At 44.3% G+C, this 141,582-nt stretch overlaps 7 protein-coding genes and 1 long non-coding RNA gene across 9 annotated transcripts in view; 4 read left to right on the top strand and 4 right to left on the bottom strand.

Annotated features, from left to right (window-relative positions):
• The first annotated feature begins 25,842 nt into the window (after window positions 1–25,842).
• On the top strand, window positions 25,843–38,967 carry SFTPB (surfactant protein B). Its single transcript, XM_031949786.1, has 11 exons — window positions 25,843–26,095; window positions 27,410–27,543; window positions 28,419–28,490; window positions 28,877–29,002; window positions 30,256–30,399; window positions 34,122–34,211; window positions 35,185–35,368; window positions 35,545–35,705; window positions 36,631–36,711; window positions 37,174–37,278; window positions 38,584–38,967. Exons 1-11 carry the CDS (start codon window positions 26,026–26,028, stop codon window positions 38,617–38,619), a joined length of 1,203 nt encoding a protein of 400 aa, XP_031805646.1. The 5' UTR covers window positions 25,843–26,025; the 3' UTR covers window positions 38,620–38,967.
• Window positions 38,968–50,171: 11,204 nt separating this feature from the next.
• On the top strand, window positions 50,172–53,036 carry LOC116421251. The gene is made up of 2 exons (XR_004231554.1): window positions 50,172–50,469; window positions 50,998–53,036. It is a non-coding gene; the product is annotated as an uncharacterized LOC116421251 (long non-coding RNA).
• USP39 (ubiquitin specific peptidase 39) lies at window positions 52,998–86,124 on the bottom strand. Of its 2 annotated transcripts, none has more exons than XM_031949784.1 (13): window positions 85,745–86,124; window positions 79,713–79,782; window positions 78,202–78,296; window positions 76,713–76,849; window positions 75,880–76,032; window positions 72,859–73,084; window positions 69,153–69,230; window positions 67,549–67,616; window positions 66,859–67,047; window positions 63,185–63,327; window positions 57,705–57,840; window positions 56,804–56,890; window positions 52,998–53,279 (listed from the first exon to the last, which is right to left on the bottom strand). In XM_031949784.1, the coding sequence occupies exons 1-13, from the start codon at window positions 86,028–86,030 to the stop codon at window positions 53,232–53,234; spliced, it is 1,716 nt and encodes a 571-aa protein (XP_031805644.1). In that variant the 5' UTR covers window positions 86,031–86,124; the 3' UTR covers window positions 52,998–53,231. The 2 variants fall into 2 exon arrangements, with proteins under 2 accessions (XP_031805644.1, XP_031805645.1); XM_031949785.1 differs by lacking the exon at window positions 85,745–86,124 and adding an exon at window positions 85,398–85,699.
• Window positions 86,125–88,365: 2,241 nt separating this feature from the next.
• Window positions 88,366–92,685, top strand: C2H2orf68 (chromosome 2 C2orf68 homolog). The gene is made up of 4 exons (XM_031949783.1): window positions 88,366–88,532; window positions 89,478–89,641; window positions 91,116–91,267; window positions 91,516–92,685. The coding sequence occupies exons 1-4, from the start codon at window positions 88,426–88,428 to the stop codon at window positions 91,636–91,638; spliced, it is 546 nt and encodes a 181-aa protein (XP_031805643.1). The 5' UTR covers window positions 88,366–88,425; the 3' UTR covers window positions 91,639–92,685.
• A 12,225-nt stretch (window positions 92,686–104,910) lies between these two features.
• On the top strand, window positions 104,911–109,380 carry TMEM150A (transmembrane protein 150A). The gene is made up of 8 exons (XM_031949782.1): window positions 104,911–104,997; window positions 105,742–105,909; window positions 106,389–106,436; window positions 106,830–106,916; window positions 107,223–107,290; window positions 107,909–108,036; window positions 108,166–108,343; window positions 108,564–109,380. The coding sequence occupies exons 2-8, from the start codon at window positions 105,845–105,847 to the stop codon at window positions 108,803–108,805; spliced, it is 816 nt and encodes a 271-aa protein (XP_031805642.1). The 5' UTR covers window positions 104,911–104,997; window positions 105,742–105,844; the 3' UTR covers window positions 108,806–109,380.
• A 660-nt stretch (window positions 109,381–110,040) lies between these two features.
• Window positions 110,041–112,861, bottom strand: RNF181 (ring finger protein 181). Its single transcript, XM_003758638.3, has 5 exons — window positions 112,691–112,861; window positions 111,356–111,489; window positions 110,983–111,098; window positions 110,450–110,524; window positions 110,041–110,204 (listed from the first exon to the last, which is right to left on the bottom strand). The coding sequence occupies exons 1-5, from the start codon at window positions 112,774–112,776 to the stop codon at window positions 110,145–110,147; spliced, it is 471 nt and encodes a 156-aa protein (XP_003758686.1). The 5' UTR covers window positions 112,777–112,861; the 3' UTR covers window positions 110,041–110,144.
• A 1,880-nt stretch (window positions 112,862–114,741) lies between these two features.
• Window positions 114,742–119,315, bottom strand: LOC100934231 (E3 ubiquitin-protein ligase RNF181). Its single transcript, XM_003758640.4, has 6 exons — window positions 119,132–119,315; window positions 116,932–117,065; window positions 116,550–116,665; window positions 116,283–116,357; window positions 115,881–115,946; window positions 114,742–115,204 (listed from the first exon to the last, which is right to left on the bottom strand). Exons 1-6 carry the CDS (start codon window positions 119,197–119,199, stop codon window positions 114,968–114,970), a joined length of 696 nt encoding a protein of 231 aa, XP_003758688.2. The 5' UTR covers window positions 119,200–119,315; the 3' UTR covers window positions 114,742–114,967.
• Window positions 119,316–139,530: 20,215 nt separating this feature from the next.
• The window catches only part of VAMP5 (vesicle associated membrane protein 5), an 18,466-nt gene continuing 16,414 nt past the window's right edge, over window positions 139,531–141,582 (bottom strand). The window contains exon 3 of the mRNA XM_031949781.1: window positions 139,531–141,582. This exon is cut by the window's right edge and continues 3,585 nt beyond it. The gene's annotated coding sequence lies outside the window, so the exon portion shown is untranslated.

Genomic DNA, 141,582 nt, shown 5'->3' with positions numbered 1-141,582 from the left:
GTGAATGAGTGAGTGTGGTGGGTTTTAGTGTGGTGTTGAGTGTTGTGTGTGAGTGGTGTATTTTATGTGTGGTGTGTATGTGTAATGAGTGTTATGTGGTGTGTAGGTTGTATGGTGTGGGTGTGTATGTATAATTGAGTGTGTATGTGAATGAAGGTGTGTGGTGTTAATGTCGTGATGTTGTGTGTGTGAGTGAGTGTATGTTAGTGGTGGTGGATGTGTGTGTGTATGTGGAGTGAAGTGTGTATAGAGTGTGTTTAGGTGTGTGTGGTGAGTTGTTGTGTATGGAGTGTGTTAGTGTCTGTTATGTATGTATGTGTAGTTATGTGGAGAAATTATAATGGGGATTGTGTGTATTTAGTGGTGTGTGTGAATGATGTGTGAATGAGTGGTGTGTTATGTGTGTTGAATGAGTGTGAGTGTGTGTGTGTGTATGTTGGTGGTGTGTTATGTAGTTGTGTGTGAGTGTGTTAGTTGTGTGAGTGTGTGTTAGTGTGGTAGTGTGTGTGTGTATGTGTGTGTTATTGAGTGTGGTAGTGGTGAGGTGTGTATGTAATGAGTAGTTGTAATGAGGTGTGTTGTGTGTTGGTGTGCGTGAGTGTGAATAATGTATGTAGTGGGTGTAGAGGTGTATAATGTTATGCGTGAGTTATGTGGGTTGAATTGTATGTGTGTGTGTGTGTATGTGTGTGTGTAGTGTGTGTTAGTGTGTGTGTTGTGTGTAGTGGTGTAGTGTAGGTGAGTGTGGTATTGTGTATGTGTTTATGTGTGGTGATGTTATGTGTGTGAATGAGTGAGTGTGGTGTGAATGAGTGTGTGTGTGTTAGTGTGCGTGAGTGAAGTGTGTATGTATGTGAGTGGGTGTGAGTGGGTGTATATTAGTGTGCGTGAGTATGTGGGAGTGAGTGTGTATGTGTGTGTGAGTGTGTATGTGTGTGTGAGTGTGCGTGTGTGTGTGGGTGTGTGCGTGTGTGTGTGTGGAATGAGGAGTTGTGTAGTGTAATGTGAGTGTGATGTGTGTATGTGTGATAGAGTGGTATGTGTGGGAATGGTAATGGGTGTGTGTGTGAATGAGTGTGTGTGTGTTAGGTGTTTATGGTGGTGTGTGTGTGTGAATGAGTGGTGAAAATGAGTGGATTATGTTAGTGAGTTATGTTGTAATAGTGTTATATGTGGATGAGTTGTGTGTGTGTTGTGTGTAGTGTGTTGTGGAGAGTGTGTTGGTGTGGGTGGTGTAGTGGTGTGTAGTGTGGAGGTGGTGTGTTAGTGTATTATGTAGTTGTGAGTGTGTTGTGTATGTGGTGTTAGTTGTGAGTGTGTGTATATAGGTGGTGTGTGGTGGGTATGTTATGTGTGTGTAGTTTGTTGTGGTGTGTGGTGTGTGTTAGTGTGGTTTGTGGTGTATATAGGTGTATTAATTGGAGTGATGTGTTATGTTAGTGTGTGTGTGTGTGAATGGTAGTGTATGAGTGTTATGGTGTGTGTGGTGAATATAAATTGTGATGTTGTGTGAGTGTAGTGTGTATGTTGTAATTGTTAGTGTGGTGAATTGGTGTATGTTATTGATTTGTGTTGGGGTGTTAATAGTAATAGGTGTGTTTTAAATGTGTGTGTGTAAGATGTGTTATTGATTTGGTGTGCGTGAGTGTATGTGTGTGTATGTGAGTGAGTGTGTATGAGTGTGTTATGTTGGTTATGTGAAGTTTGTATGTATGTAGTGATGTTAGTGTCGTGTGTGTATGTGGTGATGTAGTGATGTGTGAGGTTGTGTGTATGTTAGTGTGTGTGTGTGAATGTATGTGTGCATGAGTGTGTGTATGTGTGTGTGAATTAGTGTGAGTGTGTGTGTGAGTGTGTGTGTTAGTGTGTGCGTGTATGTTAGTGTGCGTGAGTGTGTGTATGTTAGTGTGTGTGTATGTGAGTGTATGTTAGTGTGTGTGAGTGTATGTGTGTGTGTGAGTGTATGAGTTAGTGTGCGTGAGTGTGTGTGTGAGTGTGTGTGTGAGTGTGTGAATGAGTGTTAGTGTGCGTGAGTGTGTATGTGTGTGTATGTGTGAGTGTGTAGTTGGTTGGGGTTGTGTGTGTTAGTGTGAGGTGATGTGGTGTGTGGGTGTGGGGTGTGTTGTTAGGGGGTGTTGTATGTGTGAATGGTGTGTGTGAATGAGTGTGTGTGTGTGTATGTTAGTGTGCGTGAGTGTGTATGTGTGTGTGCATGAGTGTGTGTGTGAATGAGTGTGTGAATGAGTTGTGAGTGTGTGTGTATGTGTGTGTGTTAGTGTGCGTGAGTGTGTATGTGTGTGGGTGTATGTGTGTGGGTGTGGGTGGGTGTGAGAATGAGTGAGTGTGTGTGTGAGAGTGAGTGTGCACACAAGTGCTCTGTGTGGGGGATTGTGAAAGAGCAAGGATGACGTGACAAGCTTTCAAAACTTTAGGAAGGAGTGTGGTTATTATTGGCCCGGAGGGTCTGAACATAAGACCCCAGAGACAGCAGCAGCCAGGCCAGCAGTCAGCTGGGGACAGACAGGAGTGAGCTCCAGGATTCCAACAGAGCTCTGCTGCCGCCCTCTTGTGGCTTCTCAGAGCCTCACTTGGAAACGATTGCCCCACTGCAATGGGAATGGGGAGTGGGTTTCCTGAACCCACTCTGGCAACGTCCCCAAACCCAAGGACCCAGCTTCTCACAGGGGTCTCCCATCTGCTCAGGGGTAGGCGGCGGGCTCATCCCCAATGGTTCCTGAAATGATAGCGTGATTCTTAAAGAGGGACTTGACTTTATACACGGCAACAACAAGACTATACAAAGATCATTTCTTTTGGACGTGACTCTCTTCAACAATGAGATGATTCAGGCCAGTTCCAGTTGTTCAGTGATGAAGAGAACCACCTACACCCCAAGAGAGAACCATGGGAACAGAAGGTGGGCCACAGTATCGTATTCTCACTCTTTCGTTGTGGCTTGCTTCCATTTTATTCTGCTTCTTTTTTTATTTTTACTGGTTTGAGCTGATTTTTCTTGTGCAGCAGATATAACTATGCAGACATATATTGCATTTAACATATATTTCTATCGTGTTTAACATGTATTGAACTACTTGCCATCCAGGGGCGGGCGTGGAGAAAAGGAGGGAAAATTGGAAGACAAGTTTTTGCGAGGGCTAACATTAAAGATAATTATCCATGCATATGTTCTGAAAAATAAAAACATTTAATAAAATAAATATATAAATAAATTGTGATTTCACCTCTGAATTGCGTTTTTTCCATGACATTCATCAATCTGCCCTTCTTTTGACCATCCTGCCAAACCTTTGCCCTGCTGGTGTCCCCTGCCTGGAGCGCTGTCTCTCCTAACTTCTGCCTATGAGATTCCTGGTCCCTTCAAAGCCCAGCTCAAATGTTAGCTTCCGTCTAAAGCTTTCTGTGGTTCCCTGCCATGAATGATAGTAGTGATCCCCATCACGTTGTATTTATTTTATATATGCCTATATGTATATTATTCCCTGGGCTGATATATGATTGACTGATAATAATAATACCATGTGTATAGTGCTTCAAGTTTGCAAAGTGCTTTATAAATGTTATTTCATTTGATCCTCATAATAACCCTACAAGGTAGGTGCTATTACCCCCAATTTGCATATGAGGAAACTGAGTCAGACAAGGAATAAGTTAGAACAAAATAAATGCTTAAACATGCTTGGTAATTGTCCCTGCTTCATGATATCTTGCACTGTCTCTCTAATTTGCTCTGGGTATCAGTCATTCAATCAGCAAGCATTTATTTAAGCACCTAGTGCCAGGGTACTGTCCTAGGTACTGAGAATAAAAAGACCGAAATCCGTGCCCTCCAGAAGCTTATAATCTAGAATGGAAGAGAGAATTTCTATATTGATATGGATTTGGAAAATAAATATATTAAGGGGGGTTCGAGAGGCTACATTGAGAAGAGCTGAGTCTTAAAGGAAGTTCTCTGAAGCAGAGAAGAGAAAGGAGTGAATTCCAGGTGGGGATTGGGAAGGAAAAGGGGGAGCCAGTGCAAGGATTGAGAGATAGAGAAGGAACAATATGTATAAGGAATAACAAGAAGGTCAGCCTGATTTTCTCTGCCATTTCCCTGGGTTGCTGTATTTTCTGCTCTCCTTCCCATCTCCCAATCAGACTCTTATGACTGATTCTTGGAAAACCTCTGCAATGAATTCACAGTAGCCCAGGGACAGTCTCTTTAGGGGCCCCTCATGATCTGGGAAACTGCAACATACAAAACAAAGCCAGAGACATTTTCCCTCCATATCAGAGCCTGGCCTAGGGTGAATCCCTGTCTTAGTATGTTGGTGGGAAAGGTGGGAAAAAATTGGGATTGTCACACCCCCTGCCTAATACACTGAAATATATCCAGTTGCCAAACTTAGCCTCCTCAAGTGGGCTGTCGAATTTGAGTCCAGAGCAAGACGTTAATTCCCATCATTCAGCCCCAACCCCAAAAGAAACAGATGCAGATATACATCCATTCCCAGTTCTATTGGTCTTTTCTCTTTTTCTTACTGCTTACAAACAGCCATCACAGCTATAAACTAATTTGGGTTTCCAGAGAAGCTGAAGAACCCCATAATAACTAAGCTCATTACCACACAGATTCACTTCAGCCAGATTGAAGGATTTCCTCAGAACATGAGTTTCTGGGACACTTCGCTGATTGTAACATGATTTAATGGGCATGTTTATATAGAAGTCAAGAGTTAACATTGTAAATGTAATTGCATAGTCATGTGTACTATGTGTGTATGAAGATATGATTCTTTGATAGATAACATAGTGAACTCTGCTGAATTATCCTCTTATTCTCAAAACAAGCAAGACAGAAAGAACGGAGATCTTTGGCCATCAAAAGTGTTGCCAATTCTGCCTCAGATACTTAATGCTTTCTAGCTGTGTGACCCTAGGCAAGTCACTAAACTTCAATTACTTTAGCAAGAAAAAGAAAGAAAGAAAGAAAGAAAGAAAGAAAGAAAGAAAGAAAGAAAGAAAGAAAGAAAGAAAGAAAGAAAGAAAGAAAGAAAGAAAGAGAGGGAGGGAGGGAGGGAGGAAGGAAGGAAGGAAGGAAGGAAGGAAGGAAGGAAGGAAGGAAGGAAGGAAGGAAGGAAGGAAAGAAGGAAGGAAGGAAGGAAGGAAGGAAGGAAGGAAGGAAGGAAGGAAGGAAGGAAGGAAGGAAGGAAAAGAAAGAAGAAAAGAAAAGAAAAGAAAAATGTTTGCCAAAATGGGTACATGATTTGGGCATAAGGGGTGATACCATAAGCAAATTAGGAGAGTAAGGGATAGTTTACCTATCAGATCTTTGGAAAGGGGAGGAATTTATGACCAAAAAAGAATTAAAGAACATTATGAAATGCAAAATGGACAACTTTTATTACATTAAATTAAAACAGTTTTGCATAAACAAAAAACAACACAAACAAAATTAAAAGGGAAGCGCAAAGATGGGAATTTTTTTTTTGCAGTGTAAGGCTTCGTTTTTAAAATATATAAAGAACTGTTTCAAATTTGTAAGAATATAAGCCATCGCCAATTGCCAATGGTTAAAGGATATGAACAGACAATTTTCAGATCAAGAAACTAAAGCCATATATGGTCATATAAAAATGCTCTAAATCACTATTGATTAGAGAAAAACAAATTAAAACAACTCTGAAATATCACCTCATACCTCTCAGGTTGGCTAAGATGGAAGGAAAAGATGATGATGAGTGTTGGAGGGGATGTGGGAAAACAGGAACACTAATGCATTGCTGGTGGAATTGTGAAATGATCCACCCATTCTGGAGAGCAATTTGGAACTATGCCAAAAGGGTTATCACACTGTGCATACTCTTTGACCCACAGTGCTCTTACTAGGTCTGTATCTGAAGGAAATCATAAAGGAGGGGAAAGGACCCACATGGGCAAGAATGTTTGTAGCAGAACTTTTTGTGGTGGCAAAGAATGGAAAAATGAGTAGATGCCCATTAATTGGGGACTGGCAGAAAAAGTCTTGGTACCTGGAAGTAGTGGAATATTATTGTTCTATAAAAATGATGAACCAGCTGATTTTAGAAAGGCCTGGAAAGATTTACATGAACTGATGCTAAGCAAAACAAGCAGAACCAGGAATACATTGTACACAGTAACAGCAAGACTGTGCAATCATCAACTATAAGCAACTTGGTTCTTCTCAGCCATTCAGTGACCCAAGGCAATTCCAATGAAGTTTGGATGGAAAATGCTATCTCCATCTAGAAAGAGAACTATGGATATTGAATGTAAATAAATACACACTATGTTCACTTTTTCCCCTTTTTTCCTTCTGTTTTCTTTTTCTTTTGTGATTTTTCCTTTTTGTTTTGATTTTTCTCTCCCAACATAATTTATAAGGAAATTTGTTTTTGAAAAAATGAATGTACATGTATAACCAGGAAAAAAAATAAATTTAAAAAGTGCCACTGTTATGAAGCCACATATCATGCGCAGGGTCTTCATGGGAGAAGACTTCTAAAATATAGATGACAAGATCCTCCAAATATTTTCAGATGACATTTTCCATTTGTGTGGAACCTTGAAATATGATATCCATTAAGCTCTACCATGACTTGAAACAGATCGATCTAAGAGTCCACATTGGAAAAACACAAATAAATGAAAAGGACTTATCGTGCAGAGTATCAGACAGATAAATAGGTAACCCAAAGAGTCATTTTGTTGTTTAGTCATTTCAGTTGCATCCAACTCTTTATGACCTCATTTAGGCAAATAGAGTGGTTTACCATTTCCTTCTCCATCTCATTTTTACAGATGAGGAAACTGGGGCAAACAAGGTTAAGGGCCTGTCCAGAATCATAACTTGGGGCTCCATTAGTACATATAAATTAGACAGGTACCAAAGACAATAAATTGGGCCCATACTTGAAAAAGAAGAAAAGAATGGAGTAGACTATCTCTCTCAGTAACCTACCTCATCATCTGCCACAGATTCAAGGATCACCTTTATTGAGATGACACGCAGGTGAGTGTATCCAGTCCTGTTTTTTTCTCCTGGGCTTTCATTTGTTCCTCTGCCATATACAAACCAGATCTCATCACCTGTCCCACCAGAGTTCATTCCAAATTCTAGTGTTTCGATTTCTGTACAGGGTACTGTCATCCTCCCAGTTATCCAGGATTCACAAGCTCATACATAACCCTCGATCTCTCTCATTCCCCAGGTCTAATAAGTCATCAAGTCTTGTCTTTTCCACCTCTCAGCCATCATCTTCTCTCCATTCACATAGCCATCATCCTAGCTCAGCCTCTGTTACCCTTCCCTGAGACTCTACAATAGTTGGCAAACTGGTCTCTCCCCTCTCCAACTTGGCCTCCATACAGCTCTTAAAACATGGGTCTGGCCATATCAAATTGAACTTACACCATTGCTCCACCAAAGTACTATAGTCTTTATAGTATAGTATAAACCCTTTTTGGTCTTTATAGCATAATATAATATACTGTATTATATAGTATATAGTATAGTATAGTATAGTCTTTATAGTATAGAATGATGTGCTAGAATCCTTGCAAGGGATATGCTGGTAAATATTTAACAACCAGTTCTCCAAAAGAAAAAGGAAATGGTCACTTGATACATTAAGTTTAACATGCATTACCTTGTTTCATCAGTTTCTTGTCTAGACAATCCATCATCATCCTCAAAAAATCAAACTCTGATTTATACTTTGTCCATTTCCTAGGTGAAACTGCTCACACTGAAAAGTTAACAATAGGCTCTCAAGCGTCTTTCAGCTACTTCAAGCACCTTCAAGCTGTTTTGCCTGCTCTGGGATTGGGATGTTTCTGCTAAGAAACAGGAAGTCTGTTTGTCCTCCTGCTGGATCCGGCTTTGGGACTTTGGTGAAGCAGGGCCTAGGGCTCAGAGGAAAAGCTATAATTTTCTTGTCAGTATCCTGACTTCTCAGGGTTCAAGATCCAAGTTTTTGGAGTCAAAGTATTGGTTAAAGAAAAAGACAGCAGAGTTCCAGAAGTGAGCAGCCTAATTGAGTTGTTAAAAAGAAGGGGAAAACTCCTGGAGGAGTGGCAGGAGCATCCTGGCCAAAGGGATTCATGAGAGCAGTACTGGAGAGATGGAGCAAGTGGGTCTTCCAATTGCTGACTGGTGACCCCTTTGAGCGTGGGTACCTGTGGGCTGTCAGTAACTAAACTTAAAGAAATCCACTGGCACAATAAATTTGTGATGTAGTAAATCTGTCACTTTCTTATTATAGCTTTTTATTTACAAGACATATGCATGGGTAATTTTTCAGCAGAGCGCGAAAAACAAGTGGAGGCGGCAGAGCCCGTCAGAGCATGGGGTTGAGGGCCACACACCATATGGAGAGAATAGGTTACGCCAACAGGCAGAAGGCCAGGGACAAGACTGGCCTGAATGGTACCCAGAGGAACATGAGAATGAACCGGACGAGTCAGGAAGGCCAAGGAAAGCAACCTAGGACCAAAGTAACAACGTTGGGTACAGACCTCAGCCCAGCTCGCCCTTACACAGGCGTCTTCTCTCTTTCAAAGAGATGCTGTCCTGTCTTCCTTCAAGAATCAGCTCAAATCTTGCCTGTGAAGAGGGTCTTTCCTGGTCCCCCCTGCTGGCAGGGCCTTCTCTTTCCACATTACCTCACATTTAATTTCTGTATATGTAAAGTTAAGGGATTTCAAACTTTATATCATGACCCCTTGGACAGGTTGATAAAGCCTGTGAACTCTTTCCCCTCACCAGAATCATATTTTAAATGCATAAAGTAAAATATAGAGGATTATAAAGGAAACCAAACATATTAAAATAGAATTATAAAATATTTTAAAATACGTTTATTGATCCCAGGCTAAGAATTCCCAATCTAGATACTTATAGTATCTCCATCATTAAAGCATAAAGGAAGAGATTGTGTTTCTGGTGGGGGTGTCTTGTTATTTTTATCTTTAAGCTTTCTTCATATTCCCAGTGCTAGTATACAGTAGATGCTTAATAAATGCTTATAAATCAACTGACTGAAATGTTAAGGGGAGGTGAAAGGGCACCAAAGGTCCATTTTCCCTATTGCACCATTTTGCCTGACTACTTTTTCTCTCACCCATCTTCCACAACACCTTAATTTACTTTCTCTCAACATCCTTAGTAGCCTTTGCTCCAGGATTCCTGGAAGAAAAACAACCGAAAATTGGTGCTATCTATGGTACCATTGGCTTCTAGCTTCTAATATCTTTCATTTCTCCTTTCTTAAACTCCCTGCTTAGTGACTTCTGGACCCTGATCTTGGGTAGGTTACTGATGCCCTTTATTCTCTAATTCTATGGGAAACAGATGCTGAAGGGGTTCTTGGAACCTTCCCAAAAAAGGCAAAACCAACTGGCCACTGAAAGGCCACATGAGTCGTGGTTTATGAATATCATGAAGATGATTTCAAATAGACATGGAAAGACTTGCATGGACTGATACTGAGGGAAGTGTATAGAACTAGAATAACTGATACTAGAACAATTTTATAAAACCAAACAATTTTGAAGTCTTTTAAAATTGATAAAGAACGAACGGAGCACAACCAGTTGAACAATTTCCATACTAACCCTATAAAACCCTCTAAAAATTTAACATGCACCCTATAAATAAACAAACAACTTTGAAAGCACTAAGAACTTGACCCATATACATGATTCCAAAAGTCTGATGATGAAACCTTCTCCTATTTTAAATGGAGTTGAAGGAAAATGAACTCATTTTACAGATGAGGAAACAGAGATTAAGTGACTGGCCCAGCTAGTATCTGAGATCACATTTAAACAAAACTCTTCCTAACTCCAGCGTTCTGCCTACTGTGCCACCCAGCTGCCTAAATGCTCACTTTCGGTTTTCTTATCTATAAAATGGAGGTGATATGTGCCATGTATCACAATGAGCTCAAGATGGACACATGACCTGAATATGAAAGATCGTACCATTTAAAAATTGCATAAATACATTTTATGATGAAGATTTTTTAGTGTATTTTTATTTTGTCAAATATTTCCCAATTACATATTAAAATTTTTAACATATTTTTTTTTAAATTCTGAGCTCCAAATCCTCTCCTTCCCTCACACCCCACCCCCCATCTCTTGAAAAGATAAGCAACTTTTCAAAATGAGATGATTCAGATCAGTTCCAATGATCTTATGAAGAGAGCCATCTACACCCAGAGAGAGGCCTATGGGAACTGAGTGTGGATTACAACATAGCATATTCACTCTTTTTGTTGTTGGTTGCTGGTATTTTATTTTCTTTCTCATTTTTTCCTTTTTGATTTGATTTTTCTTGTGCAACATATAAATATGTATGCATAGATTGGATTTAACATATATTTTACCATGTTTAACATATATTAGATTACTTACTATCTAGGAGAAAGGATGGGGGCAAAGAGTGGAAAAATAGGAAAACAAGATTTTGCAAGGATTAATATTCAAAAAATATCCATGCATATCTTTTGAAAATTAAAAAATTTTAATAAGAAAAATAAAAATTAAAAAGGCAAGCAAAAGCATATTGATTATACATGAAAAGTCAAGCAAAAGATTTCCATATTATCCATGTTGCAAAAGAAAAAAACAAAACAAAACAAAACACCACCACACACAATTTCCCTGCCAAGAAAAATAGTTTTCAAAATATGCTTTGATCTGTACTCAGAGTTCATTAGTTCTCTCTCTCTCTTCCCTCTCCTCTCCTCTTCTCTTCTCTTCTCTTTTCTTCTTCTTCTTCTTCTCTCTCTCTCCCTCTCTCTCTCTGTCTGTGTGTGTGTGTGTCTCTCTCTCCCTCTCTCCCTCCTTCTCTGTCTCTGTGTGTGTGTCTCTCTCTCTCCCCCTCTCCCTCCCTGTCTGTCTCTGTCTCTCTGTCTCTGTTTCTTTCTGTCTCTGTCTCTCTGTGTGTGGGTGTGTGCCTCTCTCTCTGTCTCTCTCTCTTTCTCTCTGTCTGTCTGTCTGTCTCTCTCTGGAGGTAGACAGCATTTTTCATCATGAGTTCTTTGAATTGCCTTGGATCATTGTCTTGATTGGAGCAGCCAAGTCATTCACAGTTGATCATCCTTACCAAATTGCAGTTACTATGTATAACATTCTCCTGGTTCTACTCGCTTCACTATGAATCAGTTCACATAGCTCTTCCTAGGTTTTTTCCACAAGCATCCTGCTCACCATTTCTTATAGCACAATAGTATTCCATCACAATCATGTACCACAACTTGTTCAGCCATTCCCCAGTCAATGAACATGCACTCAGTTTCTAATATTTGCCACCAGAAAAAGAGTGGCTAAAATATTTTTGTATAAATAAGTCTTTTTTTTTCTTTTCCTGGATTTCTTTGGGAAACTGGTTTAGGAAAATCACTTTAATGACTGAATGGAGGATAGATTGGAGTGGGGAGAGACAAAGTAGACAGCTTCCCCAGCAGACTATAATAGTCCAGGTGTGAGGAGATGAGGGCTTGCACTTGTAAAGGTGAAATCGGCAAGCCTTGGCAACGGCTTGGATGGGCTTGGAGCGGGAGAGATAGTGAGGATTCCAGGATGACGCCTGGCTCACAAGCGGGAGAGACTGGGATGGGTGTTTACTCATTTCCTTTTTAATACTATTACTTCACTCTTTGACTGACATCCCAATAGTAATTTCCTCCCCTTTCTCTTAGTCTCAAAAAAAAACTCAAAAAAATCCTCTGCTGTTTATAACTTATCTAGTTTCCATCTTCACTAAATCATTCTCGGAGTTGGAAAAGATCTTGGAGGCCATATGGTCCAAACTGTGGTTGAATAGATATTTCCTCTCCGAAACTCTCAAGAGGCAATCCAGCCTTTGCTCAAAGACTTCTAGTGCTGGAAAAGATGAAGACTAAGAACTGGTACTCCATCCAAGCCTGTCCACTCCTTTTTGGCTCGCTATGATGGCTGAATTTAAATCTGGGTACTTAAGGGAAAATAAAATAAAGTTGTACTTTTGGGTCTCAGGAAACAGTGCTGAGAGCAATAGATGGAAACCATAGAGATATAGATTGTAATCAATCCATGAATCTCTCAGTCAACAGTGAGCAAGTCAATAAACATTTGTCAAGTCCCTGCTATGTGCCAGGAACCATGCTTAAGCTCTGATTATATAAATTTACAGTGGACTGATTAAGATAAAGGAGAAAGGTCTAGTTTCAAACCCCACCTCCAAGGCTTACTATGTGACCTTGGTCCAAACACCCAATCTTTCTGGCCCTTCTTCTGTAAAATGAAGGTGATGGATTAAAAGCCCCCAAGATTCCTTCCAGCACTAGATCAATAATTCTATGATCTCAATGTAAGAGGAATCTGGAAGGGAAACAGAGACCGAAGGACAATTTGGTGTAGATGTCAATGATAACTATAAAAACGTTAGCATTTATATTCTGTGTATCAAAGCTATCCAATGTGTCAATGGACTGCTTTGCTGAGCAGTAGGATTGTTTGGCTAGTAGAATTCAAGAGAAGGCTGGATGACTACTGGCTAGGAATATTGTAGAGAGAATTTCCCTTCAAGTAAGAGTTGGGCTAGACAGTTTCTGAGGTCTGCTCCAACCGAGATGTCTTATGATTGTACGCGTCTGTGACCTCATTCTCTGACAGTGCTGAGAACTGAAGACAAATGGAGTCAAAAAGTGTTTTCTATAAAAATGGAAAATGACATTTTTTTTTATTAACTCTGTTAGTAACTCTGGCCAGACACAAGTTCACAAAGACTTTTATATTTATCTCCCAGTTTGTTTCCTGGTTTACTCTTACTTCCAGTCCAAAGCCAGGGTTTCATTTCTATTAGTTCCCTTGGTCATTGAGGAAAGAAGCATCTTTCTTTCTCTAATTGCTAAACATCTACCTGCAAGGAACTTCCAGATTATGTGAATAGTAAGATGATGGACCAAACATTTTCTCTGGTCCTCATGACCTCTCAAACCTCTCAAAAACAGAAATGTGTATACCAAAAAGGAAGCAGCTGTCTCCATAGCCTATGACACCAAGAATCCAAAGGAAAATTTAAAAATCTGGGAATTGTTATTCACTGACTTAAGCTCCCCCACTTCTCGTGCTACTAGCAACAAAGCTTTGCTATACTAGCATATCCAAGGACATAGCACAGATCTACAATTCTACCTCAGATTCTCTTCCCTCTTTCCAGTACAGTGCAGACTGCTCAAGCCTTCACCATCAGCTTGACCATACTCCTCTAACAGCTAAAGACTGCTGGGGACTACAACCCAGAAGCATCAGTGCTGCAAAGCTCTGAACAACCGATGCAGAGAAAACAGGTTCTGAATTTCCAGTTCAGGCCAGTGACCTGAGGTTCAGGACTGTGACAGGTCTCCAGAACAGGACACCATGCTTGTGATAGGCTATTGTATCATTCTGTTAAGCCTGAGAGAAAGATCAGAGAACTCAGTTTGACTGCCAGTGAACTGTCAACTGTCCATTTTGGGAAAAGGTTGATATCCAGCCCTCAAGGAAACCAAAATCAGATGGAAGGGAGTCAGAAAGTGACTCAGAGAAAAGATCAGTATGTAAACAAAACATGCTGATATTGGACACGGGGTAGAGACAGCCTAAAGAGCCTAAGTTGCCCCCAAAAATGAACATGGTACAACAATGAAATTTAAGACCATAAAGAAGAAAATAATAGAAGAGAATGCTCAGAATTTCAGAACACAGAAAATGAAATTCTAAGTGAAAGATCACAGATCAACCCCCAAAAGAAAAAAAAACAACAACCAAGATTGCAAACTTCAAAATTCATATTGGTTAAATTTAACAATTCAATTCAGGAACAAGTTCTGCAAGCTACCAGGAGAAAGACTTTTTAACTACAAAGGAGAGGACATTCAAAAAACATTGTGCGCTCACTAAGAAAAGGAGGAGGGAATTTAAAATATTATTTTAAATATTTAAAAATATTTAAATATTTGAAATATTTAAAAATATTTAAAATATTCAGCAGTGGAGCTCTGGATGTAACCCAGGATGACCTATACTACAAATCTGAGCTTAACTATACAGGATAAAATATGAACATTAAATAATAAAGAAGAATTTGAAAGCCAGAACTAAAGATATTATTTTCTTCTCAAACACAACCAACAATAGAAATGTAGAAGTGAATATTTACACTTATATAATATGTATAATGTATAATACAGCAATAGCAGCAGAGTGACAACAGAGAGATCAGTAAGAGATGTCTTTCTTAAAGAAACAGGTGGGAATAGTAATAGTGAAGAGATAGATAGGGAGCATCGTATAGAACTGGTATTATCCTGCCTACAGGTAAATCAGTGCTTTTTTTATGGGACTACTTTATAATGTGGTAGGAGGTTTATGAAAAGTAGGAAGGGAACAGGAGGATATAGAAGAGTGAGTAATGTGCTGGGATCAAATCAGGGGCTATAATTAAGGGGAAGCTGGACTCTGTGGTATCAGGAAGAGAAGAGAAGTTGAGGGTGGGAGTAAAAGGGATAAAAGATTAAAAGGGGGAAGGAAGGAGGCCTTACTCTGAATGTGGTAGGGTTTCTACTAATGAATGCTGTTATGATGAAGGGAGATGAGGACCTTACACCCAGTGGGATCTGGGGGATTTGATGCTTGAAGAATTTACTTGCCCTGGGAGGAGGGAAGTTGGAATTTCTCTGGGCAACTGCTACCTGGAAGACCAGGAGAGCATAGATACAGGGAGGAGATTTTCAAGCAAATATAGAAAAATTTAAAAGGTCAACAAGAGAAGGTCCAGATCAGTGGTGGGGAAAGGGCTCGCTCAACTGTCCTCTGATACCTGCAATAATAGGCGTTGTTCTGAAGGGACACAATGGAAAAAGGGAATCTTTGGGGTAAACCCCATGAGTCAGTGTCCAAAAGTACCTAGAGGGGAAAACCTTGGATGAATCCCTTGGAAGCTACCTGAAAAATACAAAAGAAAGAGGGAGACAGATGATTGGGAGAATCTAGAACAATCAGAAAGAGAAGGTAGATTATAGAGGGGATGAGTCACACCTGCTGAATGTGTAGATTTGGGAGTCATCTGCAAAAAGATGATGAATGAACTTATGAATTTTGATGAGATAAGAAAGAAAAATTAGGAAGAAAATAGAACCCAGGACAGAGTGTTGGGGTACATTTTTGCTTACAACACAGGACATAAATGATGATCCTGCAAAGAGACTCTTGTCAGCTAGGAGGAGAGAGAGAGAAAGCAGTGTCACAGAAACTCAGAGGTGTTTCAGTGTGGTATTTCAGTCCCTAATACCAAACTGTAATAAATGTCACACTCTTCCAGGTTCAACTGAAGGTCCCACCAAAATCATCCTTGCTTTAGCTTTTCATTACTCATCTCTGTAGACATGGAGATTTTCTCATCATACAAACTCTTATGAACCTAAAGCCAATTACTGTCAATCCTTCAGCCTTCTTTTCTCCAAATCCTAATTCATTTAGCCTATTGTAAGGGCGGGCAGCTGTGTGATACAGTGGATAGAGCACTGGACCTGGAATTGGGAAAACCCAAGTTCAAATCTGGCCTCAGATATTTACTAGCGAGTCATTTCACGCAATTGGCCTCAGTTTCCTCATCTGTCAAATGAGCCAGAGAAGAAAAATGGCAAATCTCTCTAATGCCTTTGCCAAGAAAACCCCAAACGGGATCACAAAGATAAGAAGCGATTGAAACAACTTAGACTTTTTAATGGCCAAAGGAGATAAAAGCAGTTTGCCATATCAAGAGGGAGCAAAGAATATAAGGACAGGAGTTCTGTCCCATATATCACACAGGGGCCAGATAGCAGCAACAATGATCCGAAAAATGGCTTTCAGTAATCAGGAGTCTTGAGTTTACCCTTTGGCTCCATATGTTCCTGGCCCATGTGCCTCACATGACTTTTGTATTTTAAGCTCGACCTGATCTCCCCAGAGGATTTGTGTATGTGTGAGGAGAGAGTGTGGCCCCAGTTTGGGGGAACGTTTTATACCAATTGTTCTTGCTACCTCACAATAAATACCTAAAAATAAAAATAAAAAAGTCATCTTATTGGCCAATTGTCAATGAGAAGCACACTGGGGAGGGGGAGAGGGACTCATGAGTGACAGTCCTAAAAATCTAGACCCTCAAGGTTATCACTGGAATCGTGAGAATAGTAATAAACTGCCTTCTGGGAGCCCAGCCAGCCAACACAATTGGGAGTTATAGACCCAAAGCGGATACTGTACTACTTGCAGATAATCAGAGAATTTTAGACCTTTAAAGGGTCTCCAAGATGATCCAGGGACAGAGTCAAGCACGTCAGAGTTGTCTGGGCCCCCAGAGACCACTTAGTATCAAAATGCCTCCCACAACCATCGCCAAAGGGAGCAACCAGATTTTGCTTGGAGATATTCAGTTTGAAAGAAGCCTCCACTTCCCAAGGCTCTTTCCATTGACTCTTAACGACTTCATGGTGCAATGTCCCACCGGGCTAGCCTCAAGTTCCCAGATGCCCACTGTCTACCCACTGCTCCTAATTCAGCCCTCGAGGGCTGATCAATCAGTCTAAAAGAATTATATCAGGTGTCTATTCTGTGTCAGAACAAACCTGATTTCTCTTCCACATGAGAGGAGTTCAAACTATTCCATTTTACATACAAGGTGTAAAAAAAAATCCTTGCCTGGTATACACAATGAATTTGCTTATTCTTTTCATTTTATTAAAATCTCAGCGACCCACATTTCTGTTTGGGGGGTTATTTTAGGCTGCAGGACAAAGGTTTTTTTTTTTCCTAAATAGCATTTAATTTTTTTATAATTACAAGTAAAAACAATTTTGAACATTCATTTTTTTAAATTTTGAGTTTCAGTTGTTTCTTCCTGCCTCCCCCAACCCTTCCCTAAAACTGTAAACTAATATATATATATATATATATATATATATATATACAGTCATGAAAAACATATTAGTAAGATTTCATGATTTCATTAATTTTTTTAAATGCTTGATAATTGTATTTCAGTATAATTGGTCTCCTTTGCAATTCTTTGTTTTGTGTATTTAAAAATGTGATCCTCGGCAACATCAATATTATACGACAATCAATTCTGATGATCGTGACTCTTTCCATCAATGAGATGATTGAGGCCAGTTCCAAGGATCTTGTGACAAAGAAAGCCATCTACACCCAGAGAGAGCTGTGGGAAATGAGTGTGGATCGCAACATAGCATTCTCACTTTTTGATGTTGTTCACATGCATTTTATTTTCTTTCTCATTTTCTTTCCTTTCTGATTTGATTTTTCTTGTGCAGCAAGAGAATTGTATAAATATGTTTACACATATTGGATCTCACATATTTTAACATGTATAATATATATCGGATTACTTGCCACTTAGGGGAAAGAGGGGGGAAGAAAGGGAAAATCTGAAACACAAGGCTATGTAAGGGTCAATATTAAAAAATTATCTGTGTACGTGTTTTGAAAATAAAAAAGCTTAAAAAATAAAAATAAATAAAAATGTGAACCTAAACAGGAGTCTATAGACTTCACCAGACTATTATCAAAGGGTCCCTGAAGTTAGACAGGTGAAGAAGCCCCTCATGTGGAAGTATTAAGTCCTTTTCTGAGTTAATTACATCTCTCAGTGTTCTGTCCTGAGTTCTATCGTCCTCTCCTCCTTTGCACTGAGTAAGAGATTAGCCTGGAGGACGTCCAGGCAGTAAGAGGGATGATGATGACCACAAGCAGATGGCCCAAACTGGGGGAGCCGCCAACCACTTCATTCTAAGAGAGGCAGGGCTTACTTTCTAGAAATAGCCCAAGGACAAGGTGGGGCTGCTTCCGTCCTGCAGATGGAGAAATCTGGGAAGTTTCCATTCCTCAGTCTTGCCGTTCATCCCACTCCCTCCCCTCTAATGGGATCCAGGCACCTTGAAGATGCTGGAATGGAGCCCACTGGTTTCCAGTCTTCCCTCTGACCATCAGTCACTTAAAAGAAATACAAGTGCCTTAGCCTTATCTCACCCCCTCTAACATTTTAGGCATATAAATATAAATAGATATAGAGATAAATATATGCACTCACCTAATTATAACAGTTCTATGAACCTGGGATCATTAGTCTCATTTAACAGATAAGGAAACTGAGATCCAGAACAATGAAAAAAAGCTTTCAGATTCAGGAGATTCAGAGAATCAGAATTGGGACCTCACCCATGCCTAAGTAAGTATCCTATCTAGAGCATAGGCCACTTGTGGGTCATCTTGTATGTATTTCTTGTATGAATTTATATTATCTTGTATGTATTTTTTAATACATCAAAGAACAGATAGCCAACGGCAAAGATCTACATCAGGAAAAATAATAAACTAGTCAGGATATACTGGGAAAATAGCTGAAATTTGCACTAACTAACCATTCACAAAACTGGAGGTCAATGGCTAGTTACAAGACATAAAGGTATATAAAGGTATTATAGATCCTTCCTTAGATATGGAGGATTAAGAAAGAGTCTTGGGTTTCACTCAATGGCCTTGACACATCAAAAAGGCTCAGATCTTTTGGGCTGGTCCTAGAAACTAAAACCCAGAAGGAGTAAGGATGGTGTTCTAACAGTCAGTTAGCATTAGAAGAGCAGCTAGAACGCAGGTTTACTGTGGTTATTAGTTCCGTGCGCCATGTTGTGCTTTCCCAATCCATTTCCCGCCCTAAGAATCAGGGGCATAAATTACACTCAGGCAGTCTTTGTCAAGGAGACCCATCCCCTTCAGCCCACTACTTCCAGATATAAGCTCTCGAAGTGGGCTTCTTCTGCTTTCATGAACCCCAAGATGATTCATGTACTAGATATGTGTCATGTACATGACTATTATACACATATGTGTATGTACATATGATATACACATGTGCATGTATGTAGGTGCATATCTCAGAGGATCAGAGATTCAAAGTCAGAAGAGATTGTGAAAATCAACTGGTCCACCCCTGATTTTACAGATAAGGAAACTGAAGCCCAGAAATAGTAAGTCACTTGCCCAAAGTCATCCAAGGAATAAGAAGAGTTGAGATTCAAATTCAAGTTCCTTGACTCCAAATCCAGTCCTCTTCTCTCAGTGAAATACTTTTCCTCTTATATCTGTTATAAAGATGCACATACATATTGTATATATGCATGTTTATATATATATATATATATATATACATATGATGATAAGCATTTATTAAGAAGTGCCTGAAATGTGTCAGAAACTGCTAAACACAAAATCATCTTTTCCATTATTAAGAGGCAGGGTGGTACCATGAGTAATTAGAAGTGAACTTGAACTCAGGACAATCTGGGACATTTACAATTACCACAACTACTATGATGACAATGATTACTACAACTACTACAACTATTACTATGACTACTATAATTACTATTACGACGACTACAAATACTAGAATTACTACTACAATCACAACTATTACTATTATTACTAGTAGTAGTACAATTACTAGTTTTTACAACTAGCAGTACAACTACTACAACTACAACAACTACTACCATTGCTAGATAGCTAGTATTTATATAGGTCTTTAAGGTTTTGAAAGGGCTTTGTAAATATTTTCTCATTTTATTCATCCAAGAATCAATTAACATATTTCAGAACTGGAAGAGCTCTCAGATATTTATCTACTGTAACCTGACTGAAAGAAGCAAAATAGATCTTGTCTTTTGCTGCTTGTTGTTCAGTCATTTTCACTCATTTCTAACTCTTTGTGACTCATTTGGGGTTTCCTTGGCAAAAGTACTAGAGTGATTTGCCATTTTTTTCTTTAGTTCATTTGACAGATGAGGAAGCAGGTAAAGTGACTTGCTCAGGGTCACAGCTAAGAAATGTCTGAAGCTTTCTTTCTGATGCCAGGTCCAGTTCTCTAGCTATGTCATTCTGAGCAAATCACTGGACCTCTCCCAGCTTCAACTTCCTTATTTTTAAAATGATTAAAATAGACTCACTTGTCCCTAAGCCTCCTTCTAGCTTTAATTTTCTGGTCCTATAATCCATTCCCTTCATCAAAGACCTTCCCTGACACATTTTTTGGGTTATTGAGCAAATTCAAATCCCATAACTTCCTAGACTTTATTTCCCATAGGCCTCTCCCTTCTTTTCATTCTAAGTTCCCCTAAAATAATAACACTTTTCATTCCTATAGCCCTCCTCAAAACAACCTTACAACATAGGAAATGCAAAAATGGCTGCCTCCATGTAAAGGATGAGGAAACTGGGTCCCAGAGAATTGAAGTAATTTATCCAAAGTCACAAGGCTAATAAATGACAGAGCTCAGATTGGAATCCAGGTTTCCTGACTTCAAGGGCAATGTTCCTTTGACTACACCCATCTCCAAGGCAACAATCTTTAGAATCCTTTCCCCTCCACACTTAACGTTCCAGGAACAACCTCTGATTTTCAAGTCATCAACCTTCCTCTCCTAGGTCAAGACTCACTTCAAATCTTACTTCCTCCAGGTGGATATCAGAAGAGGTGATCTAAAGCACCTCTTCCCATCAATGAAGGAAAAACACCAATGGAAAAAAAAAAAGCTAGTATATTTATCCATCTTATCTTCAGAGGGTCTGAGCTCCTTGAGGTGGGACCAAGAGGGCAGGCTGTGAACTAGAGCAATTACTGTGACTTTCAATTTGGGGAAGAAAAAGTCTATCTTGAATGTAAATTTATAGACTAAACAGAGTCAGAAGAAACATTAGCAGTTCCTCTCCTTTTTCAGAAAAAGAATCTGCCATTCAGAGAGAAAAATGTCTTCTTCTATTCAGTTTGGTCTAACTTAAAGAGCACCAAACCAGCCTCATTATTCTTCTGTTTTTGTTTTCTCTTCAAGCCGAAATCCCTGTATTATTCACAGAATCAAAAAATCTGAGTGCCAGAATCAGCCTTATCATCCCCTTAATCCAACAGCAATCTCTGCTTAAAGATCTCCAAGGAAAGGGAGTCATCACCTCCCATTCCCACTTTGGACATCTTTCATTGTGTTTGTCCCTATATCCAACTTAAAGCTTCTTCTTTGTAACTTTCATTCACTGTTTTTCATTATATCCTCTGGGGTCAATCAAATGACCAACAAGCATTTTAAAAATAAGTTTTTGTTGATGTCTAAAAACATATGTGATATATAACACTCCTGCATCTCCTGCCTCCACAAAGTGGGTTTTCTATATGTCAAGGGAGTGTCATTTTTAGAGATACGAAGACCTGCTTCTGACAGGTAGTGATGGTGTGACCTTGAGCAAGTGCCGTAATTTCTCAACATCTCCAGGCAACTTTAAGACTGTACTGATAAAGGCATTTTCTCACTGTAACAATGAAATCACACGTGCCAGGCTCTATATTAAGCCCCAAACACAAATGAGATAATCCCTGACTTCATGAAGCTTAAATTTTCTCAAAGAAGGAGAGCATATTTGTTTCCTCTCCTTGAGAGGTCTTCAGATTCTGATGCCAAAATTAAAATCTATTCCGCCCCAGTTTCAAAGCTTTAATTTTTCCCATTAATGTGGCATAATTGTCTGTCTTTGAATACAGTCCTTCATTTCTATCTCTTTCCCTACAGCCTAGATCTTCCCATTCCTAAAAAACTTCCACTGTACCCTGCCATCTTCTCAAGCCATATTTCTTTTTGCTTTCACATTCAAATTCCTCGAAGAAACTATTTACACTTGTCCCTAGTTCCTCAATTTCCACTTATATTTCTTTTTTTTCATAAATTTTTAAAGTAAGACATTTTTATTTGGATGTGGCTTTTAGGGGTATTGATTATACTTTACTACACATATTTTTAATAGTAGCTTTTTATTTTCAACATACATGCAAAGATAGTTGTCAACATTCACTCTTGCAAAACCTCGTATTCCAAATTTTTCTCCTTCCTTCCCCTCTCCTCTCCTCCCCTAGGCAGCAAGTAATCCAATCTAGGTACAATTCTTCTAAATATATTGCCCCATTTTTCATGCTGCACAAGAAAAAATAGATCAAAAAAGGGAAAAAATGAGAAAGAAGGAAAAAAAGCAATTAAACAAAAACAAAAAAGGTAAAAAGACTATCTTGTCATTCACATTCAGTCCCCACTGTCCTCTCTCTGGATGCAGATGGCTCTCTCCATCCCAAGTCTATTGGAACTGGCCTGAATCACCTCCTTGCTGAAAAGAGCCGGGTCCATCACAGTTGATTATCACATAATCTGTTGTTGTTGTGTACAATGTTCTCTTAGTTCTACCCACTTCACTTAGCATTCCACTTGTATTTCAACCTCTTATAATCTGACTTCCTGCCCCGTCACTTACCTGAAGCTGTTCTTTTCAAGGTCACCAACTATGATCGTCTTTTCTCAATCCTCTGCTTTTTGGACTTCTCTGCCATATTTGGCACTTTGGGTCAGCCCCTGTTCCTGGACATTTTCTTCCCTGGGTTTTAATGATTCTGCTCCCTTCCTTGTTCTCTGTCTAGCTACTTGGGCTTCTTCCTGTTCTTTCCACATGACACTCCACATTCCAATTTTAACTTTTGTTTTGTTTTGTTTTCCTCTCTGTCTCTTATATGTAGAATACTTTCTTCCTTACCTCTGCCTCTTGGATTTCCCATCTTCTTTCAAGATTAGCTCAAATCCCATTTTTGCAAGAGGTCTTTTCCATTCTCCCTCTACCCCAAACTGCTAGTTCCTTCTTTCTAAAAAGACCTCCTTTTATTGCTTATACCGAGTATGTACATAGGTGTCTATATATTATTGCCCTTCATTAGAATTTGAGCTCCTTGAAAGTGGGGACCATGCTTTTCTTTATACTCTCAGAGATTAGCAGTGTCTAGCATACAGTAAGCACTTAATAAATGGTTGTTAATGATGATGATGATCATGATGATAGAAGACAGAAGAAAAAGGCTAAGAGAATTTATTTCCTGAGATAATTGAGCTTAACTCTTATTTTGTAAAAAAAAATGAAGAAAATTCTCGAGAACAGACTTTAATTGGTATACTGAGGGGACTGAATGGTGGGACTGTGTTTCCAGAATTGATAAAGTCAACAGTTGTAATGATAATTAACAGTGACTTTTAGTTTAAATCATTTTCACAACAGATAAAGTGTAAATAACTATTCATGTTTTATTATTTGTTACATAGTAAATAAATAGTGTGTGTAACCTGTAATTTTTTTTATTTAAGCTTAGAAAACTAGGAAATTTGATATATTAAAAAAAATGAAGAAATATGTATGAGAATAGAGGTTTCTTTAGTTTACCAAATAAAATTGGAGTAGAGACACATTCAATTGATTAATTAATGAGAGTGACGTTGTAGTTCTAGCACTTGGCATGGAAAATTAGAATAATATCCTTTGATTTCCTTAGAACTCAAGATTAGAAGGAATAAAGAAAATGATCTAATATCAGGTAGAAAGAAAAGTGATAATTTCACCTAGATTATAATGCAAGGTTTAACTGCAAAACCCTACTGCATAAATAAATACAAGATCATTTGAGTAAGGAGAAAATACAATTCCAAGGATCAGAGAAAGCATTACAGAACAATGGAAGCTAAAGGATGATGAACTGGGGAAGCAGAGAAGGGAACACATTTCAGAAATAAGAGAGAAGCAAATGCATAAAGGAGAGAGATGGCGGGATAAATTCAGGGATCAGTTAGCAACCCAGTGTGACTAGAATATAGGGATCAGATAACAGAGGTGTAATGACAACAGGCCAACTTAAATTTGATCCCAGGGCCATGTGTTTCCTTCCCAAAGTAGTCTGGAGACTCCCCTGTGCAAGCTTGTGTCTAAGGGGTGTTATCCTGCTCTCCCACCCAGCTCTGGGAAACCATTCACAGTGAGTGTATCCCTACAGCATCCTGGGAACTCTTTCCCTTCAATTCCAGTGGGGACACAGGCTGGACTCTTGAGAACAGGTTGCCTTTTTTCTCAGACTGTACTCGAGGTTTAACTGTCCCTTCCTTCCCCACAGTCCTTGGCTCCTCGATGTCAAACTGTCCTCAGTATAACCCATCCCACCACAACCACAGCTGGGCTGTTTTTGCTTCATGGTGAAAAGATTTCCAGTTATCGTTCAGCAGGAAAGGGAGCAATGTGAAGTAAGCTTGGGAAGACAATTAAAAGATTAAGGGCAGCCACGAATGACTGCCTTGTCCAAATGACAAGGGAGAACTATAGGATGTTTGGGAACGTCTGAAGCTGTCAGACCCCTGCCTTAAGATGATTTTGGCAGCTGTGAGGGGTTGGAGTTAAGAGACACTGAAAATAGGGCCCCAAATAGTAGCTTAGTACAACAGTCCTGGTGAAAGATCATGAGGCCCTTTTGGAGTTGTCTGAATGAAGAGAACAGATGTGAGAGATGTTGGCAATTGATTAGATTTAGGGGTGGACAGAAGGAAGGGGGGAGTCCAGAATTTCCCCCAAGATTGAGAATAATGATGAATAGTTTTTGAATTGTGTGGCAGTCAGTGTGGCCACGGCTCAAGGTGAGAACCTCGTCTCCTCGTAACTGGCACCGAGGAGATGATGACTATTGCCCGGGCACCTCTCCAGATGCTTGCCCCCGTGGAGTCGGGCAGTCGAGTGTTTGCCCTTCGGGTCCTTGTTCCTGGCTGGAGGACTAGGTGAGAGCTTTCAGGGAGATTTCCCAAGAGCAGAGGCAAACAGACTGTGGTATGCTGAGAGAGATGGAAATCAAGGAAGAGGCTCATCAAAGGAGCCCAGTAATTAGCTCAGAAAAGGAGCTTTCAAGGTTACTTAGCCCAATTCCCTCAGTTTGCCCCCATAGAAAATGAGAAATAAGTGACATACCCAAGATCACACAAGTAAGAAGCAGCAGAGTCCAGATTCAAACTCAGAGCCTGTGACTCCAAACCTTACGGGCTTCCTGCTCTAATGATTCTTGTGTGTGTAGTTCTTAAAGATTTGAAGGATTCATTACAAACATCTCCTCCCTTTTGAGAATGGCCCTTTCTCCCCCAGAATGTAGCACCTGCAAAATGAGAGGGCTGAATTCAGGGACCTCAAAGGTCCCTTTGGGCTTCAAATCTCTGATCTTCTCCCACCCTTTGTACTCAATTTCTGCTGATAATGAGAACAGGAACTGAGCCGTGGGGCTAAGAAGCCTGTAGAATGAAGGATGCTACCGCTGTTTAATCATTTTTCAGTTGTGTCTGACTCTCTGGGGTCCCCTCGATAGTTTTCTTGACAAAGATACTGGAGTGGTTTGCTATTTCCTTCTCTAGCTCATTTTAAAAATGGGGAAACTGAGGCAGAATAAAGTGACTGGCTCAGGGTCATACAGCTAGTAAATGTCTGCAGCCAGATTTGAACTCTGGAATGTGAGTTTTCCTGATTTCAGGTCCTGCATTCTATCCACTGTGACACCTAGTTGCCCCCAAAATGAATAAATAGAAGTGGGGGAGGAGGTTGGCTGAGAAGACTAGTAAGTGAAAGAGTGGTGAGTCTGAGAAGAGGGTTGAGGTATGGGGATTGAAGGAGTCCATTTCCATAAGAAATTGGTAAATATCAAAGACCTTGAGAGCTTTCTAAGGGGAAAACAAATATCTGGGATCTTGATCTCCTCTCCCTCCACCTCATTTCCTTCTCCCCTCCTTCTTCTTGTCTCCTCTCCCTCTTCCATCTCTCCAGCTCTCCCTTCCCTCCTCCTCCTCTCCTGCTCTCCCTTCCCTCCTCCTCTTCCTCCCATCCTTCTCCTTTCCTCCCTCCCCATTGTCCTGGACCATCTCCCCCCAGATGCCTTTTCCCTGGCTCTGCTCTCTGATTCCAGCCTCAGCCCCAGCCCCCCTTCCCAGGGCTCCCTCTAAGCTGCCCCCTTTGCCTCCATTCCAGCATGGTGCCCACGCCCCCAACTATAAATGCCGCAGCCAGAACTCCTGAGTGACAAACTCTGCTGGATCATCTACCATGGCTTCAGCTGGAACCCTCCCACTGCTGCTGCTGCTGCTGCCTCTCTCCAGCCCCAGCCCCAGCCCCGGTGAGTCAATCCCCTCAATCTTGAGAGAAACAGTTGGGCTCTCAGCTAGAGTGCTCTGGAGTCCAAAGGCCTGGGTTCCAGGGGTCCCCACTTCTGACGCTTATATCTGGGTGATCTTGAGTGAGACAAAATTCTGGGTCTCAATTCGTATAAGAAGGGTGACTGAATGATATCTGAGGTCCCTTCCAGGGGGTCTTCTCCTTCCAGGTCTTCATCTGCTTCTTCCACCTCCTGCTCTTAGAGACCAGGGGCCAGAGTGGAAGTCCAAGTCCAGCAAATGATGAGTAAAAATTGGAAGGAACTGAAAGAAATCATCCCTCTGAAAACCCTCCAGAAAGATTCACAAGGAATGAAAAATGGGAGAAGGAAAAAAGGGAGATTGTACCTGTGTAAATATTTAGGGAGGCTCTTGGATTAAAAAAAAAAAACAGATTGTACAAGTTAAAAATTAGGAAAGCATGGTTATATAGCAGTTCTTCTGGGAAAAGATCTGAGAAGATTGGTAGATCACAGACTCCAAATAATCACCAGAATAATATGGGAGCCAAAAAAGAAAAAAAAAGTCAAAATTAAGAGGTTGAAAGATCCTAAAAATAAGGCGGTGATGATCATCCCACAATTATTCTCTACTGGTATCAAATTCAGAGCAGAGCAATATAGTTTAGAAAAGACATTGATAAATTAGAGAGTATAGAAAGAGGTCAACCAGGATGATGAAGGTTCCTATTGGATTTTAGGAAATAGATGGAGCAATTAGAGGTATTTAATTTTTTTAAAAGTTAGTGATTTTTAAAAATAGTGATTTTCCAAATATCTGAAGGGTTTGTTTAGGAAATAAGCTGTATCATGTCCACGGGAAACATACAGACTACAGAAGGTTCTGTTCATGCTATGTGGGCATCCGTCAAGGCATCCGTGATCCCATGATCACTATCTTCAAGAATATGAAGGATGTCTTGTGGGAGAAAGACTCCACTAGTTCTGCTTGACCCAAGGGAGAAGAACCAGAAACAATGGATAAAATCAGAAGTTCAGCTTTGACATCAGGAAGAACTTTCTAAGTTAGTAAGGTCTAAAGAGAGTGGAAGGTAATGAGCGCCCCATCAGTGGAAGTCATCCACCAAGCTGGATAATCGCTTGTCACGGATATTTTGCTGGATGGAGGAAGGGGGTTCTTTTCCAGATCCAGATTGGACTAGACTAGTGTGGGACAAAGTTCTTGGCAAGACTTTTTCCCACTTTAATTCTGGAGGTTGACAATGGGGAGTCAGGCCGCTGTGCTCCCCAAGTGAGGAAACTGGTTTGGGTCCTCAGTTGCAGCAGCTCGAATCCCCACCCTATCAGCTTGTGCCCAAGATCTCGAGTTCCAGTGTCAGGATATTGAGACGGCTATTCTCTGTGGATCCCTCGGTCGGTGCTTCCAGAAGGTCTGGGGACATGCTAATGAAGTGAGTAACAGTTCGTTGGGCATGAAGGGAAAAATCCCAAGGGGTATGTGTGAGGAACTGAGTCCTAGAAGTGGACAAGAGAGTATAGAGTTTCCAGAGACTGAGAAGTAGAGAAGGCTATTGCTCCCTCAGCAGCAAGCCCCTAAGGATGTCTCTTGTACATACTTACATATGTACATTAGAATGTAAGCTTCTTAGGGAAAGGAATTGTGTTCTTACCTTCTTTGTATCCCCAGAGCTTAGCAGTGTGATTGGCACATAGTAAGTGCTTAATAAGTCTTTATTGATTCTTGATGGGAATGTAACTATCAGTTCAATCCAATAAGCATATTAAGCACCTACCATGTGCCAAGCATCATGATAAGCCCTTGGGATGAAAACATAAAAGTGATCCACTCCCTATCCTCAAGGAATTTATCATCTAAGCTTCCCCAATCAATTAATAAACATGTATTAAGCACCTACTATGTGCCAGGCACTGTGCTAAACAATGAGGATCCAAAGAGGCAAAAGCTAGTTCCAGTCTTCAAGGAGTTTAATACGGAAGACAACGTGCCAAAAAAAAAAATTATATACAAAGCAAGCTATATATAAGATAAGTAGAAAATAACTGAGGGAAGGCACTAGAATTAAGAGAGAATGGGGAAGCCTTTGAGTAGAAGAAGAGATTTTAGCTGAGACTTAAAGTAGACAGAGGAAAGAAGGCAGAGCCTTCCAGACTTTGGGGACAACCAGAGAAAATACTCGAAGCTGAGAGAGAGAGGGTTTTGTTCTCCATGAAAAACGTTCTGTCCACATCAACATTGAGTTTGTTTAAACCCTAAGAGGAATCCTCTCTTCCCTGCCCCTTGCTCCGTTCCTTTCTTCCTCCTCAGGATGACCTTTGCCAGGAATGTCAGGACATCATGACCATTCTCACCAAGATGGCTAAAGAGACAATTTTCAAGGTATTGAAATGCTTCCTCTCCTGGGGTTGGGGAAAATGTCCCTGGAAGGCAACAGGAAAGGTACAGACAGGGAGCAGGACAGGACATGGGGCAGCACAGAGAAGGGAACAAGGATACTGGACAGAACACAGCACAAAAAGACTACAGAATTACCATCACAAGAGCACCAAGAATCTTGAATTCATTCATTAGGTTCAGTCTGTGAGTGGAAATCTTTGACTTGTCCCTCCCTGTACCATGATCTGATGTTTTTCCCTCAAACCCTCCCCATCTCCCAGTTACCCCATTGGATTCTCCCATGTCACTTCTTTCCTCCAGGCTCCCTATGAGAGTTTCCTTGACCCCTGCTTCCCAGATCTTGTCATAATCCTGCATTTTCTCTCTAGAAAACCATTAAGAACTTCCTAGAGGAAGAATGTTCCAAATTACTAATGAAGCTCATGGTCCCAAGTTGCCAGCGCATGGTGGATGAGTACTTGTCTCTCCTCATCACACACTTCCAGGGACAGATTGTGAGTAATACACATATACCCAATGTTCATTCAAAACTCATGCCTAATATATATACTGTGATGCAAAAAAAGTTCAAGAGAGAGTTTCTGATGGGTCATTTTATTAATCACACTAGCAATAATTAATAAAAGGGTTATTAAAATTCTCAAATACTATTCCTTTTATGACACGGACATGGTACTGATACCTAAACCAGGTAGGACAAAAACAGAAAAAGAAAATTATAGACCAATCTCCCTAATGAACATTGATGCAAAAATCTTAAATAAAATATTAGCAAAAAACTCTCAAATACCAAAGAGCCCTTATGGTACTCATTCAGGGTTATATACCCTCGGTAGAGTGAATGTTCGGTGAGGAAAGTTAATAATAACTTTGGTTAACTCTGGTTAACTATTAATGAGAAGAATAAATATTATGAGTATGGACCCATTCTAATGAGGGCTGGGTTTGTGACTTGGATCACTTTTGCTCTCAAAGCACACCCAGCCTCAGGCAATCTAGACAAAGGATATATCCTCACTCAAGACTGAAGTAGTCCACAATGGGCTGGAATTTACTTTAAATTAAATTCTTTGTAAGGTTCTCTGCTTGGCTGGGTTTACCCATCCAAGATCAAAAAGTCATCTCACCTATCAACAAAGTCCTTCAGTTCAAAGTCATACTTGACATCATATAAGAAATAATTTTTCTTAATACTCAGTAATCTTCCTGAAATCAAACACATATTGTACTCACTGTACATATACACATTGGGACTCACATACATAAACAGAAAGCATTCGCCTCCATAGACACACAAGTACCTAATCCACATTTACACAGAGCACTCACCCAGCACAGAGTATCCACTCCACATCCTTACATATAGAATATTCACTCTACTATCCAATGAAAAGCACCTAATCTTTTTATACATTCAGAGCACCCACATGCGTACAGTTCCCCATATACACATAATTCTTTCCTCACACACACTGCACACCCTTTCTTTTTTTTGCACACGCTTTCTAAATACACAAGCTCAGAGATATACACATGTGTTCATCCCCTGCCCAATGACCTACTCCATACCTTCAGCTACCTGCCCCTCTGCCCCCAGTGAGTGTCTATCATTCTACATGATCCTGTGTATACTTCCATTCATAGAGTTTCTGATTTCTCTTCACCAAAGACCGAGTTGACACCAGGGATTTCCTTTCTCTCCTGGTTGCCATCACCTCTTCTGATATCTCTTATCGTTTCCCAACAGCCAAAGCGGATATGTGGGAGTCTCGGCCTGTGTGAAGACAAGACCCTCCTCTCATCGTGGGAGCCAGAATCTCGAGCTTTCTCAGAGAATCTGGTCCCAGCATTTCTGGAGGATTTCCCAGGGAGACCTGGGGCTCATACCCAGGTGAGCTGCCTTCCCTTAATGTCACTGTTAGCTACTGTCTTCCTTCAGAGAACAAAGCAGGAGCCTGGGCTGGGAAGAGAGAGAGGAACACTTTTCTGAGGATGATGGAGGGAGTCGGGTCACTAAAACCAGAAGCTGGAGGGTTTTCTCCAATGTTCCTTGAATGAATCATGGCATCCTAAAAACTTAGAATTAAAGAACCTTGGATCTCAGCAGAGAGGGTAAAACATGGCACTAGAAATATGATACCCCAAAACAGTGTTCATTTCAATTCCTATTTTCTGTGTGACAACCTCTCAAAGCTTCATCATCTTGCCTGGGGTGAGGGAAGAGGGGATTATGGATAAAGCACTCTGGAGATTTTAAGGCACTTTACAAATGTCAGCAATTACTATTTTAAAGTCCATTCTCCTCATTTGGCAGAGAAGGAAACTGAGGCAGGCAAATTTCTTCTATGACACAAATATGGTACTGATACCTAAAACAGAGAAAGAAAATTAAAGACCAATCTCCCTAATGAATATTGATGCAAAAATTTTAAATAAAACATTAGCAAAGAAATTACAGCAATTTATCAGCAAGATAAATCACTATGACCAATGGGGATTTCTACCAGGAATTCAGGGTTGGTTTAATATCAGGAAAACTATTATCATCATCAATCATTTCAATAACAAATACAACAGAAATTATATGGAAATCTCAATAGATGCCGGAAAAGCTTTTGACAAAATATAGCATCTATTCCTATTAAAAAACAACAGAGAGCATGAGGATAAAGGGAGCTTTCCTTAAAATAATAAGCAGTATCTATCTAAAACCTGCAGCAAGCATTATTTGTAATGGAAAGAAGCTGGACGCATTCCCAATAAGATCAGGAGCAAAACAAGGGTGCCCATTATCACCATTATTATTCAACATTATACTAGAAATGCTGTCTTTAGCAATAAAAAAAGAAAAAGAAAGGAAAGGAATTAGAATAGGAAACCAGGAAATAAAACTATCTCTCTTTGCAGATGATATGATGACATATTTAGAGAATTCTAGAAAATCATCCAAAAACTTATTGGAAACAATTCACAGCTTTAGCACAGTTTCAGAATATAAAATAAGCTCAAATCATCAGCATTTCTGGATATTACTGACAGAGCCCATCAGCAAGAGATAGAAAGAGAAATTCCACTTAAAATTACAGTAGACAAAATAAAATACTCGGAGGTCTACCTGCTAAGACAAACCCAAGAACCATATGAACACAATGACAAAACACTTCTCATACAAATAAAGTCAGATCTAAACAATTGGATAAATATCAATCGTTCATGGCTAAGCTGAGGTAATATAATGAAAATGACAATTCTGCCTAAATTGGTCTACTTGTTCAGTGCATACCAATCAGACTGCTAAAACATTAATTTATAGGACTAGAAAAAAATAATAACAAAGGGTCAAGACTATCAAGGGAATTAAGGAAATTGAGACAGAGAGATACAGTGAATTATCCAAGATCACACACTAGTCAGTGACCCAATCACCGGATGCTGAGTTCTCAGTCCAATGTCCACAGCACCTATTCCCTTAAAACCAGGTTCATTGATAAGGTAAAGCCCATATGGAAAATGAGCCTAGCGTATTCCCAGAGCCATGCCTAAATGCCCAGCTAGGCATGGGACTCCCATATGGCCATACTTACTCCACACTTATGTGCTTACCCTTAAAATGCCTCTTTGCATGATATGCTAGAAAGCTCTAACTGGGACAGCTAGACAGAGCAGTGGCTAGAGCACTGGCTCTGGAGTCACAAGGACCAGAGTTCCATCAGACACCACATTTCACCCTGAACAAATTAGTCATTTAACCCCAACTGCCCCTGGGGGAAATATTACCCAGCTACCCATCAGTTCAAGGGCCCTTTCTGCTTAATAATAGCCTAAGTAAAATACTCTTTCATATAAAGACAGGATACATTCTGATCAAGGGAATCAGCAAAGGGGATTTGGGCTAGATCAGAGGAAGAGTTTCCTGACCTGGTTTAGGTGGGGAAGGGCCAAGAGAAATCATCTTTTGTGGTATCAGGGACAATAGTGATCGATGTACAATGGGGATGGAGACAGAACCCAAGCTGACTCATCTGGCTGATGCCTTAGGAACCGGTTCTCTTAAATAGAATGGGTGGGGGGAAGAGAAACAGAGACAGAGAGACAGGGACGGAGAGAGATACAGAGGCAGAGACACACAAAGAGAGAGGCAGGGAGAGAAGAGACACACAGAGAGAGACAGCGACAGAGACGAGAGACACAGAGAAAGAGATTCTTAACCACATAGAGGCTTTGGATTTCAGTTATCCAGGCTCTCCTGTCCCCCAAGAGTGCTAACAATAGAGTTTAAACCCTTTAAGGCAGATTTGGATCTTCATTTTGTCTTTCTATCACCAGTGCTTAACAATCAAAAATCAATCAATCAGGCCTTTATCAACCAGCTACTAAGTGCCAGGCAGTGTGCTAGGTGAAAAATGAGAAATAAAATTAAACAAAACAGTCCTTGCCCTCAGAGAACTGATATTTCATCCAAGGAGAACACAATCAGAAATCTGCATAGACAAAATAATGTAAGGCAATTTGAAGGAGAGAGAAAGCCTAGAATCTGGGGACTTCAAGGAAAGCTTCATGCAGGAGGTGGTGCTTGAGCTGAGCTTTGAAAGAAATGAGGGATGCTTTTCAGGGGAAAAGGTCAGGAAGGAAGGCATTCTGGGTGTGGGGCACAGAGAGATAAGACAGCATATCATGTGTTAGGAACAGCAAGAATGATAGTTGGCTGGACCAAAGAGTAAGGAGAATAGATAATAAGATTGGGAAATTAGATTGGAGCTAAGTTGTGGAGGTCTTTAAATGTCTTGGAGCATTGTGCTTTGTACACAGTAGCCATTTAATAAATGCATGTTGAGCTGGACTGGTTTTTGAACCACACAGCGGCCCCTCAACTATGGGGGTTAGCCAGCGTCCTGTCCAAGGTTTTGATCCTATTCCAATCTTCGGCTGGGGGAGGGAGTGTGACTTGTATGATCCCAGACCGTGGAGATACTTGGTAGAGTGTCAGGGAAGGAGTAAGAGAGGGTATGAATGGGATTCCAGAGTTGGCTAGGACACTGAGAGAAAAAGGAAAGGATTCCAGAGCCTCGAAATTGGAAAGGACCTCAAGAGCTCTCTTGTCTGACTCATAACCGAAAAAGAAGAATCTTTTTCAGACAGTCCCCAACTAATGGTACCAGCCTGTGCTTGAAGATCTCTGGTGACCGGGAGCTCATTTCCTCAGGTCTAATTCTTCCTCTTTGCAACATTCTTCCAGCATTTCTGGTTCTCTTTTCCAGGGCCCAAGCAGAGCATATCTGGCTCCTCTTTCAAAATTTAGCACAATGATTGGCATATAGTAGGTGCTTAATAAATGCTTATTACTATATTTTATAGCCCTTCAAATACTTGAATACAGCTAAACACTAAGGTGAGAATTAATAGTCTCTCAGAATTAGAAAAAGACTGAAGACACGGGCTCGGGCCCAACTAGCAGAGTTAAGGGAGATGGAGAAATGGGAAAAGAGGAAGAGCAGAGAGCCAGAGAGTTCCTGTAATTTCTGGAAGAAAAGCTGTAAAGTTAGGAAGGCAAGGGACAAGAGGCAGCCCTCTCCAACTGATCACCCTCTTTCCCATGTGATTTTCTTCCTCTAGGACCTCATCAAACAGAATTTTCCCATCCCGCTTCCATTCTGTTGGCTCTGCCGAACCCTACTCAAGAAGGTTCAATCTGTGATCCCCAAGGTGAGGCCGAGGGGCTGCCTGTGCATGGAGGCAGACTCCCTCCCCATTCTTGATGACTTTACCTCCCCGGTTCCCCAGCTATCCTACCCTAGCCCTGCAGGTAACAGTTCACAGCTATCTCAGTTTCTGGCCTCAACTCCATCCCCATGAGGAGGCTCAGTTCACCTGCAAGTAGAGGCTAGGTGGGGATGGACCTTTGTCTGACCCCTGCGGGCGCTAATGGACACCCTTGGCTGCCCAAGTCTTTAGGAAGGGACACGTGGCCAACCATAAGGGACCATAGGATAGTTCCCAATATACTCAAGTTAGCCTGGAAACTGCTTATGCTCCAGAAAGAATCACAGGGGTTAGAACTCTGATGACTTAAAGAGATTCCAGCCTGGGGGTCTTCCAGATCAGGTTGCACTAGCCTAAATATCTGCTTCCACCATGGGCTTCCCGCCCTAGTATTTGGCTTCTGGAGATGAGACAGGGAGAATTCAGGAGAGAGATATTACTGCTGGAAAAGAGCGCCTGACTCCATTTGAGTTACCTAGAACTCCCCAACCTTTTCTCAGGGGTTTGTGGGGCTCCTATCCAGGGAGGGTAGCTCCTTTTTTCTCCCTTCCTTCTTTCCCTCCAGTCAGCTCCTACCCTGCCTCTGGAAAGAAAGGATAACTTTCCACACTTCAAATCTCATCTCACAGCCCCTAAGCACTAGAGAACCTGCCCTCTGGAGGCACCTTCCCCTTCATTCAGGGCAAAATAACATGTAAGCTCTTTGAGGGCAGGGCTGGTTTTTCATGTTGTCTCTGTACGGATGAACCAAGAGCCAAGTTGGCATCGGATGGCTGTTGGGTTTTCCAAGGAGGGGTTTTCCAAAAGTAGGAATACCGTGAGCCCTGACTCCTTTATGTGTTCAAACATTCTCACCCTGGCCTTCTTCCTGCTGACCCACCTCAGAGCCTCACCTCCACCCCCTCTTCTCCTTCAGTCTGTGCTGGCACTGGCTGTTTCTCAAGTGTGTCACATCGTGCCCCTGGTGGCCGGTGGCATCTGCCAGTGCCTGGCTGAGCGCTACACCGTCATCCTGATAGATGCAGTGATGAGCCGCGTCTTACCCCAACTGGTCTGCGGTCTGCTCCTTCGGTGCTCCACTGAACAGACCTATAACCTAGGTGAGCCACAACTGGCAGGTTGCTCTTTATGTGTTTTGGCGGTCTGATTCCTTACTTCCCAGGTCCATTTCTCCTTCATCTCAGCCCCTTCCCCCATCTTAGACTTTCCCCCCTTCCCTCTGGCTTTGGCTTCTCTCCTCCCTTGTACCACATCTCTGCAAAACATGCCATTTCAGGACTTCTCCCAAACCAGTGGACACCCTCCGACCCAGACTGCCGCCTCTGTGTCTCAGTGACCAGCTGGGCAGCATCAGAACTGCGGGGGAACAGCACTGAGAGAGACGTAGAGAAAACCCTCCTCAGCATCTGCAACAACCCCCAGCTGGACTGGCAGGAGGTGAGGGGGCTGGGCTCTGCAGCCAAGATCTTCAGGATTATACTCGACTCTCCCCCTCTCCCCCGATACAGCTACTGCTTTAATACTTGCAAAGCACTTGACACAGGTGTTATCTCATTTGGTCATCACCACACAGGTACTTACACTTACAACACTTAAATGGGCAAATCATTTAAACCTCTGTCTGCCTTAGTTTCCTAATCTGTAAAATGCTAGGGATAGACTCCATGGCCCCTAAAGCCAGATGAAATAACTGAGGCCCCATAAATTGAAATGATTTCGTTCTAAGGTCATTCAAATAGAAAGCACTGGAGCTGGGATTTGAACCTTCCTCAGAGTTACTAGCATAGGATATGCTGTTATCCTGCATCACGTGGTTCTCTGCTACACATGTGGTGCTCTCATCTCCACAAGCAGACTGTGAGTTAGACCATCTAGTCCTGAAAAAAATTCCTTTGACCCACAGAGGCAGGGATTGGGTCAGGGCAGCCCCCCCTCCATCCAGTAAAAATTTTCTAAAACTCAAAATAAGTTGACAGTTGGGGCTTCTTGGTTCGGCCAATATTTACTGGAATCAGAGCTGGAAAGAGCCTCAGAGGCCATGGAGTCTGTCCCCTGCATCTTATGGATGAGGAAAATAAGGCAAACAGAGGATTATGTGACTGACCCATTTAAGAGTTGTAAGTGTAAGTAAAATATAAAATGGAGGTGAGGGCAACCAGATGATCCCTAAGGTCCAACATGTAACCTTATAATGTATTGTAGGGTGTGGTGCATACAGTTAATATTTTGTTGACTTGATGACCCAGGGAATAGCAGGGCTAGAGAAACAGAACAACTATTTTGGATGAGGAAGGAAAGGCCCATTTCCCCGACTCTGGTCAGTCTTTACATCTGTGTGTGTGTGTGTGTCCTGCCCTCACAGTGCCAAGGTTTGGTGGAGCAATTCTATCCCTCACTACGGTCCTTGCTGCACCAAGGCCAAGACCCCCACATCATCTGCCAGGTATGTGTGGCCCCCTCTGCCCACTCTGTTCTCGTTCTAGCCTAGCTGCTCCATTGGGTCCTTCCCATCATGCCCGGTGTGGCTCTGTTCCCCTGTCATCCAAACCTCCCGGGACCATGATCTTCATCAAAAGAGACCCAAGGTCATTCCCGCTGATGCACGACCCTGAGCTATGTGTGCACCAACTCTGGGCTCACCCACGGCAGATATTCCGATATCAGGAAAATCAGATTATGTCGAAGGTCAATGGAAGCCTCAAAAGGCATTGTACCCAATGGCTTTGGTGGTTAAAGACCAGATTGGGATGAGCCCTGTCCTTGCCCCATTGGCTGTCCCTCTGAATCACTGTATAATCTCCCCGGCAAGCACAGGAGGAGCTATTAGTATAAAGGGGAAACTTTGGGAAAGGTAACAAGCCTCTGCCCTGCTTTGTTCCCTGCCGGGTTGGGTTCTCTTGGACAGACCCTGGGGATGTGTGAGACAGAGCTCAGTCAGCCTCGGACTCCGGCCTGTGCCCAGGGCCCGACCTTCTGGTGTTCCAGCATCCAGACTGCCAAGGAGTGCCATGTGAGTACCCCGCCTCCAGATGGAGGAGCAGGGACAGAGGGGGTAGGGAAGTGAAGGCCTGAGAGAATGTGGGGCTCTGCCTCAGGACCACCACAACCCAAGAGAAACCCACGAGGGTCAAAGCCAGATGAACCCCTGCCCCTCCCCAGAGAGCCAGACTGGGCTTCTTAGCAAAAGTGCTAACGTAACCCAGGGGAAGACAATCTCTACCGAGAGTCTCTGGAGATTTGAGGCTGCGTTCTGTGTCAGGAAATCCTGAGTTCAAATCTTCCTTTTGAGATTTACTATTTATGTGACTGAGGGTAAGTCAGTTGCCTTATCTGTAAAATGGGGACAATATCACCCATGTCACAAGAAACAAACCTTTAAACACCAAATATGAATAGATTGATGATGATGATGATGATGATGATGATGATGATGACAACCTCCAAGCTGAAAAAAAGCAACAATTACCTTCTCAGCTTCTCCCTTGACCTCAGTCTTTCAGTAAAAGGAATTTGGTCCTGTCTTAAGAGCCGCCTTTCCTCAGATCTCACCTTCTGCCCTTCCTGTTAAGTGTGCTCAGTGCCCAGTCCAGCCTCCATGCAGCCTCTGAGATGGATTTGTGAGGCCCTTGGGAGGGTCCCACCTCACTGTAACACCCCCAAAGGAATTGTGGGATCATAGGCAGAAGCCTGGAGACTTTGGGCGTCTCCTAGTCAAACCCCATCGTAGTGTTAAGGCCGGTGAAATCCTCCAACCTAGTAATGGAACCATGGTCAGAGGGGCAGAGACATCAAAGATTTTAAATCAAAGCCTCTAAAGCCGGTGCTCTCTCCACTCCATGTCCCTTCAGGTAACGGGCTAGCCCAGTAATTAATCACTTAGGTTAATCACTGCCCACTCCTGGCTTTGGAGAAGCAGGTCCTCCAGGTTCAAACTTGAGAAAAATACAACGGAAAGAACCTTGGGTTGGGAATCAACACGCCTGAGTTCTAATCCCCAGCTCAGCTACTATCTAGCCATGGATAGAGAAGTGAGAAGTCACTTGAATTTCTCTGTGCCTCAGTTTACTCATCTGTGAAATGATGAGATTGGACCAGATGGTCTTTTCGAGCCCTAAACATCATTTCCTGCTTGTTCTCTCTCTTCAACTGAGATAAGATTTTTTTTAAAAAAATGGGACGGCCCATTGGGGAACAAGGCCCTATCCATTCTGCTCGTAAGTGGTTCGTGCTACAGGCCTCCGCCCTCTGCTTTCTTCTCTGGGTTGCTTAGGCTGCTGATCAAGCAGAGGGCTGAGGGCATCTTCTCTGCTCTTAGGCTTTGCTGTATTGCAAAATCCACGGGCAGGATTGACATGGCCCCCGGAGGGGCCCGGAGCAGCAGTTCTCAGGAAAGAGCCTCCCTGGAGCCCTGAGCTGGGGCTGGCCAGGGCTGCCAGAGGCTCGGAGGCACGTCCGCCCCCAACGCCCTTTGGACCACAGCTTCGGCCCGATTCCATTTGTACTTTGAGGCTGTTTCTCAGAATCCTGCAGGATTGCGGGCATTTCTTCCAGCAGCCTTTCCAAGTCTCCAGCCGCCGCCTCCGCCACATTCTTCGTTGGAGAGAGAGGACCTGCTTTTGACCTGCAGCCCTCAAATCTTTTCACCCCAAATAATCCGCTCCAATGTAATAACAAGTAAAGTTTTGGATTCAAATCCAAAGTACCTGGAAGTTTCCATTTTAATTGTTACACAGTAGATCGGTAATTAGAAATTATTTCACCCAGGACAAAAACAGAAGGTAGGGAGAATGGCCCAGAGGGAAAGGAGAGGTCCTTCAAGTTCCAGGACCTGGGAGAGCAGCCCCAGAAAATTGGGTCCTGGAGTAGGAGCTGAAGTCTAATTAGGGGGCAGCTAGATAGATAGCAGAGGTTAGAGCACTGGCCCTGAAGTTAGGAGAACCTACGCTCAAATCTGGCTTCAGACACTTAATATCTCTGTGGCCCTTGACCCTTAAGAGGGTTGGCTTCAAAGCCCATTAAGTCTTTTCTAGCTCTAAAGCTATGAGAATATGTATTTGTGAATGACAGCCACTTGACCCACACTTGACAAGTCACAACCCCACTTACCTCACAAAAAAAAAATAAAATAAATGAAGTCTAAATGTAATTCCCCTACTCCCCAGAAGAATAGTACCTGTATGTTCTAAGAACTGAGTTCAAAGGGGTGGCTAGGTGATGCAGTGGATAGAGCACCAGCCCTGAATTCAGGAGGACCTGAGTTCAAATCTATCCTCAGACACTTAACACTTCCTAACTGTGTGATCCTGGGCAAGTCACTCAACCCTGATTGAAAAAAAAGAAAGAAAGAGAAAGAGAGAGAGAGAAGAGAGAGAGAGAGAGAGAGAGAGAGAGAGAGAGAGAGAGAGAGAGAAAGAGAGAGAGAAAGAGAGAGAGAAAGAGAGAGAGCGAGAGCCTCTGGCCCTCAGATTACTTATATGTAAAATGAAAGGGTTTCAAATCTCTTCATTTCCCCATCTTCTCTCTCTACTGTTGTAGTTCACAATTTCATCATGTCTGTCCTGGGCTGTCCCAGTCGTCCCCTGATCAGAAGCTTTGTCTCAAATCCTCCTCATTCCAAATCATCCTCCACTTGCAGAACAGTCACCAAAGTGATTTCCCAAAAGCATAAATGTGGTGTATTATTACTTACTCACCAAACTCAACAATGTCTCCCTATTAACTAGAGGATCAAGTATTCACCAGTATCTCAGACTTTTTCAATTTGTATTTTTGCATAAATTTTATAAGGTAGATAATTATTAGAACAGTAGTGAAGACTTCCTTGTCAGAATGGGCGGACGAGAACACTTTGTTCTGATGGCCACGAAGGTGGCTGAAGGAGTGGAACGCTTCGAGCTTGGTCAGACATGGAGGACCAGTGGCATCCCTTGTGTCCCCAGCTATCACCAATCATCTTGGCTTTTGCCTCTTTTGTCTTGCCACTATATTTCAATAACTCAGGAAGGGAAAGTAAGGTTGATGACTGTTTTTTTTTTTTCTTCCTGAGGCAATTAGGGTTAAGTGACTTGCCCAGGGTCACACAGCTAGGATGGGTTAAGTGTCTGAGGTCAAATTTGAACTCAGGTCCTGCTGACTTCAGGGCTGCTGCTCCATTTTACATTTTACAATATTTTTTTCATTTTACATATAAGTAATTGGAGGGCCAGAGAGGAGAAGTGATTGTTAGTTAGTGGCGAGATTTGAACTCAATTCTTAGAAGATACAGGTTCTATTCTTCTGGGAGGTGGGGAAATCACATTTAGACTTCATTTATTTTATTTTTTTTTTGTGAGGCAACTGGGGTTAAGTGACTTGTACCCCAAAGATCAGAACGGAGAGGAAGGGGGGAGAATTGAAGATGAGGATGAAGATTTAGGCTTAACAGAATGAGAACATTGTCCCAAAGTGGAAAGGACTGCCTCGAGAGGACAAATAAGGTTTTCCTCTCACTGAAAGTCTTTCAGCAAAAATTGGATGACCATTTCAGGTGTGTCTTGTCTGTCTAGGGGATCCTTCTTCTGGACGGTCCTGAATTCAATCAGTCGAGTATGACAAGTGCATCAAGTTCATAGGAAGGAGTAAGCATGAGAAAGCTGCAAAGCAGGCTGGGACTGGCTTTAAATGTCAGAGGAATCAATTATTAGATCCGGGAAATAGTCAGGAATCCCTGGAGCTCATTGAGCTGGGAGGAGATGAGATCATAACCAGATTTCAGTGAGCAGAGAGAAGATGGCTAGGTAAGACCACTAAATAGCAAATCAGAGAGACCGTCAGCGTCCAGAGTCCAGAAAACATAAGTTGAAATCCAGCCCCAAACCATTCTAGCTTTGTGATCTCAGGCAAATCACTTAATTTCTCCTTGCCTCAGTTTTCTCAACTGTAAAATGGGGATAATAATAACACTTCTCTCCCAGGGTTGTCAGGACAGTCAAATGAGATGACAATTGGAAGGCACTTAGTATAATGCCTGCTACAATAATGCTAGCTGTTATCTGAGAGGTTCTGGGAAAACAGAAATAACAAGATTTGGTCATTGAATGGATAAATGGGGTGAGAATGAAGAGATCCTTCCCGAGACTGAAATTCTGTTAATATAACGTATTTTAAATGATAGGTCCCACACATATAGACAGCTCCATCAGGCCACAGAGGGAAGTGACTCGCTCAGGATCACACCGCCAGCAAAGTCAGGATGGCAAACCCATCTTGTCACGTTAGCGCTGGCTGCCAGAGTGGAGGGCCCCCATTTCACATCTTAAGGGAAAGAAAGAACAGAAAGTAAAGATGGCAGAATGCAGCTCGGTGGCTGCACAGGAGTCAATGCCCAAGAGTGACAGTGCATTAAGCGCATTTTCTGCAGGCAAGACCTGCATTGACGCAGAAGACGGGCTGCAGGGATCAAGAATGGGGTGTTCCTTCCTTCACATCCAATCCCCCACCATTCCCAATTCGACATATAATTAGGGGCCTTTCCGTGTTAAAATGGAGAGCTCTTCACTGGATCTAGGCAGTGAGCAGAGAGCATTGGACTTGGAATCAGGAAAAAAGGTTTAATTTCTGCCTGAGACACTTGTTAGTTAGGTGCTCTGGGCTTAACTTAAATCTATTCTAGCCTCAGTTTCTTAATCTCTAAAATGAGGTAATAGTTTCCTCATAATAATAGTTTCCTCATCTTGAAATGAAGATAATAATAATGCTCATCTCCTGAAAGTGTTGTGAGAATAAAAGGGAATAGCATATGTAAATATATAAATATAAATACTAAATATAAAACATTTATATTTACATAATAAGTATATAATTTTTGAATAATAGTTTCCTCATCTCAAAATGGAGATAACTAGAGCTCTATCTCCCAGAATTGTTGTGAAGATAAAAAGAAACAGCACGTTAAGAATTTTATAAAACCGAGTGCTATAGAAATCCTAGCTGTTATTATTACTTTGAGAAGCCTACAAAGTCATGTAAGTCAAGGGGCACAGGCTTCCCAGTCCAGTTCCAAATGTTGTGCCAAAGTTCCATTTTGATGTCCTGACCTAGTTTCCCCATTGTCCTATTTTGTTATTCTGCCTCAGGTTATAATCTTTCCAGCTTAATGTTTGACAAGATAAAGGTTTATCCATTTTAGATGTCATTAGAATATCAGTAACCTCCCTCCATTGTATCATCCTAGGGGCCTCCCCCCCATTAGGTTATCCCCACCCAGGTACCTCCCCCACTATCTCATTGTTCTTGTTATCCTATAAAAAAACTTGACCTCTGATACTTAAGGGCTGGACTCTTTGAGATGATAGTCTCGTCCAGCTCTGGGACCAACCATGGATCCATTGGTCCCAGTATCTCTCTTCATTTAATAAACTATTGAACTGGTCTCAAATCTCTGTCTTGCTCAGTTTCTTTGGCATTACACAAAACAGCTGTCAATATGCCCAAGCTATCAAGAGCAGGCAGAATCAGAACCACTAAGAATTAAAAAATTAAAAAGATAATGATAAATGTTGGAGGGGACGTGGGTACATCTGGGACGTTAATGCATTGTTGGTGGAGTTGTGAAATGATCCAACCATTCTGGAGAGCCCAAAAGGGCTATAAAACTCTGCCCACCCTTTGACCCAGCAGTGTCTCTACTGGGTCTGTAGCCTAAGGAAATCGCAAAGGAGAGAAAAGGATCCACATGTGGAAAAATGTTTGTAGCAGCTCTTTTTGTGGTAGCAAAGAATGGGAAAAGGAATGGATGCCCATCAGTCGGGGAATGGCTGCACAGTTGTGGTACATGAAGGTATATTACTGTTCTATAAGAAACAATGAAGGGCCTGGAAAGCTTTACACGAACTGGTGCTCAGGGAAACAGAACCAAGAATACATTGTACCCAGTAACAACAACATTGTGCGACAATCAACTTTGAAGGACCTGGTTCTTCTCAGTGGTTCAGTGATCCAAGGCAATCCCAATAGACTTTGGCCAGAAAATGCCATCTGCATCCAGAAAAAAAATGTAAATCAACACATGCTATGTTCACTTCTTTGTTTGTTTGTTTTTAATCTCTCCCTGGTTTTTCCCTTTTGCTGTTTTTCTTGCCCAACATGATTCATAAAACAATGTGTATTAAAAACAAACTTACAATAAAAAAGGGGGGGGGGGAAAGTTGCCCCATTAGAGAAACAAAGTATTCCTTTCTTGTGATGCAGTGGCAGAGCTGGCTCAGTAGCAAGTTGGATTCTGGGAAACTGGCCCTCCCAGAAAGCTTTGTTCTTGAGGCGGGTACTGGTTTAGATGGGGACCACTGAGCTTCTCTAGTCAGGGAGGCTCCCAAAAGCACTGGCGCGAAATCCGTTCTTCTAGGAGCTCCCAAGATGATGCAATGGAACAAACTGTTCCCAAGTCACAGGAAGAAACTGCTCAAAAGTTATGATGTCCCCAAAGGGAGGGAATAAATCAAAACTCGAGGCATGGGAATGAATGTGATAGTAATTTATAAATGAAGTTAAATTAAAACTTGAAGGAAAAAAAAACCCTATAATTGGGAGCTGTCGCTTGAGGCAAAGGGATGCAGGGCTGGCATGGGCAGTGGATTGGTCAAGGATTAGAATGGAGGAGGAGAAAGGGGCAAAGAAGAAGCCGTTCCAGATCTCGAGGCACATCCCTCTCACTCTGACCTAAATCCCCAGGTTTTGGAGATATGGGCAGGGGGCAGGAAGGGGCATCTTATCGTCCCCCAAGACACTGAGTCCTGAGAGAGGAAGCACTTCCAGGCTATCTATGATGTCCCATCAAGCAGCAGGGCGAGGACGCCGAGTTCCCCAGCTCCCCCCGCTGGCCCCTCTCCCCGTCTCCCATACTTAACCCAGCCCCATTTTCCTTGGCACTTAGTCTGGGCGAAGGGGGCAGGGGGCAACGGAGAAATAGCAGTTGTTTTAGATACCTCCTGCAGGCAGAGCCCACTAACACCCTTCCCCACCATTACCAACAAAAACCACATTCGTGTTTGATCTAAAGACCAGATTAGACCCAGCATTCTCAAGTCTGATAAAGGGCTCAGATCTTTGTAAAGACCCAATTTAATCTCAATTTTGCAACATTGGAACATTGTTCATATGGAAGTAACTGCCCCTTGTAACATTACTTCCTTTGCATCAGACTTTCATTGAAACATTAATAGAAGATGTTTTATTTGCAGGGTGTGATAGTAAATATTTAACAATCAGCTCTCTAGAAAAAGAAATGTGCATACAATGCTTTTAAGTTGAACTTGCATTAACATTTTCTCCATCACTTTCTTAAGTCTAATAATAAATCAAGCCCTAATTGGGAACATTTGTCTATTTTCCAAGGTGTAAATACACTGAAAATGTAACAATAATGTGGGACGGGTTCGGCTGATTCTAGGACTCTTCCGATTATATGGAAGTGGTTCAGTCCTCATCTCACAAGTATTGTCTAAGGCTGGATTCACTTTCCCAGTAATTGTAAATCAAAGCACTCCTCCCTCGCCATCCCCACCCTAGATGGGTCGGCCCCCCTTTTGGAATGGAAGTTTCTCGGAGGACAGGGGCTGGTTTTGCTCTTTTTTGCACCCTGGGTGCTTAGCAAAGCTCCTGGGATTTGGTGAGTGCTTCATAAATGGATTTTGGTTCATTTGTTCTTGACCCTCACACATGTTGTGGATAGTTGAGGTTCCATGCCCTCCCAGTTCTTAGATCTATTTTTTTTTTGTCCCAATCCCCCTCCCTGAGCTACCTCTAGCAGAGCGGCTCTCCCACTCTTATACCCCTTGCCCTCCGCCCTGGGTAGAAATGGCAACAGAAGGCCTTCATAAAGAGAAACAACATAACTGCCAGAAATTTGGGTAGGTGGGAATATCCCGGTCAAGTTGACACACAGAGGATTTGTAAAGGAAAACTGAGGCAAAGCCCCAACAGCCTGGTACAGGGGATCCTGTAGCAGAAGGAATGAAGGAGGGAGAGGTTAGGCTCAGAAGGGAGCAGACTCCTGAAGTGCTGGGACAGAGAAGGGAAGAGGTGGGAGAAGGGGACCCAGGAGGCCGGAAAACCTCTGTCCTCCATAGGGAGGGTTTCTAGGAAAAGGAGATAACTAAGATTTAGATTGTTGCAGGCCAGTGTCCTCAGTCAGCCAGTCTACTTTGTCCTAGATAAGAATATTAGTCGACTCTGCCTTCTCCTTCACCTAATCAGTGATTCTGACTCCTTAATATTTCTTCCGTCTGACGTGGCTCTTTTCAACAATGAGGTGATTCAGACCAATTCCAACAGACTTGTGATGGAGAGAGCCGTCTGCATTCAGGAGAGGACTATGGGAACTGAACGTGGATCATGACATAGAATTTTCACCTTTTTTGTTATTTGCTTGCTTTTTGTTTGCTTTCTCATTTTTTTTCTTTTTGTTAATTTTTCTTGTGTGGCGTGATCAATGTGGAAATATGTTTACAAGAAATACAGGTGTTTAACCTCTATTGGATTACTTGCTGTCTAGGGGAGGGCTGGAGGGAAGGAAGGAGAAAAATTTGGAACATGTTTTTGAAAGGGTGAATGTTGAAAACTATCTTTGCATGGATTTTGAAAATAAAAAACTATTATCAAAATTTTTAAAAATATAGTTCTTAAATCTGTCTCCTCTGCCCAACAACCTAGCCCAGGATTTCATTGTCACCTGTCACAATAACCAAAATAGTCTCCTAACTGGTTTCCTCTTCTAGAGTCACTACCACCCCCACACCCGTCCCCACCATCCCAGACACTCTCATTAATTCTTTTTCTTTTTTTCTTTTCTGAAAACTTGACAACAGCCACAAACATTTTAATATACTAAAACAAGAATAAGAAAGAAAATTCTTTAACTGTCAACTTTTCTTAACTAGAATCTGGGACTTTTAAAAAAGAATATACATTAAACACTATGTAGCTAAGAAAGGTAAGCAAGATGTAGTGGATAGAGCCGGCTTCAGAGCCCTGAAGACTAGGATTCAAGTCCCATTTCAGATACACTGGGGCTGTGTGGTCCTGGGTAAGTCACTCAAACTCTCAAAACTTGCGGCAACTAAAACTTTAAGATGCAACTTTAAGATGACCTGAAATGGCAATACCACAATGCAACCACAAGTCCAGTTGCTGTTCTTTTTCTTTTTTTTTTTTTTTTTTTTTTTTGCTGAGGCAGTTGAGGCTAGTGACTTGCCCAGAGTCACACAGCCGGGGAGTGTGAAGTGTCTAAGGCAGGATTTGAACTCAGGACCTCCTGATTTCAGGGCTAGGGCTCCATCTGTTCTTACACATGTACCTAGAGTACATCTATGAGGCGGTGAGGTGGTGCAGTGAGTACAGCACCCGCCTTATTATCTGAATTTAAATTTGACCTCCGCGGTTCACTTAGGCAAGTCATTTAACCCTGCTCAATTTCCTCTTCCATAAAGTGAGCTGGAGAAGGAAATGGAAAACCACTCCAATATCTCTGCCAAGAAAACCCAAAACGGAATCACAGATTTTTGGACATGACTAAAACAGCTCAAAAATGCATTAAATTTAATGAGGTTAAATGGTTCTATTCCATGTTCCCCTAATTACTTTTTTCTTCTGTGTACTTTTAAAAATATATTTTATGGATATTTTCTTCTCGATGATTTATTTTCCAAATTACTACCATATTAACTTTCCTCATGTAAAAATATCTCGTTGCTGCCAGATCAATCCTAGCTTGACATTCAATCTGGTCTCCCTTGTTATTTAAAACTACTTCAAACAATCCCCCCTCTTCTTATCTCCGGCTAAGCTGGATATTTCCCATTCCTCACTGCCCTCCCAGTCAGCCCCTGGCTTTCCCAAGGTCCTCGAATGCTCCTTTCCCTCCTATTGAAATCCACTCCCTCTTCCAGACCATCTTTTTTTTTCCCCTTCCTGAGGCAGTTAAGTGACTTGCCCAAGGTCACACAGTTGGGACTTGTTGAGTGAGGTCAAATTTGAACTCAGGTCCTCCTGACTTCAGGGCTGGTGCTCTACCCACTGCACCACCCAGCTGCCTCTTCAAGACCATTTTCACTTGCTAACTCAATGAAATTTTCCTTGACCTTACTGATCCAAGGTGATTTTTTTTTCTCCATCAGACCGATTCTGCCTTCCTGACGTGCTTATGGTCAAAAGCTATCTCCCAGTCGTCCTGATTTATGTCTGGCCACTGGGCCCAGATGGCTCTGGAAGGGAACGTGAGGCAGGTGACCTTACACAGCCCTCCATCACTGAAATCCAATTCACTGCATGTATTGTGATTCTCCTCCCTGACTTCATGATCCTTTTTGAAAATACAGGACAAACAACCTCTGCTAATGATAAGACAATCACAGCCAGGAGACACTGTGGAAGCCATCAAGCCTAATCCCTGCATTTTGCAGATGAGGAAACCGAGGCACGGGGAGATTAACTGATTCATCTGGGGTTAGACACCCTAGCAAGTATCTGAGGCAGAATTTGAATCCTGTTTTGATGAATTCTGCTTAGAACTCTGATTTCCCTAAATTCCAAGTAGGTCCAAAAGGAATATAGGCTATAGCTTATGGATCTTGTACTTGCCATGTTCTCTCCCCGGCACATAGCAGCAGCTGTGCATACAGCAGGCATATAATAAAGGTTTATCGAGCTGAACGGTTTTCTGAGGAAGACGTTGACTTACTACATGCCAAGAACTGAAAATACCAACAAGTGAGGGGGCTGCTACTCTCTTAAGAGAAGTAACCTAAGTACTGCTTCCGGATTAGAGGATGCCCAGTGGTCCTTAGAGCAAAGTGGAAGACAGGTGGCAAAGTCAGGGAGCCTAAGGGCATACCTATATAGGGGAAGACTGGATGGGACCCGACTGAGGCTGAAGCTGCTGGAGGAGGCCTCGAGTATGTCTGGGAGGCTCTGCCCTTACTGTGGGAAGGGTGGGATTGAAAAGAGATATAAGAAAGCCTCATCTCCCTCTTTGCAGAAATGGGAAGCTATCAGTGTGGAAAGCTACACCGAATAAAGTTTTTCAATGTGCTTTTTTCTTTTATTATTTAATATATAGGAAGGCTCTTTATCAGAGGAAGGATACAGTGGGAACCATCAGTAAGATCAAAAGTGATCAACAGAAATGTGGGGTTTTTTACGTTTTGATTTTTTCTCAATTACATATGAAAATTTTGACCTTGAGTTCCAAATTCTTGCTCCCTCTCTCTTCCTTGAGAAGGCAATTTGATGTCGATTAGACATGTGTAAGTTTGCAAAACATTAGAAATGTGTTTGTAGTTCCTTTTAGTGAAAATGTTTATGTTGTAGTTTTTTAATTACATGTAAAAACAATTTTAACATTTTTTAAATTTCCTTCCAAATTTTCTGTCCCCTTCATTCCCCTCTCATGTCCTTGAGAAGACAGGCAATTTCATGTAGACCAGATTTAAGTGTTTCATGCAAAACATAATGAAAATGTATTTTTTGTAAAGAGAAAACCTGTGCCAGATAGCGAGCTAATCTTTCCCCTGAGTAAAGGTCATTGCTCTGCCCCAGCCTTCTCTCTGTCTGACCACAAGGGTTTCTTTTACCACTGTCCCATGATGCTTCAAGTTGACCCCAAGTCACTTTATTTACAGTCTTCAAGAGCTTTTCTCAGCATTTCAAGGAGCTAAGCCACAGAATGGACTGTCCTGCCTCAAGCCAGAAGTCTGCAACCACGTCCTTCACTTACTGAGCTCAGGGACTGACATGAAAGTGGAAGATGTGCAAACAAGAGAACTGTTCGGTTCTGCACACATATATTGTATCTAGGATATACTGAGACATATTTAACATGTCTAGGACTGCTTGCCATCTGGGGGAGGGGTGGAGGGAGGGAAGGGAAAAGTCAGAACAGAAGTGAGTGCAAAGGATAATGTAAAAAATTATCCAGGCATGGGCTCTGTCAATAAAAAGTTATAATTTTAAAAATAAAGTTAAAAAAAAAAAAGTGGAAGGAAAAACCCTTGAAGTTCACACTCCCCAGACCAGGGCCTTTATTATCTAGTTAATCTTAACATGCACTTATCCACTGATAACAGGGTCAGAGTCAACACCTTCCTCTGTCCAATTTGTCCCCTCAATTTCTTCAGGACAGTTTAGATGGTGGAATGGAGACCCCAAGGTCAAACCCAGCCTCAGACACTTACCAGCTGTGTGACTCTGGGACCTGTTTCTTCATCTGTTCAATGAGCTGGACAAGGAAATAGCAAAGCCCTATGTATCTTTGCCAATAAAACTCCTAATGGGGTCACAAAAAGCTGAACATGACTGATATTTCTTCTGATGTTGTCAATTAAAATCTCACTTAAAATGTGACTCCATATATCCTTTTGAGGCTCATATTACACTCATCTCCTTAACACCATCAAACTGGCTTGCCAACTGTCAGAAGTACAAGACAACCCATATCGTTTCTGGTAGTCTGAGGGTCTCCTCCATGTCAAGAGTTGTCAAGAATTGCTTGTCCTTCTTTCTTGTGCCTCACAGGTGAGACAAAGGTCAGGTCTTTCCCAGTTTTCCCTTCCCCTCCAGGTATAAACACTCTCTCCCTTTTGAAATGATTTTATTATTCCCAAATGATTCGTACATACTTGTGGACATGTTTTATCCACCCCTACTCCCACAAGAACAGAATGTAAAGCTCTGAGGGCGAGAGCTGCTTTTCATTCTGGCTCTGTAACCTCAGCCCCTAGAGCAAAGGGTCTGGAAATTGTCCAATTTTACCAAGCTCATTTCCACCCTATTTTAGAGGCCATTTTCCCTGGCAAAAATCAGGCCCAACTTGATTGCTATCCCTTAAATCCCTACAATGAAAACTGATTTTGACGCCAGGGATTCTATCTCCTAGGTGACACAGATTAGACAAAGATAGGGTCTGCATCTCTGTGTTACCATGACAACTTACCAGAATCCAATCCACCCACAAGTAGCCCTTGAGTATTGTCTCCAGACCCTCCTTTGGGCTCAGGAGAGGAGGAACTGGCCCACCTTTGGAAAAGCGCACTTACCAACTCCTAGGCAAGCTTAATCGGGCCAATTTGTAACTTTCAGCCATGATACCTCTTTTCTGTGAAAGAGAACCAATTCAGTCTTTCACAATAACTGAATCAAGCTAAATGGTATTCACCGAGTATTTATCAAGGTAAGGTTCTCATTGAGTTAAATCTGGATGGACATTTTCCTCCAGCCTTTAGCTAAGAAGCTGTCAAGGGTGGACACGCAAGATCTCAGAGCTGAAAGGGGGCTCAGTGGCCATCTAGATCAATCCAAGATCTAGGATCCTCTCTACAACACACACCACAAGTGGTTACCCAATCTTTGCTTGAAAACACTAGTGAGTCTTGGCCCTCCCAACACAATCCATTCATTGGTAGGTTTTTTCCTGACTTCACAACTAAATTTGCCCCTTCTCCACTACTCCTGGTTAGTCCTATTTTTGCCTTCTGAGGCAAAGCACCCCCTGCCACTCAGCTATTTAAGTAGAAGATGAGTTTTTTTCAGGATACTGGTCCCCATTGTCACAATGTGTGTGTCTAGGAAGGAAAACCTATTTGTTTATAACTTAAGAGCCTGGCTCTAGAAAGTTTAAGGTGTTATTATATATGATAAAATATATTTATAAACATAGGTGTAGCATGAACACAGAGATGGCTTAATTTTCCCTCCCCAGGCCACAAAGACACCGAGGAAAGAATCCTGATGTACAGTCTGGCAGAAGACCTGACTCTGAGCACCTGCTCGGCCACCTGCTAGCTCTATCAGACAAGGCAGCGGACCAGGTCTGTTTCCTCTGAAAAATGAGGATCATATTTACACTACCCACACCTCTGAGGGCTGTCAAAAATCTTAATAGGGAGAGAAATTTCATTCAAAACAACTACGTTGTTAAAAATGAGTCCATGCGCCAGGACACAAGCAAAATTCTAATTACAAGAACAAAGACAGGTCTAAATAACTGGAGATATTGTTCATAGTTGGGACTTGAAGAGATATTAAAATGACACGACTACCTTAATGTATTCTGTATAATGTAATGCAAAATTCTAAAGGGAAAATGTATAAGGCTAGAAAAAAAATTCATCTAACAAAACCAAAGGTCAAGAATTTCAAGGGAAAAAATGAAAAAAGGATGACCCCATTTCAAACTATATTTAAAAAGCAAGAAAGAGGGAAATGATTTCCTATTAGAGTGCCATGGACATGGAGGAGATCCAGACCACAGTAATGCTGAAGAGAGCTTGTCAATGGAGGCTAAGATCCGCCAGATGCCACTGACATCGCACTGGTGGCACCGAGCCCTGGACCGTGACAGGGTCAGTCTCTTGGAGGAGTCCCATAAATGCTCCAGGGCTTGGCCTAAATCCCCACACGGGGAAGATCAGTTGGATGAAAAAGGTCTGCTGTCCCAAACATGGCCCGAGCGTGGCTGGGGACGGCCCCTAGCACCCAGACCAGGCAGGGGGTGTGTCCGGCACGACTGTGGCTGTCAGCCTTCAGGAGGCCTGTGGGGAAAACAAGAGAACGTGCCGTATTCTGCTGGGTTCCCGAGACTAAACCGAGGAGCAGGTTTGGGTCCAGAGCAGGGGGCCATGCTCTGCCCCTCAGGCTCCCGCATCCTGAGGTCTGTTCAATCCTCCTCCTCCTCTCAGGAGGATTCTCCCACTCTCCCAGCTCACGATGACTTCCCGCTCAGATTTCCCTCCTTTGACCTGCTTACACACGGCACATCCCCAATTACTCAGCATGTCTCCCCTATTAAAGCAGACGCTCCTTGAGAAAGGGACTAGGAGGCTTCGGGGAACGTTCTTTCTGTTTCTAGCACTTGACCCATAAATGTTTAATGAGCCGGCTCAAAAGAAGAACTCCCCCAGAGGAAAAGCCCTCCCCAAAGGGAAGCACTCTGACTCCATCCCGCCTCGGTCAGATGCCCGCCGGCTAGAAGGGACCTTAGGCTTCGAGACGCCCCTCAAGCTCCAGGATGTGTGACTAAGCATGAGTCCAGAGAGATGGATGTAAGGTCAGAACTGCGATATCTCCACTCCTACTTTAGACAAACTTAAGAAAAAACTTGAGAAAATGGCTCTTTTTATTAGATGACAAGCGCCTTTAGTGGCTAAGATAACTCAGCTGGCCAAGGGCTGATCTACCCAGAGGCTCCCCATGACTGATGGCTCCAGTCTGCTCTCCCTCGGGAGCCTCGTGCTCTCTCGGGTCCCTCCCCTTTGGAAGACCCCTGGGCAGTTGGGTGGGGCTGAGAGCAGCACAGGGGGATGGCAAAGAGCCAGACCTCCTGGGTTCTGACACCACCAGCCTAGCGACCATTTGTGCCTCTGAGTCTGACTCCTCACCTAAAAAATGGAGGGCAGCCTGCCGCCTGCCTTCCCCAAGGTGCTTTGTAAGCCTTAAGGTGCTGGCCCTTGGGGTCCAGACCCAATTTTGTCCCCCAATGGAAGCCGGCTTGGGGAGGTGCCGGGTGCCCAGAGGCCAAGTGTTTTCACCAGGCGCCAGGGCCAGTGGGTCAGTGACAGGTCTGCAGGACCTGAGGCCAGAACTCTGCCCACTCCACCAGACTCCGTACAAAGGGGGAGAACTGGGAGCCAATAGGGAAGAACCACCAGGTGTGTGACCCACAGTGGGCAATTGGAAAAGGAAGGAAGGGTCACTGGGAGGTCAGGAATAAAAACAGCACTAGTTTAATCTGCTTCAGAACACAGACTATCAAAAAGGGGGGGCCCAGGCCACTACTGGGACAGGAAGTGGGTGGGGCATGACTGCCACTCTCACTCAGGTCCTGCAGGTAAGTGTAAGAAATAAATTACATCTGCCCTGGGCACCAGTCTCAGGAGGCCAGAAGGGAAGATGGGATCGCCAAGGAGGCTGCAGGGGCAGATGGCTGGAGGCCCCTCATGCCCCCTGCTGGTTGGTCTCGTCGCTGTCCCGTCTCTTCCAGATCTGTAAAAGACACCAGATTCCCAGGCTCAGGGGCTGCCCTCCCACTTCTCCCCCTTTTCCTTACTTCTTACTCCCATTCCAAGCTCCCTTGAATCTTGGGCTGCAAGGGAAGTAACAGAGAAAGAAAAGAGGAGGGGCTCCTTGCAACTGCCCCCCCCCCCCAGCAGCTGCTGTCCCTGGGGGTTCCTGCGCCCCCCCACTGCCACCAGGATCACCACCTCCCACGTCCCTCCCTGTCTCTGGCTGGCAGGCTCTCCCCCCTTCTCCTCCACCCTGGCAGCCGGCCTTCACTTCCAGAGACCGTCCGACGTCTAAGGCCCTGCCAGCCCACGTCCTTCCTTGGGCTCATACCCCACCCTAAGTGACTCGTATCACCTTCTAGCCTGACCTCTCTGGTTGTCCATGGGGCTTTGCACCGTGACTCCCACACCCGACTAACTGGACCCTGGCGCTCCCCAGGTCCCCATAAAGACACAACCCTTCTCTGGAACCACTTTATGCTTCCCAGTCCTCGGCAAAGGTGACCCCCCACCCCCTGGGGCCGATTCTCGTCCTCCGCTCTCCTAGAGCTTCCTCCATCCCATCCATGGCTTCGCAAGCCACATGTCCCCCTTACTCTAATCAGATAAAGGCCATCCCCAAGTGGGCAGTCCTGGCCTGGACCGATCCAGATGGTGGATTGAATGCAGTGAAACCCTCATCCAGATCCTACAAAATTCCTCTATCCTAAGCTCTGATGGCCTCATTTTTCCAACCACTCTTTCAGGTTTTTGCTTTACCAAAATCCTGAACCTGCCACAGGACAGGACACAATGGCCTACAAAGCTCTCCGGGGAAAGCAAGCTCTCTGGGACATCAGGAAGGGGGAGAGCGGTGCGCTCTTGTGCCCCACAGCTCTCTGTCACTAATACTCCAATCAGAGACTTCCCTGAGGTCACGCTGATCCCCAAAGGCTAAGCCAATGGAACAAAAGCCCCCTCAACTCCAGAGAGCTTTCTTTAGCAAAAGAGGAGCAGCTCACATCCTCCCCACAGGCCTTCAATGATCACTTCCATTCCAAAAACCAAAATGAACAAGGGGAAAGTCCTTTCTGAATCTTACAAGAAGCTGATCACTGGGATAGCGCTGCTGAGAACCCTGAGGGCTGACCACTGCATTCCAGTGCTAGTGACAGGAGGAAAATCAGCGGTCTGACAAATACCCTCAATCGGAGAGAAGTTGATTTCAGAGGGCTCAAAGGAAGTAAAGGTAGGATCCCATGGAGTAAAATGCTTCAAGAGTCAGAGCCCAGGGGAGAAGAAAAATGGTAAAAAATGAAATTCTTTTTCTTCTGTTTCAAAGAAACAAAAGGAAGCAATTTCAAAGAGGAGATAAATGGAAGACATCTATTTAAAGAGCTTGATGTGGATGCACAGGGCATTCTCTAGTCAACTTAGATTTAAGAAGGTAACGAAGGATGAAGGCAAAGCCAGGTAATAAGAGGAAAAAAATAAAAGTAGATGATATGATCCTGGAAAAAGAAAATCTGGAAACAAAAGCTCAAAATGGGCCATGGATGGTGGGGAAGTTGAGCTGCTAAAGTTATACTGGAAAAAAGAATAACCAAAAAAAAAAAAAGACAGGTCTTTGAAGAGGGAATGAGACAATATGATAATCTGATTTCAGAGAGGAGAGCTGCTCAACTTTTGCATTGTTTCTGATTTCTCAGGAAAGATGATCTTTGCACTGGAAATAAAGGAACAAAAAAACCAACAGGAAGCCGATTCCCAAGATAAGTAAGCAGGGAGTAAGAGAGCTCCCAGCTGACCTTCAGATGCTACAAGAACTGGTAGATGGCACTGCTGAGCTAGTCAATGATATGTGAATGATCACAGAAAAGGGCAAGGTACCCCAAGATTGGAGAAAGGTGAATGTCCTCTAAATAAGAGAACAAAGTCTGCAAACTACAGGCTCACGAATTTGACCGATTCCTGGGAAAAATTCTAAAATGGATCGTTAAAGAATGATTACATTTTTTTAGAGAAGCAATGATTACAAAAGGGCTAGCATAGCTGCATTAAGAAATTATTTCCTTTTTTGGACAGAATTACTAAACAAATTGATGGCTTATGGCTTCCCTAGGACTGAGTGAAGTTTTTGACACAGTCCCAGCCCCTGAGCTTCGGAAGGGGACTGAAAGATCTGTATTAGATGAGAGGAAAGGTAGAAAAATTCAGAACTGTCTAAACAGCCCAATTCACTGTCATCATAGAGGAGGTCTCTGGAGGAAAATCCCAGAGAGCTGTTCTTGGCTTTATGACATTAAAGACTTTTATCTAAAATTAGATAAAGCTATAGATGGGAAAAAAGGGATAAATAAATGTAAAGCACTAGGCACATAAACTCAAACCAGACAAGTGCGAAATGGGGGAGAGAGGGTTAGATGGAAATTGTTTGGGAAAAAATCTGGGCATTCTGGGGGACTGTAGACTCATTCTCAATCAGCAAGTAGATGAGAGCTTAGAACGCTCCTGTTGTAGCCGCTCCCTAGAACAGGGAAGCGAGCACATCCTGTCCACATCTGCCCTGCTTGCTGTGGCCAGTTCTGGGCACCACAGTTTAAGGAGGTTGATAGGCTAGAGAGAGACAAGAGGAGGGCAGCCAGAGAGGGGCCTATAAAGAGCACATGTGTATGTATGAGAGAGAATGGGGGGGTGTGTGTGTGTGTGTGTGTGTGCGCGCGCGCGCGCACACTTTTCCCCTCTCAGGGTCCTTTCATGAGCATTGCCTTTCCTTGGTTCTCCAAAACTCTGACTCTGGGAAACCTGGACAGGTCCAGCACCAAACAGAAGCCGTTTTGAGGATGTGCCAGCCAGCTAGGGAGGCCCGTAATCACTTCCTCAGCTGCAACAAGTCTCCATGGCTGTGCCCGGTGATGACAGATGGTTCTTCTCTGCCTGTCTGCCCCACCTTGCATTGCCCTCTCACTCAGCACACTGCACACGCCAGCCTCTTCCCTCCCTCTCCCTCAGGCCCAGAGAAATGCTAGCATTCTTGACTGCCCCACACTCTGCTCTCCGCCTATCTCCAGCCCTAGAGGATTTCCCTCTTTAATGCTCACAGCAGAAGGAACTGCTTTCTTCAACACTAATGTCTCAGTCTGCCTGCGAGGACTCCCACCCACAGGGCTCCTGAGAGCTGGCAGAGCGTCAGGAGCTCACTAAGCCACCTCTCAGGTTACATTTCAAATTCCCTGAGGGTAAAGGTAGCAGCACAACGTTTCTGGCATCAGTGCCCCTTGCCTTGCACGGATGGGGATCCATAGCCCGCACTCTAATACTTGCTGGGTGACTGATTCTGAACCCACTTAGAAAGGCTCACTGTTCTTAAATTCACTAAGGCCTCTCATCATCGGCACCAATTCTAGATGCAGGGAACAATTATACCCTCTTCAATCCCACAAGACGTGGATCAAAAATGCATTTTAATCATTCTGACAAACTATTTGGTAGGAGGTTTGGGGGGTTTTCTGCAGCCACTCTTACCTGGATGTAGGCCTCTGAAAGTGTGATCATCTGGGGAAGGATGTCAGTGACCTGCAGATCCTGGAGTTCATACCACTTTCCTGTCCCCTAAGGAGGGAGAGAAAGAGAAAAAAATGCAGGATTCCATAATCCCCTGAAACCAAAAGAGTGAAGCAATTACAGAGCCAAGAACAAAGCTCAAAAGCAAAGGCTTAAAAAAATCCCAGGGAAAATAAAAAAGAATGCCCCGAGCAGGAGTGAGGACATGCACAGTCATTAAAGGGAACCTGATGTCTGCTGGATGCCATCCAGGCAAAAGGGCTCTAGGACAGTATTCTTCCTCTCCCCTTCCTCTATGTCAGTGCAGAAACCCAGACAAGTAGATCCAGCCAATCTGGGTCAACCCCAGAGAAGAGACGTTCCCTCTGCTTCTTTTTCTCATTGGAAATTCCTGATCCTGCCACCTCTGAATTACCAAACCCAGCTGGAATGGTGGGTAATGTCAGCCTGTGCAACTGATGACTGATGTGCGCATGAGAAGGTGGAAAGTTGACTAAAGGCCTCTGGATGTCAATGGACAAAGCAAAAGACAAAGGAGAGCCGCCGGCCCCACTCGTTCTTAGGAGCAGCTCTGGGTCGAAGGCCTCAAAGCACACAGACTTGAGGGCGCCCCCCAGAGCCAGGGTTGCTTCTCTTGCAGAAGCATTCACCACCTACCTGCACATCAACAGACCTGTGGAGTTTCAGGGCTGGGAAGTAGAGCTCGGGGCCAATCACAGGCCTGGGGAGAAGGGGGTGGGGGCGCGATCACAGGCCTGGGGCCAATCACAGGCCTTGGAGCCCTTCCATCCTACCAGACCAGCTCCCTGCCAACACCCCCCCCCCCCCCCCCCCCCCCGCCCCGGGGAAGCACCGCACTCACATGGTGAAGCACGTGGATCCGGTAGGAGCCCTCAGTAGGTTTCCCATCGTGCACGATGTTAGCGATGAGGTCGTAGGTGGTGTTCTTGTGCACGGCCTGCACTTCCTCGGACAGGTATTCCCTCAGGTCCACATTTCTGAAGCCAAGAGCAGCAATGAAAGAGGTCAGGCTGAGATACAGCACACAGCCCGGACACCACCCAGACCGGGGGGGAGGGAGGGGCCCGCTCAGGGCAGGGGAGCAGATGCTCCATTTATGCCTTTTAGGCCTGGATGGCAGGTCCCGCCCCATCCCACCGGGACCTCTAGGACACACCGTTTACTGCCATAAGTTCAGAATGAACCCGTGTTCTACATATCAAAGGCAAATCCTAAAACACGAGGAGGAGATCAAGATCCTCTCCCAGTCCCCAGTTCGGAGATGAAGCCTTAACCAAAAAAGGAATATAAGCGATCACAGAAGAGTAAGTGGAGCCAAGAAGAATTTCTCAAGCACTGAGTCTGTGCAGCTCTGGGCTAATTAGCATCAGGGAGACAAAGGCAGAAGGCAGGCCCTACCCCAAGGAGATCAGTCTAATGGGGACAAACCAGAGACAAGGCAGCCTGGAGGCAACCAGCAGAGGGAGGCACCGCCCTTAGCAGGCATCAGCAGACAGGTGAGAGGACTCAGGTGTGCAGGACGGCCAGCGAAAACGCACAGGGTGGCAACGGAGGCTGATGGAGCATCCCTGGTCACAGCGTACTTTGAGGACTAAGTCATGGGGAGGGCACTAGGGGCCCCAGAGAGTCAGGCGCATTCAGCTCCTGAGTCCAAATCAGCCTCGGACACTCCTAGTTGTGTGACCCTGGGCAAGTCCCTTCACCCTGTGTGCCTCTGTTTCCTCATCTGTCCAATGAGCTGGAAAAGGAAACGGCAAAGCAGTCCAATTTCTTTGCCAAGAAAGCCCCGAATGGGGTCATGAAGAGTCAGGCATGACTGAAAACAACTCAACCACAAAGGCAAAAGGGAACTGGAAAAGCAGAAGGGGTCAGGTTATGAAGGCTGTGAATGACAAGTAAAGGACTCTCTATTTCAGCCCAGAAGAGACAGGGACCCCTGGAGTTACTGAAAACAAAGGTGGCAGATGAGGCCTGAAGGACCAGGAGCTCGGCTCCCGACGGGCTGGATTTAACTGCAGGACACCTGGTTTGGGATGCCCAACAGGCAGTTGGAGATTGAAGACTACAACAAGACCAGTACAGACGAGGGCTGGAGGAAACAGAGCGAAGAAGCACCTGCACGGAGGCGATCACAGAATCTGGGGAAGATGGTAAGAATGCCAAGAGAAATGGCACAGGACAACAGAGCCCAAGACAGAGACTTAGGGGGCACTGAGTGAGTGGGTGCAGACTCGATTATATAAACTTGAAAACCGTGTATAAGAACACTAATGCAATTAGAATAAGAAGGGAGGCAGTCAATTGGGGAAAAATAGTTTGTAGCAAAAGTATCTTTGATAAAGGTCAGATATGCAAGACATGTAGAGAACTAGCATATCTACAAGACCAAATACAATGCTGCTGCTGATAAAAATAACAAATAGCTAGTATTTATGTACTGCTTACTTTGTGCTCAGTACTCTAAGTACTTTACAAATAATTCATTTGATCCTCATAATTGTGGAAGACAGATGCTATTATTAACCCATTTTAAAAACTAGGCAATTGAGACAAACAGGTTAAGTGACTTGCTCGAGATCTTACAGTTGGTAAAGGTTTGAGGCTGAATTTGAATTCAGGTCTTCCTGACTCCAAGCACAGCACTCTATCCACTGGGCTACCTAACTGCCTGCTTCTTAAAAGATACAAACAGACAGTTCTCAAAAAAGTCAAACTATTAATAACCACATAAAAAGCTGCTCCAAAAAACTACTCTTGGCATTTTCACCCCAAATGATAAATGCTGGCAACAATGACGAAATACAGGAAGTTAATGTTGCAAAGACAAGCCACACTGATTCACTGCTGGAACAACTACAAAGTGGTCTGATCATTTTGAAAATGATAGTAAATAATCAAAACGTTGATTCCTTTTAACCCCAAGATCCCACCTCTAAGCAGTCAATAATAAAAAGGAACCCTTCTACAACAAATATTTATAGCAACATTTTTTATAAAAGCAAAGGACCAAAAACAAAGTAGAAGCCCTGAAAAATAATGGCAGCACCTGAATCTGTAGACTATCTTACTGTATTGTAAGAAATGAATATAGTTCATTTTTTTTCTTTTTCTTCTGTTCCCCCCCCCCCCATGGGTTCTCCCTTTTGTTCTGATTTTTTTCTCCCAAAATGATTCATAAAGAAATGTGTATTTAAAAAAAAAAAATTCAATGTGCACATATAACCAGAAAAATTAAAAAAGGAAAAAAAATAACCATCCTCTGGAAAAAAGCTTAAAAAAGAATGAAAAAACAATACATAGAAGCATGAGAAGACTTAAATGAACTAATGTAAAATAAAGTAAGCTGAACCTGTAAATGTGCACAATATTTCTGATAAATAATTCTAATAAATAAAAAGTAAAAAAATTGCAATACCCAAGTTTGGTCCCACAGAAGAAACATGAGAATGCATCTCCTTCCACTATGTATAATGTTGGATTTGACTGATGGGTTACTTTTGTTGAATAGAAGTTACATATATACACACACACACACACACATACATACATACATACATATATATATATAACATTCTTTATTCCTAGGGGAGGAAAAGGAATATACTGGAAAATTTAGGCAATGTAAAAAAAATGATCAATTTTTTAAAATTTAAAAGAAAAATATGACTAAATAGTGGTTTAGGGATTTTTGAGTCACTTTAGATATTATTTGGGCAAATGACCTATCAGATAGCAAAGGAACTGACTTAATGAGTAATCCAAGTCTTAAGAACAGCTATAAGGCACGCCTGAACAAGCCCAGGACAAATGCCAAGGAGTTCAAACCTTTAGGGCTCCAAAGTTCTTGGGGAGTCAGAGTCAGTCAGAGAGGAAATGAGAAAACATCAATGTGAGGTTTTATGGTTCCATTTAGTCTGAAAGGAAAGGAAAAACACTGGCCTTCATCTTCATACCAGCTAAAAGTGCAAACCAAGCCAAAGAAGGATTACTAATTGATTAAAGAAAACCAAACCCTAAGCTCTTTTAGGGCCAAGCTGTAAAGATTGAACAGAGGAGACTATAATCAAAAGATTCAAGTCATAAATATATTCAAGCTGGTGGTGGTTTGTCAAAGTTCTGAGAGAACATTGGCAAGCTTCTTAAAAACAAAGAGTAGGAAAAGTACTAATTAGATCCAAATTGCTGCAGAAAAACTAAAAAGTCTGGTTAATTTATGATTGTATGACATGGGAGACACCCAGGATGGCGAGCCCCCATCAGAGAAGAGGCCGTGCTCTACAGCAAAGCAGAGCTGAATTAGTCCAGAAGAAAAGCAAGATACAGTTAGAGTCTACACCAAACGTTCAAAGGGACTGCTTGAGGCCAAGCATTCTGAGCTCCTAATGGTCCGATCAGCCACAGTCAGACACAGGTAATGCAATTCTAATGATGTCGTTTTGGTCCTCTTCGAGAACAAAGAACAACCACCACCAATGTAAAAATACATGACATCAAAAAAATTTAAAACTTTAAAAAAAAAAAACCTATTTAAAATTCCATGCTTTGTAAGTAGTAAGTTGATTGTTTAAGCAAAGCGGTATATTTCTTCAATTCTCCAAGAATAACCACTGCTAAAAGGCAACACTGCTTAGGTACCAGCTCTACAAACTGCATCAATAGGCAAAGCAAACAGAAGAAGGGACTGACAGCAGATGGTGCAGCATGTTAGGGATCACGATGTGGATCAAGCACTGTGACTAACCTCCGAGAGACACACTTGTGTCCCTAGCTCTGCACTTCTCCATTTATGTGACACTATAAGTAGCATGCTCCCCATCCCATCCACAAAGCTGATGATAAACAGCAGAAGGGATCTGACAAGAGAATGAGACTCTCCCTCTCTTTGGGCCCTGACCTCTAGCTCCCCCCCTTCTCCTATTCAGTCTCCTGGGCAGCCATCCTCTAATCCAACCTCCCCATTCTGCAGATGACAGAACTGAGGTCCAAGTTAATGGAGCTCATGTGGAAGCTGCCCAGCAGGCATTAGGAATCTCAGTCTAACACTCTCCAATATGCCATGCAATCAATGTCCCCAAAGTCTCAGTGTGATTTCAAGCTTTGATAGTTTAAGATTTGGGGGATACCATACATAGAAAAAGGAGAAATAGATTAACACCAGAGATAGACAACAGTCAACAAGAAAGGCAGTGAGAAGGACCTTTTTTTCAGGCCTGAAAGGAAAACAATATATACATAAGAATATGCCATTTGAAAAAAAGGAAGACTAATAGTCTTAAGAAAACTGAGTTGCAGAAACCATTATATCTGCCAAAAAGCTATATATTTACTGATCAAAGTCTAAATAAAACTACATAGAAAGAGAGAAGGAAGGTGGGGAGAAGGTAGGATTTTCTTAAACAGTAACCAAGCCGTTTAATTATTTTTCTTGAGACAATTCAGCAATGGGAAAGTTTTAAATAAAGAAATGAATGACGGTATTCTTTGTCAAATGAGAACTTATTTGTAGAGTGTCTAGCACATAGTAGGTACTCTCTTGTGCTAGTGCTGAGAAGACCTAATCCTGGTGTTTCCAGGCTAGGTACAGAAAACTACAGGCCTATCAAAGATGGCGACTGCACTAGGTGAGCCTCCCTAAGCCCTGTTCTCTCTCCCTTAGACCACAGGTAGCCCAGCCCAGCAGGCTAAGAGAACGTAAAACACCAAGAATTCAAGTGGACACGGATGATGCTGAAATGGGTTCTCCCAGACCACACCACTCTACGGTACCTAATTTATCATCACGATTTGCTCCATGGTCCAGCCATATTTCTGTAATAATAAGCTGTCCCACACAGGGTTCTAATGACTGACTGACAACATGGAGCCCCATGTTTCTTCTATCAAGTTCAATAAGCATTTGTTAAGCTCTTGCTACATGTGTCCCAGAGGCACTCATTGCATGACCTTAAAGAGAAGCTTGAAAAAATCCATCATCTCAAATTAAGGCAGAGAAACTTTCCAGCCAATCCGACCTGAAAGGTGAGAAGCAACATCTGTGACAAATCTTACAAAGCTCCGAGGGGGCCTGCAATTCCAAACCACAAGTCCTTTTCTCTTGTGCCAACTATCCCAAGCCAGTTGTTCCCTCTTGTGACCATCCCAAATGCCGTCAGGACATCCTGTACCTTCTGAATTACAAAAATCCCCAGTCTGAATGAAGAATCTGCTGAAAGATGGGTTAATCCCTACTCAAAAATTAACTAAAAATATTTATAGTTTCCAAACCTCTTGAAGGAAAAGAAATGGGGAAGAATAGAGAAGACACAAGGGATTGGTACTCACGTGATGGGAAAGTTGACAATGGTCGGGTTCTTCTCCACAAAGAAGTTGTTCTTGGTGAACCTTTTAATACAAAAGATAAGATATGGGGGCAGCTTGGTGAGCTGGAAACGCTTCAGAAAGTTCTCCTTGTACGTCTTGTATTCCTGAGGAGAGGAGAGAGATTGAGCTCGTGAGTTAAGATACTTGAACAAAGAAGGAAGATTCATTACCAAGAGGTGCATAGAAAACAAAGAGGATCACAAATTTAGAGTTCAAAGGATTCTTAAGTCTTAAGGCTTTAAGTCCAAGCCCCTTCATTTTACAGATAAAATGAATCCCAAATTATTAATTGTACAGAACAAGATTAAGAGGTTGAGAACTAACAATCTGTTTTGGGACTACAAAAAAACCTAAGCTGGTCCTCAACTGTTCCAAGAGAAATGCAGGGTTCAAATTATGCTAAATAATAATTTCATCATTAAAAAAAAAGAATAATAAAAAATAATTTCATCATTTCAGGCAGAAGATAGTATCTAGTTCTAAGAAGATTTTAAGACAGAGCCTGGCAAACCTGACAAACATGTATGTCAGTCTGAAAACTCTATTAACATAAAAAACAGTTGAAGGAATCAGTGATGTTGAACCGGGAGAAGAAGAAACCCAGGGGAGAACCTCTTGGAAACCCATCATGTGAGAGATTTTTGTGTTATTCCTTGAAGAACCTAAAATCAAGGGGTGAAAATTATTAGGAAGCAGATGTTAATTCTATTTGAGAATGCACTTTCTAACAGTTCTCATGTCTAAGAATGAAAAAAATAAATAGTGTTCTGGAAGTGTTCCAGAAGAAAGTCTTGCATTATTAGGTGGAAGGTTGGGCTGGATGATCCATTAAAGGTCTCCTGAAGTTCAGCTGCTATGATTCTGAAGTGAAATGAACCCAAATTTAATAAACATCTAATGTGGAAAATAGGGGCATAAAAGAAATAGAAGACACTATTCCTCCATTGAGAGTTTATAATCCAGCTGAAATAAACAAAAGCATAACATAATATTTAGAAGCAGCACATCAGAAAGCACAGACTAAATGCAAAAGTGGTTAAAAAATGGAAGAGGAAGGGGAAGTGATCAGAGCCCAATCCAGATAAGGAAGAAGGCTTTTTATCTGGAGTTTGGTTCCAAGGATGGACTGGGGAAAAGGCTGAGACAGGCCTGGAGGTGAGGGAGCGGAAGAAAGGGGTAGGTTAGGAAAGGATGCAAAGGCAAAAACAACAAAAGGGGTCCTTGGACTAGATGGGAACTCTCAGGAATTAGTCTACAATTCCAACCAGCTGGGTAACCTTAAATCCTTCATCTCTCAAATCTGTCATCTGGGAGCATTACCTAGATAATGAAATAAGTTAAACATCCTCAAGTACTGCTGTAAATCATTAATGCATGTTGGCACTGTGCAAAGGGGAGCCAGGCAATCAACCCTGAAAATGGTAATCTCAGCAGGTCCCACGGAAGTCTGGTGGCCAGCACCCTGGCTACCAGCTGGTGGGAGAGGAAACAGAGGCAAAACAAACAGGAGTTAAAGGCCACACACAAAACTAGAAATTACAGTTACACATAGAAATCCTCCTTCTCTGCTCTACTTTGTACATTTTGGAGTTATCATTTGTTATCAGAACAAAAAGACTTAAGAGTCAAGTAAAGTGGGACAAAATCCCAATGCTGAGGAGTAAAATGGCAGGCAGAATACAAATGGATGAAGGAGGGCACAGGCCCAAGAGCAGATGGGTAACTGAGGTTGGGATGGCCAATTTCTTGAGTCTGTTCCCAAGACAAAGTCAGGGGCAGGTGAATGACTTCACAGCAGTGGCTCTGGGAGCCCAAAGGGCATTAGCTCCATCTGTACCCCACTGGGCACTGGATGCTGCAAGATTTTTTTAAAACAAAGACTTTTCCATCCATCTATTAGGGAAGTCATTCTTGAGGGTCTACTTTTCTGAACAAGGCAGAACCAGAGCTGGAAGGAGCTTCTGAATAAATTCATTCCACACAAGCCTAAGCCAGAATCCCCATGACAAAATACAGACAAGGACCCAGCCAGTCCGTCAGGAGGCTTCCTGTTCCACTCTCGGACAATTTAAACTGTGGTTTAAAATTCTGTCTGGACAGTTAGCTTCTACATGAGTCCACACGGTTTCTATCTATTGCTCCCAGGTCTGCCCTCTGAGTGCAAGGGGAGTCACCTCTTCAATACACCTGTCCTTCAAACATCTGCAGATACCGTGTTCTTTGTCTCTCTAGGTTCTGTCTCTAGGTGCGTGTGAGCTGCACCCAGCATGAGCTCCTGCTTCCTCACTATTCTGCTCATCTTCCTTCCTCTCAAAATACTTTTCCAGCCTGTCAACATCCTTCCTAAAATGGGGCATCCAGACTGAATAGAACGTGCCCCATGCGGTCAGCCCTTTCCTTGCTCTTAGCACCCATCTGCCATTAACATTACCCAAGGCCAAAGTGACACTCATAGCTGCCCCATCCTGGTAGCCTCTACTGACCACACAGTCCACTACAACCCCAGATCTTGTCCACATAAGCTACTATCTAGGCAGGCCTTTTTCTTGCTGATAGCTGATGTTTTTTCAACCTTAATAGAGGAGTTTGCAATTATTTTTATTAAATTTAATTTTATTAGATTGTAGTGATTTTAGATCTAGCTTGTCAAGATATTTCTGGATTTCATGTCTGTCATCAGACATACTGGCTCTCTAGCAGTTCTGTGCCATTTGGAAAATCTGACACCTAATTAAAGGAGTGTAAGATCTACCAGGCACTGAACTCAACCCTAAGCCCTGCAAGCAAGCAGGGCCAACACTTACCCTCATGGAATTGATATTCTAAGGGGAAAAGACAACCACACTAGGGAACTAGAAAATAAAAATGTGAGGGACAAAGAGTAACTTACTTTTTAAAAAATAGCCAGAAGCATCAGAGTGGCCTGGTTCTAGGCGAGATAAAGCCAGTCCTCGCTTATCGGTGGTCAGAGTTTCAAGAGCAGAGAAACATTTCATCTACACCTTCATCTAAATGACTGATAAAAGTCAAGGACAGATCTCTGGGGTACTGAATTTGAAAACTACCTCCAAGTTCACAATAAACCATTAATGACTACTACTGGACTCGAGTCATTCAACCAATTCCAACATTTCTCCACTGTGTCCATGAGAAACTCTGCCAAAAGCCTTACAATGCCCTGAGCTGCCAGTCTACTAACCTCGCTGAAACAAAAACTTAGGTCAGTCTGGGGTGACACGTTCTTGAAGCCATGAAAGCTCTCAGCCCTTACTGCTTCCCTTTCTAAATGTTCACAAATCATTTCTTTTATCATATTCTAGAATCTTGCTAGGAGAATTTAAACTAATTCACCTATAGTTAGAAAAACTCACCAAAATGCTAACCTACCACTAGCTGGTGAATGGCAACAGAGAAAAGCCAGAGCACACCAAAAGGGAAAAGCAATGAAGCTATGCCCAAATGAGGTCACAAACAGATGGCCCCACTCAAGACGGCAACAACCTGGCTCCCATGAGGGCTGAGAGAATGAGTAACTGAACCATACATGCCCCAATAAAGGTGCCATGTAAAAATAGTGCCCCAAGTCCACATGAGGAAGAATTACAAGGGATGCTTTAAAGAACTCCCACATTTACCTTTTCAGTGATGCCATTGAACTTAGCCAAGATGTTGAAGAGTGGCACCTGGGGGATGATGAGTTGCTCCTTCTCATCCTTGTAAAGTGGAGCAGTGGGAAGGTCCAAGGTCAAGTACATAAAAGTCGACTCAACCATTGTCTCCTGGTATTCATCATTATGCAGTAACTGCTCTTTCTCCTCTGCTGGCTAAGAAGAAAAAGGAATGAGATGGAAAATGTGGGAGCCCAACAGAGGTCAGAAACAAATCTCTAAAGGGTGGATAAAGCCTTGACAAAAAGAGGGGGTCCAAAGAAACTATTATCCTCTCACCAGGATATCCCAGCCTGATTCATTTATGAAATCATTTTGATTTCTTTTATGAAATCATTTATGAAATTTTATTTTGCCACAATTCCCAAACACTTGAACTATCTGCTGTTCACACACAGTGTTTCTGAGAGTAAAGCATTTAATAAATGTGAATTGTTGCTACAATTTTCTGGGGTGGCTTTGTTTACACAGCAGTAGAAAAACTACATATGAAAAACACAAACCCCTAATGGTAGAACTTCATAGAATCAGCACAGAAAGTCCCATTTCCACCCACTAAATCCCCAATAGGCTGGGGTAGTCAGAAAGTACAGTTCAGCCAAAATGTTCAGCCTATAATCAGGCATAAAGCAGAACATCCAAGTTCCACCAACTTACCAGATCTGGGTGTGGCAATTTCTTAGTGAAGATTCTCATGGACCCCTGGAAAACATCCGTCACAATAGCTGCATAAATGAATAGCAAAATACAGATTAAATAAGGCAAGAGAAAGAATTTTTGAATTCTTCAAACTTCTAAAATTAATTTTGGGAACAAGCACTATTTCTTTCTCAACAACTTAGGACAAAAGGCTATGACTTATTATACGGAAGCAATAAAAAAAAAAGCAACATCAAAGTAATTTCCCATAACCACATCTTTCACGCATTAAATTGTCCACTCTGCAATGAACTCAAAGATTATAGAAACAGAGAGGATATAACGATTACAACAGCTTAAATGAAAAGGTTTCTAAAAGAAACCTGCTTTCTGGATAAATGAGGAAATATCCATCCTTCTCTCCATTCTGTCAGGTGTTTTGCCTAAATTTAAATTTTTCTTTATTACAAATAAAAGTTCACTCTTCAGGGTTGTAGCAATTATCTTTTCCAGATGCGATGGAGATGTAAAGACAAAAGACTTATCAATAAAATGCTTTTGTTTTAAAGAAAGAAGGTAGCAGATCAATTCCAGGCCAAGCTAAAAGCTTTAGTCTGATAGGGTGGTTCACAGGACTTTTGAGACCCCTGATAAAAGATTGGGACCTGGTGGAAACAGGGTTGCTGAGTGACTCTCCTTTGGATCCTAGATAAGGTGCTTGGCTTCTTGGGATCTCAAAATCCCCACACGTTCATTACAGTTGGAGATAGCAAGAGGTTGTGAAAACACTTTCATCATACCAAAAACATCTGCTTCCAATAACCACTGGAGAAGACAGCAAAGCCACAAGAACACTGAGATCCCAGGGAGGAAGACCTATTTTCATCAATACTCGGGGAATGTGTCCCTTTCTTGGTCACCCACACTACACACCACATTGGCATGAGCTGTGAAAGGTGGAGAAAATGACATTTTCAAATGCACCGTTAACGGCAGCATCACTTCCCCAAAAGGAAAAAAAAAAGGAAGAAAACATTGGGAATTTGTTTTTTGATTTTCTTTCGAGTTAATTTATTAGTCAGCAGGTAACTGGTAGTTTGGTTTTGATTTCCTCCAGCAATTATGTTTCCTCTACAAAGTGAAATGCATCAACCTTTATTTCATTATATCTGGAGCTCCAAAATGTATCTTCCAGCCCCAAAATCAGATTCTATTACAATGAGATTTGAAGCCTCAGCATAATAAATCTTTGATTGGGAAGAACCTTAAAGATCTTCTAGCCCATGGGGAAGTGACTTGTCCAAAGCAAGGTAAAGGTAGACAGGCATGGAACCTCAGTGCCTTCTCTTACCCTATGACCCTTTTGGGTTGGGAAGATTAACCCTAGAATGTCAAACAAAGCACTGGGGGTCTAGCACCAGAACTTTGAGATACCTCCCCCCCACACACACACACACACACACACACACACACACACCTACCTCTCTCTCCACCTGACATAAAAGCAAGAAACGGACCCTGTTTTAAAAGTCATTAGCTCAGCCAGGGAAGAAGGGCCCAGACACAGTCCTAAAAGTCGACAGGACAAAAGGGCAGCTCTTTTCATCAAAACTACAACTTACTCTTCTTTTTCTTCTTTGTCCCACCCAGAGCTGAGTGTAAGGCATTCAGGAACCAGGAAAGAAAGTCTACCCCATCACCTGTGAGGAAAGATGTGGAAAAGGTCAAGTCTTAGGGAAGCCTATACCAGAAACACAACTAACGAGTCCCTCAAAATACAAGTCATAAAATGACTACACCTTCAAGATCATGAGGCCTTAGAGGGAATTGATACACATGTTGGCCCAAAGCATGCACTGACCAAAGAGATTTAAAGCTAAAAGGAAGCTAGGAGCTAGGTAGTTCAAACTAATCACTTAAGAGAGGAGGTGCAGATGAGGGGCAGGGATCCCCTAGCTAGCAAAGGTACAGCTAGGGTAACAGTGCCCTAAAATGAAGCTAGTAATAGACCTAGGCCTACCAACAATGAAGTTTGATTTGGGAGGGGAAAAATACCATAGCCCAATCCTGAAGTTAAACATTCTATATTCTCCCTTAATTTTTTTTTTAATGTACAGAATTACAGAAATACAGATCTAAATAACTGAAGAAGTGGTAAATGCCTATGAATAAACCAAGTTATAAAACAAATAACAATACCTAAATTAATTTATTCAATGCCATACCAAATTACTAAGGAACTATAAAACTAGAGAAAGTGAAACAAAATAAATCACAAGAAGAAAAGATCAAGAAATTCAAGAAAAACAAGGAGGAGATAAAAAGTGGGAAAGAAGGAGGCCCAGCAGTACCAGATCTCAAACTATATTACAAAGTAATAATCACCCTCTCCCCCCACAAACCCCCCACAAAAAAAAATTAAGGGAGAATATAAAAAAAAAAAAACACTTGGTACTCTTTAAAAAACAGAGGTCAATCAGTGGAATAGATTACACACAATACAGAAACAAATACTCAGAGGGGCCTAATGTTTGATGTGTTCAAAAATTCAAGTCCCTGGACTCAGAACTCACTGTCTGACAAAAATTCCTGGGAAAACTGGAAAGCCATCTGGGAGAAATGATGTAAACCAACATTTCACACTATATCAAAATAAGCTCTTACTGGACACATTATTTAGATATTAAAGGAGATGATTAGAGAGCAAAATAGAAATCACTTTTCAGCTCTCTGGATAGAAGAGTTTCATGATCAAACAAGGGATGAAGAGGATTACAGAAGGGCAAATTTCAATACGTAGAATTTTTAAGTTTCATACAAAACAGATGCAGCTAAAATTAAAATGAAAACAGATAAACAAGAAAAAACATTTACAGAAATTTTCTCTCAAGGGTATCATTTCCACAGTATAAAAGGAACTGGTTCATATCTATAAAGAAGAGTCATTCCCCAAGTGATAAATGATCAAAGAACATGAAGAGATAGTTTTCCAAGGAAGAAATCAGCCAACCTACCAATAGCCACATGAAAATGTTATAAATCACGAGCAATTTGGGAAATTATTAAATTAAATTAGAGCATCTCTGAGGTTCCAACTTATAGCCATCAGACTGGCAAAATTGACAAAAATGAAAAATGACAAATGCTGAAAGAGCTGCAGGAAAACACATTAGTCGGAAAATGAATTAGTATTGCCATTCTGAAAAACAATTTAGAACTATGCTCCCCAAATTACTTATAATGCCACTGTATAATCAAGCAATACCACTACCTAACTATATCTTAAAGAGATGAAAGAAAAGGTTCTATGTGTACAAGAATATTCACAGAAACCTATTTTGTAATAACAAGAACTGGAAACCAATCAGATGAGAAATGATTGAATAAATTATGACATTTAAATATAATGAAATACTATTATGCTATAAGGAATTATGAAAAGGACTGGTTAAAACAAATGTGTAGAGATTTCTATGAACTGATAAAATGAGCAGAAATAAGAACAATTTCCACATTAACGGCATTACAAAGAAAAACAACAGTGAAAGTCACAAAAACTTTGATCAATACAATGACATCAATGATTCTAGAGGACTGATGAAGCATCATGATATCTTCTAAGAAGTGATGGACTTAAGAGTACAGGATGAGATTTATTTCTGGACAGTATTGCTAAGGAAATTTGTTTTGCTTAACTATGCATATGTTACAAGGATTTCCTTTTTCTTTTTTTTTTTTTAATGATAGAGGAAAGAAGTGAGAGAGAAAATGATTTATGTTTACTGAAAATATATCTACAATTTTTTAAAAATGCATGGGAGAGAATAGGAGGCCAGAAAGAATCACAAAGCAGGACAATATCAAAAATTGCAGGTTGGATGAGTTCTATATTTTAAAATAAAAGCAAGTTGAACATAAAGCTCTGTCACTTCATATTTTCCTTCCTACTACATTTATAGAAACATTCATTTTATTTGGTACCTAAGTCCAAAATAGAAGACCATTTTTAAAAGAAGTCAATCTTTTTTCACAGTTTCTTCTCCCTTGTCTTTATTTATATTCCTAGAGATGAAGTTCAGGGCAGGACTAAAGAGCCAAACACCACCAAGGCTTCTCACCTGTTTAAGGGTTGGACAGTCAACCAACGGGTATAACAAAGCGCCTACACAAAAACGCCCTTTGCGCCTTTTCTTGGCCAGGGTGTGCTGAGAAGAAAAAGGAAGCTGCTCAGGGCCCAGAAGACAATCCCCCGACTTCCCCCGCTATCCAGATCTCTGGGATGAGGCAAGCCCAAAGCATCAACGCCTCCTCCCATGGGTTCTAAAAGATCGAGGGAGTTCCTAGAATCTGTGCTTATTTCCAAACCTGCTCTCTTTCTGTGCCTCTAACCAAAATCCCTGAGTTGTCTTTACCACAGATTTATGCGGCACCCAATCCCCCGTTAAACTCAGCTCTTTCAATGAAGGCTCCGAATGGTGGTGGCTCTGAGTGCCCCAGCACAACAGGTGCCAGTAAAAAGCCCTTTCTTCTCAACAATCCTAAGTGGCGGGTACTATACTAGTGCTGCCCCAAAGGATTACAGGGGGGATGGGCAATCTCAAGAGATGCTGGGCTCTTCCACCTGGGAGGCCTCCAAATGGAAGGGGATGTTTCAATCTGTCAGACTTATAAAAGTGGAGATTTTGTCTATGTTTGAGTTGGTCTATTGGCCACCAGAGTCCCTTCTAATTTTAGAGAGTAAGAATTATGTCCTTGAAACAAGGAACTAGCTATAAAGAGAAGCAGTGACTTATCCAAAGGGTAGCATCTTCAGAAGACGCTGCAAAGAGGACATCGCCGGGCCTTGGTAACAAATGAGCTAGGGGCAGGGGACTCCCGAAGTTGTAAGCTGGAATCAGAATTGGGGGAGAAGTATTTCTCTCCTCAGAAATAGGGAGATTTGGAAGGGGGAGGCCTGGGGAAAAGATAAAGAGCATGGTTCTGGACATACTGAATGTAAGCAATCTGAGCTGTAGATGGTGTAATCAGTGGGCACATCCCAGCACAGCCTGTGAAGAACAGACAAGGAACTTGCAGTGACACAAGCAGCTGCTGAGACTTCCCTCTTCCTCCTCTCCAGGATCTCCTAAGATATCATGGACATCCGGTTTGGGGGCTAGGACAGAAGAGGAGGAGGGGAGAGCTAAGCGGCATCATGGGTAGAGCACCAGCCCTGAATCTGACGGGCCCAAGTTCAAATCTGGCCTCAGATATTTACCAGCTGTGTGACCTGTGCAGGTCATGTGCACATGTGCACACACATGCACGGAGGAGAGCCCCATTCCTCACCTTGCTTAGTGATCTGAAAAGTTTTCTTGCTGCACAGAACGACGGCCTGAAGCATCTCATGGGGAGAAACGTGTGCCTTGAAATTTCGAGGATTCCACAGCTTCCTCATCAGTTCTCCAAAACGCTGCACCAATAAGAACATGATGTCCCCAGGAGGACGTTTGATATTCTTGTAGTTCTCCTCTTCAAGGAAGTAGTTGCGGAGAGGTGGGACATTAGACAAAGCCTGGAAGCCAAAGACTCAGCATCAACCCTTCTGCAGTGCTCCCCAAAGGGGCGGCTCAAACCAAGGTTCTCCCATCCCATTTGCTTGTGAATGTCCCCCACAGGATAAAAAGTAAATTAGACCCCTGGAGAAAACCATCACTTATTGACTGGCACTTCACGATGGGAAGATGAAAGCCTGGCCTTTCCCTTTGGGGGCATTTGTTCCCAGAGGAACCAGGGATGTGAACACTGGATGTCTGTTATTGCCCCTGATTCCTATTCCACTTTCCTCCAGAGACAGGAAGAGCTAAAACAGGGCACTAAGGAGCACTGGCTCCCGTGGGCTATGAAGGGCATGGTCACAAAAGTTCTCCCAAACCCAAGATGTTTCTCATTCACGGGGAGCCTTTCCCCCAAATCCCCATCAAGCTCTCGTTTCCTGACCAACCTAAGGCTCCGTCAAGTGAAAAGAGGCTCAGATTCCCCATGGTGAAGTTCCTGAAGAACCAGAGGGCTGACAGCACCACCACCTGCCCGTGCACAGACTGTCTCTATAAGTCTCCCCATCAGCACCTTCCCCATGGGTGGAGACATTCTTTGCTCTCAGAGCCTCCTGGTCAAACCTCTCGCCTCTGTGACTGACTGGCTGATGCTTCAGCTACAATTTGTGGCCGGTTTCCCTATCGATGAAGGTATTTCAGTGGATATCAGTGCAAGTACCAGCAAGGAGGCCCAAGGGCCTGTCCAGCCCAAAGTCAGAGTGTCTCAGGAAAGCCGACAAGATCTTGGGACGGTCCTTTCTCCTCTCTCGGGTACCACAAAAGTCACAGTTCAGTGCTGAGGGAAGCAACAACTTCTAGACTTGTTTTGGAGATCAATGTGAAAGTAAGCCAGGAAATTACAAGAGTAATGATCACTTTTGGTGGGAAGAAAGGAATTAGCCTGTATTAAATGCCTGCTGCATGCTGGGCACTGTCCTAAGTGCTTTTCAAATATTATCTCATTTGATACCACAACAATCCTTGGAGGCAAGTGCTATAATGTTCCTCATTTTACAGCTGAGGAAATTAAGGCATTCAAAGGTTCATGAGTTACACCGCTAGGAAATGTCAGAGGTCATATCTGAACTCATATCTCGGCTCCAGGTCCAGCACACTATCCAGTCAACCCTGAGTGCCTATGATGGCACAGCTCCATTGCTGAGCCCAGGCTTCCCAACACCCCACACTAATACAAACAATCCAAAAGGGGAGGCTCTCTGCTCAAAGGTTTTCACAGCCACATCGCACGTTATTACAACAAAGTGAAGCAAAGGAGCCAAATGAAGTGCAGCCCGGTAACACACCATCCTGACCAAGGGCAGTGTAGCTGAGCAGGGAACATGCTAAAGTCAGAGGAGCAGCTCCAAGCCTCACTTCTGAGCTATTTAATCTGGGCCAAATCCCACAATATCTCTGAGCCTCCGGAGGAAAGCCCGAAGCTTCACCTATTAGGTTTTAAGTGAAGAGAGATTTGTACTGATGGATGTTGTTTCCACACCAAGGAAACAACAAAGGCCTGCCATACTGATGTGCTGATGTTAATGTAATGAGATATTAAATTAAAAATGACAATACGAGGAATGTAAAGAAATCTGGAGAGGCCTTTATCAAACAAAAAGCCAACAAGAAGGTGTACTATATGAAAAAAAAAGGAAGAGTGAAGGTGAATGGGAGAGAATTCTAACAGAGATAAAAAGCATGACTATAAGGTCACAATTTAAGCACCAGAATTAATTTAAACGTAATTCCTAAGCAAGTATGGCTATTTCCTCTGAAGTCTGGAATGTTGGGGGAGGAGGTCTCCACTTCCAGAGCTCTGTCCCCCTCCCACTTAGCAAGGCTGTGGAGAAGTGGCTCCCACTGTCCCCAGGAAACCCCTCTCATCACAGGCTCCCTGGGACCAGCACAAGGATATGGGGAGAAAACCTTGGCCGGACCTGAACGCAAGCCCTCTGCTTCTCCCCCTTTAAGTAAAGAAGTAAAAGGGCAGGTTATTTTGAGGGCCCTTCTCAGAGCCGGCCCGTGCCAGCTCTCTGGAGGTAGGCAACCATCTACCAAGCCACCTGTGATGCAAACTCTTTTTGGGAAAGGGCCAGACCACAGAGATTCTATAAGTGACACTGCACTGAAATCAAGCTGAACGTCAGATCAAACAGATATAATTATATTTTCACTAAGGTTATTTCTAATATATCTAAGTTATTTAAGTGGGAATGAAATAGTACCATCTCCGGCCCAGGACAACCTGAAGTTGGGACACTGAGCCACCTCTGGTTATCACCTTGAAGCTATCCAAAAATTCCCAGACCCAAAAGGCAGCGAGGTGACGCAGTGGACAGAGGTCCTGGAGTTTAACCGGTCCTGGAGTTTAACCTGAATTGAAATCTGGCCTCGGACACTTAACATGCACAAGCTGTGTGACCCTGGGCAAGTCACGTAACCACATTGCCTCAAAAAAAAAGGACTAAAAAATTCCCAGATCCACTCAGCTCAGCCCAACATAGCAGGAATGATTACAGCAGCAAGAGAAGCAACAGAAGCCAACACAAAGCACTTTCCTATGGCATGGACTAGTATAATCTACCCCGATCTACAAATAAAGAAGCTGAGGTTGAGGGAGGGTCACAGATCCATCCAGTCACACACTTTTGGATCCCAGAGGCCTCAGGAAGCAGCTGCACTTAGCCTAGTCTGGGGTGCTCAGCCGGGCCAGGCAGCGAGGCTGCCCCCTCCCCACCCAGCCTCCCCCAAGGAGGTCCCTTTCGTGGCCCACCTGCAGCACGGCATTGGCGTAGTCGTTAGCCTTGATGTTATTCAGCCCCACGATACCAGGCAGATAGGTGGTCCCATCATAAGCCCGAGACAGCTTGGCCTGTTTGTCCAGGTTGGAAATCTGCTGCTTGGTGAATGTGGGCTTCAAGACGTACTGCAAAGAGAAGGCACAATCAGCAGCAGAGTGAGGAGCAGACTTCCTCCCCAAGAACGAAGGGACTGCTGAGAAGGGGCAGCCATCATGGCCCTGTCTCCAGTTACAGCGCTCCAGCCAGGCCAGGGGGCTACCCCTGAATTATGACACTAGAAGCTGCCATTTCTGGAATCACCCCTGATCTCACTTAATCTTCCAAACAACTCCCTGTGGCCAGTGTTTTTATGATCTCCACTTATCAAAGGGAGAAGCCCAGGAAAGGCTGAGATGCTAACAGATTCCAGACCACACCACTAATTAGAGGTCTGCAGCAGCATTTGAACTCGGGTTTTCCAGACTCCCAGCCTATCCAGCACCACCTCCCAAGCTATCCTAATGTTCAAATGCTAAACAGCAGTTCAACAAAATAAATTGCTATTTTTCACCTACCAGCCTAGCATGAAGTTGTTCTCTTTCCTCAGTCCCATCAGTGACATAACTTATTAATGATTCCATATCACACAAACCACAAATTCCCAGGATCCCAATTTTGGAATGCCAATTATATCTGTGTCCCCTCCCACCCCAAAAGGAGAAGATGCCCCCAGGGCCTTCTGGGCTGCTTTCAGACATAGAAATAGATCAGCACACAAGAGAAAGAAGCTCCCCAGAGACTTGGCATGCTCCACAGTGACACATACAGTGATGTCTTCCAGTGAGGAGTCAATGATTTCATAGTTGTCTGGAAGGCAGTAAAACTTGAGGGTGTGCAGGTTAAGGAAAACATGGTGGCTGAACTGGACACTATGAATGTAGGCATGAGACTTCAACCCTCGTCCTGGGGAGGGAGAAGAAAAAACATTACAATGGAGGAATCTTGACGAGGCTGATTTTCCCTGGGTCTTCTCAATATTATCACATTATACTCAGTAATAATAAAACATCATTCCAGAAATACATGGGCCAGTATTCAAGGAACTCAATTCCTTCCTTCAGGTTTCTAAAACTCTCCCTGGAATACCTTGGAATTATTCCCTGGCAAGGGATAAGAAGGTAATAGGCCTGTCTTCCTCCCAGTCCTGACCTCTCACTAAAATACTTTGATCCTGTATTTCCAGCTTCTTACTCTGCCTCTAGAATTGAACCTTAAGCATCATGGATCTAAAACCAGATTCCTCAGCCCTCTCCAAAATCTGTCCCATTCCCCAATTTCCATTTGTCTATATTGAAACTGTTCCTTAAGTCAGAAAACTTAAAATCCTCTTTGACTTTCCACTCTTCATTTAGTATAGATCACTTCTTCCTTTGAATCATCCTTTCCTCTCATTACCCTGCTGACCCCATGCTGGTCTTCCTGAGACTCATGTTTACCCTTCCTAATCTACCCCACACATTGCCACAAGATTCATCTTACATAAACATTATGCCCTTTATGCCATTCCCAGGCCTCCAACTTTCTAGGCTCCCTACTACATAGTCACTAAGCTTAAATGCTTCCACCTGGCTTTTGCTAGAATTTAAGCTACAGATGCTATTTTTTTTGCTGTCTCTTTATCCCCAGATTCTAACACAAGGCCTGCTATATGAAGGTGCTTAATGTCTACTGCATTTAGCTGGATTGAAGGCCCACCTCTCCAATACTATCTCCCTTCATTCCCCCACGCAGACTGTTCATTAATCATTTCCCCGGAATATATCCCATTTGTCTCTCCTGTGGGCCCTCATTTGAGCTGGCTTCCATGTGACCTATTTAAATCCTCCTCTGTCTTGGGAGCTGAACATAAAGTCCAACACTCACGGTCATGGCCGAGGCCTTCTGTGAGGACCAGTCCAGGGATCAACCATGCTGAGCTCAGCACGCCCTTACGGGCAGCCTCGCCTCCCTCCGAGGGCAGCAAACCTGTCTTTTAGCTCTCTCAGCATCTGCACAGTTCAGAAGCATGCTGGGATAAACTTTCTGTGAAGCAGAAGTACTTGACCTCATCACTAGGATGGCTCAGAGGTTCCTTTGCAAAGGGATTCTCAGCAGAGCTATTTCCTTTCTTCAGAAAACTCAGGCCAAAGAGCTCCCTGATCCTAAGGTACTGGAAGACACCGCTAAAAACATGGTTCTTCTTGGCAGCCCGACCTGACCCGACCCCACCCCTCTCCAGGCAAGTTTGGAGCTCCGGTCACAGGAGGCATATTTACCCTGAAAGTACTTGCCACACACCAGGCAGGCATATGCATTGATGTGTGAAAGCGAAATGGAGCAGAGTTTTTCAAAGTCAAAGTCTAGGACGCTCCTGAAAGAACAAGAGGAAAACAGTTAACAGGAACGAAACCCTATTAGGCCAAGGCCGAAGCTTTCCAGGAGTGCGATGGAGCCGGCTCGGCGCTGATCCTGGAGTGTGGGATACGTTCCAGACCCCAAATCCGCTCTCCCGTGGCCCTCCCCTGACACAGACACCGAGCCTCTACCTCAGACCACCTCCCCCCATCTGCTGGACCAGGGCACCCAGGGCAGAGCCATGGTCCTCCTATGCTCCACGCTGGTTCTGTAAGAAGCTGGGCGTGCTTCTCTGCCCAATGACTCAGGTCTCCCCGTGCCTGTCTCTTCATCTCCAGAATGAGAAGACTTCACAAGATGGGCCTCTCCAGTTCTAGATCCATGACCTATGATGGCTCTATGAGCTGTGTGGCCAACATGCAAGGTCCCATCTCCTCCCCATTTTTGGGGGTCTAATCTGTAATGAAGGGGACTGTACTACACGTCTTCTGAGGTCCCTTCTAACTCCAGACTGACAATCCAAAGATGTGAAATAAGAAGGTCTCGTTATTGCTTGATTGGACCCCTAATTAAGGCAGACCTGAGGTAAGAGGGAAGGGGATTTTATAAGTATCCTCAAGTAAACCACAATATGCCATGAAGTATTCACTAGACACACATGTATTAAGTACCTACTATATGCAAAGGCACCACATATTAAGCACCAGGGACACAAAGATGAAGAAATTACAATGCCTGCCCCTCAAGGATGTGTCTACTGGGAGTATCTGATGCTGTGCAGATGAAATTACAGAGCAGAATAAGGCAGAGCTTAAAAAAGGAAAGCTGGGAGGAGAAGTCAGGGGAAACCACCAACAGCTAGGGAGGATGAGAAGATACCAGTTCTGTTGGGTCTTGAAGAGAAACCTGCAGAGAGGGGCATCATGGAAGCCAAAGAGGAAGAGCTCTCAGCAAAGAGAAGGGGGCATTTATGGCACAGCAAACAGATCCTAAAGAAGAGCAAGGAAACATTCTCATGCACCTGAAGATTTTCTAATTTGTGTCTTGAACACAAGAACTAAGAGCTTCCATAATCACTAAAATCCATGAAAAACAGATCTGCTTTTGCATGAAAATGAGGATTTGCAGACACATCCACCTTCCCCATATTTACCGAACCTAAAAGCCCATTTCATTTATGTTCAGGTTCAGACACAAGTCCATTCTTCGACACACTGGGCTGTAAAGTGGAAGAGAGAGAAATCTTCTGGTGCCCAAAGTTCTCAAAAGAGTAAAATGTCAGCAGCTCTACTCTGTCATTAACTATAGAAGGTGTACAAACCAAATGGCTTTTGGAATGGTTTTTATGTTCTTCCAAACCAGTCCTAATGCTGTTTTTTGACCAACAATGTTCCTTCTGCCCAAGAAACTCAACTTTTCTCACTTCACTGACCTGTTAATGGTATCCAGGTAGGGGCAATGGCGGCTCCTTCGATCCTCAGAGTCTAAGCGTCCATATCGCACTGAAATGAAAATCAAGGACAATGAAGATGGAAAATTACAACAAAAGTCAGTGGCAGGCAAAGGCTAAAGAAGGCGGTAGCCAGAAGCCTTGAGTGCAATTTGATGGCAGTATAAAACAGAGCACTACCAAGAAAGCAATCGGCCATTACCGAACAGAGACCAGTCCTAGAAGGAGAACTTAAATTCCCCTAGCTGTAGCTCATCACCTCTCCTGGATGGTTGGAATAGTCATCTCATGGCATTCTAATTGGGCCTTTAAGATAAAATACATACTTTTAGCTTATAATTTAAGGCCCTCTACAATCTTACTCCAACTTACTTAAGCTTACCAACTTCAGTTCATTTTATTCTCCTTCACAGATTTTATGATATATCCAAATTGGAACAGATTCCCTCCTCTTTCTGGAAAACTTTTCTTCTACAAGATCCAACTCAGGTGTCCCCTATTTATCAAAACTATCCCTGTCCTTCAACTGAAAGTTCTCTCCTTCTCCAAATTTCTTTCAGAATTCTGTCCAAACAGTTCCTTGGCCCTGTCATACCCTAACATACTCACATAGATAGTCTTCTATTTTGACTCTGGGATGGAATCTAACCTAGGCAGCAAGGTGACACCATGGGCCTGGAAGCCCGGAAGACCTTAATTCCAACCCTAACCCTATGACCCAGGACAGGTCATTTAACCTCTCAGCCTCAGTTTCCTCATGTAATAAAAGGAAAAAAGTAATAGCACCTGAGTTGCTTCTTGAAGAGATTGTTGTAGCAAACTTGTTAACATCTATATGATGCTTTTTGCCAACCTTTAAAAGCTTTACATACTATGACTGCAATTACTACAGAATGAAAAGGAATGAGCATGCATTAAGCACTTATTATGTGCCAAACACCAATATTCTTATTGGATTCCCAGGACTCTCTTGGGAGACTGTTATGATGATGTTACGTCCCCATTTTATAATTAAAGAAATTGAGGCAGGAAGAAATTAGGAGACTTGCATCTGAAATGGAATTCATGCTCGGGACTTCCCAACTCCAGGCTGAACACTTTATCCACACCTTTCCTTCTGTTTGCCTTTAGAGCAGCAGCAGCATTATAGAGCACTTGACAAATAATCTTTTTAACCCTCACAACAACATGGGGAGGTTGATACTATTATCATCCTCATCTTATAGTGGAATAGTGGAATACTAAGGCAGAAATGACTTGCCCAGAGTCACACAGAAAGTGTGAGGCTGGCTTTGAATTTAGGTCTTCTGGACTCTAGGCCTGGTGTTCTTTCCATGGTGACACTCAACTGCTAATGATGGCAGAGCAGTCCTCGAGCACAGTGATCTCCTCATGTCTTTGCATCTACCGTGGGGCCCCGATAAATATTGAAATGAATCAAAGGGAATGAGTCAAAAACATCCTACAAAAATTAATTTAACAAAAACTCACTAATCAAGTATGTGCAAAAAACTGGGAATATTACAAAGATGGAATCCCTTCCCACCAATAATAATATAAAGCCAAATCATTATCACACAAGTCAGTACTCTAAGGTCCTTGAGAGTAGAAACATCCTACTCGTCACTGAGTTCCGTACAATCCCTAATACAGAGCCTTGCATGGAGTTCAACTCGTTACTACATGTTGCTAAAGATGCTCAGAGTAAAAGATTAATTCTAGCCAGTGCAATTAGAGAAGGCTACATAGAAGAGACATTGGAGATTGTAGAATTACTAGGTAAACCTTCATTCAACAGCAAATCCAATCTCCTCATTTTACAGATGAGAAAATTGAAGTCCCAAGAAGTTTTGTGATGTGCCCAGAGTCAGACAGGAAATAAGCCAAAAGAGCCAGGATATCTTTGATTCCTAACCCAGTATGTTTCCTCTCCAAAGGACATGGGGGGGGGGGGGGGGGGGGGGGGGGGGGGGAGGGGGGGGGGGGGGGGGGGGGGGGGGGTTTGAGAGATGTCTCATCAGGGAAACAAGGCTGGCAAATCAGAGTATCTCTAAGATCTCTTTTTTTAGCTCTAATTCCTATGATTGGTCAGGAATTTCCAGCAGAAGAGCAAGCCTGAATAATAATCAGGAAGGAGGAAAAACAAAAACTGTGTGTCTGATGTTATAAAAAGGAAGACAGAGAGCAATACACTGCCTGCTTCACCAGGTTCTCCCTCAGAAACTAGAGATTCTATCACAATTATTTGCAACTGTCATTCCCTGGGGTATCCTTCCTATGAAGTGAGAGTGTGTTGGCTGAACATTGGGTCAATGAGGAATCTCTGAAGACAGAGAAAAGGAGAGAAGAAACTGCCTTCCTGTTAGAAATGTTTTAAATGTTGTATAATGAAGAAACAAATAGAATTTTAAGAGTCTGTGAAGAACAGTTTACAATGCATTTTGGAGAGACTATAATAGCTAAAAATTGGGCAGAAAAAATAAATTTAACTCATATAAGGAGAAATATAAAAAGGATGCTTAAACATCTTATCAGTATCTTAAGTGAACTGAATGGTAGAATGTTTGTAAAATTGAAGTCATCTGCTGTTAGTGTTTAAAATGACTTCTCTTTCGCAGTTAAAATATTGCAAATAATTATATCTAACTACTAATTCCACTATTACTAAATTCTATATCTAATAATTTTAATACTTAATTCTAGAAGATTAAGAGATTTAATATTGAGATGAGAAGAGATATAGACATATTATGACTATAAAGATATTGAAAAGGTAAATTTCTCCTTCCCCAGTATAATTAACTATTTGAAACTAAATTCTTAATAAATTCATGATAACTGCCTATTATTAAGTCTTAAAATATTCAAACATATACTGAAGGATCCAAGATGAGTTTAATATGGGACCAAGAAAAGTAGAACGCTAAGAAATAACCTACAAGTAAACCCAGTCAACCTCAGACCTTGTTACAGAACTAAACAAAAAAAAGGGGGTGGGGGAGAATAGGAGGGATTTGGAATGCCAGGCTAAATAGCTTTTATATATGGTTGCACAAGGCTACAGGATGCATTCATTCAAAATGCATGTATTAAGTGTCTTTTGTGTATCTGGCACTGCTGGATGCCAGAAACAGACAAAATGAAAAATCTCTGCTCTTGAGGAATGTAAGTTCCATTGAAGTAAACAACATGTATGCATAATTAAAAACATGTACAAAGCAAATGTAAAAAACTGGAGATGGAAAAGCTAGCAAGTAGGAGGGAATCAAAAGCCAGTTTTTGCACAAAGCTAGAGGTTAAAGTAAGGAGGCAGTATTTCTCAGCCAAGCCAGATAGTTGGTGAAAAGACAAGGTGAGGGAGAGTGTTGGTTTGGAACTATCATTCCAGCATATTGTTTTAAAAGGCTTGAGAAACATAATTTCTGGGCAATATAGTCATTTTATTAAGGATAGGGCATGTTTATTAATAAAAGGTTGGTAATTTGGCCTCTTAGACCAAAGACTCCGCATGGGGTGGCCTAATTTATATGCTCTTGGAAAAACAAAACTTCCTGAGGGTGGCAATTACCTCTGGTTAATAATTAATGAGAATGAGAGGCTGAGATACCTGATTTGGATCACCCAAGTCTTTATCAAAGAGATGTATCAATTTCCATGTTACCTGTCTGACAAAAGGAGGGAATGCACATTTTCCTAGACCCATCTGAGCAAACACAATGAGCAGCCCAAACTCAGAATTTCTTTTATTGTCTTTGATCAAATCTCAGCCATGCTGGCTAGAAATTTGTCTTTCAGAAAGAATTCCCTTGCTATTTGATTTCTAGATGAATAAGTGGAAAAGGAGGAAAATCTTGGTTCTGATTATTACTTATTAATATGAGAAAAATAATCATTTCTCACACTATGAAGTTCCTTTTGGATCTTTTGATTCTGTCACTCATCATATTAGCTATCTCTCTAATATGGAAATCTGATAAATATGCCTTCCATATCATTCTATGTAGTATTAAAATGTCAACCCAGAACAGGGTCAATGACATAACCCTAACACATACAATGGAAGGTACAACTTTTAAATGAGGCGTATTTTCTATCCCCTTTGTTCTTGCGACTTGGGTAAAGATAAAATAAACACATAGAGGTAATTATAATACCTGAGAAAAGCATTCAATCAAACCTAAATTTTCTCTTTCCAATTCTTCCCAGAGCACCATATTCTGCTGTTTGGGATCAATCAGAATATGTTGCCCTTCCATCTGACAGCCAACCCTTCAGGTACCAGAGACAACCATTACAACTCTTCCTCCCCCAAATGCTTTCAGTTCCTTCCACACGTCTCCATATGGGAGCAAGCATTTACTTAGCCTGTTACTTTGCACACTGCTTGTTATGTCACTTAAACTTCATCCCAATGCTGTATGGTTGATGCTCATAAGGCAGCCCTGGAAGCTCTTCCCACACTGATTTCCTCTAGTTCCAACTGTGCAGTTTCATGACCTTAACCTCCTAAACCTTAAGTTTCCTTCCAGCTGAGTTGGTACATCCTATGTGGACAGCTCCCAGACCTCAAGGCCTGATACGTCTTTACAAATAAATCCTATGAATTCTGGAAGCCAGATTCCTCAGTTTGCCCCTATATAAAGTTCATTAGATACTCCAGCTAAACTGCCTTGTCTGCTGTTCCTCTATAGGACAATCCTCCCATTTCTATGTGCTGCCAAAGGCAATCTTTCTCATCTGCATGCTCCTTCCTCCACAGAACCTCTGCTGTTCAGTTGCACCAGACTCTTCCTGACCCCATTTGGGGTTTTCTTGACAAAGACTGAAATGTTTTACCACTTCCTTCTCCAATTCATTTTACAAATAAGGAAACTGAGGCAGAGTGAAGTGAGTTGCCCAAGATCACGCAGCCGGGAAATGTCTGAGGCCAGATTTGTCACAATGATGAGTCTTCCCGACTCCAGGCCTGGGCTCTATCCAGCGTCACCTAACTGCTCAAAGATTCCCCAGCCGCCTTCAAGGTCCAGCAACCGCATGACCTGCTCACAGAAAGGATAGGCCGAGGCCTCATTAATACAGCCCTTTCCTACCCTGCAGGTTGTATATGTGTATGTATAAATATCACACTTTCTATATATGTTAAATCTCCTTAAAAGAAGGCAAGGAACTTTTACTTTTGTCTTTGATCCCCAGAGGCCAGTATAGTGTCCAGCTTAATAATCGTGTGCTTAATAAATGTATGACTGAGCTGAATTAAATCAAGAATAATAGCACTTACACTACCTCCCTCCTGGAAAAACATCTTTCAGTCCCTCAAGGAAAAGTTACTATATCATTACTGCTAAAAAAGGCTGCGTTAGGCAGTGCCATGAAAGTGGAGAGAACTCTGGCTCTGGAAGCATAAGATCCGAGGTGCACGTCCTGCCCACGAGGCTACTATCTGTATGACCCGGAGCATGTCACTTAACCGCCCCATCCTCAGTTTCCCCTTCTGTAAAACTGAGAGCGAAACCGACAGGCTTCCAGCTAGGCTCTGGGACGGTTTCGGTAGTGAGGATGCGCGCTGGGGTACCTGACCAATGGTTCAAGGACAAAGGGAATGATGAACTTCCTCGGGGAGCTTGTGTTCGGACACGTTTCGGAAGCTGAATTCCGCTCCTGACTCACCTGGAACCCACATTTTGTGGAAGGCCCAGGTTAAAAGGCTTGCAGCCCCAGAGCCTTCGGGCTAGCACCCTTCCTCTCCGATATGGGAGGCTAAGGTCACCAAGGAGAGCCTGCCCCGGAGTCAGGAGCCTGGACGACTTGGCGGGAGGGCGCCCGCAGGAAGCCTCTGTCCCTTACAAAGGGCCCCCTGCGCCAAGGACTGGCGCGTCGTTATGGCCCCCCATTGTTAGGCAAGCTCCATCTCGCGCCCGACGCGGCAGAGGCCTCGTGGGCTCCTTCCAGCCTCGGGCTAGCGGCAAGGGGAGAGAAAGGGGAAAGAGGCACTCCCCGGTCCCGACCCCGCGCACCTCGCACCTCCCGCTCCGGCTCCGAGTCCTCGTCGGCCTCGCGCTCCCGCTTCACGCGCGTCCCCGGTAGCAGCGGCGCGGGCACGCGCGCGGGCACGCTCCCGCTCGAGTAATCCCGCGCCGCCGGCTCCGAGTTCCGTTCCCGCTTTACGCGCACCGGACTCCCCCGAGACCCTGTGCCCTCCGAATCCCGATCCCGCTTCGACCGACTCGAGCTGCTCCGGGACTCCGCATCCCGCTTGCCCCGGGCGGAGCTCCGCGTCTCCCTTTTCGTACGGCTAGACATCCCCGCCGGCCACCGGGCCCGCTGCGCGCGCTGTCCCTCCGCGCAGGCGCAGAGGGTTGCCCCGGTGCCGCCGCGCCTGCGCGCCACAGCTGACCAATCAGCCGCCGCACTTCTGGCCAATCCGCAGCAACGTCTGCTGGAGGCTCCGGGCGCAGGAGTCCGTGGCCACAAACCGATTTCCCAGACTTCCGTGTGTGACTCCTGAATGTTCTTATTGGTTCCTGCTCCCATCGACGGACGCAGAATGAGCCAATCATCTTCGTTCTCAGAGTTTCTTATTTAAAGGGCCAGATGGCCCTTAACTGACCCTAGATCCTAGGACTTCTGCGACTGATGCACATGGAAAGATGCTGTCGCGTCCCTTAGAAGCTGCGAGGGATGCAGGGCACACATCCAGCTGCCCGTGAATTTTTTTTAAATAATTTTTATTGATGTTTTGTGTTTCTTACATCAGCATTGTAACAGCCCCTCCCTCTCCCTGAGAACCATCAAATAAGACATATTTACTTTTAATAAAGAACAAATGTAAGGGGAGCTAGTTGGTGTAGTGGCTAGAGCGTCAGTCCTAAGTCAGGAGGACCTGAGTTCAAATATGACCTCAGACACTTACCACTTCCTGGCTGTGTGACCCTGGGCAAGTCACTTAACCCCAATTGCCTCAGCTTAAAAAAAATGTCAGCACTGATGGAGTATTAAAATGTAGCAGCAAGAACACTTGGGAAATGATAAAAATAAGTATGTGACACGAAACAGAAACAAGCAAAAAAGATTGTGAATGATTGTCACGAAGTTACTTAATGCAGCAAACAAAATTAACAGTAATTGTCAGGCAGTTCCCAAGCCCAGTGAAATCATAGTTCCTCCACAAAAGAAAAGCACAGCCCCGACACAGTTTTTGGCATCGAGTTTGACCATGAGCCTTCATAATGCCGTGGAAAGGAGCTGACATTACTGTTGGTGTCACTAGGACTCACATTCTCTGGGTCTCAGTTTACTCTGGAAAACAAGGGGATTGGCCTAAATGGTGTTTAAGGTCTTTTCTATCTCTAGAACTATGACCAATAAAGATAGGAGTCCAACCCATCCTGCAGCAATTAATCACAGAAGAGCCTGAAGACTCCATTGAATCAAAACCAAAAAAATAGGGATTTTTTTTCAGCCTTGTCTCCCTCAACATATTTAGCACGTAATCTATATACAATATGTCCCCTCAAGCAGCTTAAGGGAGCAGACAACAAATATATACAAAGCAAGTGATCTACAGGATAAATAGGAAATAGTTAAAAGAGGGAAAGCTTCGGAATCCAGAAAAATTAGAAAAGGGTTCAGCACTGAATCAAAGAGTATAGGATGGGGAGCTGAATGCCAAAGAACATTATGTGTTTTCTCCTAAAGGCAACAGGAAGCCACTGGGGTTAATGAGAGGGTGATTTGATCTGACCTATAGTAGGCACAGATTGATGTTTGTTGATTAATCGATTGACTACTAGGCCTTAATATTCTTGATTGTAAAATGAATCGATTGTAAGATCCTTAACTGTTTTCTTTCTATCTCTGTCTCTCTAATACCTTAAGGGAAATTGAATTAAGGGAGTTAGAATGGAAGTTGACATCCTGTATCCCTCCTATCTCTGATTTCAAGGCTGGTCATGCAGAAGATGGAAGTGGAAGGGAGGGAAAAATGACCAACTAAAGGGCTGGGCTCTGCTTAGGGGAGGAGAGGGGGCAATCTCTGACCTCAAGTCTGCAGCTGCACCCTTAGGATCTTGTACATATATGTACACATGCACATATATGTATATGCATGCACGTGTATGTATGTGTATATTATACACATATAGTTTGCATGCTCTCCTATTAGAAAATGAGCTGCTTGAGTGAAGAGGCTGTTTCGCTTTTCTCATTTCGCGCTTTTATTGGAGTGTCCGGCCAACCCTAAGCACTTGATGAATTCTTCTTGCTTGACTTGTTGAGAGACAGCAGGGATTTCCTTCCTGTCTGCAGCCCCCTTGTTCCGCAGCGTTTGGTACATGGAAGTCACTTAATAACCGTTCCCCCCCATTCACTCATTCATTCATACTAGGAGGAGAGAACACAGCACGCCCGATACAAAGTATATACAAAGTAAATAGCCCACCCTCTCGGAAGGAAGAGGACGCCAGAGGCCCGCCTCGCAAAGGGGCGGGCCCAGCCCAGCGCCCGGAGAGAAGGGGCCGGGCCAAGCTGGGGAGGCGGGGAGAAGACGGGCCAATGGGGATGGGGCGGGGCCGCGCGCGGGGGCGGGGCCAGCCGGGAGAAGGTGGGGGGGCTGGGGGAAGGGAACGCGGCCGCGGGTGACGGTTGCTCCGGCGGCGGGGGCGGCGTTGGCTTTTCCCCGAGCTCCCGGAGCGTCTCAATGGAAGCGGAGCCGGGTCCGGGCCGGCGCTGCTGCTGCAAACCGGGGGGACGTTTGGATATGAGCCACGGCTTCGTGCACCACATCCGGCGGAACCAGATCGCCCGGTGCGGCGGGGCCCGGACCCTGCCCGGGGTTCCACCCCTCCCACCCTCCCCGCCCCCGGGCCCTGGCTCCCCTCCCCAGCTCCAGAACCCCTGGGTCCGAGCCCCCTCCCGCCCCTCCCGGGATCCCCGACCCAGTTCTTTCCTCTCTCCTCCACGCCCCCAGCCTTGTACCCCCGCCCTAGGTCGCCGGGGTCGCTATTCTGCGTTCCCCCGCTCCTGGGTCCCTGCCCCCGGTCCTAAACCACGTCCTCTGAGCCTTCCCGGCTCCCTCCGGGTCCCAGCTCTGCTCCCGCACCGACATCCTCCGGAGCTGCCCCTAGCCTTTGAAAGGCTTGGTCCCCGCCCCTGCTCCCCCAGCCCGGCTGCTTCCCTCTGCTGCCAGCCCCTGGATTCCTGTCCCCGTCGCTCCCGCTCTCCCCGGAACCCTACCCCCGCCCTCATCTCTGCTCTCAGGCCCCTGCCCCGTTCCTCCCCATCCTTTCCCCCTTCTTGCCCTGAGAGCCTCCTTCCTCGGGACCCGCTGATCCCTGACCTTCCCCCCTCCCCGGCCCGCTGATCCCTGACCTCCCCCCCCCCCCCGGCCCGCTGATCCCTGACCTCCCCCCTCCCCCGGCCCGCTGATCCCTGACCTTCCCCCCTCCCCCGGCCCGCTGATCCCTGACCTCCCCCTCCCCCGGCCCGCTGTCCCTGACCTTCCCCCTCCCCGGCCCGCTGATCCCTGGCCTTCCCCCCTCCCCCGGCCCGCTGATCCCTGACCTTCCCCCCTCCCCGGCCCGCTTTGATCCCTGACCTCCCCCTCCCCGGCCCGCTGATCCCTGACCTTCCCCCTCCCCGGCCCGCTGATCCCTGACCTTCCCCCCTCCCCGGCCCGCTGATCCCTGACCTTCCCCCCTCCCCCGGCCCGCTGATCCCTGACCTCTCCTCCGCTCTCCATCCCCCTCGCAGAGACAATTACGACAAGAAGATGAAGCAGGCTGCCAAGGAGAAGGTGCGGAGGCGGCTCACCCCGGGCCCGACGAGACCCCGAAAGCCCGACCAGCAGGTGTACTTACCGCGACGACGAGGGGAGGCAAGACTGAGCCGGCCCGGGGCCTCCACCGGGAGCCGGGGTGAGAGAGCTAGCTCGGGGGACCCGGTCCGGAGCCTCTAGCTGGCTGGGGTCGCTGGGCAGGTCCCTGGATCTCTGTATTTAAGATCAGGAGGCGGGACAGGACGCTATGGAAAGAGCTTCCCTGGGAGAGATGGGTTAGAATCTTGCTAGTGTCACTTCAGAGCTGGGTGGATGTGCTGGAGGGAGTGGGGGTCCAGAGCATGGAAGGCCATGAAGCTCAGCCCCCTATTCCTCATGGTCCAAAAGGTTCAGTGACTCACAAGGTTCCCTGCCTGGGAAGTGAGAGAAGCCTGGAAGCTAGACTTGCAGGTTCTGCTTCTGTCACTGGCTAGCTGTGTGATCTTGGGCTGGCTTTCTCTGAGTTTTTTCATCTGTAAAATGATGGGATGGGGGCCATCGGAGCTCTAAGTGCTGAACTCAGGAAGACCTGAGTTTACACACTTACCAGGTGTATAATCAAGGGCAAGTCACTTAACCTCAGTTACTCATCTGTAAAATGGGCTGTCTCCCAGGGCAGTTGTGAGGATAGAATGAGATAACCATGCACTTCAAAAGGTGCCAGTAGATGTTTATTATTATTATAATAATGTGAAAGGATCCTAGCTCTAGAAATGGAAGGGATTTTACATGTAAGGATGCAGACTCAGGAAGGGTGACTTGATCTATGCCACACAATTCATAAGGATGGGTGTGATGTGCACCCAAGACCTCTGACCTCAATACTAGTATATTCCTTCCTTGATGACAAAGGAAATTATTTTCTTTTTTAAAAAACAAACTTAATAATATTAATAATATTTTATTTTTCCAAAGGTAGTTTTCAACATTCACTTTTGCAAAACCTTGTGTTCCAGATTTTTCTCCCTATCTCCCTTTTCCCCCCTTCCCCTCAGCAAGCAAGCTGAAATAAATTAGACATAGGAAATTCTTCTAACATGGAAATTATTTTCTTGATCATAAACCAGGACTTAGAAGCAACCGACCTGGCTTCAAATCGAAGTCTTGCATTTGCTCTATAATTATTGGCTAGGGCAATACCTACCTCTGGGCCTTAGTTTATTTGTCAAAAGAGGATATAAGTATCAAACAGGGCTTTTTGCAAGGTAACAATATGTATCAGTTACACAAATAGCTACATAAATGTATACTATTGTTGTTACATAGGAAGAAACTGAAACCTGAAGAAAGGCAAAGAGAAGGATTTACACAATATCAGGCAACAAATTAATGACAGTTACCCAGACTCCCCTGTCCCTGTGTTTGACTCTCCCAGGCTTTGTGGGGACACTAGTCACCAGGTTGGCTCAGAATGGTGTAGACCCACCCACCTCTGGACTGTTCTTGGGGCAGGTGAGGAAGGATGCTGCTTCCTGGGACATTCCCCCACTTGTCTCTTTGGCCATTGTCATTCTAAGCTCGCTTACTCTAGCCCTTCCCCTTTCCCCCCTCACCACTGATTTCTCTTGGGCCAGATACAAACTTCTCTGCATGCAGCCTGGAATATGAGGAGTCCAGTGAAAGCAGCTGTAGCGGCAGCTCAGACCCAGAACCCCCCAACCTTCAGCTTTTCTGCCTAGAATACGAAGCAGACAGTGGAGAAGTTACATCTGTCATCGTATATCAGGTACAGCATGGGAAGGGCATTGCTGGGAAGGGGGGAGGGGTAAGAAACCTGGGTTTCCTGGCCAGGAAAACAAAGGATGGATGCCCTGTGTCACCCCCCAGGAGATAGCTCAGAATGGGACCCAGGAGTCACTGAAAACATGTATATAGGATTCCGGGAAGGGACTAGTAAATATGTGCTAGGCCCCTGCCCCATAGTGCTCTGCTTTCTCTGCATGCTCAAAAAGAAATGATTTGCCTCCTACTCAGGATGATGACCCAGGAAGGGTAAGTGAGAAGGTCTCGGCCCACACACCCCTGGACGCACCCATGCGAGAGGCCCTCAAGATTCGAATCCAGGAAGAGATGGCAAAGCGAAAGAGCCAGCCCTGAATGCCGCAGACCTCCCTGGGATTGGACTGTCTTGGCTTGTACCGGCAGAGCTGGAGGTTACCCTGCCCCCTTTATCCTGGGGATTCCAGGCCCGGTCTGGCCTCCCCACTCAGCTGCTGGAGCTTTGGGAGAAGTGTCCGCTGCCAAATTAGCCCCTGGCATCTCCTTTGCTGTGTCCTCTGCCATCTCTGCACAGACCACAGCTGCCTGGGAGTTGCAGAAAAGGGTTTCTCTGGCCTTGTGTCCTGCTTGCTGGAATTCTGAGATGTGCAGCCCCCCAATCAGTGAGCGCCCTGAAGAGCTTTCCCCACCCGCAGGGGTTGATCCCCTGAGCCCTGATTGTGCCAATCAATGGACTCCATTTTCATGGGAGGTTCATGTCCTCTTTCTTCCAAATTTGTGCTTTTTGTGTTTGGGAAAGTGCTTCTCCTTACCAAACTCCAGAGCTTCTGGAGCATTTTCTCAGCCCTGTTTCCTTCCATTTGCCTCCTTTGATTTCCATGATGCTGTCTCAGGTAGGACCCTAGAGCTTCTCCCCACACCCAGGGCCTTGTACCACCTCAGCCTACACAGCTGTAAGTTTTCTCATTTTGACCACTATTAATTATCCACAAGGGCCCCAAGGAGAGAATGTAGAGTAAAACCCCAAGATCTGTGAGGTTCCAGAGAACCCCTAGCAGGGTTCCTTCCTTTCTAAGAAAGTCCTGCCAGACGTGGTCCATCAGAACGAGAATCTCAGTGGAGCCCAGATGCTTCTGAAGATGAGGCTTGAGGAGAACTGAGAATGAGATTACAAACAGACTCTCCCAAATGACTCAGCACTCTCCAATTAACAAAAGGAGGGGCTGAATAAGCAATAATTATCCAGTTGGAGACTTACCGCTCCTTCATCTTCCCTCTTCTTTAAAATAAGAACCCAAACTATTGCCCAGATGGAATCCAGAGATCCCCTTGTCCTTCCCCTCCCTGACCGACATCTGAACCTCCCACCTTTAAATGTATAAAGTATGTTTGAGATTCTTAGAATAAAGGTACCAAAGGAAAAGATCTCTTAGCTATTAAACATTCTTCCCAGTACTTGGGCTAGGCTATGATCTGAGAAATGGGTCCTGGTGTTTCTACAGTGTACTCTGTCTCCCCTTCCTACCCCCTATCCCCCAACAGGCACAAAACCGGGCTACCAGGAACACTTAATGGAGCAGGGATTCCCAGAATCCAGCTTGGTTCCAATGAGTGATACAGATTGGAAGTGAACCTCTGTCCTGCTGATGCTGCTCCTTCATATCAGAACCTTCACATAATACTGGCTCCTGGCAGCTTTGTTAGAACTCTTACAGGCCCCTTAAACCATGGTTGGTCTAGGCCTCCTGAGGAGTGGAGCTAGGCAAATACTTAGACCACCCATAACCTTCAGATTGGAAACAAAGCCACACTTTTGTAAACTCAATTAAATTAGAGCTCGTGGGGTTAGGTGGCTCAGTGGGTAGAGTGCTAGGCCTGGAATGAAGAAATCCTGAGTTCAAATGTAACTGACATTAGCTGGGTGACCTTGGGTAAGTCACGTACCTCTGTTTGCCTCAGTTGCCTCAGTTTCCTCATTTGTAAAATAAGCTGGAGAAGGAAACAGCAAACCACTCCACTCTTTGCCAAGAGAACCCCAAATGAAGTCTTGGAGAATTCAACAAATGTGAGCTGTAAGATACGAAGAGACCAGAATGACCAGCCACCTTCCTAAGCAAAGATTAATATATATACCCTGTCATCCCTAGTCCCAGAATGCATCTGCATTGAGCACTTTCAGAACTGGCTCCAAATAGAAGCAACGTCAGGGTGTTAAGATAAAAAAAAATCATTCCCCACTTCCCTCAAAAGTACTGCAGGTGTTAGTGCCAACATTAGAAACCACTGGAGAGGCTTTCTGGGTTGATTAGGCTGGCTCAACCACTCAATTCTCCCCATGGTATACAGAGAAACTAATAGATTTCATTTGGGCTAGAAGACTTCACCCCGGGGGCTTTCTTAGCCTGGGCCCCCAAGGACATGTAGCCCAGTCAGAACTGTATGACGGGGCAACACAGGGGTTAAGGGCTGAAAAGGCACATTGAAGTAATTTGTTTTAACAAGACATAGGCCAGGGGTTCTTAACCCTTTGGGTGTCCACGACTCCTTTGGCTGCCTGGGAAAACCTGGGGCTTCATGCTCTGAATGTTTTTTCAAGGCATAAAATAACCTAGGATTACTGAGCACGCCCATATTCTTAGAGTACAGCTATCAAAACAAACATTCATGATCGCCCGGTTCCCTGGGATGGAACCTTAATTCTAACAGTTTCCTCTCTGACCATGGCAACACTATTTGCCTTCTCTCTGGCCTTGTTCTGTGAAAGGGGCTCTCGGCTTAAGCAAAGTCTATGGAACATTCTTCTCCCAAGCAAGCTGTCTGACGCTGAAAGTCGGTATTTGAAGCATTACTGTGGAACAATACACTGCCTTTTAAACAAACAGGCTTTCCCCCATTAGAATGAGTGTCAGTCCTTCAAATGGCCTTTGGAGGCTATTCTGGAATTGTCCTGGGTCTCCTGGGCTTCAGCCTCCCCTCCAGCCCATCCTCCACACAGCTGTCTCAAAATCTCCCTCAGACACAGGTCTGACTCTGGAAACCCTCAAATCCAGCAATTATTACTTGCCTACTACGTGCCAAATTCTCTATGCTGGGAGTGGGGATAATACAAAGAAAAAGGGATGTCCTTGAACCTACATTTTGCTAAAGAGCTATATTGTCCTTAATTCTCAAAGAGGACCATGACATTAGGGAGATGATGCCGTGAGAGGCAAGTGAATTGATGTGAGGGAAGCTGGTCAAGGTCACCTGCCTCACTTTACCTTCTAGAGCCATCTGGGTCCAGTGGCCAGATAGAGATCAGGAGGACTGGTGTTGGCCCTTGGTGCAATGGGAGATCTCAGCCTTTTTAATCTAAGATCTTCAATAGGTCTCCATTTGACAGAGGCTGCACCCAATGTGATTAAGGCTAGGTAACAACTGAGGCAAAGAATGGCCTTTTATCTAGTCCTATATATAGATTATATATATATATATATATATATATATATATATAGTGATATTATATATATATATAATATCACAATAGATAAGCATAACCATGGCTCTAGAAGGCTTAGAGCTCCATGTAAAAGATGTTATATGGGTGGGTTTGGGCCTCTGAAGAATAAGAAGTTCTCCAAAAGCCTACGTTTCCACTACCATTCACACAGGCAGCAGACAGTACCTGGTGCTCATGTCCCTAGGAGCTGGTGAAGGACATAACCCACCACCCTTCCTTGCCTTGCCCAGCCACTGGGGATCTTTAGGACAAATGGATCCATGCCTACCTCTCCCTCTGCCCAAGAAGAATCAAAGACTATCAGAATTGTGTCCAACTCTCACCAGAGAATCAGAACCAGGATTTTGAATCCAACTTTCCCATCAGCCTTCTACTGACTTGGGGAGGAAGGTTTTCCATCCAATTCTTGATTTCACCCTAAATCTGAGGGGGTCTCTCTTCAAAGTGAAAAATCTATGCAGAAAGGTCTCAGTTTTGAAAGACTTCTATGACTCACCAAGATCCAAAGATTGTAGCCCCTCTCACCAGATCCGGATCCAGACTCAGATCATGGTTATTTAATTTTACATGGCCCAAGGGTGTTTCTTTCTCTGCTGCTGCTGCTGCTGATTGTTAACTTGATTTGCTATTTATAATAAAAAATGATATCATTCAAAAAGAAGGCTTAGAGCTAGTGAATTCTAGCAAGGTTTTTTCATTAGAAGTGGTACATAGGAGGCAGTTAGATGGCACAGACAAAAGAGCACCAGCCCTGAAGTCAGGAGGACCTGAGTTCAAATTTGGCCTGACACTTAACACCTCCTAGCTGTGTGACCCTGGGCAAATCACTTAATCCCAATTACCTCGGCAAAAAAAAAAAAAAAAAAAAAAAAAAAAAAAAAAAAGGTGTTACATAGGCAGACCATAGAAGGTAGCCAGGACTTCAGATAGATGGAGATGTGGAGATGGAGAAATGCTTCCAGGTCTGGGAGATAGGAAGTTATATGTGCTATAAGAGAAAGAGCAAATATAACCAGGAGTTTGTAGAATATGTGAAGGGGAATGATGGGAATAGAGGCTGGCAAAGTAGCCTGGGGCCAGAAGATGAAGAGCTTTAAATACCAGGATGAATAGAGCCCAAGTTGTTCCTGAGCAGGGGAGTAACAAGATGAGATGTGTACTCTAGGAGAATTATTTTGGCAACTGCACGAAGGTGGATTGGAGGGGAGAAACTGGAATCCTATGAGGTGACTGTTAAAATCTAGAGATTAAGGGTGGCAAAGGCCTGAGGCAGGATGGTGGCCCTGAGAGTGGAGAAAGAGTAATAGATGTATTGTGAAGGTAAAAATTGGTAAAACTTTGCAACTGATGAAATATAAAGAATGGTGATGGAGGGAGGAGAATCAAGAATGATGTCAATGGTTGCAAACAGGATGGAGGATGGTGTCTCTATGGCAACAGGAAAGTGGAATGATAGAAAACGGATTCCCTTTTGAACACACTGAGTTTGAGGTATCTCTGGGGCATCCAGTTGGAGATTTGAGCTGCCTGGGATTCCTCTACATTGAAATGATCATTGAATTCAGAAATGATCATTGAATTCATGAAAGTCGAAGAAATCTAGGAGAGACAAAAAAAGTCTAGGACTGGGAGGAGGGGTTTTAGACTTGGAGACAAGACTTGGATTTTTAGCCCAATTTACTGTGTGATCCTGGATAAGTCATTTCAATCCTCTATATAAAGGAGTTTGCAATAATTCTTAAATTCAAGTTCAGATCTGACTGTATGATTTTATGAAGAGATTAAGACCTTGCCAAACATGGAGAGTTATGGCTAACATTAACATGTAGTTTTGACGGTGGCAAAGCACTTTACATGTATTTTATTTTTCCTCCCGAGGCAATTGGGATTAAGTGACTTGCCCAGGATCGCACAGCTAGGAAGTGTTAAGTGTCTGAGACCAAATTTGAACTCAGGTCCTCAGGGCTGGTGCTGTCTACTGCCCCATTTAACTGTCCCCATGTATTTTCTAATTTAACCTTCACAATCCTGTGAGATCGGTACTATTATCACCCCACTTTCCAGAGCCTCGAAGAGAAAGTGACTAAAAGAGGTTCAGTGACTTACCTGGAGTGGCTCAGGTACTTCCTGATTCCAATTGTGCTTCCTGATTCCAACTAGCCCACCATTCAGTAGTAGCCTAGTGGATAGCATCTTCAAGAATCCAGGTGATAAGAGGCCATGCTCTCCTCATAAGCCTTCAGGGGCGCCAATGTGGACTCCAGGATGAAAGGACTTCCAGAATGGTGGAAACTCAGATGCCAATTAATGGGCCCCAACTTTGCACTCTTCCAGATTTTTTTTTCCATATTATACCATTTCACACAGTCTTCTGTAACCAAACAGTATTACCTCTTGCTCAAGACTGACCGGCCTCCTCCAGCACTCACACAGGCCTTTATCCACATCTGGAATCCAGCTCAAGATTCAACATGGACCCCCGAGCCTTCAGGGCCATCCCCCCCCCCAACGGTGGAAAGTGCCTCTTCCCCCCATTACCCTTTCTAAGGTTCATCTAAGAACCAGGGAGATTTCCCAAGTTCCTTGAGGGCAGGAACTATTTCATTTCGGCTTCCGAGGTTCCAGTGTCTTGCAAATATACGTGCCCAACGTCTATAGAATTCAATTGAATTATTACAGTAGCATTTTTGAAAGTCTATTTACAAAAAGGAGCATGGCGGACTGGGGGGTTACAATTTAACTGTTGCCTGGAGTCTTTGCAAAAAACAACTAACTTTCATTTCTAGATACCTTCTTGAATGGAGTGGGGGTGGGGGGAGAGACCACAAACATTGTTATAAAATCACAAGTGTGATCCTGGATCTAGGAGCTGGAAGGAATCTGAGAGGCCGGGTAGCCCAATCCACCCCACCCCCATTTTGCAAAGAAGGAAACTGAACCCCCAAACCATGCAATTCCTAGTAAGAGTACAGGTTGGAAATGACGGTGCTTATGTTCAAACCCAGGGGCCTTTCTTGATTCCACAAGGCTGAATTCTTGCCACTTTGTTTCTCTGCCTCCTCTCTACCAAAAAAAAAAAGGGGGGGGGTTTAAGTTCATTTCTCCAAGGCCACACCCCAGTCATTAAAATTACACAGATCCTCAGGCTCTCTTTATTCCCTAGATTTGTTTCTTTGTCTAGGGATACACAGTTTCTCAGAATCAGTAGGTTGCACCAGGCTGGTGAATCACAGCAAGTTTGCATGCCGGGAAACGAGGTTGGTCATCTCACTGTCTCACCTTAGAGAGGTGTGTGTGTGTGTGTGTGTGTGTGTGTGTGTGTGTGTGTGTGTATAAAAGGATATTGCCTGCTGCATCCACGGGCCCACTCACCTTGTTCTCCAGACTTGGCTCCAAATGACTTTTGGCTGTTTCCCAGTCATTTGTCCACCTTCCAAGAACCCAAATTTGCCCTCACTGAGGATTACCAAAAAGTCAATTGTATAAATAAATGTATAAACTCCTAATCATTTGGAAGGAAATGAAAAATAAATGCATTAAAGAATGTGAAGAGCTTACTATGTGCCTGGAATTGTGTTAAACTGAAGAGATACAAATGGAAATGCAAGTCATTGCTCTCCAATCAAGGGAGACACATAAAAAAAGTTTAGTTGCCAAGATGGAAAGACCTGAAAGTCCTGAATGTATGGCACAAAGGCAGATGGTAAAGCCTAGGGATTCACAGGGCAAATGGTAAGGCCAAAGGAACCTTAGCAAAGTAGATGGGAAGGACTGGTGGTCACCCCTCTCACTGGAACAAAACATGGGAGCTTCGCTTTATCTAAGCCATGTTAGCTTTTAAGCAGCTGAGTAGGTTCTGGTGGTCCTAGGGAAGAAGGGTGAAGAAGGAAGGCACCCCAGGAAGTGGTGAAGACAATGCTTACTTGGTTAAGTCTTAGATTGCTTCTCTTAAAACCATTTGCACCAAGTTGGATCCTTCCCCAGGACTCTTTCATTCGTTCTTGAAACAGCTGAGGGAAAACATTCTACTCTTTCCTATAAAGTTGCCAAGACCTGGGCTTAAGGTCTGTGTTTCCTGGGCAACTTTGGGCGATATCACAGGCCCAAGAGATTCAGGTGCTTGGGACTGGACAAAAATAGCCTCAAATCTTGGATCAGAATTGTCCTTCAGGATGATGTCTTTTATAATCAGTGAAAAGTGACGGCTCCTTTGGAATCCCAACATCCCCTATCTACTGGCAGGGTCTAAACAGTCAGATACACTATGCCCCTCCCCTTGAATCAGCCCTCCCAAAAAAGGCATACCCTCCATGCTTGGCTGTGATAGCTGGCAAGGTTTGCTCCTTGAGAGCTGACTCTGACACCTTGGATGTGTCAGGATTTTGTCAGGATCCTGACAAAATTTTTGTCATTGAGAAGGATCAGCTATCAAAAAACAGAGCCTTGAGGCAAATAGATGGTATAGTAGACAGAGCAGGAGACCTGGAGTCGGGAGGATCTGAATTCAAATTCAGTCTCAGACACTTAACACTAGTGACCCTAGGCTAGTCACTGAACCCCAATTACCTTGCAAAAAGAAAGTAGGAAATCCTTCCACTCTCCTCAGAAAAGTGCAACCAGTATCTTGAAATCCCTCTCCCTGAACTTTGAGTTTAAATACAATTTCTGGGCATGTTGGGAGCCAATCACTCCCTTACCTTCCTGAGCTATCAGAAATCAGGCGACAAAGTAGCCATTGACTGCACGCCCACCCACTTCCAAATCTTCCCTGGGCTTGGAGAAGTTGAAGTGAAAGTGAGTATCTGTTCCTGGCCACAAAGGGCAAGGAGAGTGGTGTCTCTGTGTCTGTCTGTCTGTCTGTCTCTCTCTCTCTCTCTCTCTCTCTCTCTCTCTCTCTCTCTCTCTCTCTCTCTCTCTCTCTCTCTCTCTCTCTCTTTTGTGATTTCAAATAATCAGGGCAGGCAGGTACTCCCCACTTGGCCAATTTTAAAAATATACATAATAGCTCCCTCCCTTCCTTTCGACATTCTTGTAAAGATGACTGTTCAAACCATATATGAAAACTTTGAGAAGCTGGGAAGAAGATACTTTTTATATCATTGATACATATATTTGTATACACAGACACAAAATACAAATCTATCTTTTCTCTCTTAGAACTTTCTTTTGCCAAGCTTTTTTTAATCACTTAATCTTGTTCCTGCTTCCCCCAGAAGGTAGGCTGGCATTAATCTGCCCCTTGAAAGGAAGTTACTTTGAATGAGGAAAGTAAAAGTTAATTGACTGATCCAAGATCATTCGATGCAACGAAATCCAAGCTTAGTAAAAGCCTTGTTGCTTTTTGGTTGAACGATAACTCAATAAACATTGAATTAAGCATTATTTACAGAGTCCTTTGCTAGACCTTGGGCGAGACACAAGCTCAGGTGTGACACAGGTTCCTGTCAGGGAGCTTTTCTTTACCTTTCCAGTCACCCAGCCTGCTTTTCATTCTTGGAGTCATCCTTAATTTACCTTTCGCCTTCTACTGCCATATTCCAATCAGCAGCCAGGTGTCCTGACTCTCACTTCCACAACTTCTGTGTCCCCTGAGACACACAAAAGCCCTCTCCCGTCATTCCCTCACTCTTGATCTGGTCCCCATTTTCCGTCCCATCTCTGCAACCTGTCTGCCACACTGCTGCCACTCTGCTTCCCTCAGAGATCTGCTCTGGACTCAGAAGTGGTCAACAGTTCCTTATGGCCTCTCAAATATCATACAGAAGCCCCAGCCTAGGGTGAAAGGTCTCCCATAGTGTGGGAACCCATAAAGGTCTCCCATAGTTCCACCCTGCTTTTTTCCTTCCTTTCATATACATTCATTCTGTTCCAGAACTGATCAGACAGCGATTGCTCTTTAAATGCTCCCTCCAGATTCCTGTACGGGTCATTAGCTTCCTTTAAGGAACAGCTCAGGTGAAACCTCCTAGTGGATCTTGGGGATTTCTCCCTCCCTTCACCTTATTAGTATTCTTTCTCTGTACCCTGCTTCAAGAACATACCTGGTATTTGTTCATTTCCAAATACATCTCCGAATAGGTTGTATTCTTCCCCAGTCCACCTCCGGAGATTTTGGAGCATCCTAAAGGTAGACACAATGCTGGTTCTGACAGTTCCCCCAACACAGAACTGTCCTACTATGTTCAAGTTTGTTGAAGAACCCCTTCAGAGGGTTTCCTAGGTTTCATTGGGACAACTAGGTTCAAAACAGCCTCGGGGAGGGAAGGACCCCCCTTCCCTCTCCCCGTTGGCCCTCTTCTTCAGAAACATACAATGCAGAGATTTAGAAAATGTGTTAGGTATCAACCACAGCTTGATTAGCAATCTCTAACAGATGAACCAAGAGTTAAAAGAAAAGACCAGATATCATTTTGCTGTTTTAACTACTTTATCTGTGTCCTTAAGAGGAAGTAGGGAGTAGGGAGCTGGCCTTAGAACCAAGTTCTTCTGAGGTGCTGGCTCACCTGGACCCTGGACATTTAAATCCCTTAACCTCTCAATATTCTAGGCAATTGTCCACGACCAGGTGTTAGAAAGGAGACTCCCTCAGAAGAAGGAATTTCCTTTGCAGAATTTTACTCTGTGTGTGTGTGTGTGTGTTGTGTATACACCTTTGAAATCAAAAGTTCAGTCCCTATCTCTCAGCCTTTGTATGAATATCATCCCTCAGTTTGGATTGGAATTAGTCCCAGTCCCCCTTCCCTCCCTCTCCCTGCTGCTTGCTGGTCTTTCCCAAGGTTTCAGCTAAGCCCCAGGCCTTTATCTGATCCTTTTCCTGTTCCACTTTCACCAGAACGTTTTAAATCTGATTGAAGAAGAAGAGTCCACAGGACTGCTACTGATCAAAGTCGACAGCTTCTCCATATGGTCTCTAGTTGACCAGCTAAACAACATGATACCTTGACACCCACGGTTGTTTTTTGTTTTTATTAAAGCTTTTTATTTACAAAGCATTTACATGGGTAATTTTTCCAACATTGACCGTTGCATGACCTTTTGTTGCAAATTTTCCCCTCCTTCCCCCCACCCCCTCCTTTATCTGACAGGTAGTCCTGTACATGTTAAATATGATGAAATACATGTTAGATCCAATATGTGTATACATATTTATACAGCTATCTGGTTGTGCAAGAAAAATCAGCTCAAGAGACACCCAGGGTTTTCTGATGAGAATTGGACAAGAAAGAAAAAGCTGATTTTTAAAATATATTCTATATATTCTTTACCAAGTTCCTTTTTAGAAATAGTTGTGGGGCAACTAGAGGGTACAACGGATAGAACACCAGTCCTGGAGTCAGGATTTCAAATTCCACCTCCGACACTTACTAGCTTTGTGACTCCGGGCAAGTCACTTCGCCCTGATGGCCTCTGGGAAGGGGAATAGTTGAAAATCTAGGAAGAAGGTGGTAGAAGAAATAGGCTGTCTGGTGCAGTAGATAGGACTGGCACCTGGAGTCAGGAGAACTGAGTTTGTTACTTGTTCACAGCCAGATCGCAAGCTCTGGGGATTTTAGTTTCATCTGTAAAAGGTGGGGAGCTCAATCACCTCTCTGAATCAAATGGGCCTGTGAATAATTTCTTCCAGCCCTGCTGGTGAGATCGTCAGTGGTAGGGGCGGTTAGCAGAGGAACTGATAAAGATGAATCCCGAGGCAGGCAGGGAAAAGGCACTGATAGAGATCAGTTTAGCTCCTACCCTCTGGAGAAGTTGTCCAGTCAGAAATCCAAGTGATATCAAATCCCAGAAACCCTCCCTCTGGAGTACTCTCAACCAGTCTCGACCTTGCTGTGCCCTTCAGAAATCCCAGTCATGTCCCTGAGGTTAAATTCCCCCTCTAAAATCTATGTTAGGGGCCATCCCTCTGGCTGCTCCTTCCTTTGGGTCAGTTTGCAACAGTGCTTGCTTCGTGTTATCTTTCCACTTCCTCTTCCCCCGTGATATCTTGCCACGTGGGACTAACTCCACTATGTTTCTCAACCCCACTTCTCCTCCTTGTAGCTAACTAATGCTTTCGGATCACTAAGTCCGTTTCAGGAGTTAGGCTGCCAGCTAAGGGCCCGTCCCAACCCCATGGGGTGCTCCCTTTCTATTGAGTTCCACTGAGGAACTTGTCTTTCATATGTTCTCTCAACTCCATTTTAGATTTACCACTCCTGGTGTCTATTGTATCCCTTCCCTTTGTAACCTGTTCCCCTAATCTGCCAAAGAGAAGGGCCCTGGTGAATTCTTTCGGTGACTGAACCCCAACTTTTAGTGTCTACGAGACCCCCCCATATCATCTTCCATCACTCCCAATGAGAGCATCTCCATGGACAAACATCTCCACTCAGTCACTGAGAGAACCTTGAGGAACACCTAACTTTTCAGATTCTTTCCTCAAGATTGTTCTGGGACCCCTCTTCCTCCCGCAGAATGACTGGATTTAATAATTAGCTGGATTATCAAAGTATCCCAGGATACCTCCAGGGAATAGGGTGGGCCAGGAGTCAAGACCTGAATTCAAATGTAGCCTCATTTGAACCCAGTGACCCTGGGCAAGTCACTTCATCCTAATTGCCTCAATTTCCTCATCTGTAAGATGAGCCCAAGGAGTCGGGAAAACGCTCCAGTGTCTTCAGAGCCATGAAAAGTCAGTCTGGGACTGAATCACAACCTGAAGTCATGCTAACAGAGGAAATGAGACTTGCCCATGTCTGTATGTATGGAGGGCAAGCCGCCGGCAGGCAGGCCCGGGCCTCGGTCTTCATCTTGCCAGCCCTGCCACGCGCCACATCCGCATAGACGTTTAAAAATAAAACTCCAATATGCTGAATCACGGCCATACTCCTGCAAGCCTTCCAGCAGGTTCAGGTACATGCCCGGCTCAGTGACGGAAATCTAAGCACAGGCCGTGGCTCCAAGTGGCGGCTCCAGGTTCTCCCTGGAGAACACTTGTAACCTCAGATGTCACTGGAGAAGACAGGGGGACCTTAATAGGGGTGAGCACGTCAGCATTTGGAGAATCCCCAGGGCCCAAGACATCTATGCAGCTTGAGGGGAGGGTGGGAAGGAAGGGGGGGGAGCATCTGTTGAGTGCCTACTATGTGCTAGGTCAAGCAGTTTGGAAATATTACCTCATTTGATTCTCGCAACAGCCTGGGTGGTAGGGGCCGTTATTATTCCGAGGTACCTTTGAGGAAACTGAGGCAGGCAGCAGGGAAACGACAGGGCCTAAGCTGTTTGAAAATGTTCCGAGTTGGCCATCGCTGAAAGGTGACTTGGAAGGACTAAGGAGACAGTTTGGTGCTCAGAACAGGACGGCGCTTTGGCCAGGGTCACACAGCTAGCAAGCATCGGGGTGGGAATAGAAGCCAGGTCTAGTCCAAGGCCTCGAGGAAGGCCCCCGCTGACACTACCAGGAGCAAGTCTCCTCCACACACCCCCACCCCCTCCCAGCCCGGCGGGGTACCTCAGTCTCTTTATCTGAGATAGTGGCGTCCCATGACCCAGAGGTCCCCTCCAGAGCTAAACGAGCCCATGCATTGGGGAGGATCTAGTCCAAAGCCGCCTTTGACAGAAGTGGAATTGAAGTCTTCGTCCCCAGAGCCACAAAGTTTGGGTTCAAAGACCATCTCTCTGCCTTGCTGTTTGGGTGATCTTGGACAAGTCATTTACCTTGTCCGGACCTCAGTTTCCTCGTCTGTAAAATAGGTCAGACCGCACGAGCTTTTTTTTGATCCCTTCCCATTACAGCCTCCAGTGCAATGAGCGGCTCCGGGACTGGCCAAGGAAGGACTGGGACACCACCGGGACCTCTGCCCAAGCACTGGCTGCCCGGAGGAAGCGTCCTGTCCCACCCCCTCCTTCCCAGGCGTTTCCTAGCTCGATTCGGGTCCCCCCGGCTGGCCAGTCCCACGCCGCGGGGGGCGGCCCACCAAGGCCATTGTGCGGGGGTGGCCGGGGCCGCCCGCCCCCAGCGGCACCTCCCCGGCCTGGGGGGTGCCGGGACTTGTAGTCCGAGGCCGCCCCCCGGCCCCCGCGCCTGCCAGCGGGAGGACTCCAGGTCCCATCGGGCGGTGCGGCGACGGCTCTGGTCAGAGGGGCGGGGAGGGGAGGGAAGGGGAGGGCGGAGGAGGGACCGGCCCCGGCTCTTTAAATCCTTTAAAGGGCTGTTCAAAGGGACGGCGGCTGAGAGCTGCGCTTGGGGGGTCCGGCGGCCGGTAAGGGGGCTGGGTTGGGGGGAGCCCGAGCTCGGTCCGCCCGCGGGGAGATGCCCAGCTTCAGTCCCAACTCCTCATCCCAGCCCACCCCCGCCTCCTGCCCTGGTCCTCCCTTCCCATGCGCTGGAGCTCTTGGGGGAGCAGCTTGGCTCCCCGCAGAGAGGCTCGGCTCGGCTCCCTGAAGCCCGGGGAGGTCGCGACGGGAAGGAACTTTGCTCGGGGGCTGCGCGCTCGGCTCGGCGGACAGGGCTCCGCCCGGAACCGGGGGTCCCACGGTCATCGGCAGGCCGAGCTTCTGGCTGGGGTGCGAAGGGCGGGCTTCTTCGCAGTGCCCGCCCCCGGCCGCCCGCCGCTCGGTCCGATCGTACCTCCGTCCCCACCTGACTCGCCCAGCGTCCTCGCTCAGCCCCCAGGCTTGGCCTTCCCGGGCCTTTGTTAGCGGGGGGCCCCTGGCCGCCGGCCGGCCGGGTCCGCTGCCCCGGGACAGAGCCTCCGCTGGCCCCGGGCTGGCCTTGACCCTCGGCCCAAAGCGGGGCCGTTTCCAGCTGTTGCGGCCCGCCGGCCGGGGCCCCCCGTTAGGAGTGGGGGGGGGCGTTTGGGGGAGCTGCGGGATGCCGAGAGGAACGTGCACAGTATGTGGGCTCGGCTCATCCCGGAGGCTCAGCCTGTTCCATTGGCCAGGCTACCCCCCCACCTGCTGTTCCGGCACAGTCCCTTGACCTACTTCATCCTTCTCTCCCCCAGGCTGATGCTTGTGGTCGAAGTGTCCTGAAGTAGCTGGGCCCCCTGCTTCACCCACTTCTGATCCTGCCCCCCCTCCCCTTCCCCACCCTGGCTCCCCTCCCTCATGACCGCCTGGGTCATCCTCCCTGTCAGCCTCTCAGCTTTCTCCATCACTGGCATATGGATTGTGTGAGTACGGGAAGGGGAGAAACAAGGGGAGGGGAGGAGGAGAGACACGAGTGGGTGAGAGGAGGCTGGCCGGGGGAAGGGGGAGATGGGCCGGGACCGGGGAGGAACAGGAATCGGGCAGGCCAGAACAGCTCGCTCCCACACACAAGGTCCCTTGTCCTGCTGTAGATTCTGGTGCTGGGACTCAGGACCGCTCGGGGTGTCTCCATAGCCTGGCCTCGTGCCTGGGCACAAATTCCTAACTACCCGCCACTCTTGGGACCAACTGGCACCAGTGGCACTAGGCGGGACGGAACCGCAGTTGTGGGAGAGCGGGGACCCAGCGGGATTGGCCTGAGCCACAGGCTTTGGGATCACTCCCCATGGTGTCTGACTCCAGAGGAGGGGGCTGGATGGATGGCGGGGTGAGGCAGGTGCAGAGGGCAAGGGGGGGGCCGGAGCTTAGGGAACAGAGCGGGTGATGCCCTCTGCCCTTGCAGGTATGCCATGGCAGTGATGAACCACCATGTGTGTCCTGTGGAGAACTGGTATGGAGAACAGTCCTGGCACCCTCCTTCTAAAGGCTTCCTCCATCTCTGCTCCTTTTTTGGGCTCAGGGGCTGGCAGCAGTCAGATGGCGACCCTGGGCCTTACTGCTGTGCTCTGATTTTGGCATCACCCACCCTTTCCCCAGGCATGGCACCTCGCCTACCTTCCCTGTCTCCCACCCAATCCCCCTTCTTCCTTTTGAGGCCCTTTTCCCCTGCTGGTTTCTTTCAAGGATAGTGGCGAGAAAGGGACTCTTCTCTGCTTTTGGTGAGGGAGGGCTCGCTGGGGGAGGGCCTGGAGAAGGCATACTCTAACCAGGCCCCAGGTGAAGGAGACGGGCTGCAGAGAATCCACTTTGCCCCAGTCTGCTCCCTGTCCCACCTCCCTCCCAGGTCCTACAACGAGTCCTGCTCCACCGACCCCGACATACAGGGTGGTCCCAAGAGTTGCTGCACGCTGGAGGACATCCCCCTGATCAGGTGAGGCCCCCAAGGGGGGCAGGGTGCAGGCCAGGAAGAGCCCCTCCCTGTGTGCCCCACCACAGCCTCCACTGCCATCAAGTCCCAAGCAGTGCCAGAGCATCTCCAGTCCCCAAGAAAGCTGCCTGCCGCTGTCCAGCCTGGGCCTGCCTTTAGCATGAGCCCTCCCCTTTATCCCAGCTTTCAGAGGGGCCTCAAGTCATTGAGGGGAGTTGCCTGCCCGGATAATGGGAGACGGGGTGGGGAAGCTCACCTGCCTGTGCTGACTGCCTTTGTCTCTCCCCTTACCTTATTCCCCTTTTCCAGTAAATGTGGCACATACCCCCCTGAGAGCTGCCTCTTCAGCCTCATAGGCAACGTGGGCGCTTTCATGGGTAAGTGCCTCCCTTTGCATTCCTTTCCTATCCATCTGTGACCCCTCTTTTCCCCTCTGGGTCCCCACTAAAAAGAAAAGCATGTGAGGAAGGGCCAGAGCCCCTGTCCCGAGGGAGCCATTCTAGGCCACATCTGCTGCTACTTTGGTCACCATCAGGTGACCTGAACTGTGGCTCAGACTTGTGAAGAAACGCACTGGCGGGAGGGGGGAGGGAAGTTTTCCTCTTATTCCACAAAGGCTAAAGGCCGACTCTGCTTATTCCTCTGCTCCTTACTTCCAGCCTGACTTAAGTCCAAGAAAGGGTTTATTATCAACTACTCAATCAAGGGTTTATCATCAACTATTCACTCTACTCCAGAGCTATCTAAAAAGCCTTCAAGCGGGAGCCCCTGGCTGGACTCGGGCTTCTGCTCCCACCTCCCGGAGAGGGTCGGGCCGGCCCCTTCCTCGGGGCCCGGGGGCAGTGTTCCCACTTCCTGAGGCACCGTGTTGTATCTGGCGGAAGGAGCCCTGTATCCCTTTGGGAGTAGGCTCCGTATCTCCGAACCGGGAGGCACAGTCAGTGCCTGAGAGATAGCTGCTCCGTCCCTCAGCGCCCTTCCCTTCTCTTCCACAGTGGCCTTGGTCTGCCTTCTCCGCTATGGCCAGCTGCTGGAGCAGAGTCACCGGTCCTGGGTTAACACCATGGCTCTCATCACGGGCTGCTTCAATGCCGCTGGCCTGGTGGTAGTTGGCAACTTCCAGGTGAGACGGCTCTGCGAGCCTCGGCCCCACCTGCTGCCCCAACCATCCTCGGGAACCCGGGGGCGGGCGGGCGGAGCCATCACCGGCTGGGCAGGGTGGCGTTGGTCAGCACCTTCTCTACTGGCCCAGGTGGATCATGCCAAGTCTCTGCACTACATCGGGGCGGGCGTCGCCTTCCCCGCGGGCCTCCTCTTCGTCTGTCTCCACTGTGCTCTCTCCTACCATGGTGCTGCCGCTCCCCTGGACTTCGCCATGGCCCACTTCCGCGCTGTGCTCGCCGTTATTGCCTTTGTGGCCCTGGTTCTCAGTATCCTTTGTGGGGCCCGTCCCCGGAGGGCGAGGGCAATCCCAGACAAGGTGGCCAGTTTGGGAGGCCCTGGGGGATCGCCCCAACAATTCTGGCGGGCAGATGGTGTTTGTCGTTACTCAGTGCTGGGGCAAAGAAGAAAGGGGTTCCCCCAGGGGAGGCGGGGAGCGGTCGGGGCCGTCCCCACCTGCCCGCTTGGATTCCTTAGCCTCGGCCACAGGTGGTATCTTCTTCATCCATGAGAGCTCGCAGCTCCAGCACGTGGCTGCTCTGTCCGAATGGGTCTTTGTCATCGACATCCTCGTTTTCTACGGCACTTTCAGTTACGAGTTCGGGGCGGTGTCCACCGAAACCCTGGTGGCTGCCTTCCAGCCGGCCCCCAGCAGAGCCTGCAAGTCTCCAGGGAGCAGCAGCACTTCCACTCACCTCAACTGCACACCAGAGAGTATTGCCATGATCTAAGCACGGAGGGAGGTCAGTGGGGGACAGCTGAGGCCCCCCACTGGCCCCGGGCCTCCAGCTTCCTTGAGTTTCTTTTGTACCAAAAAGATTTTTTTTTAAGAAAAAAGTATTACTGATGGGGTGCATCCTCCCTTTGGAGGACCCCCCCATCCTGTCCTCAACTTGACACCTGTGCCATGAAGAGCAGCGACCCCTGCTGGCTGCCTGGGGGCCAGCACTAAGTCTGCTCAATCCCAGCATTCTTATTTTCAGTGTTTTTTGTTTTGTTTTTGTTTTTGTTTTGTTTTTTTTAAACACTCCCTATCCTCATCTGTTCACCAATCCAGCCCTTAAGGTGCCTTCTGCTCCCCACTGGTTCTGAGACCAGGCCACTGGAGTCTTTCTGCAGGAATTCTGGGGGCTGGGACAGCAAAGGGTATAGGAAGGAGGCAGCTAGTGGAGCCCCGGCCCCCAGCTTCCATCTGCTCCGACTTCCTTCCCTTTGCTCCTCCCTGCTTCCCTTAGGGCAAATAACCCAGCAGAATCACACGGATATTTTAGTACTTTTTTATATCGATTAAAAATCTAACTCTTGATTGTTTGGCCAGCTGTCTTGAAGAACCGAGTGTCTAGCCGTGGGAAGGGCTTTTCCTGGGATCCAAGAATGAGGAAAACCAGAATGTCCCACTTTGGGAAGGATGTTGCCTAGGGAGCAATGGGAACACAAGAGGGGTGCCGGAGGGGGTGGCTCCAAAGGGGAGAAGTAACTACAGGGCTGGGGGGCAGAGCTGGGAACAATGGCAGGAAGTTGGGGAGGCAGATTCAGTCAGGAAAAGTATAATTTAAGCAATTCAGAAGTGCAGTGAGGTCCTGTCCCCACATATTTTGAGATCTCCATTATTCCTTGTGGGGATCTTGTTCAGGTTGGAGTCCCCAGAATGAGAGCACATCCCAGTCTGAAGTTGTGAGCAGGCTGTTTGGGAAGGTTTACCCCCTAAGTGAACTGCCTACCAATGATTCCTTAAGGACACCATTTCCTACTCTGAGCTTATATGGCAAGGAATAAGGCTCTTTCCATAACCCTTCTCTGGGGATTCGTGACTTGGGCTAGGTGCCCCTGGGACTGCCCTTTGACCAGGGGCTTTTATCTTCTCCCATCTGGGCTGAATCTTCCCCATGGGAGCCAGTTCTCCAAAAGCCCACCATTCCATCCCACCTACGCTCCCACCATTAGCAGGTGCAATGAAAGCAGTGTGTCCAGTTGCCCAGAGCACAGATCCTGTGTCAGGTGCTCTGCTCAGGGTGAGGAAACAGTTTAATTGACATGAGGAAAAATGTTGGGAGAGAAAAAGGAAGCCCATCATGTATACATGGCTCCATGGAGGTATTCAAGTCGATGCTGCTGCTGTTGACGCCGAGCCTACAGGAGAAAAGTAGGAAGTGGTGAGGGGAATCCCACCTGATTCAAATGAGGTCTCCCAGAAGATAAAGAGGAGGGATGGTTACCCAATCTCAAAGTAGCAAAGTCAAATATCAACTAGAAGTCTTGATTTTTTTAGGCCAGTGCTTTCTGTAGCACACACCCCCTCTCCATGGGTGAAATAATCCCCTCCGAGGGTCAGGTCAGTAATGCCCGGGTCTCCTACTTTCCTTCTCTGTTCTTACCTTATCTTTCTTATACTCCTCATACTCTTCATTGTCTGTGGGCAGCTCACATCTGCACAGCGGGCAGGAGTTGGTCTAGATAAACAGTGGGAGTGATCATTCAATTGGATAAGTGTTTGTTAAGTACCAGGGACTGTGCTACAGGTAACTGGGCTACAAAAACAGTTCCTGTCCTTGCTTGGATGGGAACACCTTATACACAAAAATAAATACCAAGTGATTAGCAACTGGCAGGACTAGGAAAAGCCTCATGTAGGAGGCAGCCTTGGAACAAACTGAGGATGCTAAGAGGTATAAAAGAAGAGGGGAAGCATCTTAAGCAAGTGAGGACTTCTGGGTTCCTTTTCTACTTTTCTCCCCTGATTTCAGTTTTTTGGGTTATGTCTCATAATTGTGGCTTTCATCCTTGACATTTCAAGAAGGGCAGGAACGAAACTTTCCTCTATGGATATGTGCAGTAAACAAATGGTGGGGAGAAATGCATCCGAGAGAGAGAGAAGGCGGGGGATAGATTGGGCAGAAGTCTCAGGTACCTTGCCCAGCCACGGGAGAATACAATCTGAATGGAAGAGGTGCTGGCAGGGCATCTCCAGGGCAGTCTGTTCCTCCTCAAACTCCAGAAGGCACACGGGGCACTTCAGACCTTTATCTGGGGAAAAAGCTCTTCTTAGCTTCCACATAAGCTCCCACCTTACCGCCTCTCCCCCACCCAAAATCCATCCCAGCACTGCGGCCTCAAAAGCAGCCTGCTCTCCTTGCACTTAGGGGAATTTTTTGATTCAAATTTCCTTCCAAGTCAACTAAAAGCCAGGAGTACTCAAGGGGAAGGAAGAGGAGTCTGAATTGGCTGCAGAAGTAACTGGAAGGTGGCTGGAAATGGAAAGGGATTGGCTGGAGGCCCCTCACCAGCCTGGGCCCCTGTGATGATGGCTTTTGGCAGGCTCTGGACAGCTCTCTTGGCAGCAGGTGGGGGCAGTCGATGGTCCCAGTCTGTGAAGTCTGCAGAGGCTAGCTCAATGTCCATCCCATTGAACAGTGTCCTGGGAAAGGGGTTTGGGGGCAGGGAAAGAGCTGTTAGATCACGGTAATAATAATCCCTCTTTCTTGGCACTCTTACCCATAGAATTTCTAACTCCAGGACCCTGATGTCTCTAAAGCCTCTAAAGTCTTAGCCTAGGACTTTCTACTTCAATAACTGCTTCCTTGGTGCCCCTGTCCCCCCTAGGAACTGGTGCGCTGATGATTCCCTCTGCTGGTCCCAAGAGCCTTCTGGGATCCCTGAAGAATATATGGATCATCCCTTCCTCAGAGTCCCGAGTCACGCCCCCTCCCATCCCTCCTGACCCGAGGATAGCTCCCTCTCTCATCCCTCTGGAACCCAGAGCAGCTCCCCCTCCCATCCCTCCAGAACCCAGGGCAGCACCCCCTCCCATCCCTCCTGAGACTCGAATAGCTCCCCCTCCCATCCCTCCTGAGACTCGAATAGCACCCCCTCCCATCCCTCCGGAACCCCGGATAATCCCCCTTCCCATCCCTCCAGAGCCTCTGATAGCGCCTCCTCCCATCCCTCCAGAGCTCCGGATAACGCCCCCGCCCATCCCTCCAGAGCCTCCGATAGCGCCCCCTCCCATCCCTCCAGAGCCTCCGATAGCGCCCCCTCCCATCCCTCCAGAGCCTCCGATAGCGCCCCCTCCCATCCCTCCAGAGCCTCCGATAGCGCCCCCTCCCATCCCTCCAGAGCCTCCGATAGCGCCCCCTCCCATCCCTCCAGAGCCTCCGATAGCGCCCCCTCCCATCCCTCCAGAGCCTCCGATAGCGCCCCCTCCCATCCCTCCAGAGCCTCCGATAGCGCCCCCTCCCATCCCTCCAGAGCCTCCGATAGCGCCCCCTCCCATCCCTCCAGAGCCTCCGATAGCGCCCCCTCCCATCCCTCCAGAGCCTCCGATAGCGCCCCCTCCCATCCCTCCAGAGCCTCCGATAGCGCCCCCTCCCATCCCTCCAGAGCCTCCGATAGCGCCCCCTCCCATCCCTCCAGAGCCTCCGATAGCGCCCCCTCCCATCCCTCCAGAGCCTCCGATAGCGCCCCCTCCCATCCCTCCAGAGCCTCCGATAGCGCCCCCTCCCATCCCTCCAGAGCCTCCGATAGCGCCCCCTCCCATCCCTCCAGAGCTCCGGATAATGCCCCCGCCCATCCCTTCAGATCCCCAGATAGCCCCCCCTCCCATCCCCCCCCCCGCGTACCGTGCCAACTCCAGGAGCGCATTCTGCCGATACTGTTCCTCCGGCACTCCCGGCTCACAGTCGTGCTCCTCAAAATAGGACGCCATGGCAACCGTGAATCCTAGCCGGCGAGCGACCCCTGACGCTATGATGCTGCACTAAAAAATCCCTCCCTTCTCGCGCCACTCTGGCCAATGGGAGAACCACCTCCGTCCCGAACGTCCAATCAGAACCACGATAAGGGCTCCACGCCCTGCCGGGACTATGAGATCCCGGAAACCCCAACGATACTTTTCTATTGGTTTTTGTGAATCAGGTGGTGTAAAGCTCGAGCCAATGAAGGCTTCCCGCGAATTTAGGTTTTCATTGGTTGCTACCCGGAGGAGGCGGAGCCAGGGCGGGTTTCAGGTCGGGGCTGGGCCCGCCTCTGTTGGCTCAGTGCTGCCCCCAGCCGTCCGAGCTCTTCTCCCACAACCCTGTGGCCACTTAGCCTTGGAGACTGGGCTTCAGTCTCATCGCCTCCAGGAGGATTGCCTTTGTGGACCGGGGCCATTCCTGGGTCATACTTTGCTTCTCTCACTTCATCGTATTTAGCATCGAACCCATCATTGGATGGATTGATGGATACTGATTGGTGGATACTGAAACGGGGTGCAGGGTCCCAAAGTGGCATTTCTGGGCTTTGAACCCTGAGCCTCGGACCCCAACCTGCCCTTGAGGACTGGGGTAGTCCTCCTTCCGAGCTTATAGCAGCCTCAGCACAGGCCTGGCACATAGTAGGCACTACCTAAATGCCGGGCTTTCACACCCCACCCCAATTCCGGCCAAGAGGACCCCACTAAGTTCTGAGGCAGTGGTGAGGGGCACCATGCTCCCTGAAGCACCTTCCCCCCCCAGGCTCTTTTTGCTTTACCATATGCCTTTCATAAAATCAGATTTCTCGTCCCACCCGGCTGAAATCCCAGCCTGTCCAGGCCTCTGACATTTATCTAATGGTTGATCCACCCTGGCAGCTCTGGGTCTGTTCCCTGATTGTCTCCCACAAATAATGATGCATTCTCTCTCCCACTCTCCACCCAAGGGTTGCCAGAGAAGGATGCCCTTGCCTGATCTGCCTCCCGGAAGAATGTTTTGGGTGGAATTGAGGGAGAAAGAAAATATGATGATTAGAACAAAAATAATTGCCTGTATTTGTCCAGTGGGTTAAACTTTGGGAACAAACTTTAGGGTCCCTTCTCTCCTGTTCATATTTTATAGAAGAGTAAAGGAATAGCTGAGGAGCAAGAGGCTCAGAAAAGGGGGAAGATCAGGGTTTAAGAAGTTGGAATGGGGCTGCTAGGGCCAGGGAAGGAGCCTCTTTATGCCCAATACATGGGGGTCAAACCAGATTAAAATATAGTAGGAAACTGGTTAACAAATTGGAATACAATAAAAATCTAAATATCATATTTTAAAGCCAAGTTGATATGTAGTCATCAAGGGTCCTTATGTACTGCTTCATGACTCCCATTTCTACTTGAGCTGCCCAGTGTAAAGGGCCTCCAAAACTTTCTGGAGGATCATAACTTTAGACGAGTGAGAGACCTTAGCGGCTATTTAATTCAACCTTCCCATTTGGGACTTGGCCAAGATCAGGAGAGTGATAAGCATTGGGATGAGCTTTGCATCCAGGTTCTCTGATTCCTGGGTAGGTTGTCTCCAGCATGAGAAGCAAGGGGAAAAAACTCTGGAGGTAGGGAGTGAACAATGAACATTACTGGTAAAATCCATCTAAATTAAGATATCCTATGTATACATATATTGTATTTAACTTATACTTTGACATATTTTACATGTATTGGTCAACCTGCCATGTGGGGGAGGGGATGGGGAAAGGAGGGGAAAATTTGGAACAGAAGGTTTAGCAAGGGTCAATGCTGAAAAATTGCCCATGCATATAACTTGTAAATAAAAAGCTACAATAAAAAAATTAATTAAGATGTCCTTTGAGAATGGGAAATACATTTCCTAACCAATCTGTCACCCACCCCACCCCCCAGATAGGGAACCTCCCCAGAGCACTTCACACAGAATGAGGATTCCTTTTACCCTACAGGGGTTTTTATTCAGCTCTATGTAGCAAGGGGTGATTTAGCTTGTACTCCTGGGGGTGGGGGTCAGCGTGCAAGGGTACAACTGGTGGAACCAAGCCCACCAAAGAGGGCTCCCCAGGGTTTCTTCAACTCCAGCACCAACCAGTGTTCCTTAGTGGGACCCAGTGGTTGGGCGGGGCTGGCTTCTCTTTCCCCATGATCCACTTTAGTCTCCTGGTCTTGGATCGAAGCCCCAACCTTTGGCCGTGGCCCCCTGATGCCACGCTGCCGGGTTATGAAGATTCACAGGACGCTCCGTGGTAGCCACAATAATCCACTTCAAGAGGGGCAGCATTAAGGCCGTGATGATCAGACCCAAGAAGAGGCGGCATCGGATGTTGCCATCCAAGTCTGCCCAAGGCTGTTTCAGGGCCAGGGCCTTGTTGGCCCTAGCAAAAGCATTCTGGAACGGCAGGAGCCAACAAGGGTTTGTTAATATGGATTGGAGAGGTATTCGAATCACCCAAACCCTTTCCCTCTGAAGCCTCCAAGGCAGCCCTTCTGTCCCCAGCAATTCTCCCTCAGTTCCCAGACCCACCTTCCTCTTAGAATCTTGAGCTGGGGGAGACGAGATTGGACCTGAATAAGAATCCTCCCATGACAGGAAACTTACTGCCTCACAAGCAACTCACTCTACCCTTGCAGAGGGATACTTCTTTCATTTTTCATCTCCCGTTGCCCACCCATCTCCAGCTCACTCTCTAACTTGTGTTGGTTAGACCCTTCTCCTCCTATCTTCTTGGAAGGGTTCCATCTCTGGCACAGGACTGGTCCACTTCTTGTTCATCTCCCAATACTGTACTGAGCAATTAGGACCAAATCCCCTTTACCCTAACTGACCTTCCTCAGCAAGCCTCATTACTCTTACTGATCCTCTTCCCCCTCTGTTTTTAAGAACTCCCAACTCCATAGGTCTTCAGCAGCCTCAGAACCTCACCCCGATAGCAGCACAGCCCAAATGGAGGGGTGAGATACTGAGGTTCCTGCCCACCACACCATCGTCCTAGGGAGCCCCACCCTACTCAAACCCAGGGATCCCACATTCCCTTCTCCCATCCCCCCTAACCCTCAGTACAGACCTGGTCTGAGAGGAGACGTTCCCTCCTTTCAGCAGGATCCAGGCACATCTCTGGATCCTTCCCTGACTGGCAAGAAGGCCCACGTTAACTCGGGTCCTCGTGGAACCCTCTTTCCCATACACCCAGATCTGCCATGGAACCTTCTGGTGAACTTGGGGGACTGGAGTTCTTGGGGGGGAGGACATGACCTGGGCCCTTCCACTTCCTTGGAATCATTAAAAATGGTCAGAGTGAAGAGGACCATAGGACCAAGACAATCATCCTTCCCCCCTCCCCCCAGGGAGGGTGAGGCTGCATGGCTTGCTCCACTCTCATGTCTACACTGCAGTTTAGGAGAACACCTCCATGGGACAACCTAGGTCTGGCAGCAGGGGATACTCATTCCCCCAAGGCCAGCCCTACCTTTTCTCTCCTGTAATCTTCATAGTCCTCATTGTCTGTAGGCAGCTCATATCTGCACAGAGGGCAACTGTTGGTCTGGGAAGACAGAGTGGGGATGAAGATGGTTCAGGGTCCATTTCTCCTTCACCTCTCTCCCCACCTCGGAGGTTTAACCTCATGTTTAGAAGAAAGCTTCTTTTGCTCATCCCCGACAGCCAGGATCTATGGGCAGGGCCAACATATGCTAACGGGGCTGGGCACCAGGGTGGGATGGGAAGCTGTGGATACCTTGCCTAGCCAGGGCACGATGCAGTCTGAATGAAATAGATGCTCACAGGGCATCTCCAGGGCAGTCTGCTCCTCCTCAAACTCCAGAAGACATACAGGGCATTTGACACCTGCATCTGTGAGGGGAAGTCCATGGGATCAAGACCTGCTTCCTCCACCTGTCCACCCCCATCCCTCCCAGTGTTGCCTCCTCAAAGGCAGGTCAGTCACTCATTTGAATGTTTTTTGTTCACCCAGCCTGGTCTGAAAGATTGAACGGGGAGTTGGTTGCATGCTGGGTAGAGGAAGAAGGGGAGGGAATAATGTTAGTTCCATAAAGGTCAAACAGGTAACAGGGAAGTGTCAAAGATGAGAGAGGGCTGGGGGGAAGGAGGCCCCTCACCAGCCTGGGCCCCTGTGATGGTGGATTTTGGCAGGTTCTCCACGGCTCTCCTGGCAGCAGGGGGAGGAAGTCGGTTTTCCCAGCTAAAGAGCTCACCTGTTGGCAGCTCAATGCCCATCCCATTGAAAAGTGTCCTGGGCAGAAAGAAAGTCCCCAAATATACCAATAGATTCATGGCACTGTTTTTGTATCTTTGTGAAAGCGGATGATTGGAGACCAAGTCCATGGGGTGGAAAATGACCGAGTAATGGCTCATGAATGAAACAGGACATGCTCTGTGAGGAATGACCATCACGAATATAGAGAAACATGGTGGGACTGGCATCGAGAGATGCAGAAAGAAGAAAATCGGGGAAACGATAAGCACAATAATCACACAAAGGTAAAAGAAGCCAACTCTAAAACAGCAGGGAGGTCTGCTGAATCTCCATGACCATCTCACTTCCAGGGGATTGCTGAAGGCACGCCTCTCTCCTCTCAGTCTGGGAGGGGGGAAACGTATCCATGGGGACAGAATGTGGCTGATCCCTGGTCAGAAACCTCTTTTCCCCGGGCTTTGCCCAAGTGTGCTTTTTGGTTGTAGAGTAAGTTTAATGGAGGAGTGGGTGGAAATGAACATGATAGAAAAACGAGGACAAAAAAAAAAAAAAAGTTCACTGCCAAGATGGTTGAGTCATACCAGAGCAGTGAAAACCCAAACCCCAATAATCGCGACTCCCGGCACCCCTTTTCCCAGATAAAATCTCAGCCTTGGGTCTTCTGGGAGACTGGATCCTTCCCCCAGCCAACCCAGCCCTCCAGATGCCGCACCTCTGCCTCCCACAACGCCCTTCTCGGGACACTTCCACACAAACCCCAAACAGCCTCTCCCCTCTCCTAAGCTCCCAACGTAATTCCCCCTTCCCTTGCCCATTCTAGCCGGAGACCCCGTTTGGCCCCCGGGGTCATAGGTCCTGTTCCAGCCCCTTTTGGGGATCAGCACCCCCCCAATAATTTCCTGCTCCCCAATAGCAGGTTATGTCCCCATTCCATAAATCAGCCCCTACCTAAATAACCCCCAGTTGCTGACTCCCAATTAACTGCTCTCTCCACACTCACAGACACTCACCCCCCCCTCAGACACGCCCCCAATGCACACGCCTCCTTTGCACACAATCCCCCGGAGGAACCCGGACTAGGCAGCCCCGCCCCGCCCCTCAATAACCTCTAACCCGGTGGTCCCCCAGGAAGGCCTCGTCTCTCCGGGCAAGGAAAACCCGAGCGATTCTCCACCCAGCAGCCCCCGGACACTCTTCCCCCGCCCCCATCAGCCCCGGTTGCGCTAGAGAGACCACCGCGGGTAATCCCTAGCCTGGAAAACATGACCCCCCCCCATAATCCCCCATTTCCGAACAAGAAAACCCCATTCTAGGCAGCCCCCGGATAATCCCTCACTCTTTGGACTTGGAAACCCCGGATTACCCCCTTCTCTCGACTGGACAGCCCCGGATAATCCCTATTTTTAGACTGGACAGCCCCGGATAATCCCCTATTCTCAGACTGGACAGCCCCGGATAATCCCTATCTTTAGACTAGGCTAGCCCCCGGATAATCCGCATCCCCAGACTAGGCTAGCCCCCGGATAATCCGTATCCCCAGACTGGGCAGCCCCGGATAATCCCTATCTTTAGACTAGGCTAGCCCCCGGATAATCCCTATCTTTAGACTAGGCTAGCCCCCGGATAATCCGTATCCCCAGACTGGACAGCCCCGGATAATCCCTATCTTTAGACTAGGCTAGCCCCCAGATAATCCGTATCCCCAGACTAGGCTAGCCCCCGGATAATCCGTATCCCCAGACTAGGCTAGCCCCAGGATAATCCGTATCCCCAGACTGGACAGCCCCGGATAATCCCTATCTTTAGACTAGGCTAGCCCCCGGATAATCCGTATCCCCAGACTAGGCTAGCCCCCGGATAATCCGTATCCCCAGACTGGGCAGCCCCGGATAATCCGTATCCCCAGACTGGGCAGCCCCGGATAATCCGTATCCCCGGACTAGGGAACCCCGGATCATCCCCGCCCCGCCCCCACCCCCAGGTCTCCGGGCGAGGGGCCTCCGCAGCCCCGTCCGGCCCCGCACTAGGCAGGCGGCCCCGGCTAATCCCCGCCCCGCCAAGGCGGGCCCGGATAATCCCCAGAGACGGCCAGCCCCGCCCACCGCGCCAGATGCAGCAGCTCGTTCTGCCAGTACTGCTCTTCGTCCATCTCCTCTGGGAAGTTCTCCATGGCGGCGGCGGCGGCGGCGGCGGCGGGGACCGCAGCGACAGGCCCCTCTGGCCCGGCTCAGGCCCAGGTGCAGCCCACAGCCCCACCCAGCCCAGTCTGCAGCAGCTGACTCAGCGCTCCCGCGACCACCCTCCCCGCCGGCCCCTGCCCCGCAGAGCTGGCCAATGGAAGGCCGCGCTCCCGCGGCCGGACCAATCAGCGCCGGGCAGGGCGGGCGTAGAGGGCCGTCGGGCTGCGGCCGCGAAAGGAATCCTCGGTCCCGTGCTCCCATTGGCTTTTGGAGGTCAGATGACCCGAGTGTTTTTTTTAAGGCAGCGGCCGCGGCCCGGGTTTCTCATAGGGCCGAGGTCTCCGGGCGGGGCTCCTGGCCAAGGAGAAGGCGCGATGATTGGGGCTCGGGGGGGGGCGGGGCCCGAGGTTTGACAGCTGGGGATGGAAGGCACAGCGGCGAGCCCCCGCAGAGCAGCGCGGTTCCGCCCCGCCCCGGGGGCTCCGGCCGGCCTGGCCCGCTCTCCTCAGGCCCGAACCGGGCCCCTCTGAATACGCGCCTGCGCGCGTGCGTGAGTCAGTGCCAAAAAAAAAAAAAAAAAAAAAAATCAGTGCTTGAATGCGCGAACAACTGAAGGAAAAGCGCTATTCTGGGAACCCATCAGGTGGTGAACGGTCTTGAGCCCATTTCATATCCGGAAAGACTGAGGATCTCTGACTCAAGCACGTGACACTTGCCTTCACCTTTTTGAAGAGCAGAACTAGAAGTCAGGCAGATAATGAGCATTTATTGAGTGCCTACTGTATACCAGGCGCTGTACTAAACAGTGGGGGTGGGGCAGAAGATAGAGCAGTGGCCCGGAGTCAATAAGACCTGAATTCAAATCCAGCCACAGTGTTTACTAGCTGTGGTATCCTGAGCCTCTAACTTAGCCTCAGTTTCTTAACTGTTAAATGGGGATAATGAATGTCAGACCTACCTAATGCTCAGAGTGAGCACAAATTCGGCAGCACACATACAGCTGAGGCAGTCGGGGTAAGTGACTTGCCCAGGGTCCCACAGCCGGGAAGTGCTAAGTGTCTGAGGCCGGATTCGAACTCGGGTCCTCCTGACTTCGGGGCTGCATAGGACATTAATGGAAACGTCACTTCAGAAGATGCAGTAAGAACCTTACTGTTTCTTCCCAAGGACTTCACTTATCCAAAGACCGCGTTGGATTTGCAACCGAAAGCTTTGTTTTGTGTCTCTGCCTTTAGAATTTGAGCATCTTAAGAGCATCAACTGCCTTACCTATTTTGTTTTTTTTTTTTTATTTGAAATTATTCTTTTTTTTAGAAAACAATAATATCTTTTTATTTGCAGGTTATATGCATGGGTGATTTTACAGCATCGACAATTGCCAAACTTTTTTTTTCCAATTTTCCCCTCCTTCCCCCCACCCCCTCCCTAGACAGCAGGATGACCAGTAGATGTTAAATATATTAAAGTATAAATTAGACACACAATTTGTGCACCTTACCTTACCTATTTGCACCTCCAGCTCTTATTTAGCACACGGTGAGTTATTCACAATTTCCTTTTCATTCATTCAATAAAGCCTGGAAAAAGAGCCTAGAGCAATAGAGCAGGGCACAAAAAAGCAGATTTAGACTTGAAATTGGAAAGATCTTCCTAAAAGAGATTCAAAATAGGAGATAACCAGAGCTATATTTATTGTCTGCTATATGTAAGGATGGCCAGGTGGCTCAGTGGGAAGAGATGACTTCAGGTTTTTTCTGCCTCCAACTCCAGTGATTTATTCACTATCCCACTGTCAAATGGGCTATTGTTGCCATTGTTTTCATTCATTTATTTGGTTTTTCTTTTTATTTGTATAAAATATATTTGTATATTCGATATTTGTATAAAATATCGAATAAATAGTCATTAAATAGAGTCTGGAGAATCCCAGTTCAGATTCAGCCTCACTGTGTGACTCTAGGCAAGTCACTTCATCATGTTTGCCTCAGTTTCCTCATCGGTGAAATGAGTTGGAGAAGGTAATGGCAAACCACTCCAGCATCTCTGCCAAGAAAACCCCAAATGGGGTCAGGGACGGTTGGGCTTGACTGAAAACGCCTAAACAAGAGTCCAATGTCACTCCAAGGGTAAAATTCTAGGTTACTGGAAAGATTATGGTTGCCTCAATAAAAAAGGGCAAGTTTGAGAATACTGGGGGACACGCAGTTGGAGGCGTCCAGTAGGCAGCTGGGAATGTGATCCTGGAACTTAAGGAGAGAACTGGCTCTTTCTGATTGTGTGAAACAAAGCACTCAGGGTCCTAACAGGTGATGATTAAACTTAGCTCCCTTTGGCCTTCCAAGATCCCCACAGTCACTCAATCTGATCTGGGCCAGCCCTGTCTATTCAGTGCACCCTCTCAGCAGGTTTCAGAAATTCACTCAGTGTAGACTGGTCCAAAGGCAAAATAGTCCTCTCTCCCCCAGTCAGGGCCAAGGAGAAAATAGTCCCCCAGTCAAGGAGTGTTTATTAGGCACTTAATGTATGTCAAGCCCTATGCTAAGTCCTGGGAGATACAAATAAAGACAAAATAAAAAGCAGCTTTGTCCTCGAGGAACATACAGTTGCAAAGGGGGACCCCCTCAACTACAAGCTCCTTGGTTGAAGAAGATAAATGGCCGCTGGCACTATCAGCCCCAAGGGAGAATTGGTCAGCCCCTCACTGGAACCCATTTGGTATTCTCTGGGCTGTCTTAGGCGGTTCTTCTGGGGGGGTTCAATACACAAGCCTTCTGCCCAAACTTTCTTTCCTATGATCTCCCAGCCTTTTCAAAGAACAAGGAACGGGACTATCCTTTTTCCTCCTGCTCAGCTAGCTTCTTCCTTGCCCAAGTGAAGTCGCTGTATTACTCATTCACTGGGAGAAAATTTGACACTTTCTACTGCTACTGTTCTTTGCAGGGTTCTACTGGGGTCCGGCTGCATCTACCCAAACCATTGGCTCAGCAAGGGCCTCTGTGGGGGAAGGAGTCACTCCACTGATCCAGGATTGTCTCCCCATTAGTCACATGTACTCTATAAAGTTGACATCAATAAATATTCTCCTGAAGTCTACTGTCAGACTTTTGGAGGATAGTTTATGTCCGCTATTCTTACTATACTCCTTCCAAAAATTTTTTTACCCTTTTTAAAAAGTGAATTAGGTCGATCTGTCTAATTGATTTCAAGTTATCATGGAGTGGGAATTAGTAAATGCTGGTGGGGGCTTACTGGTTTAGGACTCCTCCCCACCCCTCAGTGCTTACCCTAGAGTACTAACGAGATATAGTAGCCCATGCTGGGAACCCCACTCTTTAGGGAGAGTGAGTACGAGTTGGGATAATCACCTCAGGACATGGTCTGCAAGAGAAAAAGCTTTCTTCACTTACCACGGATTTGTATTTCCTTCTTTGTTGACCATTCCCAAAGGAGGATCGCCACCCCAGGGACCATCTTTACAACTGGATGATTGGTGAGGGTTGTGTTAAGGTCTCCTCTCAGAGTACTTGTGACTTTGCTGCTTTATAATCTTTCTTACCTCTTCTCTGGCAGTATTCATTAGCAGTGCGAGAAGATAAAAATATGAAAAAGGAACTTGTGGGTGATCCCAGTTTAGCTGCTTTCTTCTCTCTCTCTCTTTTTTTTTTTTTTTTTTTTTTTTTTTTATTATTTAATAGCCTTTTATTTACAGGTTATATGTATGGGTAACTTTACAGCATTGACAACTGCCAAACCTCTTGTTCCAATTTTTCACCTCTTACCCCCCCACCCCCTCCCCCAGATGGCAGGATGGCCAGTAGATGTTAAATATATTAAAATATAAATTAGATACACAATAAGTATACATGACCAAAACGTTATTTTGCTGTACAAAAAGAATCAGACTCTGAAATATTGTACAATTAGCTTGTGAAGGAAATCAAAAATGCAGGTGGGCATAAATATAGGGATTGGGAATTCAATGTAATGGTTTTTAGTCATCTCCCAGAGTTCTTTCTCTGGGTGTAGCTGGTTCAGTTCATTACTGCTCCATTGGAAATGATTTGGTTCATCTCCTTGCTGAGGATGGCCTGGTCCATCAGAACTGGTCATCATCTAGTATTGTTGTTGAAGTATATAATGATCTCCTGGTCCTGCTCATTTCACTCAGCATCAGTTCGTGTAAGTCTCTCCAGGCCTTTCTGAAATCATCCTGTTGGTCATTTCTTACAGAACAGTAATATTCCATAATATTCATCTACCACAATTTATTCAGCCATTCTCCAACTGATGGACATCCATTCAGTTTCCAGTTTTTAGCCACTACAAAGAGGGCTGCCACAAACATTCATAGCTGCTTTCTTCTCTATCTTCTTCCTTATTGCCACTTTCACCAAAAAAAAATGTCCTTAAATCAAAAGCCCTACTTTAACACCTCAGGCTCCTGGACAGTTGTGCCTTCCTTCATCAGTTTCCTCTTTAACCTTTGTTCTAGCAATGGGTTTCATAGAGGTAGTCTGGGAAGGTCGTCTTCTGCCAAAGAGGGATACAAGTAGTTTTCAATTTGTAAAAGTTAGATTGAACAGAGGATGGAGAAACATCTCCCATGGCACCAGCAAAGTGTTCCAATTAACTTCATTAGCTTCTTGTGCCTTTGTTTGCTACAATCTTAAAATAAGATTGTGGCTCTCAGAACATTTGTGCCAAGGCACACAGCCTTCCCATTGGTTATCCACTTGGTTAAAATTTCAGGTCACTTTTACACCCCATGCAATTTCTTGTTTCTGCTTTGGTTTCTATTACACAGGATATACCTTTATAAAGGTGTTTCTGCACAATTGATAAAGATGCTGGGGAACTGTCTTCTTGGAGCCAAGAATATGTCCTCCACCTCCCTTGGTGACAGCTCCTACCTCTTCTTCTCAACTTTTCAACTGATGTTATAAGGTCCTAGACTTAGAAATGGAAGAGACTTTTGATGACTTGAAGGTTTTTCTGCCTCCAATTCCAGTGATTTATTCACTATCCCACTGTTGAATGTGCTATCATTGCCATCGTTTTCATTCATTTATTTGGTTTTTTCTTTTTATATGTATAAAATATCGAATAAATATCCATTAAACATCAAATATCAACAGGTATAAGTGATTGTTAATGTAGGAGCTTAGGGATACTTAGCTATTTTTTTTTTTCAATTGAAATGAATGATTATTTTGTTTTTTCAACATAAGAATTCATCCCAGGAGATTTTCTCTTTTTAAAAAAAAAAAGGGTTTTTTTTTTTGGTTATTCCCCCACCTCCCCCCAACTCCCTAACCCCCATGAGGCAATTGGGGTTAAGTGACTTGCCCAGGGTCACATAGCTGTTAAGTGTCTTGAGGTTAAATTTGAACTCAGGTCTTCCTGACTTCAGGGTTGATGTTCTATCCACTGCACCAACTAACTGCCCCTTGTTTTAGTTTTTTTAAAGAATAATTTTCAGCAAGATAATTGTATGAATATGCATGCATATATTAGATTTAACATATATTTTACCATGTTTAACATATATTGGATTACTTGCCATCCAGGGGAGGGGGTAGGGAGAAGGAGGGGAAAATTTGAACACAAGCTTTTTCAAAGGTCAATGTTGAAAAATTATCCATGCATATGTTTTGAAAATAAAAAGCTTTAATAAAAAAAGAGATACTCATATAGCTACTAAGTAAATCCATGATTCATCATAAAGAAAAAATGTGAATTATAACCTTACTCTTTAAACAGTTTGGTCCTGCTACATTGAAAAAATTTTTAAAAGGAAAAGATATCCTATCATCTTGCTAAAATTCATAAAAATCAAGGCAACTTTTATAATTCTCCACTGTACCCTTGGTGTCTGATTGTTTATACTATAAATAATAAAAATAATAATTTGGGGGGATTCTGTTTGGCTTTTTTTGTTGTTATTTATTTAGTATTTTATTTCCCATTATATTTAAAAATACATTTTAACATTCATTTAAATCTCTTTTTTTTTTTTTGGCTTTGTTTTTTAAAGAACTTTCTTTTGTTTTTTCTTCTTTAAAGATTTTTTTGTTATTGTTATTGTTTGTTTTTTAAACAATAAGTTATTCTCCTAAGACAGGGGAAGGCAGTGTTAGATCCTGAGCCCATCTCCCAGCACAGCCCATAACAGGCCCCTCTCCAGTGGGGAAGAGGCCACAGAAGGGAGGGATGGAATAACCATCCTGGAGGGGGTTTCACTGTGGCAACGCTTGTGTGCATGAATTTTCTTGATATCATATTACTTCCTATTTTTAGCAAACTGTCATCCTGGGAGAGAGGCAGAATAGTGTAATGGAAAGAATGCAGAACAGCGGGGAAGGACCATCTAGGATCACAGCCTGCCTCCAACACCTGCTGGCTCCATGTCCCTGGCAATTTGATAAACCTCACTGAGCCCCAACTTTAAGTGAGAATAATAACAACTTTAGTACCTCCTTCATTAGGCTGTGGTGAAAATCTAAGGAGATGATTCTTGTAAAAGATTCTACAAACTAGAATCTAGATTACTGATTGAATCAAGATCATCAGCTAGGTCAAGATCATTAATATTTCTCAAATAAATGGGTGATCTCAGGCAGAGGGGTTAAACTCAGGCCCAGGCAGCAAATCAGCCTTCAAGACTGCTGAATGCTTCAAATCCAATTAAAATGTATTTGGGAAATGTTTAATAAAATAAGTAAAAATACAATATATTTACTATATTTTAAATAAAAAAAAACAATAATGTGTGCTCTACTAAGTCAATGTGCCATCTTTATTTGAGTCTGACGCCAGTGGTCTTAACAACACAAGGTTAAAACTAAAAAAGATCATAAAGATTATCAAATCCAGTCTCCTAATTTTGCTACCAAGGAACCTGAGACCCAAAGGGATGAAAGAGTAACAGTCTCTCAAGTGTCCCACAAATGAGAGAAAAACTCTTCAGGCACTAAAGAACTGTGAATTAATGTTTTTGTTATTCATCCATGTGAGACTCTTCATGACCTCATCTAAGGTCTTCTTGGCAAAGATACTGCAATGGTTGGCACTTCCTTCTCCAGCATATTTTAAAGATGAGGAAACTGAGGCAAATAGGTCCCAAAGCAGCTAGTATCTGAGGCTAGATCTAGCCTCAGTTTTCAACATTCATTTTTATAAGATTTTGAGTTCTAAAATTTGTTTTTCTCCCTAATCTTCCCCCATCACAACACTAGCAAGCAATCAGATATAGGTTATTCACATATATTTATTTTTAACATATTTCCATATGAGTCATATTGAGAAAGTAAAATCATGGGGAAAAAAAAAACAGAACAAAACAAAACCAAAAAAAACATAGTATGCTTTGATCCATATTCACTCTCCATAATTATCTCTCTAGATGCAGATGGCATTTTCCATCCAAAGTTTATTGCAATTGCCTTGGATTGCTGAGAAGAGCTAAGTCTGTAAAAGTTGATCATTGCACAATCTTGTTGCTGTGGTTTTTCTGGTTCTGCTTGCTTCACTTAGCATCACTTCACATAAGTCTTTCCAAGCTTTTCTGAAATTAGTCTGTTGATTATTTCTTATAAAACAATAATATAGGGATAGCGAGGTGGTGCAGTGGATAGAGCACCAGCCCTGAAGTCAGGAGGACCTGAGTTCAAATCTGATCTTCAGGCACTTAACAACTTCCTAGCTGTATGACTCTGAGCAAGTCACTCAACCCCTCTTGCCTCAGCAAAAATTTAAAAAAAAAAATTAAAAATTTGTTTAAAAAATACAATAATGTTCCATTAATTCCATATGCCAGAACTTATTCAACTTTTCCCCAACTGATGGGCATCTATTCATTTTCCAACTCTTTGCCACCACAAGAAGAGCTACTACAAACATTTTTGTATATGTGGGGCCTTTCCCCTTTTTTAAGTTCTCTTTGCGAAACAGACTCAGGAGTTGTCCCAAAAGGTTTGATATTTTGTTTTACTGTTATCATTATAGTCAACATTTATTTATTTATTTCCTTTGATGTATTCTTTCACCCAATCATTATCTAACAGATTATTACTTAGTTTCAGTTTAGGCCTGTATCTTTTGGTCATATTTCCTTTATTCATTGCTAATTTTGTTGAATGAATGAACTTATAACTTCTGACCTTTTATATTTCTTTATGCTTTCTTTCTACTTTAACACATAATTGATTTTTAAAGGAAACTAGGAGAACTACATTTATATTTATTTATATTTATTTATTTATACATTTAATATTCCTGTTCACCACAGAACAATTAAATCCCAGCTCTCTATTTTTTTTTCTTGTTTCTCTCTCTCTCTCTCTCTCTCTCTTTTTTTTTTTTTTTTTGGATTTATCCAAATCTAAAAGAGGAATATTAAAGTCTGTTATTGTTGTTATGCTATTATCAATATTTTCTTGCTTTTTGCCTACTTTTTTTTCTTCTTTTTGCTTATTTGCTCCAACAATTACAGGGAAAACTTTATTTTTATATCATTTTGTTTTTATTTTATGTTTATATTGATATCTTTTTTTACATCATCTTCATTTATTAATATATTTTCTTCCCCTCTTCTATCCAGTGGATCATCTCTGATAATGAAGAATAAAAAAGAAAGAGAAGAAGCAATTCTGCAAAAGTAACAGGCAAATCAATTAAATCAGATAACATATGCAGTATTCCATATCTATTTTCCACATCTCTGCAAATAAGGGCGGGATGTACATTTTGTCATTTCTTCTCTGGGGTCAAATTTCATCCTCATAAGTAAATTAGATTTTCTTTGTCGTTTTTCCTTCATTCTCGAAGAGGCTCATGACATCAGGGAGGTGATGCTTAGTCACTAGTCCTTTTGGTTGTGTTTATATTTAACATTGTTATTTTTTCATCATCTATGTTGCTTTTAAGTACAATATGTCCTTATTTTTCTCACTAGGATTGATTGATGTTAATCATCTGCTTATATGAGATTACTCCTACTATTTAAGAGTTGCCTAAAGCAGAATAGATTTTATTTTGTCCTTTCCCCTTCCTTCCCCCCAAAAACCTGCACACGTGTTATTTTAATTATTCAATTTTTCATAGTAATCAAAGTAAAGGGGCAGCTAGATGGTGCAGTGGATAGAGCACCAGTCCTGAAGTCAGGAAAAAAAAATCAAAGTAAATTCTTTCAAGAAAAGCTAATAATAATAAATGTTCTCTGAAAAAATATTTCAATTTCTTTTTATTATTTCAGAGCTTCAAAAATGTAAATCTTGTCATAATTTTCCATCTACCTGAAGCTATAGGGCTAAAGGGCTTTCTCTCTCCCCTCTCAAGCCCATTCCTTGGTCATCCTACCCTTTTCCAGAGTCTCAGGTGATGCTATGAGCCTAGTTGGACTGAGGGAAGATGATTCCATCCTTAATTTTCAACTCTGCATCTATATGTTTTAATTACATAGTGTCTCAACCAAGAGCGAAGTATAAACCTGAAAAGACAGTTGTACATATCTGTTCATGATCATTAAATTGTTGTAAAAACTAAAGATTTTATTTTTTTTTAAGTTTTTTTTTTATATATTTAAAGAAATTTTTCTAGGATTTGGTAGCTATTATTGAAAATTCATAAAGATTTATGCCATAATTACTAAGCTTTTCTACAATCTCACTCATGGGTAGATGGATGAAAAGAATGGTAGAGTAGAAAAGCACAGTCTGGCCTGAACCCTCTGGTACCTTTTTAAGAAGGTTGGGATGAGGAATTTGAATAGGTTCTTTTTTTTTATTTTGCTGAGGCAGTTGGGGTTAAGTGACTTGTCCAGGGTCACACAGCCGGGAATTGTTAAGTGTCTGAGATCAAATTTGAACTCAGATCCTCCTGACGTCAGGGCTGCTGCTCTATCCACTGCACTCCCTAGCTGCCCCTATTTGAATAGGTTCTTAAGAATTTAGTCAACTGCCTTATGAGTACACAGGTACTGGTCTAGGCCAGGGGTCCGCAAACTACAGCCCGTGAGCCAGATGCAACAGCTGAGGATGTTTATCCCCCTCACGCAGGGCTATGAAGTTTCTTTATTTAAAGGCCCACAAAACAAAGTCTTTGTTTTTACTATAGTCCGGCCCTCCAACAGTCTGAGGGACAGTGAACTGGCCCCCTATTTTAAAAGTTTGAGGACCCCTGGTCTAGGCAGATCCCAGCAAGTTCTTCATGTGACACACCAGCCTGGAGGACTTGGGAGCAGTTTTATTTGAGAGGGATGGCCACCAGGAATCTCTTGCATTTGCCAAAAGATGAGTTGCTAGTGATGAGACTTGTCATCCGGGGCAGAAACTATGGAATAAGTTATCGTTGATAAGTTCTCAACTTTGTATATGAGCCTCAGTTTAGTTACAATTCTAGGAACTTTGTGAGTCAGAATCCTCTTCAAACTTCATGAGCCCCCACCAATGGATTTTCTTTTAATGGTAAAAAGGACACATTTTAATCACAACAAAAACATTTGATGAAATAAAAATGGAATAAAATAACAACAAATTCTTCCTCTTTAAACCTTGAGCTTGTTTTCTCAGAAATGCAGACATACTTAGAGAAAAGTAGATTTGCATATGAAGCACATATGGGGCGTACATTTAATGCCTCCAAAGATAGAAGGAATCTTCCTTTCCATGTCTGTTTTTCACAAAAAGCTTCAAGTAGTAAGAATGAATCAGAGAGCTGAGAGGAAAATAGAAAAGTTTTTTAAAGGATGGGTTGTGATAAAATATCCATCTGAATGGGTCACTCTAAAGGACAGACTGAAACATATGGCCAAGGGATACAATGAATTCAAAGAATCCCCCAACACCCCTCTACCCCGCCCCACCAAAAAATCTCAAACAAAAATCCAGACAGTTTTTAACCAGTCTACCATATCAGACTAGGGAACTTTGCCAGAAGAGACATGAGTAACACAGTGGCTTCTCTCTCTCTCTCTCTCTCTCTCTCTCTCTCTCTCTCTCTCTCTCTCTCTCTCTCTCTCTCTCCCTCTCTCTCTCTCTCCTCTTTTTTTCTCTTCTCTTCTCTTTCTCTCTCCTCTTTATTTCCCTTTGTTCTCTGTCTCTAGGTCTTTTTTTTCCTCTCTGTCTTTCTCTTTCCCCATCTTTCTCTCTCCCATCTTTCTCTTTCTTTGTCTTTCTCTCTGTATATCTTTCTCCTGCTGTGTTTTCCTTTTTCTCAGTCTGCCTCTATCTCTGTCTCTCTGTCTCTCCTTCATTTGTAGAAACTTATAGATTTGGGGATTTATAGGTAGGAAGTGCCAGAGGGAAGCTAGGACACCTGGGATCGATTGCCTGGGAATTCAAAGGGCTTGGACTCCCATGGCAGCTGACTGAGTTTGGAGAACCCTGAGGGGGTCCTGATTATTTGTGCCCTCCAGAATCAATCAGCCAGGGATCATCAGCTGCATTCATGGAGTGAAAGAGGGCTGGCCTGGTGAAAAAAATCCTCAGTCACCCATCTGTGGCGGTGACTTTGATGAGGAGAAGAGGAACAAATGATGCTTCTCGATTTCTGATCAGGGCCAAGTGGACTGGGTGGTCGCTGAGGTTCCCCCCAACTTTGAGATTCTGTAATTCCAAAAATAAGCTAATTTCTGACACAGACACTTCCCAAGTTTACCCATTTTCCCATGTCACTTTAAATGAATTAGTATTACTGAATACTAATATTCCCTTTTATTCTTGAGATTTCCTTTGAGTGTAAAACTGAACATATTTCTAGTAAACTTCTACGGGAATCAGCCCCCAAAAAACTGCTTCTCTTTTTCCCAGGGGCCTCTTGGAGTTGGTCTTTTGGGAAGGAAGGAGTACATCCTAAGCTACCTCTGGTTCCGTTGGAAAGAGAAAATGTAAAACCTCAAACCATTCATGCCCCGGGCTGTTGCTAGGCTTGCAAAGGCTTGGCTCTGTTACCTATGTAGTGAACAGCTACTTGGGTAGAATTTCAATCTCCCCTTCATTTCTCTTTCTCTTTCTATTTCATACCAAGGAGATGCTGACAATTTAGGCCACTAGGTGGCACACTGGATGGAGCACTGGACTTGGAATCGGGAAAGTGAACCCAATTAGTAAGACATTTACTAATTGTGTGATTTGGCAAGTCACTTAAAATCTGCCTCCCTCAGTCTCCTCATCTGTAAGATGGGCATAAAATCACCACTCACTTCCCAGGGATATTGGGAGGATTAAACGAATTAGTCGATGGAAATCATTTTTCAAACTTTAAAATGCTATATAAACGTGGTTATTATTATTTACTTTTGAGATTTACCTCAAGTTGGAAAATGGGAAATGAGACCCAAGCAATACTTGACCTGTATTTTAGAGATTTTCCTGAAATAAAACTTCATGTAGGGGAAGAGGAAGCAGCCTTTGTGACAGATTTATGTTGTTATAAACAAATGGTTATTTTTCTAAACTTTAAGGAGCCAAGGTTAGAAGAAGCTGATCCAAAGTGTGGGGAAGGGGATAGGAGTAGGACGGGTGACGTGGAAATCAGAACAGCTTCTTAATTATGCTACTAGAAAAGCAGGACAAAATAGCTACTTCTTTTGTGGGCTTTTAGTCATGGATTGTAATCCTTCATTTCACGAGGAGCAATCCTCCTCGTCCCTGCCCGTAACATCTCCATTATCATCTCTACCCCTGCTTGAGGAAGATGTATATCAAAAACACTCATGAAGGGGCCTATGACATGAAGGCCTACAGGTACGGGAGCTAGCACATGCTTCCCTCACTTCAGAGTCTGCCATTGTCTTCCAGCAATATTCATTTGCCCCATGTGGTGTTTCTCTCTGTTGATTCCCACTGGAAACTGCATTCACACTACTTTCCTCAATCTTCAGCTATCTAGTTATTTTCAGGAGCTATGTCCAATATCCACAAAGAAGACTATAGTTAATAATAATATATATATATTACTACATATATTGTGTATATATATATATATATATATATACTTAGACTATAGAGTTACCCTCCCAGAAATTGCAGCTCTATTTAGCAGACTCGGAAATCCACTGCACAGGCCTATGGGTTAATTAGCCTCCCACTGAAGCTCCCAGTAGTCTCTCATTGTATCCTCATCTGAGACACAGTCTTCCACTGTCTTCTGCAACTCTGGACTCCATCTCCTTGAGGTCTTGAGTTAACTAAGCCTATTTCCTATAGAGTAGACTACAGTTGCCCTTATTCGGCCCTCTGAGACAATGGCTAACTCTTTTATTTGCTATTTTTCACAGATTCTGGAGACTTCCAGATCAGGAAGGGACCTCCGAGAATTTCTAAACACAATAGTTAGCAGATCATCAAAAGCACACATTATAATAGTTCATACATTTAGATCAAAAGTCATTGTTAGCCTACGAAAGACTTAATATACAAAGTAATCACACATAGCAAACAGAGGGCCAGGCCTGGAGTCAGGAAAATTCAGCTTCCTGAATGCAGATCCAGCCTCAGACACCTACTAGCTGAGTGATCCCAGGCAAGTCAGGTCACTCTGTTTGCCTCAGTTTTCTCATCTGTAAAATAAGTTGGAGAAGGAAATGGCAAATTACTTCTTTATCTCTGCCAAGCATACCCCAAATGGATTCGTAAAGAATTGGACACTATTGAGAAAGGATGAACAAAAACATTGCTATTTGTCCTTTGTTCTTGAAAAGGACTATGACATCAGGGAGGTGAATCCATGATATGCAAGTGAGTTGGATTTAAGATGGGGAGGTCTATGAAGTCATTAATGTCACTCTCTGCTTTGGAGGCAGTGGCAAGACATAAATCAAGATGGCCTTGGATTCAGTGGGAGAGCTGGCCCTTTTAAAGCTAGGATCTTTTCTAGGTCTCAGTTTGACTGCGGCAATGCTCATTCAATGATTAAGGCTAGGTAAGAAATGAAGCAGACAATGACTTCTTTTACCTAATTAAAAATCCCAATCTGGAAGGGGAAGACCCACAGGATTTTGTTATATTTATCTATCTATCCATCTATCCATTCATCCATCCATTTCTCTATCTATTCATACATTCATTCATCTCTCCATCTCTCCCTCCACCCATCCCTCCATCCCTCTACTCATCCATCTATCCATCCATCCATCTATACATCTATTCATCTATGTATCTGTTATCTATCATCTGTCTATCTCTATCTGCTTTGTTGTTCTGCATTTGATTGTATACCTTCTCTGAACAAATATAGAACAACAAAAATATAGATATTTAGAACGTAACACAACAACCATTAACACACTGCATAACAAAATCTGTCCTATACAATACATATATTTTGAAGTTCAAAAGATCTACAAGTATTTATAAAGTTCCTACGCTGACTGAGGGCAAGAATACAATAAAAGGAACAAATTCTACACTGAAGATGTTTATATTCTCTCAGAGACAATATAAATATACATGAAATAAATATAAAATCAATTCAAGGCATTTAAATACAAGTAAAGTGCATGTCCAGTAAATTCCTTTCAATAATGGGTCTTAGATGGTGACAAGTATAACCACTTTGGCATTCTTCCTGAAATATCATAAACAAATATAGTCGTAAGTTAAATAGATATTTCCTCTGTGACCTCTGGATCTCGTGAACAGCCTTTGCAATGAGTGACAATGCTGGGCTGGTACATGGCCCGACCTGGATGTCATTTCTTCTCAGAGGGCCTTCTCGGCTGTAGTATTAAGCAGAAATAGGGCTGCCTCTGGGCTCATCCCTTCCCCTCTATCTGAGCAGAGATGCTCATGGTCTGTAATTGAACTGGCTAATTCTCTGACCTTCCATTGGCTACCAACACTCAGATTCTTCCTCATCTTAATCACGATCTCTGCATCTGGTAAGCGAGTCCAATGCTCAGAGTCTGTCTAGCAGATTGTCCCTCATACCTTTCTTTCTGCTCACCATGGAAACAGAATCACTCCCCGCTGGGCAAAAGGTGTTTTGGATGCACTCTCTGAGGCTGTTTTGTAGACTGATAAGCTGCTCAATCTTTCCATAACTGGGTTAAAAATGATCTTCTAATGACCCATGATTCTGTGTAACCTGGGGCTTGAGTCTATTTGCATAGACTGTTCTCATCGGTGGAAAATAATGGCTCCATGCCTTTATGATGGATAATGTTAACAAGAGCTTAGAAGAGGAGAGATCTTAGTTTTTCTCATTTTTAGTTTAGAGGGAATACAAAATCAGGTCTTCAAGGAGAGGTCCCTGGAGAGAGAAAAAAACTACAAGAAGTTGACATATAGAGGAGGTATGAAGAGGAGGAGGAGGAGGAAAAGAAGAAAGAGGAAAAGGAGGAGGAGGAAGAGAAACAAAGGAGAAGGAGGAGAGGAAGAGGAGGAGGAGGAGGAAAAGGAGGAGGAGGAGGAAGAAAAGGAGGAGAGAAAGAGGAGGAGGAAGAGGAAGAGAAGGAGGAGGAAAAAGAGGAGGAGAAAGAGGAGGAGAAGGAGGAGGAGAAAGAGGAGAAGGAAGACCAGGAGGAATTGCCTTAGAGAGTTTAGAAAGTCAGTTATGAGTTCTCTGACCTAAAGGGGATGTCTGACAAAAAAAGAATAGGAAAGGGAGAGCTGTATCCAAAAGCTTGTCCGGTATCTAGGATCTGCTATAGCTGGAATTAAGATGACCTGAGTTCAAACCTGGCCTTAGAGAACTACTAGCTGTCTGATCCTGGCTAAGTCACCCAACTGAGTTTCCTCATCTGTAAAATGGGCATAAAAACACTTTATTTCTCAGGTTGTGATGATCAAATGAAATAATATTTGTAAAGTACTTAGCAAACCTTAAATGAGAGCTGCTTGTTGCTGCTGCTGTTACTTACTCCCCCGATTGCGGATGACCCAAGAGAATAGAGCCTTTGGGTGCTTGACTCCCCTGGGGCATGGGGACAATGATGGCTAACCCCACAATAGGATGGCCGGGCTAGTGTGTGGGCTGAAGGTCATCCATAAAGTCAGGATCAGTCAGTTGGGCGACATCAAAGACACCGAGCTAAATGCAGGTCGCAGCAGGAGGGGCAGGACTATTTGGCAAGATCAGCTTGCCTTCTGATACTTCCGGAGTAATGAGAGCAAAGGTAGTGCCATTAACCAGACTGTGCCGTTGATGGGTTACAAGCACGGGTACTTTGTATATTTAATCTAAGATAGGCTGGTCATTGTTGTCCAGTCATTCAGCTGTGTCCATCTCTGGGTGACCCCGGGGACTTTCATCCGTAGGGTTTCCTTAACAAAGCTAATGCACCGGTTGCCATTTCTGTCTCCAGTGCGTCTTTATGTTACTGATGTGGAACGTAGGCAGATGGGGAGGATGTTGCGTGACTAGCCCAAGATCATACAGCTAGTGTTTGAGGTTGAATTTGAATTCATATCTTCCTGATTCCAAACCCAATGCTCTACTCACTGCACCACCCAGCTGCCCCAATATGACCCACATATCTGTTTTATAATGTGGTTTTACTTTTGCTTTATTAAGAACCTTTGGTAAATATGCTATTACTATAGAAGCATCATGACCTTGGGGGTCAGGTTCTCCTAGCACTGAATCCAGGTCATGTGAGTCCAGAAGTAGAATTCTTTTTCAGGAAAAGAATGCTATGAATGAGTTTTTTTTTAAAGTGGGATACAAAACTCTGAGGTGCCACTACACACCTGTCAGATTGGCTAAGATGACAGAAAAAGAGAATGATGGATGTTGGAGGGGATGCGGGAAAAGTGGGACACTGATACATTGTTGGTGGAATTGTGAACGATCCAAGCATTCTGGAGAGCAATCTGGAACTATGTTCAAGGGCTATCAAACTGTGCATACCCTTTGACCCAGCAATGTCTCTACTGGGCCTGGATCCCAAAGAGATTATAAAAAAGGGAAAATTACTCACATGTGCAAAACTGTTTGTAGCCACCATTTTTGTAGTGGTAAGGAACTAGAAACTGAATGGATGCCCATCAGTGGGGGAATGGCTGAATAAGTTATGGTATATGAATGTTAGGAAATATTATTGTTCTGTAAGAAATGAACAGCAGGAGGATTTCAGAAAGGCCTGGAGAGACTTACATCAACTGATGCTGAGTGAAGTGAGTAGAATCAATAGAACGTCATACACAGCAACAGCAAGATTATACAATGATCAACTCTGATGGACGTGGCTCTTTTCAACAGCAAAGTAATTCCAGTCAGTTCCACTGGTCTTGTGTTGGAGAAAGCCTTCTGCACCCAGAGAGAAGATTGTGGGCACTGAGTGTGGATCACAACATTTTATTTTCATTTTTTGTTGTTATTATTGTTTGCTTTTTGTTTTCTGTCTCTTTTTTTTTCCTTTTTGATCTGATTTTTCTTGTGCAGCATGATCATTGTGGAAATATGTTTAGAAAAATTGCACATATTTAACATATTGGATTTATTTGCCACCTAAGGGAGGGGGTAGGGGGAAGGAAGGGAGAAAAAATTTGGAACACAAGGTTTTATAAGGGTGACTTTGAAAACTATCTGTGCATATATTTCAAAAATTAAAAGCTTTAAAAAAATTTAAAAAGTGGAAAACAGTAATGTGCTTTCTTGAACAATCATTTGAATATACTGGCAATGTCAAGCCATAGACTAAGAAACTGAGAGATGAAGAGAGATGGTTTTCTTTTGATTTATCTGAGCAATAGAACAACCAGATTTAATATTGTCACTTAAAAATTTTTATTCTACCAGAGTTCATCTTCAGAGGAGGACATTAAAGTAAAAAAAGTTTTCACCCCAAAGAGTAATTTAAATTGGCTCCCTGCCCAGAGAAAATTTATCAAAGAACTCAAAAAAGAATTAAGAAGTCAAATGAGAGACATTGAGGAAAAACTAAAAAAAAAAAAAAAAAAAAAAAAAAAAAAAAAAAAAAAAAACAAAAAAAAAAAAAAAAAAAAAAAAGAAAAAAAAAAAAAAAAAAAAAAAAAAAAAAAAAAAAAAAAAAAAAAAAAAACAGCCAAACATCCAAGAAAAACAAGATTATGAAAAAAAAATAAATTAACCAACTAGAAAAGGAGATATAGTCTCAAAGACAAAAATAATTTTGAAAATTTTAATTGGGCAAGGAGAAGCCAGTAAAGATATAAGAGACTGAGAAATAACAAACAAGATTATAAAGAATGAAAAAAATAGGGCAAAATGTGAAATATCTTATTAGAAAAACAACAGCTCAAGAAGAGAAAATGTAAGAATAATTGGACTGCCTGAAAATTGTGACTGAAAAAAGGACCTTGACACAATAAAGCAAAAATAATCCAAGAAAATTGCCCTGGAGTGATAGAATATGAGGGGAAAAGTAGAAATAGAAAAAAAAAAAATCATCCATCACCACTTCAATGAGATCCTTTATGGGAAAAACATAAGAACATTATTGCCAAATTTCAGAACTCCCAGATCAAAGAAAACATTTTGCAAGAAACAAACAACAAATCGCTCCCCCCAACAATTCAAATATCCTGGAACTACAATTAGAATTGTACAGGATTTAGCAACAGCCACAATAAAAGACTTTCATTGGTCTCTGAATCACATCTACTGATAATCAAAAGAACTAGGCCTGTGGCCAAAAATATCATATCCAGCAAAAATATCTATAATATCAAATGAAAAAAAATGGACATTCAACGAACTTAAAGATTTTCAGGACTTTCTATCAACCAAACTGGAATTTAATAGAAAATTTAACATATAAGAGCCAATATCAAAGATAATGGATATTCAACATGGATAAGTTTTTTTTTTTTTTTTAACATGGGAAATTTATAGCATATGCTTAAGATTGACATCAACAATATACAACAGCTCAAAAGAAAGACTAGGGCAGAGTTAAAGTAAAAATAGTAATTATGTCATACAAATGAGACGCAGAGGAAGAATAGACACAGAAGCTTTAGAATGGGGAGGGTTAGTAGTTTTGAAAAGCTGTTCACATTGGGAATGGGTTAAATGAGTAATATTACATATGTACTATATATTTACATATATAGCACCCTCAAAATCTATAAAAAAATAAGGGAGGAGGGTTGGGCATACAAGGAAGCAAAGGGTGAGGGAAGAAGACAAGGGAGGATCCATGGATGGGGAAATGGGGTTAAGTAAATAGCAAGGCAAGTTAGGAGCAGAATTAATGCAAAGGGTCAGCAGGGAAGATATGGGTGTGCCTCTATGTGTGTGTGTGTGTGTATCTACATATATATATATATCCTTTCTTAACTATAACCTGCTTGGGGGTGAGGAGGGAATGAAAGGAGAAGAAAAGAATAAAATATAAAAGGTGCATGGCGGAGAACAAAAGAACAATTTACAAGGAAGTAAAGAAAAGATAGACACTTATGAATATAATTTCTTCTGCTACTATATGTATATATATATACACACTATATATATATATATATATATACTACTTTCTTGAACTGGTATTGTTATATATTTTGAATCCTCTCTGATATTCTGCTGGCCACATGACAATGTTCTCTTTTGTTTTGTATTCCTTTTCTGTTTTTCATTTTTCTTATTCTGTTTCTTTAAATAAAATAAATTTGGGGAAAAAAGAAATACATTTTTTATTCCATTTTGATCCAGCAGTATCTCAACTATGTCTATATCCCAAAAAGATCATAAAAATGTTTTAGTAGTCCTTTTTGTAGTGGTGAGGAACTGAAAACTGAGTGGATGCTCATCAGTTGAGAAATGGCTGAAGAAATTATGATATATGAATATAATGGAATATTATTGTTCTATAAGAAAAGATCAGCAGATTTATTTCAGAAAGGCCTGGAGAGATTTACATGAACTGATGCTGAATGAAGTGAGTAAAACCAAGAGAACATTATACATTATACACAGCAATAACAAGATTATGTTCTGATCAACTGTGATGGATGTGGCTCTTCTCAAAAATGAGGTGATTTAGGACAATTCAATAGACTTGTGATGGAGCAAGCCCTCTGCATGCGGATGGAGGACTGTGGGGACTGAATGTGGATGGATCACAATATAGTATTTTCGCCTTTGTCGTTGTTGTTGTTTGCTTGCTTGGTTTTTTCTTTCTCATTTTTTCCCCTTTTGATCTGATTTTTCTTGTGCAACATGATAAATGCGAAAATATGTTTAGAAGGATTGCACATGTTTAACCTATATTGGAATATTTGCTGTCTTGGGGTGGGGGCGAGAGAAAAATTTGTAACACAAGCTTTTGCAAGGATGAATATTGAAAACTATCTTTGCATGTATTTAAAAAAACCAAAAAGCTATTATTAAAATTTTTTATTCTATTCAGCCAATATAATTTAACATGTAAGAGTACATTATTTGAGAAGGAAGCAAACATTTATTAACCATCTATTACGTGGTAGGCAAGATGCTAAGAACTTTACAGATATTATCTCATTTATTATTTTCTCTCACAGCAATCCTGGGGAGGTGTTGTTAGTATCCCCTTTTCCAGATGAAGGTTACAAATGAAGACAGAGGTTAAGTGACTTGTTCGGTAGTTATGTCCACCCAAAATTGGGAAGAAGAATCGTAGGCTGCAGGTACCTGAGGTGTTTTGGATGAATTTATGCAACACTGTATGATTATCTTTACATTTTCAGTCATGGGACAAACCAAAGGTCACCTGGGCAGGCACTAGCAAATTAGCAAAGAAATCTCGTACACAAAGACAGGCTGCTTAGTCTACATTTGCTCATGTGTGAAGGAGACCAGGGCTGGCTGTTCAAAGGCCACCTGGTGGCTTCAGCAGAAACTGCTCTCTGAAGAACTCTTCCAGTTTACATCCCTGGGAGACACATGGTTACATCTGCCCAACCACCTCTCTTTTCCCTTTGGTGCTTTTGCAGAAATGAAAAATACCCCTGACATGCCCCCAATTTATTGATTCAATCTTCAGATCCTTAAAAGGTGGAGACAGCATATATGCACAGAACTGGTGAATTACTTGGTTAAATCCCTATAGCAGAAGAACATAGAGAGAGACAAGAAAATATCCACTATTAGAGTTCTCCATCAGAAGCTCCATCCGAGAGGAAGAGTCCTGCTAGGAACGCTCGGTGTCCGAGGAAAACGTAAGAGCAGAGGATAGTCATGGTAGCAACTAGTATTTGGACAGCGCTCTCGGGCTATGCTGAGTAACTTGCATATATGTCCCCTTTGATATGGAGAGCTCAGAGAGACAGGGCTTTCCTGTCCCCTTTTTGTAGAGTAGAAACTAAGGCCATCAGAGGTCCAATGCTTTGCCCAGGTTTCCCTGGCTACAAAGTAGGGGAGGCAGGATGCAAATTCAGGCCTTCTTGGTGCCATGTCCAGCACTGTATGCGCTGTGGCAGCCTGCCACGGAGAAGGGAGCTCAGATTGTACAAATATGGAAATTGGGTCTCTGACAGATTAAGTGACTAGTCCAGGGTTAAACAGGTCAGAAGTATCAGAAGTGAGATGTGAACCTAAGTTTCCGGGTTCAGCACAATTGCTACTATACCACACTTTCTGTCTAAAGAATATGATGGGTGATATTGTAGATAGAGCTCTGTACCTAGTCTTTCAAATCTGACCTCAGACTAGTTGTGTGACTTTGGGAAAATCACTTAATCTTGTTTGCCTCAGTTTCCTCATCTGTAAAATGGAGACATTAACCCTATTATTATCCTTCCAGGATATAATGAAATAATAACTGTAAAGTGCTTTGCACTTTTCATAGTAATCCATATATAAATGTTACCCACAAAGAGAGTGGACCATTGAACTATCCCCTTTGAAAGATTGAGCATTCTGTCATTGCATATGAGCTAATTACCAATTCATTGCATGTAGCTTCGATACATGTATTATGAGACATATACTGTGTTCTTGATTTGTAGTCGATGTATTCTATTTCTGTATATGTTCCTACTTGATAATAACTTTCTAACATGGATTATACCTGTATGTGTAGCATATTGTAAAGCTCTTTCAAAGACTCCAAGCCCCTGTGAAACAAAGGTCTTTCTGTTCAGAGCCAACAGTCTCTCATTAATGTATAATAACCACAGCCTCTAAAAAACAAAATTTGATTTTGCAATAATAAAATCAATGTAACTAACATAAGAAAAAAAGTGATCAATCGGGAGAAAAAGCTTTGCCTCATATCTTTGACATCTGATCTGATAATTAAGATAAATAGAGAACTAATAAAGATATAGAAGGGCCAATTTTCAATACATATCAGAGGATATGAAGAGATAGCTCTCAAAAGAATTGAAAGCTATTAACCAAATGAAAAGAAAATTCCAAATCATTAGACACTAAATAAATGCAAAACCAAACAACTCTGAGGGTTCACTTCATGTTTA

The sequence above is a fragment of the Sarcophilus harrisii genome, chromosome 2 (genome assembly GCF_902635505.1).
Source record: "Sarcophilus harrisii chromosome 2, mSarHar1.11, whole genome shotgun sequence".
Taxonomy (NCBI): domain Eukaryota; kingdom Metazoa; phylum Chordata; class Mammalia; order Dasyuromorphia; family Dasyuridae; genus Sarcophilus; species Sarcophilus harrisii.
This window is presented reverse-complemented; position numbering and strand designations above follow the sequence as displayed.

What these genes read in the sequence shown, in the direction of transcription:
- USP39 (XM_031949784.1), bottom strand. Translation starts at nt 86,030, where the DNA reads ATGTCTAGCCGTACGAAAAGGGAGACGCGGAGCTCCGCCCGGGGCAAG. An exon ending in GGATCCACGTGCTTCACCAT is followed by an intron (nt 56,891 to 57,704) that starts GTGAGTGCGGTG and finishes CTCCCTCCTTAG; the next exon opens with GGGACAGGAAAGTGGTATGA. An exon ending in TTTCAGAGGCCTACATCCAG is followed by an intron (nt 53,280 to 56,803) that starts GTAAGAGTGGCT and finishes TGTCTTTTACAG; the next exon opens with ATCTGGAAGAGACGGGACAG.
- LOC100934231 (XM_003758640.4), bottom strand. Translation starts at nt 119,199, where the DNA reads ATGGAGAACTTCCCAGAGGAGATGGACGAAGAGCAGTACTGGCAGAAC. An exon ending in GAGCTGCTGCATCTGGCGCG is followed by an intron (nt 117,066 to 119,131) that starts GTGGGCGGGGCT and finishes CTTTCTGCCCAG; the next exon opens with GACACTTTTCAATGGGATGG. An exon ending in AAGATTACAGGAGAGAAAAG is followed by an intron (nt 115,947 to 116,282) that starts GTAGGGCTGGCC and finishes CCTTCTTGCCAG; the next exon opens with TCAGGGAAGGATCCAGAGAT.
- RNF181 (XM_003758638.3), bottom strand. Translation starts at nt 112,776, where the DNA reads ATGGCGTCCTATTTTGAGGAGCACGACTGTGAGCCGGGAGTGCCGGAG. An exon ending in GCGCTCCTGGAGTTGGCACG is followed by an intron (nt 111,490 to 112,690) that starts GTACGCGGGGGG and finishes CCCCTTTCCCAG; the next exon opens with GACACTGTTCAATGGGATGG. An exon ending in AGGAGTATAAGAAAGATAAG is followed by an intron (nt 110,205 to 110,449) that starts GTAAGAACAGAG and finishes TTTCTCCTGTAG; the next exon opens with GCTCGGCGTCAACAGCAGCA.
- SFTPB (XM_031949786.1), top strand. Translation starts at nt 26,026, where the DNA reads ATGGCTTCAGCTGGAACCCTCCCACTGCTGCTGCTGCTGCTGCCTCTC. An exon ending in CACACTTCCAGGGACAGATT is followed by an intron (nt 29,003 to 30,255) that starts GTGAGTAATACA and finishes GTTTCCCAACAG; the next exon opens with CCAAAGCGGATATGTGGGAG. An exon ending in CCCAGCTGGACTGGCAGGAG is followed by an intron (nt 35,706 to 36,630) that starts GTGAGGGGGCTG and finishes CTGCCCTCACAG; the next exon opens with TGCCAAGGTTTGGTGGAGCA.
- TMEM150A (XM_031949782.1), top strand. Translation starts at nt 105,845, where the DNA reads ATGACCGCCTGGGTCATCCTCCCTGTCAGCCTCTCAGCTTTCTCCATC. An exon ending in GTGTGTCCTGTGGAGAACTG is followed by an intron (nt 106,437 to 106,829) that starts GTATGGAGAACA and finishes CCTCCCTCCCAG; the next exon opens with GTCCTACAACGAGTCCTGCT. An exon ending in CTTTGTGGCCCTGGTTCTCA is followed by an intron (nt 108,344 to 108,563) that starts GTATCCTTTGTG and finishes CCTCGGCCACAG; the next exon opens with GTGGTATCTTCTTCATCCAT.
- C2H2orf68 (XM_031949783.1), top strand. Translation starts at nt 88,426, where the DNA reads ATGGAAGCGGAGCCGGGTCCGGGCCGGCGCTGCTGCTGCAAACCGGGG. An exon ending in CGGCGGAACCAGATCGCCCG is followed by an intron (nt 88,533 to 89,477) that starts GTGCGGCGGGGC and finishes TCCCCCTCGCAG; the next exon opens with AGACAATTACGACAAGAAGA. An exon ending in CATCTGTCATCGTATATCAG is followed by an intron (nt 91,268 to 91,515) that starts GTACAGCATGGG and finishes CCTCCTACTCAG; the next exon opens with GATGATGACCCAGGAAGGGT.